At 38.7% G+C, this 144,179-nt stretch overlaps 2 protein-coding genes across 6 annotated transcripts; one reads left to right on the forward strand and one right to left on the reverse strand.

Moving 5' to 3' along the window:
* Positions 1-4,914: 4,914 nt before the first annotated feature.
* PANK1 (pantothenate kinase 1) lies at positions 4,915-47,500 on the reverse strand. 5 transcript variants are annotated; one of them, XM_040070858.2, is made up of 11 exons: positions 47,451-47,500; positions 46,789-46,906; positions 40,581-40,667; positions 38,762-38,832; positions 35,921-36,033; positions 23,240-23,592; positions 14,315-14,568; positions 12,299-12,475; positions 11,777-11,900; positions 7,017-7,142; positions 4,915-6,397 (listed from the first exon to the last, which is right to left on the reverse strand). In XM_040070858.2, the coding sequence occupies exons 1-11, from the start codon at positions 47,483-47,485 to the stop codon at positions 6,338-6,340; spliced, it is 1,518 nt and encodes a 505-aa protein (XP_039926792.1). In that variant the 5' UTR covers positions 47,486-47,500; the 3' UTR covers positions 4,915-6,337. The 5 variants fall into 5 exon arrangements, with proteins under 5 accessions (XP_039926792.1, XP_039926789.1, XP_039926791.1 ...); XM_040070855.2 differs by lacking the exons at positions 35,921-36,033; positions 38,762-38,832; positions 40,581-40,667; positions 46,789-46,906; positions 47,451-47,500 and adding an exon at positions 30,997-31,249 and having other exon boundaries at positions 4,915-5,832; positions 6,298-6,397; XM_040070857.2 differs by lacking the exons at positions 35,921-36,033; positions 38,762-38,832; positions 40,581-40,667; positions 46,789-46,906; positions 47,451-47,500 and adding an exon at positions 30,537-30,651 and having other exon boundaries at positions 4,915-5,832; positions 6,298-6,397.
* A 628-nt stretch (positions 47,501-48,128) lies between these two features.
* On the forward strand, positions 48,129-81,174 carry KIF20B (kinesin family member 20B). The gene is made up of 33 exons (XM_040071599.2): positions 48,129-48,237; positions 50,497-50,653; positions 51,104-51,190; positions 51,315-51,431; positions 51,620-51,758; positions 52,128-52,312; positions 54,234-54,282; positions 54,919-55,113; positions 55,992-56,103; positions 56,542-56,613; positions 57,047-57,193; positions 57,634-57,796; positions 58,830-59,087; positions 59,886-60,025; positions 60,602-60,752; positions 61,696-61,921; positions 62,496-62,557; positions 62,741-62,860; positions 64,408-64,573; positions 67,529-68,726; positions 70,008-70,146; positions 70,432-70,554; positions 70,986-71,046; positions 71,678-71,803; positions 72,064-72,200; positions 73,167-73,322; positions 74,220-74,396; positions 74,951-75,115; positions 76,410-76,613; positions 76,992-77,069; positions 77,816-77,963; positions 79,308-79,450; positions 80,943-81,174. The coding sequence occupies exons 2-33, from the start codon at positions 50,498-50,500 to the stop codon at positions 81,018-81,020; spliced, it is 5,478 nt and encodes a 1,825-aa protein (XP_039927533.1). The 5' UTR covers positions 48,129-48,237; position 50,497; the 3' UTR covers positions 81,021-81,174.
* The last annotated feature ends 63,005 nt before the right edge of the window (positions 81,175-144,179 follow it).

Consider the following 144,179-nt stretch of genomic DNA (forward strand, 5'->3'; position numbering starts at 1 on the left):
CAGGGTTTAATGCCTTTTCTGTTAAATTTTTTTGGATACAATTTCTTATGCGATGAGAGCAAGGAGTGGAGAGAAATTCAGTTCCTGAATGTTTTCTGCCCTAGCTGTAAAAGAGAATGTGTGAAGTGTGTTACAGGCCATGCAGCCATCATCAGGAAGCAGCTTTAGCTTCCCTTGCACTGCTTTTCTCCCTCTTGAGGGGCAAACCAATGATGCTTGGGGGCTGCTACACTGCACCGGCAAATCTGCTGGGGAAAAGTCTACAAACCTATATCTGAAGAGAAGAAAAAACTTCTTTTCTAAGCTAAAACAGAAGTGACAAACACTGGGGAATTTGGGAGGGGTTTTGGTTTATCTTGTAAATACTTCTGGATCTTTTGTGCACAGCCTTTCGTAGCCAAGTGCAATATGCTGAAAGCTAGCTGGGTAACAGCATGCTCCATGCTTAGGACATAGGAACAGCATGTTTTTGTTTACTTATTCAAATAGCAGTAGGGGTGAGGTTGCTCAAAAAACAGAACAATTCTACTAAAAGGAACTAAATTTTTTTTAAGTACACTCAGCATTTTGTGATTCATTTAGCCAGCCACCTGTGAAAATGCTACATTCATTTGTTAAGGGTTTTTTTAATTAATATGCATTATTTCACGGTTAATTTTTAAAATATAAAGAGTAAGAACAATTTTCAGAATTGAGGAGAGCGTTCTCACTGTTCAAATCAATAACAATAATATGCTTTTATCTCCAGGTGAAGCCTATCCAATCTTTTCAAACAAGAAGCCCCTCATAGCTTCAGCTGCCTTGCCCACATTACACACTGCATTTCACAAAACAGAGGTTCACAGTCCCCCTTGGTTGTGCTGCCTCCAATGCCTCCTGCTGACAGTCAGGATGTCAGTGGGGTCATTCCAGTGGGAGGACAGAGGGGGCAGATATAGGTAACAATACCACTATCCCAACTCAGTATTACATCCACAGGTTGGTAATGATTTACTGCCTTTCATAACAATATTTCAATTGCAGTCTCCTAACAGATGTAGCTGTTCTAAAAGCTTGTAGGAAAGAGCATTTTGGTCAGCATATCTTTGTTATGGGCTTGAGATACTCATTTCTTCACCCTTACTGAAACACAAGTATTTCCACTTCCACCCAACCTAGCATCTGCATTCAAAACTCCGATAAGCTGAAACCAGCTGTATTATTTTTGTGCAATTTGTTAACATATTGATGCAAAACAAATCCCCTGAACAAGTCACAGCACACCAGTGGCCACTCCACCTTGTTGCTCAAAGCACTAATGTCTGTTGTGACAAAATGTGCTATCAAACCACTGTGTGCCCATGATGAGACTCTTGCTCTCAAGGGTGCAGCAGAAAATGTGTATTCCCTTGCAAACAAAAGTTCACCTCAAAAAACATAATCTCAGAAAAGATTTTAAACCCAAAAAACATGCCATTTGGAAAAAAAAAAAAATCCCAACATTACATGAGAAAGTGGTAACATGGTTAGCTGAGAGCACGTCTTCAGGGATTGGCATAAATGGAAATCTCGGTAACAGGTAACTTCTGCTCTGTACATGCACTTCAAAGGCTGCTTTGGTACCACAGCATTTGCTAAAGGGCAACTTCTGCTTTGTATTAAATGCCCAGATTCAGACAAATTTTTAAGTTTGAAAATAAATGAATGGGTCACTCACCCAAAAACCTGGAAAACTACAAAGTTGTCAACTTGGAAAGACACTTCTGAAGGTGGAAGTGCCCTGATCATCACAACAAAATAAGCAAAACCACTAAAACACGATACCATTTCATGCTGTTTAGCCACCTTCATTCCAGGTACCAAGACACAAAACGGACTGCAGTCTTTTCATAGCCTTTCATTTAATTCCAAATTCAGACACCTTGTACTTTAAAAGCAGAACCCAGTAGAACATCCTCATCCAACTGGAAACAATCATGTATGTTTATTTTGTCATCAGTTCAACCCCATATGGTTCTCCCATCTCTAAAGTTCTGCTTTGTCCTGCCAAAAATCACTTGCAAGTATCTTGTGACAGTCTAATGAGAACAGAAGTGCTGATAACAGTGAAACACCAGGACAATTTTGCTGAGGTTGGAATGAATTGCAAGCACCCCACTTGTCCTAGAAGTCAGATTCTTGTAATGCCCTCATGCACCCCATGCTAGCCTTCTCTATCAAATCTGATAAAGTAAATACTCTTAGTTGTCTCTCACTTTTCATCCAGCACTAGGATTTTCCCCCAATACTTTAGTCCAAAAATCTTACTTCAGAACACAGGCCCTTATTCCTAGGGTTGTAACTAGACTTTTTGCCAAAACCATTAAAAATTGGGCTGTCTTGATGGTGGTGGGGAGAGAATGAAGAGAGTAGCGTGTGATTCAAGAACAAATGTTCAAGTGCAAAAGAAGCACAGGCCATGACAATTGAGAGTCATGAGTCTGACTCGTTCTGCTCCAACTTACCTGAATAATTACACCTTACATGTTTCAGAAAGAGAAGCTAGATCAACAAAGCCTCTTTAATTTATACCAAAACAAGTATTTTCAACACAAACTAAATCTGCAGACTCACTGATCTCTCTTAGGGAAGTCTGCTTCTTCAACTTCATCATTTCCAAAACAAAAAAGATCCAAGAACGTGGATATTTCTGAGTTCTCAGTAATACTTTTTGATAGTGCTGGAGTGTTGGAGTCCAGGGCATTCCTTTGGTTGCCCTGGAGGGTCAGAAACCTGGGCAGGGGGGTCTGGGACCCCAGCCCAGAGCTCAGAGAGACACTGGCTTTGATCTCAGTCCATGGGAAAAACTTCCTACAATGTGAGAGGGCTTACAGGCCACAAGAGTGTGAAAAATAGTAGTTTAGCTTATCACAGGGTGAAAAAACAGTAAGTTTAGATTTCTGGCATTGAAGTGAATGGGGGCAAGATGGAGAATTTGGGGCGTTGTCTCCTTCTTCTTCTTTCTTCTTCCCTCACTCCATTTCAGCAGTGATGTGGGCACAAAGTAATTCAAGAAGATTGGGTCAGAATAGAGATGACCTGTTTAGTATTAGGGATAGACATTGGTAAGAAATAGTAAACAAGAAATACGTATCAATTAGTATAAAAGATAAGGACAGCCCTGGGACGGGAGGAGTCGTCAGATGTCCAGGCAGCTGCAAACATCGTTGTTGGGCACTGAGAAAATTGTAAGATAAGAAAAATAAATGAAGCATGCAACCTTGAAAAATCAGAACTTGAAGACTCTGTCTCTTTCATCCATTTGGCACAGAGCTGTGCAGGAGGGCAAAGGACTCTAAAACCACCTGAATCTCGGGGAAAAGCCCCGACACCGGAGCTGAACTTTGCTTGCACAAATTTCCAGTTTGCACCGGTTATAGTAGAGGTTTATCTGTGTTGGGCAAGAATGTTTTCAGGCTCTTTAGATACCTCTGGATGACTGATGAAGTGGGACACCTTGGGGAACCCCTTCCAACAGATGACTAGACAGAACTGGATACCAAACACAATCAGAAAAATTCAAGACAACGCCAATGTTCTTAGAAATGCCCCAAAGTACCCCCCTGTAGTAAAAATATTGTAACAGTGCCAGAAATCAACCACACTGTCATTCACCCATTCCCTTAATTACAGAAGGGGGACATGAAGGAAGAAACCAAGAGCTGGGATTAGTGGAGACAGGCAAAGTCTGAAGATAAAGAAGCAAGTTACGGTACTAGCTGAATCATATGGGTACTGACAGGGAAACAGGAAAAAGTAATCAACTGTAAATTTCAAGGAAACAAAGAAATTAGGCTTTTTCCCTCAGGAAAGGAACAATCAAACATACAGTGTCATTTTCCTCTAGCTTTTCCTACTTTGTGACTTTCTACAACACTCCATCCTAATTAAAGTCTGCTAATATTTTTCCCAAACAGGTGTACTAATTTATGTAGTATACAGAGTACTTTTTCTCATTCTTTTAACTACAGAAATTCACCTTTTAAGCATTTTAAATTTCAAATCAGCATTTTTAAGATAAAATTTTATTTTGTATTTCTCTTAGAACTGTGATCAAGTTACCTCACAGTCCCTAGAATCTCAGAGGTAACCTCAGGGCTACCACAATTCTGCTTTTCTTCTTTAACCTCACAGCCTCCATTTGTGCATCTTTCAAGTCCTTACATATTTTCTCTGAATGGCTTGCTAGGGTTTTTTTGAATGTGTGTGGGTTTCTTGGGTTTGGTTTGTTTGTTTTTCATTTGTTTGTTTGTTTTTGAGAAGTAGAGGATTTTAATCTTAAAAGAACAGCAGTTCTTTTCATATGTGTTTACTTATTATAGTCTTCCTTCACAAGTCCAAATGTGAAGAACACAAAAACACCTAAGCGAAGATATTCCCATGTCAAATGCCCTTAAAAATAGGCAATGGAGGAAAAGACAGGATCTTCCTCTGAAACAAGGACTTACATGGCTGATGTCATGCTTCCCTCTACTGTTTATCCTAAGAAGCACACTTACCTCTTAACATTCTGAAGTTCTCCTTAAAAAAAAAAAAAGTAGCACACAAGTGAATGTTTATTTGCAGGCAAAACTTAGCCAATGACCTTAATCAAAGTTTTCTTTTCTTTATTAAAAAAATAGAGGCACTGAGCAGAACCATCTGCACTTATCTCAAGCTCAATATTACAGAAAATATCAACTTCAACATGCTAATATTATCTCATAATTTTATTTACAATCCTTTAAAGTCAACTTCAAGCAGGTAAAAGGCTTCAAAGACTAAAGCTTTGTTATGAAGAGTAAAAACACATCAAGAACCAAGTTATTATCATGGAAATAAGTAGTCATGTATGTCACAAAAAAAGTGTTATGTATGTCACATCATTGCTTTCAAGAAATGAATGCCACAGATACATTAAAACTGTCCAAACAGTAGTGGTCTTTATTTCCATCAGACAAGTTAACACTTCAGCTAATATTACCATCTTTCAACATTTGGGAGATATGCAAGTTAATGACTTTGAAAAGTGAAATATACCCCCTTCCAAAAATATACTGAATTTTATACTGTCCCTTTGATGAGTCATTTATATTATGTGACATCACATACAGTCTTGCAAGACAAAATAGTTTACAAACTGTTTTTTGGCCTCTCATTTGTGAGCCCTCAAGGTGTCCAAGGAAAGCAAGTTTATCCATGCTCTGCAGCAACATAAATAGATGGATTTCAAAGGGATCTCAATTCAACTTGCTAAAAAAAAAAATCTAGAGAGGTCCACAAATCAGAAAAGGTAGAAAACACTGTATTGGAATAAACACTTAAATTTTAGTGTCCTTGAGGGAAAGCTAACACTAGCTCAACAGCAGAAAATACTTTAGTCAATATTTTTCTAATTTTAGTAATCAGGCTTTTAATAATGCTGTTATCAGTTGTTCTCAATTAAGAAAAAGTTAAAACTTGCAGACTACAGAAACATAACAGAAGACAATCTCCCTTTGCCATCTAATACCAAGTGTGAATAACATCTTTACTACAGAACTCTTCATGTTGATCAGAGGTTTTTATCAGAAACAGATTTTCATTTTAGTGTCAATTGAATAAATAAAATTATACTTCACATCTTCTTTAAAACTTTTATTATAGAGAAGAATCAGCCCTGCAAAACCAGTTGGCAGTCTCTTCCTGTTGCAATTCATGACTACTGAAAAATTACAAACTTAAACCTCCTGCTGTTACCAAGCTTCCTCACAGTCCTTCGAAGAAACACATTTAGCCACAGAATGGTTTGCAAATTTATTTTTTGGGGGGCAGAGAGATGTTAAAGTGTCTCATCTAATGAGGAAAGGAAAGGCAAAAAAATCAGTGACTAGTTTTCACAGTAAAATGCATCAGCTTTGTAGTTTCATTTGAAACCAAGAACAAATCATGAAACGTCATGAAAATAAGATAAAAAAATCTCCTAGAGTGATTACTAAATGAAGTTAAAATTACCACACTAATCAGTAAACCCCAGAAGAAAAGCAGATGCCTCATATCACAGGTCCTACATTAAACAGTATCCACTTTTTAAAATAAATCCATAAAATCTTCATGTTTGGCCACTTTGCACATTTTTCCCCTAAAAAATACAGTGTACAGCAAAAAAAACCTCGTAATTCCCATTATGAATTCTGAAGTATAAGGTCAAAACCCAGAAATTAAAGATCAGCTAAAAGTATTTTAAATTATTTACAAATCCAGCAGGTAGAACTACCATAATGGCTTCATTTCCATCCTTGTAGTGGCTTTCACTCTTACCCAGCAGCATCTGCAGTAGAAATCTCTTCAGACAGCTCCATCACTGATCATCTGTCATTTTAAGCATTTCTAGAAGAGCCCCGACAGCTCCAAAATAACCCTTTGAACAGAGGCAAAAGAAGACCAAAACCAATCAAATTCCAAAGTAAGGCATAGCATTAACACAAAGTTTTCAGTTCTGTTAAGGCAACTAAAAGAATGTCAGCCCTGCCAAATATTGGCTACATCTAAAATATGATTTAATAAGATCATCCATAGGTAGAAGAAAAGGCCTGATACCGGAAAAAGTCTTACAGAGTTCTCCAAAATTATAAAAAAAATAATTACAAAACTGTAATATTGATGCTGTACTGAGGCAAGGCAGTTTCCATTATGGGCCCATCTATCTGGTAGTCATCTCAAAATTATGTTTACAAAAATGAATTATACTTGAGATTTTCATATACCAACCGACACAAAGGAACATTGTTGCTATCAGGGTCAGAAAGCAAATACGAGAAATAGGCAACGTGTAACAACATCACAAGAACAGTGATCAAACCAAGGAGTTAACAAGCAGTATTTTCAAATGAATTTGTAAACTAAATAGCATTTATGCAGAACTTAGCTTGTGCATTTAATTCAAAGCAATGGCATTTCTCCCCTTTCAAGTTCAGCAAATAAAGAACTACAAGAATTTCGTACTTACACAAATAGAAGTTCAACACATATTTCCTTACCTCATGCTCCAGAAACAGAGCTTTTAGCTGTCCCTTGGACCAATAATCCATAGCATATGCTAGCACCTTCATAGAAATCATATTAATTCTGAGAAAGTTGCCAACAAACACCACCTTGTCGATGTTCTGTAAAATTGAATTTGAAAGACATACCAGAAAATTATATTCAGCTAAATGACTTGCCTCATTTAACATGCGCCTCTGACTCTACTACAAAATTAAATAGGAATTTTAGGTTACATTTAAATACTTCAAACTGAAAAGTCAAAAAATACTGCATTTACTGACCGCTACATAAGAGACATTGCAAGAGCAGGGAGGTGCAGAGAAAAAGTGAGAGGCTATTATCATGGATGATCAATATTTCTTAAAATATTGAATAAATATCAAATAAATACACAACCTTTCTAACATGACTCAGATTACGAGCATTTTGGTGGTGGTGTTTGATTTTTTTAATTGTACATGGCCACACTGAAGACATTCGCCTCCCGCATGTTAAATGAAGCAACTTTCCAGAGATCACTGTGATTATTAAATCCAGATGGAGAACCTCTGAAGGGTATCTGAGAAGGATTACATTAGAGATGGGAAGGAGAATCTTTCATGATCTTTTATCAGGACTGTGACACCATTTTCAAAAAGCAAGTGAAATGGGGCTGACATAATACTTGATATGTATGGCATTCCTTTGTTTCAAAGCTCATTCGAGCTCAGTTTTCATTCAGGAAATTAAGGTTTTTTTGAACCATCAGCACCAGGCTGCCAATTCGAAAGCCACAGACCATCCTTATTTGTATGTACATCACTGCAGTGGTTCCGTGTGGCGCTTAAACAATGCCCATAACTGTTACCAAGCCCAGTTCTGCCTGCTATGCACGAAATTGCACTTGCATTTTGCATTGGTGTACCAGACGATGTTCACCACACACTAGAATTGGTCTAGAAGATTCAGTAGGAGGCCACGTCCTGGAGATAAAAGCTTTTACAGGAGTCCTGAAGAGCCCTAGGAATGTACGTTCAAGAGTCATCTGCAGAAGTTGGCCAGAAAGGCTGCGTACGGGCTAGAATTAGCAAGCTCTACATTGATCCAGCTCCCTGAAGCCCAGCACTTGTCTCTGCAGCAATTCCTGTGCTACAGCCACAGCTGTGCCACGTCCAGGGCTGGGCTGGGACACACCCCAGGGAACATCCTCACTGGAATACTCAGTGTTGGAGAGAGCCAGTCCCCAGTAACTCGTTCACCCAGTCTCTGCTGCGTGAGGGACATGCCTGACTGTCCTCAAACCAAACGCAGCAACGCAAACTTGACTGATATAATTAGCTTCAGTCACCTATCTCCTTAGACTCGGCAGTCACATCAGCACGCGTTCACACTCAGGCATTTATGAATGAAAATAAGAACTCCTTAAATTTCAAAATGCTTCTATGGGACATGGCCAAGAACACCCTGCATCCTTGAATAAGGCAGTTCTGTTTCTGAAGCAACTTCAGACAAAGGAGGGACAAATATTAAATAATTAATTTCCTGTAATGCCACAGCATAAAACTGATTAGAATCTACATTTCAATTTCACACGCATATGATTTTTTCTGAATATAAAAACAAAGCCACTGTTATCAGAAGCAATACTTAACACAGAGTATAAAAATTACTGCCATTTTTGAATCTAAAATTAGTCATATCTGCTAGAATAACAGTTGTACATCAACATGCAAATTTCAATTTTGTTTCAAGCATTCCTTGAGTTGACAAGGTTAAAAATTGTATTAATAACAGAATGTTTCCTAGATTTTCTGAACTGAACCAAAAACAACTTAAGCATTTTTCAGAAGCTGAAATGCTACTCTTAAGGGAGCCTTGTCAATTTACTTTTAAATTGTCCACTGCTGAAACTTTCAAAGCTTAAAGACGGAAATCTTAAACTTCTAAAGAGATGGTGGTGACGTGCTTATTTAAGTTAATTAAATTACAGCATTCTGGAAAAGACCTGCACTCTTTCACTCTGTAGGGTCTTGTTAAATTGTTCAACTACCCTGCAGCAGAAAGTTATACTATCATTTTAATATAGTATATTCACATATTTGCCAATATAATTGAATAGGGAAATCTATATCAATAACACAGAAAAAACCCTGCACATATTTTTCCAAGGCAGCTTGTTCAGACGCAAACTTACATGTTCAGTGAGTAAGAAAAGTATAAAGCAGGAGATCAATTTCCTTAATGCACTTCTGCTGTGCCTAGGACAGGCCATTTCAAAGGGTCTGTGGCCAAATGGTTCCAGACTATGGAATTTTTCTACCCCACTGCCAACTTTGTGCAAGCAAATTTGCTTTGAAGTTCTGCAGACAGAATATTTCATTTATTCCCCAGCCTCATTTTTTTTCCTGCACATATGCAAGTCATTTTCAACACAATATTAAAGCTGCAATCATTGGGAAAAACTTATCAGAAAGCCTTGCTTCAGGGCATAAATTGATTCTGCCAACCTAAAAGTGAGCTTTACCATAACCCTAATCTAATACATACGAGCTCCACAAAAGAATATCATATTCAACTGTTTATTTAGCTCTTATTTGAGGATTTGATTCATCAAGCTTGCTGTAAATCAGAGCCATGTCTCCCAAAGGCAATTTAGGTGTCTAGATTATTTAGCAGAATGATAGCATTAGGGGTTTTTTTCCCCCAAGAGCAAGCTATCTGAAGATGAGCTTACTTGAAATGATACTGCATGTTTTTGTTTTTAATAGTATGGGAAGTGACTAAATGAAGCTTTCATTCTCTAAAACTACAAAATTATTTACTTCAAGTGTTGGAGAAATCCTGCTTTGACACTGTGAAATGAAGAACATTTAACACATCAATTCACATTCCTCCACAAAATTCTACGGATCACATCAGTTTTCAAGAGGCCTGCCCCCAGAACAAAGATGTTAGGAACTTTTTCACACTGACTCAGAAGCATTAGTTTCGTTAGCAGCCTATCTCCTCCTCTGAATGCACTGCATGTGGTTCCCTGCTGCAACTCTCCATGCTTTGATAGCCCTGTACAATGCTGCTTGAACTCCATGCCACAAGGCAACACTGTAAAGAAGCTGAAAGCAAAGAGAACACTGAAAGAGCATCATCCTGGCAGGAGTGGAATTGCCAAGAAAAAAATGCAGGTCTGTAGCCACTTTTCACAAGGAAGGAAGGAAGGTTATCAGTGGCATTTGATAGGGGCATATGGCACAACTTGTGCTGATCAATACAAAATCAAAAGGGAATAAAAAATGAATAGCATAGCAGTGCCGAAGAGACATATCCCATGACTGAGGAAAAAATGGGAGATGAAGCTCAAATTAAAGAAGTGAAATGACACAGCTGAAAGGGGGAAAACCAGAGACACCTGACTATGCAGACACAATGAAAGGCTTCAAATGAGCCTCTTTAAAATGATACCATAGAGGGACTGTTGATGATTTCTTAGAAATTAGTTCCATGCTCACAAATATGTTAGTAAAGGAGCTCTGAACACAAAATTTATCCATATGCCATCACATAAATTCATTGAGCCACCACACTCTGAATATGATATGAAGATCTTATAATTCAATCTTAAAATTCCAACCATAAAAAGATTAAAAAGACAAAATGAAGCAGTGCATAAAAGAGTGTCTCCTCTTTTTGTAGGTAAGGAGACTAAGTATTAGGACCTTCTTTCCTGGAAAGACCAAGAGGGAGATGTGGCAAAGGTTGATTAAAAATCACATCAAAACCCACACCCACCAAAAGCAGTAGTGATTAATTAATTACTACTTCTGATAAAGCCACAAGCTAGATGGGACCCAATAAAGTGATTAGATGGCAGTTTGGTGAGTTTCTTGGGTTTGTTTTGTTCAATTTTTCTGGCTGTGTGTGTTTTGTTGATTAAAAATATAAATAAAAGCAGCAGCAATTTTTTCTGCCAACAGAATGCTGTGCAGCTAAAACACCTGTGTATTAAAAAAAAAAAATATATAAATTCATTATCTGCTCAGAGCAGATAAAATATTAGTTAGTTAATATTAGTTACCACATAATTATAAAGGATGCAGTCTGCAGATAAAAGCAAGGGCCTAAACTTACAGGTTTGTGGAGGGGTGTTTTGGGTTGTTTTTTTTTTTTTTTTTTAACTGCTGGAAGCTGTAGTGTATGGATGAAACAATCCATCCTTATTTACCATGCCTAATGAAAAGAATGTAATAAGCATCTGATAGGAGTTTGAGGCAGGAAAATGAACTGCATTTTTCTTCTTTCTGACACAACGCAATGGAACTTTCTTCTATCCCAGCATTTAACACAATACACAATTTGAACCCACCCTGCTACGGAAACAGTCCAAACAAAATAGTATTCAAAATGAATTCTGTCATGTTATAGTAAAACCTGTAAATAACTACCAAGTAACAGAGTAATAATTAGTATTACAAACATGTTAATATCTATGTATTACAGCTTCAGAACAACTGAACACTCCAGCCTGAAGCTCAGTGCCTCAAAGAGATCTTTAGAGACAATTTTTCTCCCCTCTTCCCCAGCTTGAAGCTTGAACAGCCTTACAGTTTGCATCAAAGCACACCCATTACAAGCCACAGGAGTTATGACATGACATTAAATATATGCAAATTTACCAATGCCAGTGACACACCTACTATGTCAGCAATTTGCATTTTTACATCTTGATAATCTCACTGTATTGTTTCTAAAAGTTTTAAGCTCACGGTAAGTAACTTACCTCATTTAATGCACACATGCGAGCAATAGAACCTATATTGTTGGTGATGGTGACCAAAGTAGCTCTGGCCAAGTCCTCTTTACTGATGGAATCTCTCTTTTCTTTACTCATCATATGACCAAAGCTGTGTGAGGAAGATCATGTCTTTTAACATGGGATATCCAGGAGTGATAAAAGCCCTTAAAATATTATCATTTAGCACGCCTTGCTTGGATTTGATAACCGTTCATTTGTGACAGATTTGAAATGTGAAAAGGGATCTCATTAGAAAGGCAGAACAATGAGTAATGACGCTTCCAAAATAACTGCGATTTAAATGGAAGCAAACTGCATCAGGCATTACTTACACCTGTCTCAAAAAAAAGAGCAAGAAGTAGGTGAGAGATCTAAGGACAAACCCCATGATACATCGAGTGACATTTCCACATGGACACAGCGCATAGTCCAGGATTATGCACTCAGTTTAGCATGCACAGGAAGTTTCCCAAGGGACTGCTTACCAACAGCTCAGTTAACACGTACCTTGATGCTACGGCAGATCCTTGAAGGCCAAACCGCTCATAGTCCCCTCCATAAATGTCTTTCACCAGCTTATCCACATTGGTGCTGTCTCCTTTCGCGGCCATTTCCAGTGCTTCCTCAAACGTCTCGCAGCCAGTGAGCAAACAGCACAGGCCCAGGAAGGTCCCTCCTCCAAGGCTGGAAAAGCACAGTCCCCTCAGACCAGCAGCTCGAACCAGCTTTTACCACAACCCTTCAGAATGCCACTTACAGCATGACGTACACGGGTGCCAAGCGTATCTCACAACTCCTCCCTCAGAGGAGCCAACACACACTCTCTACACTGAGTTCTATTCTACACAAGTGTCACAGTGTGCTTTTAACTGGACTAGACTTGAGTCTTTAATCCTTAAACAGGAGAAATGATACTAAAGGGTTAGCTAAGAATAAGGTTCAATCTTGTTGGAATTCTAGAAACTTAGATTTTGGTATACAGTAATACATATGGGGCAATACGGAGGATTTAAGGCATTGTCTAAGTCCTTCTTCACCTTCTTCTCCTTGGTTTCAGGAAGTTTTTTCTAATTGGGTGAAAGAGGTCCACATTGTAGACCTTGTGTGGTCAATTATTAAGTCGAAAGTATAAATAATATAGGTGTCATCTTCTTATTAGGTGATTAGCACTTAAATAACTTTAGAATGAGTTAGAGGCATCCCTTTTACCTCCATTTTCTAACTTGCTAGCTAGAGCTCACGACTCATGAGGCTGTAATATAGATAACAATTAATAAACACTGAGTCGGAACACAAAACTGCAATTAATCCCAGCTCTAACATGAAAAAAGAAAAAAAACGCACACAATCCAACACCACAGATACCATTTTGCTATTTGTAGCACTCTAACAAGTTTTCTGCACAAGAATAATTAGCCAGCAGAGCACTCAGCTGAGTGAGGAAAGAATGAACAGTGACCAAAGGTAAATCTGCGAGGGCTGGCAGCCAAGAGAGATCTTGTCCCAGCCCTAGGCAGTGGCAAGAAGCAGTCTGGCTGGCTCCTTTTCAAAGCATGCCTAGCATCAGCCCTGAATGTTCTTTCCCTGCAAGAACTCTGGGCAAGGAGCACTCACTTGAATATTTTGTAAAGGCTGAAGTACAACATTTACTGACTAGATAAATTTAGCAGGGATTATTTAACTGTGCGTAACTTGTTGCTAACTCATTAAAGCTCTACTTTGGACTTTTCAGTCTTAGAGACGTGAACTTCAGCTTACTTATCTCTACATCCTTCCTCATTCTTTCTTGGCCACTGACAATAAGTTAGCTTTTTTGCAGTGACTGCAGTCACAGCACTGAAAACAAGGTGGTCAGTGAGACACCACACTTGCACTTCATGAAAAAACACAGGAGGTCAGACAGGAACACCATTTAGTCCGTGCTCTTGGCTTATTGGGTTTTTCAGAAGACATCTCACAGCACTGTAATATACTCAGTATCTGAACAGTAGAAAGCTCTGCACACCAGCCCCAAGTCAGTATTGATTTCATCATCTGTAACAAGTCAATGACACACTGCAATCATGTTTTTCCCTCCAAAGTGGAAAGGATTAGAAGCACATCTGCCAAATATGCCAAAATCTCTGTGCTTGAAAAAGACCCAGAACTGCAAGAAATCCAATGCCTCCCACTGAACTTGTGTCCATCTGTACTGCATATAGAGAAACAGAATGCAGGGGAGAGAGGATTCATTTGCTGGGAGTTTTATTTTAGTGATTCACAGCAAGAGGTGGGAAATAGGTAAGAACACCAAAAAGAGACTAAGGCAGGTCTAAAGTTGAACAGCTCAATGATTTCCCTCCTGCAGATCCCCTCTCTGAAGGTATCCTAGGATATTTTCAGCCTTGCTACTGGTAGGCTTTTAAAAGAAATGGGAATACATGCACAATTTGGAGCTATAGCTACTGATCATACTTTCTAATTCTACCTGTTCAGTTGTGAAGGAGAAAAGAAAACAATTAAAAGAAACAAAAATAAATTTACCTGGATCCTGTAACTCTTTTATAATTGTCCTTAGAATACACAGCTAGGATGCTGACCCCTGAGCCTATGTTAACCAGCAGCATAGGATATGGATTATCAAGGCAGTAAGGCTTTTTCTGGCACTGTTCAGGATCTGTAGGATTTTCAAAATAATAACACTCTGGTTGGCCATTAAAACCAACAGAATCAACATAAAGGAGGCCCTGGATCAAACAGTCCAATTCATCCAGTTTATAGAGCTGTAGATCAGCCATCTGTAAAAGAATAAAAAGAAATTAAGAAACGCACATTTTCTAGTATAATACAACACTAAGAAGGACAAAAGGCTCCACTGAAGCATTCTGATCACTTTAATAGTAACACTTTATGCTATTTAAGCAGTACAAAGATCTAAGCATGAAGTCTGAAATAAAAATTCACTATCTGCCTGACAACAGGTACCTCTCAAAACAATGATGTGCTATGCAGTAATGCCATCTAGCTCCTTTGCCTTTGAGACATTCCAGGCTCTGCAAGCAGGAAGTATTTCTCCTCCTTAATACTCTGATGCAATAAGCATCTTTTGCTTCATTCCCAGCCCAAGAGAAGCTGTGTTCTGCAGCTTTTGGGCAGTATTTCAGACATATGCCTACACAGCAGCATTCCTCAGGATGCAAAGTACTTTAGCTCATCATCCAACTACATTTCCCAGCAATTTAAGGACATTTTCAATACAAGCAATAAGATGTATATGTTATGTTAATACGCATTAAATATACAGTGGATTTTTTTTTTTAGTACACATCACTAGTTATTCTGGTTATTTTTTTAAATTATGATGAGCATTTAAAAAATGTCTCATGAAAAACAGAAGCATAACCCCTATGTTTGGTGAAAAACCATATAAAAAATCCAAACAAAAAGCTTGTCAGGCCCATGCCCTCTGCAGAATATAACTTAAAGAGAAGGCAGTAACAAGAGCTGACAAAAGACATTCTCTCTGAGATCTCACAAGATGACTGTACTTCAACAGACATCTACTTGCCATAGCATACTATTCACTAGAACTAGAAATAACATCCCTTTCTCAAAATAGGATACATTGACCAACTGTAGAAAGTCTCCTTTCCATTTTTAGGTAGAGGAGAGGGCAAAAAAACCTGTAAAGCTGCCCATCCAAATCCTGAGGTCGTTTTCACCTTCACACATGCAAAGGAGGTCATGTCTAACTCTACTTTCTAGCGAAAAAAAAAGCAACAAGAGTTGATACTCAATAATGAGTATAATGGAGTTACACAGTACACAGCTGGTTCTCCAGTATTTGCATACTGCAGGATGTTTTCCTAAAGGCTAATGTAGAACATTTACATGGGTAACTATGTCCTATTTTTAATTCTGAAAGCTATATTAAGCCACTATAAAGAGGGAAGATATTTCTGTGGAACAGGCACGGTCAATAGGTTACATTCTTTTATGCTATTTAAATCTCCCCTGTTAAGTCCTTGCTCTACTTATACCCAGCTCTAACTTGTTGTAAGTGAAAGCCACCCCACTCTTTGGGTCTGTCCTTTTGTTTTACTTGCCACTCCTGAAATCCTGCAACCAGGGAATAGAAATTAAGACCAAAAAGATCCCAAACCAGCAGTCTCAAAGACCTCAATATAGATCCAGTTATTCACAGGACAAGCAAGAGAGGTGGAAAACATTTCCTCTTGCTTCTATATTTCCTCCTGCAACTTCTGCAATCCCCTCTTTTTTTTTTTTTTTTATTACCATATTGCTACACAAAATAAAATTAGAGAAATTCAGCATAAAAAACTTAAACCACTTAGCTAGGAAATACTAAGAATAAGCATAATTTGTGAGAAAAGATTTTTCAAGAAATGTTACAAAATTCTTAAGGCTATTTTGCAAATATCTTGGATTTAATTGATTTCTAACTATTAGACCAAGAGGAAAAGCTCCAAGCTATACACAAGACAAGGCATGATGCAAGGTATCAACATAATAAACCCTCCATGCACTCTTTATCACAATGAACATTGCATGAAATCCACTAAGTCATCACTCCTTACAGGATTTATTTAATTCAACAAGCATTGCACATACCTGTACATTGCACATATTCTGTACTACCCATGATCTTTCCCTAGGTTATGTGCTGTACAGTGTCAGTTTCCTTACCTAGTGTATAAGCTGGATGCAGCATGACCAAACATAATCTAACCCAGATGCACAAAGGTGCTGTGAAGCAGGAGCTGTTGTACAAAGACAAGTCATTAGCAGGTTTATGGCCCCTACTGTCCAAACCTCTATTCTAACCTAAGCCAAATACCCATTCACAAGCTGCTTTTGTCTGATCCATGCTACACACTCACAGAGACCTTGCAAGACACAAACAAGTAATACAAATCAGAATAGAACACTTCTGACATCAGTACATAACCAGACAAACCCCTTGATTCTACAAACTCCCCAGTCACCTCACCAATTCTGTAAGAACAGAACAAGAGAAACTAATCAGGATCTTTCTCAAGCACTACACATAGAGGTTTTATTAGGTCCAGCCCTCCACGTATAAAAGACGCACTAAAATTTGTTCTGCTTTTTATAGCACTGTGCTATATTTAACAGTTGATATACTGTAAGCAGAAAGTCCTATTACTGCTTTCTTTCATGTATGATATTCATAGCAAACCGAAAAACTATTTTCCTGTGCCGTTGCAGAAGTCTGGTTTTAATTTTCGGAATAATCAAGACAGGCATCAGTATTCTGTGCCAATCCACCTTCCTTCAGAGAACCAAAAGCTCTGCAGCCACCAGACCGCCAAGCGTCCAAATAGCTTACTGAGCCACCACTGTTCTTATTTCTAAACAGAAATTAGGGCAAAGTTTCAAGAAATGTAGTAACCCAAGCTTGTACAAGAAGACACGATAGAGCCACTGGCGCTATTCAGTCCCTTTCCCTGCACATACAACTGTGGTTTTGCTCAAAATGTCTCAAAGCAGTAAAACTGCACTGCAGAGTAGATGTACCTGCAACCATTGCACCTCACTAACAAGCAGGCAATCATTTCTTCTGCTGCCATCACCTGACCTACCACACTCTACTCACCCTCAACTTTCAGCTGTTCAAACCACTTCTCCTTAGAGGAACCAAAGTTTATGTGCAAATATGCAAAAATGGAAGCTGTGTCTAGAAGCACATTTTAACTGGACGTTTTTCCCACATTTACAAAATGGATTTGCAGGTATTTTCCAGCCCTTTACAATTGCTAATGTGAAGGTAGACAGCAAAGCGGTCAACTTGCCCTACTCTGCACTCCCATAACTGTATTTGGCACAGTGCCTCTCTGGAGGTTATGTCACAAAGTTGTGCTATGAGATGAACAACTGCAGAACAAAAAACTATATAGGACCCCGGGGGGAAAATTTAGGATTACAGGGAAACCACAAGTACATTTTTTTTAAAGAATAATTTTTCTGCATTATAGCTAGACTGTAGCTATTCCTCTTTTTCTAAGACTGCTTCTTAAATACTGGGGAAGGGAACAAAATACTTTAGACCTCAAGAAACTCTCCAGGACCATCAAAAAGAGTGGCTTAGGACTTCAACCATGCTTGCAAGCAGGTGCAACACACCAAGAGAAAGTAGCCAACATTTCCCCCTATAACCATAGCAACAAACTCCCAAAACAGCTGATTTCAAGGACACAAAAAGTCTGTTGTTACTCCAACAGATGCTATTCCAAGAAGAATGAAAGACCATCTCTTGTACTCTTGCAAGAAGCCCTGGAAAATTGTGTTACCTGTTGAAATTTAGATTTGCATTTCTTTGTTGCTTAGCATGTTTGTTTTTTAAATAGTATGTATAACATTAAAAAAAAAAAAAATCTGTATTCAAGCACCAAGCACTATAAAAAGAAAAAACATGGTACCAGCTTGTTTCTGCTTTCAAGTATGGAAGCACGCAAGTCAAAGGCTTGGGTCCCATTTGTTTTTTATTATGGATGAGCAAACACATCCACTTCAGCAAGGTAAACATGAAACAGGCCAGTCCTCTAGAAGTGAGCTGAGGGCAGCCATGACATATATGCACGGGGGTTAAAGTCTAATGCATCACCATTGGTGTGCAGACATATTTTCAATGAACCTCCAGCTCATGAAACATTTTACCCACTTTTACTGTATTCTGGTGAACACAGGAAAGTCTGAACCTAGATGCAGTTGCAAGTTCATTTTTTGCTTGGACTTGCAATGAGAAATATGATTTTTTTTTCTGTAAAAAACTGTTAGGAACATAACATCTGGCAAGTTTTCAATTATCAATTACAACAGCCTCATTTACTATATCATTCTGGCTTTTATGTCTGCTGGGCATTGCTCCAGTTTTTATTTCTTAGAATAGCCTACAATCCAGCTTTTCCTTCCATCTCTCTCCCATTACCTCTCCTCCACTTTCATAAAGACTTTGCTTGCTTTATATTTTGATTATCTTCCCTTCAACCCTCAACCCTGCTACTTTATGGAGCTGAAAATCACCACTCACATTCAAACAAGACAAAGTCTAATGCAAATAAACTGCAAGTCAAACATTCACTGAGCCAGAAGATTTGGTCTGTATCAGCTTTGGGCAAAAAAAGCACTCATCAGGAATCCTGTGCAGAGCTCTGCCCCCTTGCTCAGCAAGCCATAAGGATGTCTCCTTTCTCTTGGCAGGGAAGTGATGCACATTGTTTCTCCCCATTCCCTCTGAAGAGGTTTCTTTACCCATTCTCTGGATGCCACCTCCAACCCCTACAGCCTGAGCTGATGCCTCCAGCCTCCTCAGCAAGAAGATTTCTGAGTGTCTCACACTAATTGTGAAAGAGTTACACAGCTCACTCATCCTACAGGACAGTGAGTTTATTTGTTTTAAGATGAGCACAGTCTCTAAGTCATCCCTAGGCATTCAGCTCATACCACAAAGTGAAGCCTTAGAATTAGCTAATAACTGGCACAAGCAAATCCAACTATCCAACAGCCAAGCTCACTTTTAAAGAATTTTCCTTTACGGGAAGGTCTAGACCTGAGCTTGAGTCTGTGTTGGTAAGAGATTTCCTTCTCCCCCTGTCCCAAATGCCCTTGATTAAGTGATTGGGTGTTTTTAGCACAGATGCTGCTCCCACTGACAACAGCAGTAAAATTTCTATGAAGACAAGTCAGGTTCTGCATGTGCCAGTTCAGGAAATGAATACAGAGATCCCACCTTTGAGACACTGCAATCAACAGATATTTTATAATAGAGAAGGTTTTAACCAAAAGTCTGAATAGTCCTTCCTCCCCTCATCCTGCTCATCCTTCAGTACGAGCTGCTTTACAAAACTGAGTGGCAGTTTAGTAAAACTAAAAATTTATTCCTCATTACCTTAAGAGCAAACTTCTGTGCAAGTAATCTGCCTGTGCTATCATGGAGGAGTCAAAGAGCAGGGAGAGATTCATCTCACAAGCAAGTAAGTCTAAGTACTCCTTACTTTTACAGAATGGTTGCTTGAGCATTTACAGCATATGTGAAATGACAGTACATAGCTGGGGAAAGGAGGAAGGAATATCAGGATGAGACTGCCAGTTTACCCATGCCTTAACACCACTGTTACCTGAAAATAAAGATAGCCAGCCATAAAGACCATTCAGAGTCATTCAGAGAGGAGGCAGAAAAAGAATGAAAACACAAGAGAAAAAACACTAGGCTGGAAACAGTCCTTTTTGTGAATTACTTACTGATGCTCCCTTCAATGAACATTAAGTATAACCATATGGTTGGTAAAATTATTTCTGTGGTCTAGTTTAATGAATAGAGTCCATTTTCCTGCTTCTTGGGGAAGCATTCATATCTTCAGAATGAGTCACATGATTTGCCAAGCTACTGACTGACAAAAGATCCAACATACTGCCAGCAATCAGCAAGCAGACCATGGAGACTTCTTCAGGGATCCAGCTCTCCAACACTGCAGATCATATGGGGGAGGTGATATAGCTAAACTAGGTAGCTCTGTAGATTTAGTTGCCTTTTTATAGAAAAAAAGACAGTCTTAAGGTAAACAGACTATGTCTCACCATTTAATCTTATTTTTAATACACATTTTTAAAAAGCAACAGATGTCTAGATCAAACCTATTTAACTCATTTAGGGATTCAGAACCAGACAAAGGAACAGAGGCAAGTGACAACAGGGTATTTGTCTCTCTATTTTAAGGAGAAAAAGCTTCTATAATCTTAGAAGGCTTCCTTCCTTAGGACTGAATGTTTTTTTGCAATATATTGGATCTCCTGTCCTAAATCTATGCAATCATACAGTCACATTGAGAAATACTGTGAAAGACAAGTAACTTAAAAGCGCATGCACAGGAAAATAAAGAGCCAGAACAAAAGCATGTTAGCTAGATCAAATGAGTTTACTAGCATTTAGCCAGATTTTTAAATGAAAATAATAACATTCACAAACATACCATAGTTTTTCCACACTGCTTCTAAGTAACAAACTGGAAGGTTTAAAGTCTCCTCGTCTCCTCCACATAAGGCATTTTACAATACTGAATCCTGCAATACCAAGATTCAGACTTGGCACGTATTCTCTGCTTCTAGAGGTGAAGTAGTAGTAACTACTTGAAACAGGTATTTCAGAGCTTTGACCAAGCAGTGCTGAAGCTGTTGTCCATTGTCAATTTACACACAACAGAACACACTGATAGCCAGCTGCTGGCTAACAAAGTGTGACAATTTAAGTGCCAGTACCCAGAACACTTTGCCCTTTGAGAGAGATTAAGCAAGCAAACTTCCATATAAAAGATAATATTCTGCTTCTGTAATTCTCAATGGATATTACAGTTTAAGCTGAGAAACACTTGCTATAAAGGAAGGTATGGAACTGGATAGCGGTAAGAGGTAAGAAAAGCACTCCTTTTAGTGGGAGCACACTTCACTGATTGCTTTATGCTAGAAAACGCCCAGGCCAGCCTTTATGTTGTTTGTCTTAAACTACCTATAAGTGTTGCAGCACACAGGATATTAACAACACTGCAGAGATGTGGAATTTCATGCCTAAGTCCACCAGTCATTTGCTGTGTGACCTCCTACTTGTATTCAGTAACTGGCAAAACAGCCTCAGCTCCTCCAGCTATGGCTTCCCCTGCTATACTGACTCTATTACAGCTGAGATGGGACTGATCCCTCACTGTACAATGCATATTTGCCAAAGCTGTAAGACCAAAGCTACAGAGAGAAATGCTCAGCTGTGAGAGCCACCAGGTACCTTCCAGTTCAATTCTAAAGCTGTGGGAGTGAGGGACATGAACTTCCTTACTAAGCAACTGTAGCTGTTATTACATGATGCAGGAGGAATGAATTTGGAGAGACTGTCCATCCCAAGGGGATAGTCAGCCTCTTCAGAAAGTCCTGAAGTGACCTCCCATTGTCACTAAAGAATGTGGCCTGAATCATTCCCAGGACACATGAAAAGATACTCAAAAACACCTAAGCCAGGGTCACACTAGAACTAGAACTAAAACTCACCTGCTACTGTGGTGCCAACATCCCTACACAATGCGAGGCAAACAAGTTTCTGAGGACTTAATCATCAGTAGACTCTAACTTGTGAGGGACTTGCAATCAACATAAACAACAAGAAATCTAGCAGTGGTGGACTACTACATCAATTCAGAAACTTGATAGTCCTTCCTTGGACATGGAAACAGTCTAATATTCACTGAAAATGACTGCATGACAGCCTAACAGTTGGAATTCACATTGAGCTCTTACAGCATTTTTTTTTCCCCTTAGAATCCTGGTCATCTGGTATGTGAGGATATTGATGACAGAAGGGTATTGACAAAGGAAAAAACCTCTTGTGCAGCAGGAATGGATGCTTGGAGTTAAGAATGAAGCACACAGAGCCAAGGACTGCAGTCAACAGCAGCTGGTGATTCAGTATGAGAGCTCCCTGGACTGAAGCAGAAACAGAAAAGCAGCTGTAACCTGTCATACTCAGCAGCCATCCCTCAGCCCCAAGATCAGGTCAAAAGTTAGGGACAGAAGCGCCAGATCCACCGGTCAAGTAAATCATTCACATTAGTCTTAGTGACACTGTTCTGGGACAATCAGATTAGTCTCTTTTTTGCAGAAAATAAATGAAGATATGTCCCAATACAGATGAATACACAACAGACAACTGCTTCGTGAATGCTTTTTCTCTTCAACACGGTTTGTACAACAGCTCTTCCATGCTTCTGCACCTCATCCAATTTTTGAAAAGTATTCTAGTGCAAAACTTCACATTTACATCAGCTTCTGGAATTCCCTGCAAAGGCTATTTTTAAATCCTTGGGGATCTGAGACCTGCTCATCTCACGAACTGCCTTTCTTTAAATGGCACACTCACAGAATTGAAATCAAAAGCTAGCTGGGATTATTATGCTCCCACACAGTGTTTCTCCCTCATGCTCCATGGTGGGTCTTCCATACTTGAGACTTCAGTCTGTTTGAAGGTTAATACAAAGGGAAGGGAACCTGAATCAAACCTCCAGCCTGTATGCTTTCATATCTGGTTTCCAATAGATAACCAGTTTGTGAGTACCTATAGCGTGAGGCTTCTAGGTTGTCATAATATACCCTCAGTTGATTATGAATCATCCAATCATCACAGCTGTACTCTTAAAAACCTCCACATTTACTAAAAACGCCCTGCACAGCAATACTTCAGTAGAATACCCAGCAAATAGAATACTCTTCCCTCACCCCTCCATGTTCTTAGCAATGTTACCAATTAACAAATAAGAATTGATTCTGTTGCTCCTTATCAGTTAGGATTGACTAAAAAAAAAAAGTTATTCTCCCAGCAAGTTTTAAGAGACAGGCTCTTATGTTTTCCCAAAGTACATCCCGCTGAACCCATGTGAACTGTTCACATACCGTTCTAAAGTCTTCCTCAAACTTGTAAGCTCCACCTCCCGTGGCGCAGAGCGTAGTGTGCAAACTGGAGAAGTTCTTTTCACTACCCATCTGTATGAACCTGTGCATGGCACAGCTGGGAAAGCGGATGAAGTGCAGGTTTCCTTTGCGTCCACACATAGTCAAGTTTTTCAGTTCCAGGTGGACATCGCGGATGCCAGTTTTACCATAGGCTGTATTGGAGGTCAAGTATTTCCTAATGCTTTTCAGGTTTTCCACCTCCTCCTGTTCCTCCTCTGCAGTAATGTCCTTAGGTTCAAAGTAGACCAGTTTAACCAACGTTCCACCAATATCCATTCCAAACCATGGGAATGCTAAGGGGTTTTGGGAGGAAAAAAGAGAAAGTCACTATAAACATACAGGCTAGACAAATCACTTAAACCTATTTGCTGAATGACAATTCAATGCAGTCACAGTAGCAGTATCTACTCCTGAGAATTGGGGGTCACTTACATCCAATCTATATGCTTCAAACACATCCTTAGGTTAAGCCTTCATAAAGCCTCAGTTGAGAAAAAGAATAAAGAAAACCTCAAAATAGTCTTGTCTGAAGAAGCAGGTTTTAATAAAATGAAAACATTTTTTTCCTCAGGAAATCATTTTACTCTTCAGTCACCACCTCTTGACATAGCACATTTACTGCATTTCACCCAATCACCACCAATGGGTGAGAAAAAATGAAACTGTGTTTCACCCGATTGGCTCCAACTCTGCTAAGAATTAAGGGGACGAGGAGGAGGAGGAAGCAACCAAACAAACAGGAGAACAAGATTTCTCAAGTCATGTTCCTGCTGCGTAACATCTACAATTGCCTTTCCAAGTGCAGTCAGAATTTCCACGGTCACAGGGCTGTGTCTGAAGAGCAGCAACACAGAGCTCCCGTCATGCAGGAGGCCTCCAGACTCCAGAACCAGCAGCTCTGTTGGACTGCAACACTTGTATAGAGTAGCCAAAAGTGAGCTGGCTTATATTCAGCGTTTACCGCTGACAGACCCAACCTTTGAGCATGGACTCCCTTTGCTGGTAGATGCGTTAGTCTACCACATAATTATAGAAGAAATGCCACTATTTGCTTCTCAGCTTGCCACAGATGGCCTAGGTCCTCCAAAATCTTTGTCTTGTTAATAGCAGGAGAAAATTACTATGGAGAAAACCCAACAGAAGACAATAACTGAATAAAGCTGGTCTACCTGCTCCACTTACCTACATGCATACATTTTAAATAGTAAGCCAGGTAACTTTATGAAGCAATAAGAATAGAGAATACAAAATCTATACATAGGCACTGCAGATGGAGGGAGTTAGCAATGTTTCTTAGAAAAATTAAATTAAAACTACTGAATATATGATTAACATCTAAGACACACTTCTAAAAAAACAGTCACACAGTCACCTCCTGCTTTTTAGGGAGAATCAGGTGGACTGGCTAGAAGAATTATTCTACCAACTAGGGCATCTCAACTTTGTGTTGATACAAACTTGAAACCATAAATACCATATGCATAGCTGATTTTTCTGCCAGTGAACCTAAAAATAAACAACTTGGGGCAAACACTTTAAAAAGCATAAGAGGTACTTATCACACTGTCCTTCCTCATGTGATCACAGCACAGATTGCTGTTAAGTTACTCAGCTTCAGGCTGAAAGAGGCTTAGTCTTTTTTTCTTTCCACAAGCATCTCAGCATCATCTGGCTGAATAATTTGAAAGTCTAAATTTCCCAATTTTTAATATACTCTGCCTGCCCAGACCAACCCTTAAATGTCATACATTTAAAACAGTTATTTCACTCCATTGCTGTATGCCAAGTAATTGAATCATTGGTTTCTCCTCCCAGTTCCCCATGGACAAGACATAATGCATAAACTCCAATGAAATAGCTGTTATCTGTTGTAAGGTCTATTTTTTTTTTTTTCCCAGTGCTGTACAAGCTGCACAAAGACAGTGAAATTTGAGTATAATTTGAGGTTTGGGAAGATACATCATCGTATGTAGATACATGAAAGTTCCCTGAAATGGGAAGAATTCAAAACAAGTGGTTTTAAAAGAGGCTTTATTTTAAATAAGGAAAACAATTTATAGACTAACCAGCAACTCAAACACTTGTGAAAGTACAAGGTAAATATTTATGTGAAAGCTGTCTGTTCCACACTGCACAACATTTCAATGCATTGGAGCTCAGGATGCCAATCCCATTAGTGATTTACACAAATCTTTATTAAAGCTACTGAGAACTTTAATTACCTGACCCACTGGAACAGTAAGTCTCCTTCTTAGATGTAGTTTAACTATGCAAGCAGGAAGTTCAATTTTAAAAGCAGCATGGTTGGACGATGCAGTAGAGAACCAGCCTGTAGCTAAGTACATGCCAATTTCCACTCATTTTCATTGAGGGCATAAAACCTGCTACGCTTTACCTGCACCAACATTTGTTTTAAAGCCATAGTGCAAATTTAACCTTTAAGTGCAGCAAGAAGTGTTCCATCCTCCTATCAAACACAAGCCCAGCAATAAAAGTGTTAAAGTAAGTACTAACAGCTGAAAGCTATTCATAAATGACTGCCAAGACATTTCATTTTATATCTTAACATTTTAAGGAGTTATAACCAAATAATTCACAAAGAATATATACTGTAGAAAACAACTATGAAGTTTCTTCAACTCTGCATAGTTCTTGGGATAGGTACACATAATGCTTACATTTATAAAGTGAGCAGAAATACCAGGACACTTTTTTTTAGCTAATTCTCTCTGTGAATCTAAGTTCCTTTCATTTTGTTGTGAGCCAAATGGACCGCTGCAGAAAGAAAGGAACTTTGCTTTCAGAACACCAGCAGTTTTCTTCAGCATAAATAAAGAGCCAAAGATCAGACAACAAAACTAGATATTTCAGTTATGCAGAAAAACAAATTAGTTTTCTTCTCAACTTCTAACACCAGCTTTCAGCTGGAATTACTTGCAATAATTCAACAACCATCTTGACTGGTTGACCAATTAGGAAAAAAATAACAAGTCTCAAAGTTTCTAACAAGTCACAATGAAATTCATATAACTTCTGCACAACTGGAATGAGAGTAGAAACACTTCTGTATTCCAGTGATTATTTTAAAATGTATTAATTCTATCTTTTGTGACTATCAGTCTGTTCCAAATCAAAATGCACCTTGGACCCACCATCAGTTTTTTCCACATCTATATATAATTCATCTCAGCTGGTACCTATACACTTCAACTTTCCTGATGCCACTGAATGTGGTGCTCATGGAAGTGTGCACACAGACTGAAGGTGCTCCTGGGGTTTGCTGCTTCTGTGAACACAGAGTAAGGGGGTTTTGTGTGGTTTTGTTTGTTTGTTTTGTGTGTTTTTGGGGGTTTTTTTTGAGTTCTTTTGGGGGTGGGGGGAGGGGAGTGGTGTTCAAGTGGTTGTTTTAAACTCAAAGTCCAGCATTTCATTGATAACCCGAATAAGTGTCCCTGAATTATGACAAGCCAGGAAAGCAAGGAGGGGAAAGTAAAATCCATCCCACCCCCATCTCAGGTTGATCTCAGTTAGTCAAAACTATAATTTACTATGAGCAGTAAAAGCACCAGATATGTTACAGAAATGTTCTCACAACATAAAAAATGCACTTCTTCATTAAAATTGTCTGATAAGGCTTATGACATGATTTCTCTCTTTTCAGTAGGTATGCAACGTACCTGTTGGATCAGTTCAATCTATAACTGTAGCAAAATCAGACCTATTGCACTGCATTGCTCCACAGCAATGTAAGTCAAAAAATAACACTGTGAAATCTAGACTTAGGTCCCACAGACCCGATACAGAAAGCATCAAAATGCATCATGTGTTCTCAAAAGTCAAGCATAAATCAAACACTCTCCTTATCTTCTTAGAAAAATTAATTCTCTTTATTTTAATAAACTGTCCCAACCACTTAGTGGTTTGTTACCATGAGATAAAAATCTGTACTAGTGCAGAAGCATGTGACAATGCAAACAGAAGGTATCTACAGCATTGCATAAGGAGGTAATCTGATGCACACCAACAGCTGTGGATCTGGGGCAAAGGTTCACTCACAAGAAATTCCATGATACATTTTACCTAGTTTCTGCATTAACTCTGGGGTATCAGGCTATTCCTACAAGGCACTATTATATTCAGATTTCAATACCTTGGATTTTTAAAAATCGTATGCTTAACACACAATATAACGAGGGCACGTGGAAAGTAAATGTCAAATTACAACATTCTCTTCACAGACAAGAGCTCAGGAGGTGTGAGAATGAGAGGGAACTCCTGGGTCACCAAGTAACATTTACCCCCATTAAAGGAGATAACCAAGAGTAATCCTTTTCATACATTTAAGGAACCACCACATAAGGTTAGCTGAATCTTTTTACTCCTCAGCATTCAGAAGGACATTGTGCTTGAATCCTGCTGGTTAGAACATTCTTCTCTCTGCCTGAGCCCTGGATTTATTCCTGACACATTTGCGGCAGTTTCTTCTTCTGCCAAAACTGTTTCAACTGTTTCAGCTTATACCTCTCTCTTACAAGACCTGTATTTCCTCAAAGATAGGCACAGTATTTCAATTTTTTAATCAATAATTTGAATGGTAGTGGTATCAATACTCTGATATCTTAGTTATAAGTATCTCTGATGAAATATCTTAGTTTCAGCTGTTTTCTTTCTGAACACACATATGTTGAAATTGTATTATTCATTTACATTTCATTTGCATTGCTTGACACTTTGATGATATAGGAGCTTCCTGTGTTAATTGGGTCCAGAAGACATGCGAGAGCCAAAAACAGTAACGGGGGGGGGAATCAAAACAACACACACTAACATGGCATAGTATTCTTACAGCTTCTGAAAGCTAATTTTTATTAAAAAAATAAAGGGATAATAGCTTACACATATTTTTCAACTACTCTTCCTGCTTTACACAGTTACAAAATTAAATAAAATGTAAGCATTTTTTTCTTTGAATGAAACTAGAATATGTAGCTCAAAAAATTAATTATATCTGCTTAGTAATTCAAGTTTCCTCAAACCTTAAAATGCTAGAGCTAAATTATACACACATATCAGGTGAAGCCTTCCAGTTCATCTTTGGTAGCAAGGGCTTATTGAATGTCTTCTTCCTCACCAGAAAAACAGACAAAACCCAAAAGTTACAACCAACCCCACAAAAGTTCAAACCCAAAAGCAGAGAGTTTTTTGTTAAGCAGGTGTGACCATCCACACAAATGTAGTTATATTACCACAAACTGATTTCTAAAGAAAAAGAAAAGCAATACAAGCATAATATCCCTGACAACCCATCTAGTTAAACTAAGGAAAAAAGAAAACAAAGCCAGGATTCCCAGCAGAGGATGTACTAGGTGAGCCCCCTCTCACCATAGGCTTGTCAGCAAAGTACACTGATTTTATGGGGAATCTTCCCTTCTGAAAAAGACTTGTGAACATAGAATTCTACCTCACCTCGTCAGAAAGTAAAAACAATGATGAAAATAAGGGTTTAAAGGAATAATGGCTGTAGAAAGATAAGCTTAATTTGTTGAAATATTGGGAAATGCCAATTATCTCATTATCTTCACCACCACACAAAGCAAAACCTGCAATCAAGACTAGTCTCACATGCCATGTGGCAACAGCACTTCATTTTGCAATCTGTCCATAAGAAAAGAACAAACATCTGCAAAGGCCGGGATTAAAAGTACCAAACAAACCAATAAAAATGGTACTGTGAAGTATTCACTAGAGGAGGATGCAGTGGAAAGGTATGCAGTATCAGGACAATCTGAGTAATAATGTAATGAATTTTTAAAGGTGATTATAATGTGCTATCATTATTTCCTGGATGACTAATACTAAATTTCAAAATTTTTCTTGTACAAAATAAACACTATATTAAAAAGCATATCAGCAAGCATTCATGTATTTTAATCAGCAAATACATTGCCTGCAAAATAGTTCTACAAATCACTTCCCTCAGCTCCTGTTTTCATTAAAGCCTCATTTCGCTAAAATTCCACACCTGAAGATTCAGTTATCATACATCTTGGGCAATATACTCAGTCACCTATGCTTTTACTCTGGTGGGCTCTTTTTTCTCTCAAGGTGGGATGGAAATTCCAAAGCACTCATTCTTTCTTAATCAAGTGAATACAGGAATCCCAAAAAGCTTTATTCTTTCCTTTAAAATAGTTTTTACCATTATGGACAGTTTGATATGCAAGTGCTGACTCTTCTTAGTTACACCAAATCAAAATGTAAGCCAGTCCAAGTTCTGCAGGTTTTGTTTATGAAGAAAATGTGAAACAGGACAAAGACTACAGGAACAGTTTGTGACAGAGAGCAACTAGGCCATTGATGGGTTAAACTTGATAGATTACTAAATTAACTATCAACAGGTACTGTAAGCACTACAAGATTAATCAATCAGAGAACATTCTAAGGGACAGTGGCATGAGTAGCTCACCAAAAGCATTGAAAAAGCCAGAAAAGGCACAGCCTAATACATGGTTCTGCAAAAGGTGAGCTCCTCAAGGCTGTGTCTGAATATTTTGTTCTATTTAACCAGGAAAGTTTTTAAAATAATCACTTAAAGACAAAAGAGGAAAAAAAACAAAACAAAAAAAAAACCCAAAAACAAAACAAACAAACAAAAAAAACCAACAACAACCCACCAGAGTAGGTGAATGCACACTACTTCCTAGTGAGTAGAAACATCTTTAAGTTTTGGCAACAGGCAGCTGTGATATTGACCATCCTTGTTACCCTTTTGGAACACGCTGAACTTGTAACAAAGAAGCAAACATTAGTGAGTTCATGAGAACGGCTAGCAAAGTGAGAGTGAAAAGAAACAAAGTACTTTTCCCCCTAGATTGTTTTTCTTGAAGAGCTCACCGTGGAATTATTCAATACCTCCACACCTACTAGTAAGCAAGACTACTAATCAATAAACCATAAGGAATTAAGGAAAAACAAAATTAACAAGTAGGATATTCAAGTTCAGCTTTAAAACCAAACCTGAAATAGACAGGCAGTTCACGAACGCTTCCTCAATGAGAAGCATATTACAAATTTAAACTGTTTACAAATATTTTTTCCCCGCCGGTCAGAATAACTCGCTCGGGGTTCCCGGATTCACTTTTTCCTTCATTCTAACAACGTCTGGGAAAGGAGCGCACACCAAGCCCGCGGAACCTTCCCACGCTCCAGAGCGCCCCGGTGGCCCGGCGTTACTCACAGCGTTGCTTGGGCACCAGGAGCTTCATGCGTGCGGCGGGGAGGCGGCGAGACGGGCAGGACCCTGGGCACCGCCCGACGCGCTGCTCGGCAAGGAGCGGCCGCCCGCCGCCCGCCCGCGTTTGTGCCGGGCCGCCGCTCCCCGCCCGCCGCCGCCCCATTGGCGCAGGGCGGGCCCGGCCCACGCGGGAGCGGGGCCGTGCCCGGGCGGCGCCGCCGCATTGGCCGGCACGGGGCCCTCGCTCCGCCCGCCCGGCAGCCGGCGCTGGGGTGGCGGAACGCCCGCGGCGCGGAGCCGGGCGGCCGTCAGCCCGTCAGCCGCGGCCGGGCGGCGCTCCGCGGGGAGGGAGGCGGCGCGGGACCCTCGCCGCCCGACGCCGGGCCGGGCCGCGGCAGCGCCGCGCGGCGCGGAGGGGGCCGGGCCGGCGCCGCTCCCCGGAGCCGCCGCGGTCGTCACTTACGTGGCCTGTGCCGCCGGCCCGAGTCCAGCCTCCGGCGCAGCCTGCATTTCTTGGCCGGGGAGCCGTTGTTGAGCGGCGGCAGCTCCGGGCGTAGCAGCAGCGGGTGCGGCGGCTCCCCGCAGCCGCCGTTGCCGAGCGGCGGGCCCGAGGGGTGGAAGCCGTTCTGCAGCAGCCCGCCGAGCAGCGAGCAGGAGGCGGCGGCGGGCGGCGGCCCCGCCGGGGCGGCGGGCTGGGCGCGGAGCTGCTCGCCCATGGCGGCAGCTTCTCCCCTTTGTCTCCCGGCTCAGGTCCGGCCGGGCGCGGCGGAGCCTCCGCTCATGCCGGCGCCCGTGCCCGCCGCTCCGAGCGCTGGGATGCGGCGCCCGCCTCCCCCCCCCGCCCCGCACGGCGCAGGCGTCCTGCCCGCAGCGCGCTGCAGAGGGGCGGCCGCCGCCCTCGCCGGGGACGCGGCGACCCTCCCCCGCCCGGGCAACGTGCGCGCTCCCGGCGCCGCGCCCCGCACCTGCGGGCCTCCGCCAGCGGCCGCGGGAGCGCCCAGGGGCTCGGCCACCCGCGAGCTGCCCCCGGCACGACTGCGGAGTGGCCTGGCTCCCGCGACCCTGCTCGCTGAGCTCACTGAGCGGGCTGCCCCTGGCACCCGCTGCGGTGTCGTTTTCGCTTCGGCGTTCCCTGGCGCACGCACGTGTGACTCAGGCAGCTGTGTCTCGGAGGCCTCGGTGCGTGCGCTCACAGGTACGCCCCGTACCTCACTCAAAGTTACTTGAGCGTGGGTAGGAACGTTCAAGTTTTTGTCTACATTGTCACGTGTCACTCAACAGCTTAGAGGGACTAGTGTGACCTTGAATGCGTTTGACCTCGTGCTTTTTTAGTATCTTGGCTTTCCCTGCACTGCACTGATAATCTTGTGACTGTGATTTATTCTCTGACCACTGAGATATCCAAGCGTAAAAAAGCGTTTTCTGAATCGAAGGTATCAAATATCAAGTGGAGATAAAGTAAAACTGGGTGAACTATGCTGTGGTGTCATGTATACTTGAAAAGAAACACTAATTGAATTTTGCTCTGCGCATGAAGGTCATTTCTTTATACAAACTGCCAGTCATTATACACATGGCTGTCCTTAAAGTAAAAACAGGTCTCATAATGGCTTCTTCTTACACCTAGAATTAGTACAGGACACGGGGCCTCCACGGTAGAACACGTACAAAGAATGAAGAGTATTATAACTGCCTCCAGAAAGCGATACTGCATTAAGAAATGGTTTCATGACAGGTAATGTGGCATTCTCTCCACTTCTTGGCTGGGACCAGAACATTATGTTTAGGTAACTGGAAGCAAGCAACAGAAAAACACACACACCAAGTTGGGAAAATGAAGAAAGAGTGTTTGAGAACAAAATAAAATTTTCTGCCTAAAAGCCTGCAAGTAATATTCTGAAGAAATTTTAAATACTTAGACTTTTCTTAATATTCTTATGCATAAGCACTTGTAATTGCCAGCCCAAAAGCAATTGCCCTGAAGAGGGTAAGAAGCAAGACAGGCTACAAGCATTTACTGCTACACAGCGGCTCAGTGCTTCCAAACCCATGAAATTCCTTGAGAAGTCCCTAACTTACCTGATTACGTTTAAACTACAAAGCAGAAGGCTGCTGCCTGCACTGGCACAGACCCTCATGTCACTTGGTGGCAGATCTAGGCAGCTGGCGGGGTACACTTTACAAAATTGTCAAGTCCAGCCTCTAAGGGAATGAGAAATGCTTGCTACTGTCCCCAGCTGGTAACAGTTGTCCCTTCTCATCCCTGATGGAGAAACTGACTGCACATACAGCCGGCCCAATGTGGAACAGGGGATCAAACCTGGTTTTCTGTGCATTTGCAGGGAGCAGACATACAAGCAGTTACTGTGTCTTAGCTCAAAGGTGGCAACTTTCTACCTTACTCCAACAAAAGCATGAGCACCTTTATTTGCACACTTAAATTTCCTTGCGGTAGCAGAACAGTTCTTCCACTGACTTGCTGGAATACTGTACTCAAGTACTGTGTCTTATTTTAGGCTTCTAAAAACCTTTTGGAATTACTAACAGAATGAAATGAAAACATCAAGTTTTAGTCTACGAAATGGAAGAGTTCAAGGGGTATACATTCTGGAACAGGTAACAGCAAAGGAAATCATCACAGTTGTTGAGAAATAGGAAAATTCGTAAGTGGCAACTGTAGGAAGGGAAATTTACTTTACACTGGAGGCAGACATTTCCTAGGATGAAGTTAGACAAGGATTAGAGTAAACCAGAAGACTGAGCTGTTCATTGCTGGCAAGTTTTTAGGAGAAGCTAAGTATAGAACCGATCCAGACTTGAAGCAAGGAGAAGGCAGGCACCTTTCTGAAGTTCTTTCCAACCCTTTATTTCTAACTAAGTATTTCTCTAACATTTTGCTTTTAATTTTGCACAATTATGCCATAGATAGAAGTGGACTAGAACATATAAAATCTGTAAATGAAGTAATGGCATGTATTAAAACTGAAGCTTCTAACACCTTGGTGCAACTAAAGTAAATTTTTCCCTTTCCTTTTACCATAGCTTTCTAAACAAACCCCATTTGCCAGTTGTTTTTAGTTAAACTTGTAAGACAATCAAAATAGAATCTAGGTGCAATATTGACAAAAAAAAAGTCAAGGATGACTTCAGTTCTTTCAAAATTAACATTTACTCAGTATTTCTTGTCTTCCTCCTTCAGCTGAAACAGGTGGAAGCTCCTAGTTTACATTTTAAAATATTTTCTATGTATCTCACTGTAAACCAGCAATCTGGTGGGAAAAGGGACTACAAACACATTGTATGCTGAACAATCCAGGACACAAATGGCCTTACACCACTTAACAAGTCTGCTACACTGACTCACTGCATATTACACATTTGCACAGCAAATACTGCATGGATTATTCCATACTTCCTGTGCTTCAGACACTCATCTTTCTCCCACCTTTTTTTATTTGTTTATAAACACAGAGGGCAAGTCTGTAACACTGTCAGTTTCAGAAAACTACTGACTCCCTTGCAGTTAGAGTAGTTTGCCATGGATCAAAAGTGCTGCGCTCCAGATGTTACAGTTTCAAAACCAATGGAACTGGAAAAAACAAACCAACAAAATACACCACCCTTTCAGGTGTACTATCATCAGGCAACCTGGCTTGAAATTTTTTAGGAGGCTATATCTCCCTCCTTCATTCCATGAGACTCCTATAGCCATGGTCTAAGGCTAAGCTAAAATAAGTACCAAACAGGTGCAGTCCACATGTAAATCTGTTATCCAAAAACAACAACAAAAAACCTTACAGAGCACCAGTGATGTTATTCTAATTTCAAAGCCAACCAGCTATAAAGGTTTGGCCATGTTTTAGAGAGAAGTGGTAATGAGACACATGTACATACCTTCTCAAACTACACAGACTGTTTTACACAATGCAAAGAATGTAAAGCAAGAGACTTCTGCTATAGCAGAATATATACCACATTTATATCCATGTGGTTGCTGGCACTCTGCCATTCCTGTTTATATTTCTATCCAAATTATTTCCATGTTTATCCTGTTTCTATACTGCAGGCCAGTTATACTAGTTCTTACACAATTTTTCCTCTTTGAAATAAAGCAAATACAGTAAAGCAGAATAAATTAACTATTTAGAACATTCCTCACAAAAAAAGATACTGTTGATTTGTTTTAGGTATATTCACATATTGCACATATCAAATACAAAATGCCAAGTCTAAGAGTCTGGTTATTTCTTCTGGATTTCTCTTCAGAACTGGAAAAAACTCCATACTGTTTTGGTGTATGCAGGACCTTTGGCAGGCACATGTGGTTTTTCTCAAGTTCTTTTTCTCATAAATTGCAGGGCTAGAAGACCAAGTCAAACATAACTATATAACAAGAAGTGATAGATGTGTAATCAAATGGGACAAAACAACTCTAAAACTGCGTGAAATTCTGATCTGGAAAGTGCAATGTCAGAGTATTTAAAAATGGACATAAAGACCTCTGGAATTATTGGCGTGACTCAGGAAAGCTAAGGAAGTCTTACCATCAGCTAGCTCACATGAGAATTCTGCTTCCCCCAAACACTAATGCATCTGAGAGGGGAAACTGATTGCAGATGACAGAGGAAATGAATGGCATAAATTTAGTCATATGTCTAAATCTTTGTCAGATTGAGGCCAAGAGAGATGATACTAAGACCACCAGTTCCTTCCCTTTTCACTCACTGATTAGTACAGACTTGTTTCAATTACGCCTTCTGTGGCACTTGAAGAAAACCTGTTGATGTTATGAAGAAAAGCCCTGCACAGAAGGGAAGCTCATCTCCCCCTCACTTTCCTCAAGTGACAGAAACACAGAAAAAGGCACTCTGTCTAAGCAGGAACTTTGCTTTGGCAGTCTGAACAGCCCTGAGGAGGAATGTAGTTTCTCTTTGTTGATGACAAATAGGGCATAGATAGATCTCCTGGCCCAAGTGCCAAGCTCAGTGGCCAGGCAAGGCAGCATGAATGCTACCTGCAGTGCTGTCTGGACTAGGACACAGAATTGTCCGGGGTGGAAGAGACCTTAAATACCACTTAGTTCCAACCCCCCTGCCACATAGAGGGATGCCACCTACCAGATCAGGTTGCTCAGGGCCCCATCCAATCTGGCCTTGAACACACCCAGGAATGGGGCACCCACAGCTCATCTGGACAACCTTTCCCAGTGCCCCACTATCCCCTGAGTAGAGAATTTCTTCCTAACAACATCTACTGTAAATCTCTCCTCTGTTCCTCCTTGTCCAATCACTATCTGCCTGTGTAACAGACTTGGCCTGCATGTCTAACAACAACAGCCAAGACTAGGGAAAGAGTCAGAAGGGTACATAGGTGTAGGCTGGTCTTACCATCTTGCCCATCCCTGTGGCCAGACTTTGCAGTGATCCAAGTGGTTTCTACAGTTCTCCTCTGGCAATTCTGAGATGAGATTAGGGATTGTGGTTGCTGTCTTTCATCCCAACTGAAAAAAAGCATGCAACAGTCACAAAGGAGTGATAACCTTTTCTCTCTAAAGCCTTCTCTGCCAATACCTCCATTTCTATGTCCAACTAGACAATTATAACTTAGTTTACACTTACTCTCTCCAACTTTAACTGATCCTTGGCAGCAATTAAAGAGCTGTTGGTGCTCTTCTTTTACAGGAAACAAAAAAGTTAGTTCAGGCATTTCAAATAAAACTCCCCATATTAGTAGCATTTAAGGTCATTGATTATTTCTTAGGAGTACCAGACAGTGAAGATAAAGCAGCTTCTGGAAGTGAATATTTTTTTTTTTTTTTTCCATGCCATAGTTTCTATTCTGCAGAGACCTTTTTTAAAAAGAAAACAAACAGGTAATGGAGTCAAACTCTTAAGATACGTAAAAAAGCTGAAAAACTCATTTCCAATGCACTCTCCTTTGCCCCATAAAGTCTACCTTGTACCCAAGTATTTGGCTGAGTGTACTGCTGTTTATCTTTAACTATCAAACTTAAATATACAAAATGTGATTGGAAAACATACAAGTTCACAACCCACTGATTGAGAAATAATGTTCATCATCATTAAAAAAAAAAAAAAAAAAATTGCAACAAGTGGCAGAGCACTTAGCAGAGAAAACAATGGCCTTTGCCCCTGACTGCTCCCCGAACAGACAATTACCCTCATGTATGCACACAAACTGGTTTTGCTCAGCTCAATGTCTTCTCTTTCTTTTCAACTCAGCATTTTCATTCGGTCCTTCACAATGCAATCAGGAGGTAAGTGATAGAGGTAAGTAAGTGATAGTTTCAAAACAAGCATTTTGAAAGAATGAATGGCTGCCAAGCACAGGAGACAACCTCTTCCTTATTCAGCACTACCACATCTAAAGAGGAGGAGAAACTGGTTCTCCTATCAATAGTCAGCTGCACAAGCGACTTTTTACTTGCATTAGTCCCAGAGCTTAAATGCTGACATGAAATTTCCATGGATATTAATGATAATGAATCAGGTAGCAACAGGTAGCTGACTTCCTATGCCTGTGTTTGGAAGAGATAAAAAAGGTCTCTCTTTAAACTATTCTAGCTGCACACACATACCTCCAATGCAGACAAAAGTGGCTTACTCCTCTAACTCAGGAGGGAACACACAGTGTCCATAAAGTGCTGATTATACACATTCATTGCTCTTTTCAACCCAAAATGGTAAATCAGACTCCTTGATCTCATGAACACTGCTAACCAAATTTATTGTATTTATCTTTAATTTTGACATGGAAGTCAGATAAAGAAGCTCCCATTTCTTTTTATGTCAGTGATCTCACACATGGAATGAGAAAACAAAAGCATTGTGTATCTCCTGTAAAATAGAGGACAAAGATACTTTTTTTTCAGTCTATGAAACAGAACTGATCAACAAAGACATCTATCCCTCATCCTTTTTTCCTGAGTGATCTAAAAGTAGTAAGCACCCACTGATTTGCTTTTTCTTCATTTATAAAATTTAATTAATATACCAAAGGAGACGTATGTTATCTTCATTCCATTTCCTCTTAGAAGGAAAGGGGGACCAAACCAAAACCAACCAACCAAACAAAAACCCAAAACACACACACACACACACAAAGGAAAATAAAAAGATTGAGAACAAGCAGAACATGCACACATATCAGAAAGCAAGGTACACATACCACATCAGATAAAGGTATAAGAAAAGTACTGATGCAGTGGTTATGAGGCATCAGTGGTCATGGACTGTGAATAACATAATGCCCACAAATATGACATTAGTCTTCATTCACAGGCACAACTGCAATCTGATACAAGCTGAAATCGATGCGCCAATAACCTAAAATCCTAAACAAAAAAAAGTCTAATTTATGACCTCCTTGTCATCAACAGTTTTCAGACCTTAGATCCTCCCAGAACATCTACAGACATACATAGACAAAGTAATTTTTAGAGAAGATCATTCCCATATTTTGAAGCAAAGAGCACCAGTGATAAACTCATCATGACTATTTTCATAGGGACGACAAAGACAAACAATTAATGAAAAACATTGAGGAAAAAACCCTCAGGCTGGAACCCTAATTTCAGTGAACTAGAAAGTCTGTGATTAAAACAAAAATCCCAGAAGCCACCACCCCTAATCACCAACCAAGTTTAGATTTGATTATAAGCAGATTGACTCCAGTCACGGCATAAACTGACATAAGGAAAAAAGGAAGAAAACAAAACACGGTTCTGAATTTAAGTAATTTTCACATACATAGTGCTCTGTGCACAAAGATCTTCAAACCCTTTACAAACTCCGAATAACCACTCTTCTCATCTTCCATTAAAAAAAAAACAAAAACCACAACAATGCTAAAATAAAAAGTAGCAAGAGAGCTTAGAAAGAACTTGCAGACAGGTCTCACTTCTAAAATGAAAGCTATATTTGGATCAGTTTGACACAAACCAGAAATTTAAATGTCCATGCCTCTCAACTGAAAAATTTAGTAGTAGAATTCCAGAGTCATTCTCAGATTTTTAACTCACTTGCCCAGGCATGGTCAGTGCCGAAACAGAAATCTGGAAGACTTCTATTTGAAAAACATTGGGATATCTTAATTTTCTTTTTAAAAAAATTTGGAAACAGCTTCAGTTTCCCAGAAGCTGTATTATCAGGAAAAGTGGCTATTAATCTAGCAGTGCTTTAGGCAGGCTGATTAGCAGTCAAACTTACATTTCATCAGGCAGAGAACATGCTGTCTTCCATGTGGTATGGCAGTGCCCTGGAAATACTCCTCCTTCATGCTGCTTATTGGAAACAGGATCCATTTAAGTTTAAATACCAAACAAACAAACTACCTTGCTTGCAGTTTCAGCAAATTAATTCATCAGTATTCGCTTCCTTTGCTGAAGTTCATTGAGCATATTAGAAACACACATTTTCACTTCACTGACATTTCTTGTCCTGCTTGAAAATTCAGTGAAAAGCTGTCTATTTATTTTTGTGTGTACATCCACCCAAGTAATGTCATCTGGCCATTACCAGCGTGATCAAAGTTCCAGGCACACAGGTAATTGACCTTAAAGCACCGTGTTTGAAGTCCTTGTTTGACATGATTTGTGTTGTTCTCTGCGTCAATAAGTATTTCATCTGTTGTCCGCTATACTTACAACCAAACAAAAGAAAGAGAATACAAACTACTATTCGATGCAGCTTGCTTAAGACATTCTCCTGTCTCACTACAGGAATCATTTCAGCTTTACTAACGAATAGCCTACTTTCTGAGAATAAGGCTGTATCAGTATCTGCAATAAACTTAAATTCTCAGTTTAAAATTCTAAATCATTGTTTAGGAACATGAACATTTCACTAAAATATGCCTGACTTTCCTTTTCATTGCTTCAGCTGAAAATCATTCAGAATTATTGATTTCTATTGTTATTGCAAGATGAACTCCCACCATGGAGGTAACATGTGATTTCTTTAGACTGTACGTACACTCAAATGAAACTGTGTGGAGGGAGTTAAGCTTTGGGAGGCTCCGGAGCCCGACCACGGTAAGGACACTCTCCCCTGGAGAGAAAACAGCCTCTGGGCTTCAGGGTTGTGGTAAGCCCCCTAGAGAAGAAACCTTAGCAGACTGCTCTCTCCCAGAGTGATAAGGTGTGTTTCCACCCATAAAGCTTTATCAGTACCAGGTTAATTGGTTGTACCCCACTGGTTCTTTCCCACCTTCCTCCTTATCATCCCAGCTAACTGAGCCATTTTCGATCCTTCCCCTGGTTGGTCCATTTTTCAATCCCTAACCTGACTGGCTAAACTGTGTAACCCTGCCTCCCCTATATAAAAGTCCCTGCATGCTTGGCTCTCTGGTCTTCTGTTCCTGGATCCTCACAAGAAATAAAGCTCCTGGAGAACTCCACCAGAAGGCTCCGTCCTTTCTTCCGTGTCGGCCGAATCCCGCAGCTTTCACAAAAGAGCCAGATCCCTCCAGCGGCTTGGACGTGCCTGTGTCCCCAGGATGTCCTTTACAGGACACCTCTGAGGTCACAGCACACAGCCGTGACAAAACCGGGTTCCCAGGAAATAGTGACACCGAACTTCACTATGAGTTAATCGTAAAGAGGCAGCAACAAAGGGAACGGACGGAGGGAAGGGGAAGATGAGCGACAGACTTGCCTATTAAGAGGCCAGAAATCCTAAATTATAGTCTGGGTTCTCTTCCCATCATAGGCAGGCATCAGCATTAGTTGTGGTTTCGTCAGATCAGACCCGCAGTGTAATAATACTTTACAAATGGCAGCCAAGGAGGAGCAGGGAGGGCATGGAAAGAAAAAGAAACAAAACAAAGAGAGGATTACAGCTAACAGGCTGGTACTATATTCATCCCAAGCAAATATGGTATGAATCTTCCCATCATCTCTGGAACAATATTCTCAATAATGATCATCAAATGATTTATTAAGAATCCAAAGTTAAAAGTTTAATCAGAGAAATGCTCCTTGATGAGGCTTTAACAAATCACCATTCCTGGATGGAAAGAAATACATACCAGATTAGGTTTTCTTTGTCCAAATGGTCTCCTGAGATTCTTGGTGACTGTGGCTGCTTTAGACACCCAGAAGCCAGCTACACCATCCTACCTCAAAAGGAAAAAAAAACCCCATCAGTTTAAAGGAATCTGCATGCATAATACACCCTCAACCAGCACTGTGGCATAATTTGCCAAGTATAGATACGTTTGTTATACTCAAAATCATGCCTCGTGTTTAGTTGTAACAGCAACAGCCATAAAACTATAGCATCTATTTCTGAGTCACTTGGATAATTAGTTTGCCAAGAGTATGAGTCACCAGTTTAGAAATTAGTGAGCATGACTAATTTTTAACTTTATACTAATATTATCCTTAAAAATAAAAAGGACTCCTCTCTTCTCCCCAAATTGTTAAATGTTTTGGTTCTTTTCATAATGCTAAAATGTGCTTTATATAGAATATCTGGATCAAATATTGAAGTAATTATCTCCTTTTTATAATGCCTTTTACCCAGAAGGATCTCACAGTAATTTTTAAATGTGTGTTCTTCAGTGCATCCACATACTCAAGTGAGGCAGTATGACAGTACTTGGCAACACTATACAAAGCACCTGACAGAAACTGCAGTGAGATCCTGTAATTTATTTAAACTAGACAGGAAAATTTAGAGGCACAAAACTAAATTAGCAACAATGGAATTTCACCATTTACCTCTCAATTTTTGCAAAACACAGTTTATTATGACTATTGAGGGGCAGATCAGCTTAGTAGCATTCAACCTTTCAGTTTCTTCAGATTTCAGCTGTGAGCAAAGTTTCAGTAAGGAAGCCTGACCTGTTTCAAAACTCTACTTATCCTTGGCTGTGGCATGTTGTGACAACATCAGGCAGGGCAGCATCAAATTGAGAACAAGATGTTAAACTACCTTTGGAAATACTCTCTAGCTCTGCAAGTCTGGATATGCTCAAAGGCTACAATCCAGGCAGGCACCTGCCTATTTGAGTCCCTGCTGAAGCACTGCCAAAGATGTAACTTTACAAACAGTTTTGCCAATCCAAGACTGCCTAAGACAAAAGAAGCAGCCCTGCCCTCCTGTCCCACCAGCATTTCTGCCTGCTCTCCTGCTGCCCTAGCATCTGTTTGGCCACACAGATCTACTGGCCAATTTGGCTAAAAACAATGGCAAAATAATGTGGAGAGAAAAAAAAAAAAAAAAAAAAAAAAAAGCTGCTCATTAATCCACCCTTTGAGAAGCAACTGAGACTTCACGAGTTTTCATAGCTTTTCATCTGCTGGTCCACTTTGAGTGAAGACTGTGTTTCTCTTCAAGGACTGCAAGGAGCACTGTAGTTCAATTGCATGGCACAAATGCAGACTCTTCTATTCAGGACTATGATTTTGTTCTTTGAAGGGCAGCTGTCTTGCATGTATTAAACTCTCTGCTTTCTGTTTGTTTTACTTCCAGGATGGCCAATGCCCAGCTGGTAATACAGTAAAATACAAACCCTGGCCATTTGCTGTTGTCAAAGAATCATTATTTTTCAGTCCTTTAAAAGTATGTCACTGATTAAGAAATTTGTTTTCTCAATGTTCATTTCTCACCCTTTTATCATGCTGTAGGATAACCATGTTACCCAAAATTAGATATGAATTTTGATCTCTAAGCTAAGAGGCTAGCAAAGAAATCAAGGTTCCTCCAAAGGGTAATTTGGGTTATAATTACATAGCTTAGCTGTACCAGGTAGTTTCAAGTCCATTTCAAGAGCAAGAATGTACCATAGGCCTGAATCCATTCTGAGTGTTTCTCAGCCCAGGCTGTACAGGAAGGCCAAGGTAAAACACCTGAAGGTCAGTGGTGTGACTTTCCCGCTCCGATCACATCTTCACGTGAGTTAGAGCAGAAGTCCTGAGTGCCCAAAGGCAGGATGACGTTCCAAGGAAAGGTAAACAATGTCAGGGAATGGCACTAATTCCTGAGATCAAGACAGATGGTTGACATTCGGCAAGAATAAAAGAAACTCTTGTCTTGGTTGTCAGAGCCAGCAAGATGAGTAATACTACACTATAACACAGCCTGCTCCTTGGATTTAGCCCATGTTATTTGAGCAGTAAACTTCTTGCTCTTGCTCCACTTCTTTTTGAGGCACCTTGTATTTCTGAGGCATAGAATTGTCCAGTCCTCTGGCTTCTGCAGAGAATTTACAGATGTCTGTACATACTCCCACTCCTTTACTGGAATTCTTTCAGCTTCTTCACCTAAAAGCTATACATCTAATATATATTTAGAGGTATCTTGGCCAGTTTCCCTATTTCAGAATTGCATTCCTCTAGATATGTATTGAATTCATGTTCCAATTTATTTATCTTGTTAAGCTTTTAGTAAGATGATAGAGTAACAATTGAGAACATAACTTTTAACAGAACGTCTTTGGTAAAATTTTCTGGGGCTGTTCTGATGGTTCTAGGACCATTGGACAGCTATTTATAGCCTTTTTACATTTTACACAGCACTACAAAAAAACCCACAAAAAAAAACCCCACAAAAAAACCCTAACAATATTCTTCAAAAAGTAATACTAAGGATTAAACCTTGAATATCTTACACCAAGAAGAATTTCCACAAGCAGCTTGGAAGTGAAAAAAAAATTTCTGAAACCTCAATTGAAATAAAACTCAAACATATGTTTCATTTTAGGAAAAGCCAACCATGAGATTTTACCTTTAAATTATAGTTACCCTTGTTGGTATTTATATAGCTCAACAGATGATTGAAAAAGAACCAATAACACATGGGAAGAAATAAAGTTTTACTCATAAGATTTGGAATGCACCTCCAGCCCTTAACCTGGAGCTAGCACACTGTCTGCAAATAAAATAGTTAGCATCATGTATACAAAAAAGAAGCAACATACCTAGCCTCAGACCTGGAAGGTAAAGAAGACAGGCAAACTTTTGCAGAACTTAGGCACAGATTTAGGGGAAAAAAAAAAAAAAAAAAAAAAAAAAAAAAAAAAAAAAAAAAAAAAAAAAAAACCAAAAAAAACCCCAAAAAAAAAAAAAAAAAAAAAAAAAAAAAAAAAAAAAAAAAAAAAAAAAACACACACAAACAAACCCACAAAAAAACAAAAAAACACCACACCACGCAGGAGGCATTTCAAGGAACCGAACAAAATTTGGATGCACAGTTCAAATACCCTTCATGAAATATAAGCAACATATATAAAAAAAAAAAAAATCTCTTGAAATAGCCAGTGTTTCTGGACTGTATCTTCTGTATCAACAATATAACTCCATTTTTATGAAAAAAAGTTATAAGAACTTGAAATCCACAGGAAAACTAAGATGCAAGATCCAGACTATGGGAAAACAGTGCCAAAGCTCATCCTGATTTACTCTGAGTACAGTATTCAATTTATTATTTCACCTGTAGAGCCATTTCTAAGAGTATGTCCTGAGGTATGAGTATAATGCCAACCAGGAGGAAAGAATATTAACCATCTATTCTACAGCAGCCATCTGTCTTCCTGCTTGTGGATTCTCTGTCAAGATTTCCAGTCATGTGATAGCCAGTAACTCAAAAATGCTTCGTTTACAGGACTCAACCCCAAAGGATTCTGACACACAACTGGTCTAGCTGGGCTGGTGCTCATTTACTGGGGCACGACACAAATGCCCCACCAACTATATTTAGCTATAGAAAAGCCATCTTGCACACTTGTTCCTAAAAATCACACAGCACACAATTTAAGAGTGGTTATCTCTTCTCATAAAAATACACAGAATTTCACAGAATAAAATTGCTGTGTGTACATTTTTTAAATTATATTCTTATTTATTATTCTATTACATATTAACAACAGTTTTACTATTGAATACACATATCTTAAACCCCTAAAAACTAACGACAACATTCACCATATGACTATTAGTCAGACAAAACAGCTGATACATTTACAGGACAAATACCTGTGTTACTGTGTGAAAACAGTTCTTACCATTTATGAGAGGTAGAAGGTTCTGATTTTAAAATGCAAGATCTGACCTTCAAAGCAGTGATTGTTTATATTAAAGCATAACAGAATAGTTGAAAGTTTTTGGCTTAATTACAATATTTAAAGGTTGGTTACAGCTGAAATGATCTCTTAAGTTCATCATAAAATTATGCAATAAATCAAAGAGGGACAGAAGGAATTCCAGAGGGTTGGGGAAGAAACAGGAAGACACAGCAATAGCTTTTTTTGTCTCAACTGCACTCTTTCCAAAGATAAAGTCTTGAATTATGCAAAGCGAAAGAAATACATCTCAGAAAACATATGTCAAATCACCTTCTATCTAAGACAACTCAACTATTGCTGAAGGAGTAATACTCTGTTTGCCATGCACAGATTTTCACGTGAAGCTTTGAAGATTTAAAAATGGTATACTGAGCACAGGCAGCACATTTTCATGACATAAAACACCAACATGCAACCAGGTGGCCTCACTGCATCTGTGAGAGGCACAAGCAAGGCAGTGTCCAGAGGAGAAGCGTTAAGGCCTAAGTCCAGCACCAAGTGTTACAGGCACCTCCAGCTGCCCATCAACAATCCCTTCTTTCCTCTTCAGGCTCCTGACTGGCTCTCTCATGTTTGAATTCATGCCTGAAGGACCCTTTTTGCCAGTGAGCCTATGATTCATTTTCCAAACAGTATTTTATATTCCTAGAGCCTCAAAGGAATAGCCTCACAACCATCTGTGAGCTCTTTCCAGAAGGTTTCTACCTACCCCACCTGAAGCCCTGCAATTAGTTAACAAAATTAGCTATAAAACAGCAGCAGCATTTGCAGTATTTTCTGAGGACAGAAAGCTCCTGCATCCCTCAGAGTGGGGGCCTGATGCCTCAGCCAACTGCTCTTTGTCCAGCACCAGAGATCTCCCTGCCCCAAAGCCACCTGTCCCCTGGGGCAAAGCTTTCCAAGCCAGGGAGCACCCAGGAGACTGAAGAAGTAGCTCATTGCTTAAAATCAATGATAAAGGGAAACATACCTACATTTCTAAAGAAAAAAAAAAGTGAATCAACAGCCTGTGAAGTTACGAGTTCATAAAATCAGCTGTACTTGCATTAGAAGCCTGAAGGCAGCTGATGAGAGTGGGGCAATGAGGGTACAGGATGTGAAATGCATCCACCAAACCGTGCAAGTAACAGGATAAATGACACACACTGCTCTGAAAGGCAGGAATTCAAAAGGCCTGGCATGGCAGACTACCAGGAGGATTACACAACGCACCACTTTCCTCCAAGACATCTCTGTGACAAGGAACAGGAGTGCTCTTGCCAGTCAGCTCCAAATGACCCCTGCAGAAGGACTTGGCCTGCACCCAGGATGAAAGGCAGCGCTGCCAGGGCACGGAGAAGCACAGCAGAACCAAGAGTGATGAGAGAAAACTCAAGTACTTGGTTAATTCCCTGGGGGAGGTGAGTTGAGTATAAAGAAACTGAAGCCAGTTCTGGTTTGGCTGCTACTCAGATGTGCTGAAGGATGATGGGGAATGCTGACTGTGTCCCTAATTACTTCTGACAGCAATATAACAGCAAGCTGAGATATGCTGTCTCATAGGGCATCATCTCATCACTGTCATGAGTAGACTACCCACGACTTTTGAATCTTGTCTCTAATACAAGGAACATAAGCTTCTAAGGGTAATGGTAACAGTTCTAACAAGTCCTTTATATAAATGTTTTCCTCTTTTGATTGCCAAACACGCTACACAAGTTACAATGAATTTGAAAAGAAACATAATCAAATTTCAGGGGTGAATGAGTTACTGAATGCTATTTTAGCAGCAGATATTTTTGTTGCAACTGGTGTCCTTGCACAAACCATTTTAAGAAGAATATTTTGGTAGAAAGCCATAAAGCTTATTTACATAGATGTAGTTTCATCATCTCCCACTCCAAAGCAGGCTGGCTTGGTTACGCTGACCTCATGTTTTCTTTATGGTGGTTTGCGTGAGGCTGGGAACACATGTCAGACTGTGGTTTAGTTTGCCCCTTCAGTATCCTGATGGGAGTCCTCTGAGATTCTAGTTTAATTTATGCAGCACGTGCAGTATCATGGAAACAGTTTCAGAAATCTAAAATTTAAACAAAATCAAAATATCGCCTGTACAAGGAGCTTGTGATGCCCCAACTTAGCAGGAATAATTTTCCACAGGACACAGACCCCAACGTTTTTAGGAATGTACCTTGCTAAGTATTCTGAGATCCTCAGTTTTCCTTTCCAACAAGTAGAAGACAAGAACGTTTGTGTTTTCTCCCAGGCCCAAATTTTCCCTTATTTTGAGAGTCATTCTCAGTCCTCTCCTGGTAGGAAAAAGGTGATTTGGCATTAGGTAAGTTCAGTAGTTTGTATTCTGTTTAGGGTAGAAACCAAAATAATTTTTAAAAGATTAGCCACAGTCTTACAGCAGGATTTCAAGAACTTTTCAGTTTTGCTAGCAAACAATTTCAAATTCAACATTGCATTATTTTCTGCTGTACGAGACCAATTATTACAATGTGGCCTAAAACCAAACTGAAATCTTTTACTATGCCTCTTTTACGGATACGACACAGCCTGTTTAAAGAAAGACAGGATTTAATATTAAAGACAACCTCATGAAAGCAGCTGACAAAATCTGTGCAGAATTATTCCTTTACAGAATTCCTTGCTTTTGCAGGCAGTCTTTTCTTCAAATGAAAACCAAACACTTGGTTTTGGCAGATACTGACTACTTTCAATTTACGTGTCCTTTTATTTCAATTCAAAACTGGCAGACATTTCTTATTAAGGTTGAAAGAATTTCTGTCTGATTCTAAAGAGAAGCTCATGGTGATTTTTGTTACCCAAATCTGTACATTTCCATACCCTGACATTCCAGAAACCAGTGATCTCATTGGCATTATGACATCGTTTTGAAAATAAACCCAAATAATTTCTCTCATCACTCATTAAGAAATTAAATGCTTATCAGACAAACCTGGCACCCAGCAACAATTTCTGCCTGGGGAAGGTTTTAAACAAAGGTACCATGTTAAGCGTCTTCCACAGCTGTCATTTGTCAGGACTGGAACCCAGGGTAAGGCACGAGCACATCCTGATCTTAAAACAGGTGTTTCCCAAATCAGCTGATCCCGCTCTGGTACAAGGCATCGAGCAGATCACTGGCCTCTTCCCCCTCACCACCTGCAAACAGCGATTATCCTGTTTATAAACAGACAGCGAAAGACCTGCAACCATCACCCAGAGCTCCGACAAGCTCGAACTTACGCTCATCCTTCCGCCGCACCTGAGAGAGGCGAAGTCCGGGCGCTGCAGGCACGGAGGGCAGGCCGGGCGGGGCCAGGGCGCCTTCCCGCGGCAGCCGAGGCGCCGCTGTCGCCGCGGGGCCGGGCGCTGGCGGCCCCGTGTGGAGGCCCGCAGCCTCCGCAAAGCCGCCCCGGGCGCTCCGAGCCAGCGGGGCGGGGCCGCCTGCCCCGGTTTGCCCTCGGGCGGCGGCCGCGCCCCCTGGGACTACACTTCCCGTCGAGCCCTGCGCCGCGCCGCGTCGCCCGCCCAGGAGGCAGCGCGAAGCCGTGCTCTGCCATTGGTCGGATTCGAAAAGAAGCCGCGGCCGGAGCGCAGCGCGAGCCCAGGAGCGGCCGGCGCCGGGCGGGTGAGCGGGGCTGGGGCGTGCGGGGCGCCGGGGCTTCGCTGGCAGGGGGATCGCGGGGGTCGTGGCGCCACGAGGAGGTGTGGGTGGGCTCTGTAGCGGCGGCGCGGAGCCCGCTCCCCTTGGCTCACCCCGCTGCTATGCTGGTTGCGCGGGAGGGGCTGCGGGGTGCGAGCAGTTTTCGGTGGGGCCTACAGGGCCTGGGTAGCTCCTGCCCAGGGCTATGCGCTGCCGAGAGGAAAGTGGGGGTTTTTGTTTGTTTGTTTTTTTAACGTATTAGGCCTCGTGCTTTAGCTTTTGTGTAAGCTGCCAGCCTTACTGTGTGGAGCTCTTTCTACTCTTTGTTGTGCTGCCTGGCAGCACCACGGGCTGTGTGTGTGCTGTGGCCGAGCTTTTGCTGTGTGGGTCTCTGGGGATCCCCTTCTTTTAGAGTGTCTACAGCTCTAAGTTGTATTGCCATGGTTAGCAGGCTCATAATAACGCATCCCAGGACACGAGTACCTTTTAGTGCCTATAGCCGGGCAGTATAGCTGTTCATACTAGAATGCATGCAGTATTTACGGAGCTGGGTGACTCAGTGTGGAGGCTAATAAACAGTTCGCACCTTGGGCTTTGCATCTTGGAAGGGCTTGAACCTCGCTGTTCTGACCGCTGGGCTGTGCAAATACCTACAGTTCTGGCTTTGCATACACAGCTTAATGTGTCTTTTGCTTCTTAAGGAAAAAGTTACAGAATGAGAGCCTAATCTTGACAAATCACACTTTAAACTTAGATTTAAAGCAAGTCAGTTATCTAATAAATGTGTTTCCTGTAAAGGACTGATAAGAGTTTAGCAGTGTGGCTTTGTGTAGCTGATGATTAAGACTTCCAGATTGTGACAGCACAGGTATGTGTCTTTCCAACCCTAGCTTATTCACAGGTCAGTCTTTGTTCAAGCCATGATGATATTTCACACCAAGGTTTCCTGGTTTTCATACAGATGCTAGGCCAAAAAAAAAAAATATAGAGAGGAAACATTAGATTAGAAAGTAAACACTGGTGCTTAGCTTATGCTTTATCTCATTTGTAGCCTGGTGTTTGTCTAACTGCTTTAAGTTGTGTCTGGCTTTTACAGCCTAGATAGGAACACTGAACCCTTAAATGCTTTGACAGTGAAATGCAACCACATCTCAGGTTTTATGTTGGGGAAAATTGAAATGGGACTGCATTATAGGCAGGAAACCAACACTTCCTGAGCCAAAAGGGTTTTGAAGCAGTTCTACTCTGCCCATTGCTTACTATGCTCTCTATTAGTATTTAGTAAAACAATTCATATGCTTTGCTGTAGCCTAGGCATGGCAATGTAGAACTAAAAGACTCTCAAATTCTTATGTCCAGAGATTCAAAATGTGGGAAGTCTTGTGGTAAATGTCTGATTGCTGGATCCCTTGCTGCTGTAGTTTATTAGTAATTGCCAAGTGGGTTAAACTTGATCTGTTAAAAAAACCTGCCACATCACATCTGTACTATCACAGGAAAAATTAACAGGAGGGTAAAGTGAAGAAAAAAATATTAATATTTTTAAATAAAATTCCCTTTTTAAACGTTATTTTGAAATTTGCCTGTCTACTATCAACACTGAATCATTTAACTTTTTTTTCTGTAGCAAATTTTCACTGTTCGATTAGTGAAATGCACAAAAATAAGTAAATTATGGATCAATAAATTAATTGCTGAGTTGTAAAATTACTTAAAAGCAATACTTTAACTTTTACTCTAGCATGAGCTTTTCTAATATACTGGTGTCCCATTAGTAGCTTAAAATTATTTGTCTTTGGAATGTCTCTGAACTGTGTCCTGTATTAAGCTATATTGTCTTATCTTTATAACACCATGTATTTGTCAATTCCTGCAGAGATAATCACGACATTCTCAATGGACGCTATAATGGGATGATGAAGTTGATGTGGAGTTAGCGTTTTATCTTTCTTGTCAGACTGGTTTTTAGCAAGTTTGTGGTATATATGTAAGGCTTTAACCTGGTAAACATTTGCTTTCTGTTTAAGGAAGAGGGGATGTTCTGGATTCATGATGCAAACCTCCCTGTAGAGCCCCTCTCCAGCCATCAGAAACTTGCTCTGTAAATTATGAATAGGATGAAGAAAACTTTTTCCTTAAAGAAATTCCAGTTACCAGTTTCAAATTGACTCGTCTTCTAAGGGACTTCAGAAGCTCTATGTTACATGATCAGAGAGCACAAAATAGTTTTATTTTATCTTGCAGAATGGAACCAACTTTGGATAATGAGAAGTTTTACAGACCATCCTATATTGTTAGCATTGAGCCATCTCCAAGAGCAGGACCAGTAAGTGTAGAAGATATTAAAACAAATCTCTCCTCTGAATTTTCCTTGGCTTCTTCAGGCTCGGACACAAGCCAGGTAAGAAAACTTTACTGTATGGATTATTTATTTTTTAAAACATAAGCTTAGTCTCTTCATAGATAAGAATAGTCAGAATTTTACAGAGAAGATGAAAATCTTCTTTGTTATTTTTTACTTTGAAAGAGGTGCATAAGGTTTAGACTAAGTTGTGTGGCAGTGGATTGATGGCCTATTGGGAGCATCTGTTTTCTGTGAATGAGGCTGATTGCCAGTTTATAGAATGTTTTTGTTGGCCTCAATGCAGTGTTTACATAAATGTGCTGCAAGATTAACTTACCACAGCAAGCTTCTGCAGGGGCCTAAACACTTGTAAAAGCTGATCTAGCGGAGTAATTTTGATTCCCATGTTATCAGGTAAGTCTGTTCAAGACAGCCTGGTCAAATAGAATTGGTTTCATGTGCTAATTATCAAGAAAATAACCAAATTTCTAACTTTTTTTTTTTAAGAGGAACAGTTTGGATTCTAAGGGACACATACAAGTTTGCCTGCGTATCAGGCCCTTTACATCACTGGAAAGAGAAAATGGATCACAGGTGTGACATTTATTTAGTTTAAAAATACTTAAAATTTGTTTTGTGGGCGGTTTTGTTTGTTTTTCCTGGAAGCCGAGCTCTTTATAGTCTCTTCATGCCTACATTGCTTGTTTCCTTTTAATAGGACTGTGTTTCACTTGAAGACTCAACAAATATTGTACTGAAGCCCCCCCAACACTATTTGAGTCGACTTAGTGAAAAATCTTCAGGACCAATGTTACAGAAGTTCACTTTTTCGCAAGTGAGTTGTCTGTAAATATTTTTAAATTATTTCTGGTACAGGTTGTTTTAACTTACATTACTGAATACCAAGCAAACTGTATTTTTTAACTGTATAGTCTTTAAGATTAGAAACTAATAGAATTTACAAGATTCTTTAAAAGTCTCTAATAATTGCTCAAAGTATAAATATTTCTTGGTAATACTCAGGTGTTTGGACCTGAAACAACCCAAGAAGAATTCTTTGAAGGTACCATGAAGCAACCAGTGCAAGATTTCCTAGATGGATATAATCGTCTCATTTTTACGTATGGTGTAACAAATGCTGGGAAAACTTACACTTTCCAAGGTAAAAGTAGAAATGAATTCTTGCAAGCAAGCACTTTTTTCTTTTTTTAAAGTAAGGATTACTTCTAACAGAAACAATATAGCTTTTTCCTTCATTTAAAATGTGGTCTCTATCTATTTGCTTCTCTTAAGTATATTAATAGTCTTCAAGAGTCTATAGCCTCATATAGAGCATGAAATGTTCCTGAAAACCAAGTACTTTTTACAAATCTCTAATGTTACTTTGAGAATACAAAGAAAACTCCACTACTTCATGCTGTAAGTTGTCTTAAAACTCTTTGTATATGCCTTGAGATTTATATTATCTTTCAGTCCTCATTTATCTGTGTATCTTCTAATAACTGGATTTTTCTTTTGTTTGTTCTTTCAGGGACAGAAGATGATGTTGGTATTCTGCCAAGGACCATGGATATGTTGTTTAAAAGTATTCAAGGAAAGCTGTACACAGCAATGGATCTCAAACCCTATCGGTGCAGAGATTATATAAAGCTGACTGAAAACCAAGTGAGAGAAGAAACTGCTATTAAAAATTCATTACTTCGTCTGATAAAAGAGGTAGAGGAGCACTTTTCTCTATTGCTGAGTACCTGTATCTTTAGATAGCTCCATGTTCTTCATTTGCAGTGGGAAGAGACTGGCTGTATTTAACCATGGATGTGTCCATTTGCTGGCAGTTTAACCTAGCAGTAAAGTGAGAAATTGAGCTGATGAACCCTGTTCCTGGGGAATTTTGTCTTGTGGCTAAATACTTCATGAGCATGTAAACACTAAGCTTTTTTTTTTCCTGTAGCTCGGGCACCTGATAACTTCTCCTCTGGGATTACTAATGCTTAGTGAGAGCTGAATGTAAATAGTCCCTTCTTTATCTGTGAGAATGCTAGTAACTCTGACTCTTTAAAGAGCATACTGTCTTTTGGGATACTTGAAAGAAATTAATAGTTTTGAGGTTGTTGCCCTTTCACTTGGACAAGTAACCTTAAAGGAAGCAAAAAAATGTTTGAAGCAGCAGAGCTATAAAGCTAGTGATCTTAAAGGTTTGAACTAAAGATGGGTTTCTGCCGGGCTTTGTTTCTTGCACTTCACTGTTCAGCAATCCAGAAATACACTCCAGTTCTAGGAGCTGACTGAAATTCTAAAGCTGTTTTGTCTAATTAGTTATGGGGAATTTGTATTTTGTATAACCATACCTTTTTCTCTATGTCTTCTAATTCTGAAATGAGTGGAATAATGTAAAATAAAACTGAGCGTATATGAGGATTTGAAACTAGAAAGGTACATTTTTTTTCTTTACAAAAAGAATGCAGTATTTCCCTTGTAGTATGTAAAAGCTAGTATTGGAAGGAGCAAGGAATGTATGTATCTGTTGCCTTGATTTCTATCCATTGCTTAACTGGGCTCCAGTGTGGAAGGTAGGTGGCAGCAAAATTCCATGACTTCACTTCAGAAGAGCAGGACTAAGTTAAATCCAGCTCTGTCAGCCTTCAGAAGGGACTCCAGAAAAACCTTCCATGTGTGTTTGTGAATGCACCTTCTAGTTTCTGAAACTGTTTATAAAAACAACACTTAAACCTACAGATTTACTGATGAAGTTTGCATCTACTGCAACAGAGGTTTGTGGGGGTGTTTTGTATGTGTAAAACTTAATACCTAAAGTTTTTATTTGAAAAATTTAGTATGAGGTATACTCTTGACAGAACACTAAAAAAACCTGAACCAAACCATGCCTGGTTTTTATTTCATGTTAGTTCTCTTAAGCATACTTATTTCGGTAGATGGGATTTCATTTCTTTAGGCAATTCTGCTTGCAATTCTGTGTCTGAAAAAAACTAACTATCCAAATCTAAGACCTGGGAAGGGAGTGTAGGTATGAAGCTCCTAAGCTTTAGCTGTAGTTATTTGGTTCACTTTTTTTTTAATAACAAAAGAAAATTGTCTCTCTCTTGCTAATACCTGGACATTATTTCAACTCTTATCATTAAATTTAAACATGTATCATGAAGCAATAAGTTGCTTATTTCAAAGTGAATGACTGTTCTATATTTACCTATATTTTTAAGGGTTAGCCAAGTAAGCTGGAAAAATATGAAATCAAATATTAGCATAATTTGAATAATAAAAGAATTTAGAGTTCCCTGGATTTACCAGGTTAAGATTAATGCCTAAACTGCAACTGGAGTCCTGAAATTATCCTCTCAAGTCACCCTGTTTATGTGAGGGGTTCCTACCCCTCTAGTTTTCTGTGGCTAGACTGTTTCCAAGTTAGTAAGCTGAAATGCTGTGTCCAGGGGCGAGAATGAGGTGAGAGCAGCCCTGTCAATAGCAGTGTACAGGTGCACTGAACTACACCTGCTGTGTAACCAGATCTTTCCACTGGCATATTGCAACCATGCTGTATTCCCATCTAGTAATACAACAGAGCTGTTACAAATAACTTGTTCTGTCAACAATGTATTTTAAAGTTTGTTTTCCTTTGCAGGTAGACCATCAGATTAACGCCAGCAACAAAGCACACATGGATTCTAAGGGTATGTTTTACATGAAAGTTTTACAGTTAAAACTGGCAAATGTGCTTTCTGAAGGTCAATAACTGACTTCTGGCCGATGTTAATGAAATGACTTCTTGTCAGCTGTGGATTGGAGAGTGAGCAAATAATCTGGTCAGAAAATGCAAGGATAAAATGGTTAGAAGAACATCTGAACAGGCATTAAAATAGCTGAAGTTATAGTAAAGTCATACCACTTATGCTGTGGGTCCTAGTGGTGTCCTGATAGGCTTTCAGAGTACATAAGTAATTATATAAACCTAATTCTAGCATTTAGAAAACTACCTAAATACTAGGTTTATTTTAAAAAGTCAAAATGAAGTGTCGTCAGTTTAGTTTTGTCTTCTAAAGATATTGAAGAGATTTGGTATTTCTATCCAAGCTTTGTGTGGTTGATAGAATATAAGAGTAGAAAAGGAAGTAGTAGAGTAGGTGTCTCTTGCAAATATGAGCATATGGCTTCCAGATATTTAAGACATGGGGTGGGAACTTCAGTGGATTTTTTTTAATGGATTTTGAGTGTTTTTTAGAAGGCTTGTTGCATCAATTTTTACTTATTAACTTTTAGTAAGTAGTTTACTAGGCTTATATTGGTTTATAATATTTTGTACTTGTCAGATTTGGAAGATATCTCAAAAGACTTGGAACAATCTATCACAACTGCAGGAAATTACATCAAGTTTTCTGTTTGGGTTTCATTTTTTGAGATTTACAATGAATGTTTTTATGATCTACTGATTCCTATGTCAAATGACAAGAAAAGGAAAACACTCCGCCTTGCTCAAGACATCAAGGGATGTTCTTTTGTAAAAGGTGAGTGGAATATATTGCGACTTGCCAAATGTAATTTAAAAAGTTGGTCTTCTGCCCATAATGATGTTTAGATTAGAAAGCTCAATAACAAAATTGTTACAATCTACATACATAGACGTATTTCTACCTTTAATACTGTTTTATCTTTACTCTTAACTGGAACTGTTAAAAGCCTCTGCATTTCACTGTCTTGATATTTCTTTGAAATTGGAGAAATATTGGAAACAATTGACAAACTTTTTAGTGGTTTGCTTTTTTCCATTTTCTTAAAAAAAATGGCCAGTAGTTCTTAACTGTATTTATAATTGGCTCAACAGTCCTTTAGATTTTTGTTTCTGGGAGTTTTTCACTATTCTCTATAGAGAAGCAGCCTTCAGACATACAGTCATCATATTGCAGGCAAAATTCTGATTTTTTTTTTTTTTTTTTTTCAGTCAAGTTGATGTCCTGTAAACATATCCATATGACTTCACCTTCCTCCCTTCCCCCCTTTCAACTGTGGTATAAATTGAAGAAGCTGTTCTTTATTTTAGGGTTTAGAAGGTAGAGTTCTGCCTTGCTGAATATGACTATAGGACTTTCTACTCATATTAAACCTTACTTTTTTGACTTGTCTGTGCTCAGGCTAAGGTTGAATGGAAAATATTTTATGTGCTAATAGAATGATGAAATCATGTAATGTACTTGCCCTTCCTTTCCTGTGAGAGGAAGCATTTTGATCTGATTTGTCATCACATAACTTCTGTGTAGTAAAAGGTTTCTATGCCTCAAGTAAATGAATTGTCCTTGCTGTGCATACATTATGTCCATATTTTTAGATAACATTATTTTGGTAATGTTATCTAAAAAAATTATCCTACTTGTTCTTTGTCCTGAAGATCTGCAGTGGGTTCAAATTTCTGACTCTAAAGAAGCTTTTAGACTTCTAAAACTGGGGTTGAAACACCAGAGTATTGCGAGCACAAAACTAAATAATTCCTCCAGCAGAAGGTAAGAAACATTTTGAATAGCATTGGGCATAATATGGTGGGACGAAGGAGAAAGTAAAACATGGCTTATGGATTTTTAGGAAGGGAAGAGGCTTTTTCACAAGGTCTAGGTTTCAGTTTTGGTGTCCTTTAGCAGTGCGTAACAATGGTTTCAGCCAAAGGGATTCAATCCTTCAGTAGGGTGAACGTGTACTAAAGCTCACAGTATTTTATCAGATACTCTACAAAAGTGCTTAACTTTATTCTATTTAAGTATCCGAGGAAGAAACAAAATACATGCTACATAAACATATCTTTAAAAGTTTGTATCTGATTTGGTATACTTAGGTATATTGACAGATCAAACAACATTTTGAATAGATGTTGTGGAGGCTAAAAATATTTTGAAAGTATTGATCTACTTAATCACTTCTTTGCTGATTTCACTTTCTCCTTTTAGTCACAGCATATTTACAGTCAAAGTACTAAAAATTGAAGATTCAGGAACACCAAGGGTGATCAGAGTCAATGAGTAAGTTTGGAACAGTTTCCTGTGATGCAGTTGTCACTTACGTTCCATGTTGATGTGTTGATGCTGCCCCCAGTGCTCACCTCCTGCATGTGTGGTGACTCCCTGCTTCCACCCTCATACAGTACTTGGCCCTCTCCCTCAAGCCATGCTGTTCTGTGTCAATGCTGTTCTGTCTTGTCACCTCTGCTCGGCACAAGGTTCTGCCAGACTTCTTTGCTCCTGAGCTCATGCAAGTCCCCAGAAAGAAGAGGATGAAGAGTTGGTGGTTGGGGTGGGATAGAAAGCCTATTGGGCAAATATTTAGCAGAAAATAGCGGGAAGTTTGGTTAGGGAAGCAAACTTGTGAAGGATGAGAAAAAGTGATAATTTTTAAAAGTGGATAATTTGTGCAGCTTTAAGGTAAATACGGTGATTTTTCCTTGTCTGCTTTCAGACTGTCCTTGTGTGATCTGGCTGGTTCTGAGAGATATACCAAGACCCGCAATGAGGGCGACAGATTGAAAGAGAGTGGAAATATAAATACCTCTCTCCTGACTCTAGGCAAGTGTATTAATGCACTCAAGAACTGTCAGCAGTCAAAGTAAGTCCTTCCCTAATTGCCAATTGGTTGTGTTTTTTAGGTATTGCCTACAATGTTTAAAAGCTATTGTTTAAAATATACAACAGTAGCACTTAAATTTTTGCTAGGAAAAAATGTATAGATTTCTCACGTCCATACTACAGTCCTGTTGTAAACCATACCAAAAGTTATCCTTAAACTTACCTTGTTTTGCTTCTTAATAAAATCACTCAATATAACATCCTTTAAACATGCTGTTGTAGATCTTAGCGATTTTACTTACTTGTTCTGAGCTTGACTTATCAAACAAACTTTGGAATAAATTTAAATTTAAAATTTATATTTAAAACACCCTTGTCACTATTGCCATAGTAAGAGTGAAACTTTGAAGTCTTCAGGCTGGATAGTTACTAACTGGAACTTAGTAAACTTCTGATCATCTGTTCTTTTATCTTTTAAAGGTTGCAGCAGCATATACCGTTTCGGGAAAGTAAGTTAACTCATTTCCTTCAAGGATTTTTCAGTGGAAAGGGGAAAGTGTACATGATAGTAAACATCAGCAAATGTGCATCAGCATATGAGGAAACGCTCAATGTGCTGAAGTTCTCAGCCATTGCACAAAAAGTAAGTGTGCTGTCAGAATTTTCTGTAGTTTTCAGTAGTCTATCTTTCAGAATTTTCAGTAGTCTATCTTGTTCAGTATCTTTGACTTGCTTTAAAGAGCAGATTCTCTCATATTTAGGAATATGAATTTAGTTATTGGATTTTTGGCTTGTACTGCAATCATATTTCTAATTACACCAGATGGAGCTTTATCACCTTTTAAAGCTTTTAAAGAGACTTTATTGGGAGGTTTTTTTTCCTTTGGAGTGTCGAGGTGAAAGCATCTACTGAAAACTTGTAATTCTTATGAAACATCCAGCCTAATAAGAAATATACTGTATTTGGAAGAATTTCCCTGAGATCTGGATAAGTTTCTTCTGCAGATAGAGCACGCTCTCTCTTCTAGCTGTCCCATATACTGCTGCTATTTTAACTTGGAATGCTGCTCATCTGAAGTACTGATAGAATAGATTGAGCACCATAGAATGTGAAAGGTCATCTTTATGTTCAGAGGCTTCAGTGGGAAAGTGGAAGCAGAGTCAGTAGGAGTAAGTGCAGTGATGTAACTTTGGCAAAGTTGGGAGATGTAGGTGTGGAGGATCAGTGCTGTAGCTTTAATGGAAGCCATGGAAAAGTTTTGTTGACAGTGAAGTCCATGCCTTTGGAATTTGGGCAGGTTAGGTACAATGCCAGAAGGAGCAGTCTGTAGTGGTTATAGAGCTGTTACAGAAATAGATTTTGTAGGATGGTGCTCGTGTAATGCAACTGGAAGGGAAGCTTTCAAGGTACAGGAAAAGGGCAATCTGTTGCTGCCTCTTTTAGGTTTTCCAGTTAGTGAAACTTGCTGTTCCCGGGATCCAAAGAAGGGTTAGGCTATAACGTGACAACTTTGTACTCTACCTGGAAACTAGTCTAAGTAGGGACTCTGAACAGAGGATAGATAAGCTGAGAGAGTGCTCTGCTCAGGATACCTAGGAGAGTGCAGTAGGTCTTCAAAGTGCCAATGGAGCTTTAAAGAATGCTTATAACTTTTTGTTCTTGATTTTCGGGGTAGGTTTTAGTTATGGACACATCTGTTCTTCCCCAAGATCAGTCATTTGGCCAAAAGCTGGCAGGAGAATCATCACTGCTTAGTGTCACTAGCATACCAATCCCGAGGAAAAGAGCTACCATCCTATGGGACAGAACCTTGGAAGATGTGTTTGAAGATGATGATGATGATGAGATGGAGGAACAGCCCAGTATATCAAGAGAAGAAGCAGTGCAGAAAAATGAAGAAAATGAAGTTGTTATTGCAAAAGAAAAATATATGGTACGTGCCAGGGCTGCTTTAAGAATTACTATAGCATGGAGCCTTGAAGCAATGTATTCTTCTTTTCTTTTTTTTTTTTTTTTTTTTTTTTTGCTTCCCCCTCTTCACCTTATTCTACCTTAATCCAGTGTTTTGAATTATAAATGGGATTACTTAAGCTCTTCACCTTATTCTACCTTAATCCAGTGTTTTGAATTATAAATGGGATTACTTAAGCCTTGGTGCTTATTGTGGGAAAACTATGAAATGTGTCAGCTGAGCAGTAGGAGTTGCAGATTTGGCTTTCTCTTCTTTTGGTATCCTATGGTCAATCCACAGAGGGTATTACCTGGTTTTTAGCAACACAAGATTGTTCTTTTGTTATTTTATGCACAAGAAAATTCTGAATGCTGTTCTTGAAGCAACAGCAATTTTAGTCAGTTCTGGGGAAGGCAAGGAGTAGGGGAACAGAGAACTGGAGACCATTTTGTGGAGGTTTCATTAATACACAGAAAGGGGCATCTGGAAAAAAAGGCTAAATTCTATGGATCTTAAGCCTGTCTTTAAAGATAATTTTTGTTATAAATTTGGTGTTCTTTGCAGTACCTGTTTGGTACTAACACAGCAATTTAGGTTTGCACAGAGTGGGTATTTCCAATCTACTCATAAATCCTTCTATTTATGAATAAACTAAAAAAAGAACTGGAAAAACTTTTCCCAACCGTAGAGTAAAGTGTTGTAGTGTTTGAGGAATGGGAAAAATCTCACTTGTGAGAAAGTATTTCTTTATGAAAAGCATAATATTATTTGTAATTCTAGATGCTCGTGAATCTGGTAGAAGAGCTGAGGAACAAGCTTATTATTGAAAAGAAAAATAAGTTGCTGCTGGAAATAAAAATTCGTGAAGAAGTAATACAAGAATTTACACATTATTTTGCTGAGCGGGAAATGGATTTCAAGTAAGCTGGCTTTAAGTGGTTTTAAAATAACTTGTAAAGAAAGTGATAGTGAATTTACATATTTCTTAAACCTCTCTTGGTTGTAAGAGACCACAACCTTCTGCTAGATCTGATCTACTGCATCAGTTCATGTGCTGGCTTCTGTTTGGATTATGAGCTCAGGAAAAATGCTCTTTAGAAAAGGCTTTGATTTTCCTGCAGGATGGGTAGTATTGTGTGTCTATAATTTGTAAACAGTGGGTTTTTTTCCCTGTAGAACTCTTTCTAAGGGAAGAGCTGCTTTGAAAAGTTTTAGAGAGACATTTTCAAATTCTTTGTTCCTTTTTGTTTTAGTGATACTCCAAACATACTCTGTCTCAAGCAGCTTAGAAATGCTTTTTGTGAAGTGCTATCCGTAATCCATGTATTTGTATCCCTCTTATTCTTCTGGCATGTGTGAAATACACTTCTGCTTTAGGGTAACAGCATTGTTTTGTTGTGCCAAAATAAAGAAGAAAACATCTTTGTTTATAGGCAACTGTGCTAATAACTTTTTAGACCCTCTGATGGCTTGCTTTTTATCCTTTTCTACTCTAGAGAGTGCCTTTCTCATGAACGAGCACAGCTTGAAGAAAATTCTGAAAAACGCCTGGAAATCTTCAAGGAACTTGTAAATAGTTGTACTGAAAATGCAGATGAAAAAAGTAAATTACAAGATCGGCCTTGCAGTGAGCAAGCTGGAACTCTGGTATTTTTGTCTGTCTGCCCCAAATGTTGCTTTCACTAACTACCTCTTTAGGTCGTGGTATTTCTCAAGAAATACCAAGGATGGTTCCAAGGAATTGCACACAATGTAACTGTGTCCTTAGCAAGATATGTTTATCTTATTTTATAGATGAGATTACTGAGCCTTGGGATTCTTGAATTTGGGGGGTTTTCTGCATTTCTCTAGCACAAAGTGACAATTATTCTATGCAAAGAAATTGGGGGAAAATCTGCAATTTTTAATGCTATAAAATCCTCTTAGTGGATTAGTGCCTATTTAAAATCTGAGGCTGACTTCTTAGACCCCACATATGGACTGTGCTGGAGTAGTCAGAGACTTTTCTCTTAGGGCAGTAGTAGCTTCAACTGAAGCAATGAGAATTATTCATCCACTTAAGCCATACCTAGACTCATGTGTCTATCTCTTGAGAGTCTGAAACCCTTTTTTAAAAAAAAAAACAAAACAGAGAGGCAAGATGTAAAGTCAGTCTTTTGGGTATAACTCAGTATAAGCTACTACAGACTTAATTGACCTCACAAACTTTTCCTGTCATATGAAAATTTCAGATGTGTTCCTTCTAAAACTGTTTGCTTGCTCTGTTCATTTGGTGTTCTCATTGGTTAAAAAAAATGCTAACTTTTTTAGAAACTTGGAGGGGTTGTTTTTGTGGAAATGGGAAATAAAGGGGGATGTAATGGTAGATCATTAAATGTTCTAAAGTAGCTCTAGCTTGATACTGGAAACTGGTGTGTGGAGGTAGATAGAAACTGGAAATCAGTGCGTATGAACCCATAAGATGGTTTTGAAGTCAGAATTATAACTATACTTATATATTAGGGTTCCTAACAATCTTCCATATTTTCTGTAGAAATAAGGGGGTTTGTGTAATTATTTGTCATTTCTGAATGAATATAAATTCTTTCAGAATGAAGAAAACAGCACAGACACAGGTGCCTACATTGATTTTGGGGGTGTTATCGATTCTCTGCAAAATGATATCACTGATATCAAAAATCAGGCAGAAGCAGCACACCAGTACATTGTGTCCTTAGAGGACCCCCAAGAAACTATAGATTGTCTTGAAAAACAGCTGACAAAAATAACTGCTGAACTAGTTGAGACCAAGGAAGAGCTGGAAAAGAAAACCAAAGGTAAGCTGGGCCTGAGTGTGATGTGAAGGACAAGAAAAGAAAGGACTGAGTACTATAAAATAGGAATAATAATCTCATTGAGCTGGATTGTGTAACCAAATGCGATCTGTAGTAGTGGTAATCCATTGTTTTGTGTATGTTCAGGTTAAACTAAGAGGCCTTGCTGATTTCATTTTTAAGATGAAACTTGAAATTGTCAATTGCAGGCTTAAGAATTGTGGGTCAAAACATCAAAGTTACTGATTTCCTTTTTGTATTGTAATCCCTGTACTCCTTTATGTTGTGCTGATGCAGTGTTTTCAGGCATCATGTGGAACTTTGATGGAGGAAAAGCCAGCAGCACCTCATAATGATCTCAGCAGAAGTCTTGTGTTATGATCTGAATTTTGAATGGGTTGCAAGGCCCAATTGTCCAGCTCAGAAAATGTAAACAACTTTTGAAATGTCCTAGTAGAAGTCAGCTTGAAAATAAATGTATTTAAAAATGACTGAAGTACCAGAAGACTCAAAGACATGGATTACTGAGTAAACTGTGATGGCTGATTATGTGATGTAGGCTTTTTTCCTGTTACAGGTTTTGAAACACAGAGGATTAAATTGGATGAGTCTGCTGAGCAACTTAAAGAAGCAACTGAGGTAACTTTCTCAAAAAAATCTTGTGCAAAATTATTTGCTTTAATACAAAATTCCAATAACTTGAAATGCTATTAGATTATGCTTTGAGCATTTTTTTATATCAAGTGTAGTTTATAACTGATCATGCTTCTGAAAAGCATGGTAGAGTTCAATTTAACACTGAACTTTTTTTTCTTTTTCAAGAAAATGAATATACAAAATGAAAGGATTCAAGAACTGATTGACATTGTGAAGCAAAAAGATGAAGCTATTATGAGACTGCAAAGTCAGATAACCCGTTCAGAAGAAACCATAAAAGACTATGTAAGTCTTAGACATTTTAATTGTCTTTATACAAAAGATCTTCATATGCGCATATAGTGAACTTTACTTTGGAAAATTGGAATTTTCTTGAAATAATTGCTATTAACTTCAACTGATAGCAGATCAGCTGGCACTGAAACTAAAGCAACAGCAAAATGTTAGCAGGGATGTGTGTAAATAATGAGACTTTCAGAAGTACTGATCTAAAGTTACTATTGGAGGACTCTAGATAAGACTGAAAAGCTATTAAAAAAATAAAAAGGCCTCAAACTGTGAGGACTTAAAAGACGGAATAGAGGAAGTACATCACTGTCTGAATAAAAGAGGAAGAAAATAAGGTTTTGTTACAACAAAAGGTCAATTTTAGTTGAAAATAGAATTTAAGTATGTAAAAAAGGCATTAATTGTGTAAATTAGAAAAAAAAAAATCAGTGTATTCCACCCACCATCACCATGCTTGCACACTTTGAAGGGAAGTGTTAATGTGAATGTATTGAGCAGAGTTTGAACCAAGAAGGTATGACATGGGTATGTCTGCTTTTGATGTGATTAATGAAAATTGAATTGTATAGTCTAATGATGTCTGCTGAATGCTGGAATCTAGCTTGGCTAAATGCATACAAATAAAAAAATCAAAATGTGCAGCTAGAGGTTTTTTGGGACTTTTTTGAGCCTCATGTCCAGGAACCTGAAGTAGTTTTGAGAACATTTTAAGGGAAACTTAATCAGCACTCTGATCCATTTCTCTTACACTGTAAACTCAAAGCTTTGGCCATACTTTGTTCTCTCTCTGCCTCACAGCTGCTTAACTTGTCCCTAGTATGAATGCTCCAAGAGTGAATGCAGTGTGATGACTTATTATTACTGCTCCTTCCAAGAGCAAGGCTTTAACTGTCCAGTGCTTCCATGAGACTGTGTGGCATGACATTTAAACACGACCACAAACCTCAACTCTATAGTCTACTGTGTTTTTTAAATGAAGTACTTATACATGAATAAGTCCTCAACAACCACATGGCTTGCCACTTCTGTCATCTTGCAAGTAAACAACTTTTTTCTTAGTCAAATAGATATCTAAAATATGTATGGCAGAACTGACTAGGCTTTCAAATTGTATCAAATGACAAAAGTGATCTGTGGCTTTGCTGAAGGCTGTTAAAGCTCCCAACTCTACCAAACATGATCAGAATGTGATGAATTTGTAGAACTGTCTGTGTGCCCTTTTAACAAATTGGGAAATTCATCAGCTCTTTTGACACAAATTGTTTTCAAATGGTAAACTAAGTCCTCTTACTGACAGTCTTGTGTTCTGTAGTTCTCTAGTCTCTTGCTCTGATTCCTGTATGGTGCAAAGTATTGTGTTTCTTAGTATCTGCAGTTGCAGGAGCTCTGTTTGACTAACTGATCTGTCACTGACTTTTCCTCTGACAACCCCTGTGCACCTTACCCATAAGATTTTGTAAAAATCTTTGTCTAGAAAAAGCTACTAAGCCTTTTAACTGTTCGGTTTGTACAACTTCAAAGCATTTGATCTTATTTTAACACAGGAGAACACTTTGACTACCATTAAGAGAAAATTAGCAGAAAAGAACTCTAACGAAGTGATTGAAAGCAGCCAGTTCAAGGATTGTGTGGAGACTGTATTGGAAGTGGGAAGAAAACGTTGCTTGGAAAATAAGCCTACTGCAGAAGAAGAGCCACCTACAAAGAAAGGTACAATTTCCACCACCACTCAACAGGGGGTCTTCAAAAAAAGCTTGATTACTATTCCAGAACAGAAGAAAATAGCTGGGAAACGTAAACATTATGCTCTGAGGAGGAAATCTGCTATGTTAAACTGTAAAAGGAAGTAACTGTTCTCTACGTGTAATTTATAGGCCTCCTTTGCAGAGGGCCCTATATTCTTTACTCCTAAATGATTTAAATAAAAGTTAGTTTTTAGACTCTTTTCTTTCTGATGCTTTTTCTTATCTGTGTATGTACCTGCATACCCAGCTGTAGTTCTTAGGCAACTTCTTAACAGTTGTTGTACTAAATTTGCTGTTCCTGGACTTCTGAGAAAGTAGCATGTCCTGCTCAAGTTTTTGAAAATTGCCTAAGCAAACATCAAAGGTGTCAATGACTTACTGATTGTTCAGTTATACAGTATGTGCTGTGAACCTTGATATTTCATTCTGTATGCATGCTGTGAACACACCAGCTCTGGTCAAGGTGATAGTGCTGGCAAAGGAGAAAAATTAATTTTACTCCTATTCAAATAGAAAGCTTAAGTCCACAAGTGGTGTATTTTGTACAGCTCTCATGCTTGCCCTTTCACTCTTTGTGCTTTTCTTGCTTTATCTGTGAGCTTATCAGGCGAATAAAATCTATTATTAAGTGAGACTGAACTATACGGGACTTGTACAGAATGATACTTGTAAGAGCTGTCTGCCTGTAACTTGACTTCAGGACCCAGTTTCGCTTTGGTTTCTCATAGGACTGTGGAAAGCATGTGCATAAGGAAGGTGAGAGACCTTTCCTTTCTGTAGAAGGAGAATTATCAAATTCACATGATCACAGAAAAATGAGGATACAGTGAATAAAGTGAATGCTGAACTAGTATTCATTACATTGTGCAGTAAAAGAACAAGGGAGCACTCACTGTAGTAGGGCAGTTTTAAATTTATGGTGCAGAGTTCCAGTAAATGGGGTAACATCAGGCTGGTGTCCAGGCATTAGTAGGGTCCCCAGAGCTCTATGGGCCCAGTTCTCTTTAACATCTTCATAAACAACTTGGATGCAGGACCCAAAACTATCCTAAGTTGGCCAATAATAGCTGTTGACTCCCTCAAATGCTGGGGAGCCCTACAGAGAGATCTAGTCAAATTACAGAGCTGGGCAGTCACCAGCCCAATGAAGTTAACAAAGACAAGTGCCTGATTCTGCACTTAGGACAGGGTAACCCTGTCGTAAGTACAGGCTGGGGAGTGAGAGGCTGGAGAGAAACCCTGCTCTTGATGCTCCTTGAGGGGCCCTTTGATCTAAGGATCTTCTATGAGTCCATTGAAAAATTATTTCATGCAGAGAGTATTGAACTTCTGAGATTTGCTGCCCTAGAAGGTGGGAGAGGCAGATAGTGAAGCTAACACCAAGCAGGTACACGTATGGATACGGAAAGACTTAAACAGGCCTGTATTGTTTCAATTCTTCAATGTCAAGAAAGGTCCACAGAAAATGGCTGGACCTGCCAGTAGTAGCAAAAGGAGGTAAAAATACTAGGCTAGGTCAGCTGATGTTGTGTCATACAGTAGGGCATTTCTGTTGTTTGTACAACTTCAAGTGTTGTTTGAAGCCAAGACTAGAGACTTTGACAAACCCTGTGTGGACACCTTATCTGTATTATTTTGTCTGATCTGTTTTCTTAGGACTACACAACTGGGCTTTCAGAGAAAACCATTTCCAAATCCAAACTTTCTGGTTTTGTATTATTTAAAAATGTGGCCTTATATGCTACTGTAAGGCTGCTATTGTGGTTGAGCTAACAAAAGGACTTGAAGTACCTTATAATAGGAAAACTATGGACAAGCAGGAGGAAAGTGTCCTGTTGACTTTCAAAAACCAGAACACTATTGCTAGTGCTTCAGAATGACCTTTTATTAGTGACTCAAATTGATTATACAACTTGTTGGATCTGTTCAGTGGATGTTTCCATGCAGTATGCCTGTGTTTAATGGTCCCAAAGTGAGATGACTCTACCTTAGTGTAGCTGCAGCACTCACAAGAGTCCATAGTATCTCCCTGGAGTATATAGCTGTGATACTCTAATGCCTTAGAGATAGTCAGGCTTGATTTAATAGTAAAATATAGCATGTGTGTTACTAAAGGGGCATAATTGGATTCTAAAACACTTGTGAAATACAAACTGGCGTCAGTTTTGAAGGTGATGTAATATGTGTGATTTTAGTTAAAATGCCTCATTACTTTGGGAAAAAAGTCTTAAGTTAATAAAAATTTGAAATTTTGGGTTGGAATGAAGCATTGTAAATCTTTCCTGGAGAACTTTATATGCAATATATTATGTGTGGCCATTACCAGTTATCCTTTTATCTAGTTTAGAAACCTGTTGAATATAGAAGAGAGGAAGGTTCCAAACACAAAGCAAAAAAACCCTTGTGCTGGATGTTTAGCTTTGTTTTTAAAGTAAGGTGATATAGAGTGTGCGCAAAACTTCTCAGAAGGGTGTATGACACCATTGCTCCTCTAAATGGGGGATGGGTAATTGCTAGCTCTGTTTAAAGGGATTGTTGAACCAGTGGAGATGGAAACTGGTTATCACTGTGAATATTACCTAGCTCATAGGTGTTGCAAATACTAGTGAAATTAGCTAGATTTTTCTGCTAGTGGGGCAGAATAGAAAGTTGGAATAGAAGTGTAGCAAAGGTTTTTTTTAAGTCTTCTGAACATCTCTTTCTGCAAATTATGCCTGGAAGCCCAGGAGGAATTTTAGTGCATATGAAATTTCAGAAGGTTCCAACAGTTTCAAGACTCTAAAACACTATGAGAGTGTGGCTTTTAGGTAGTGCTAATTTCTCACACAGCAGTTACAATTTGGTGTTGCTAGTGACTTGTTGTTTTTTAATTACCCTGAGCTGTATGGGAATTAATTTATTCTTGGTGTTTTGTTTTTAGGAGATAAGAGAGAGAGTTGGGAGAACTACTGTCTTGATCTAAAGAGAACTAGTAATTCTGAGACCCACATGGAAATGCTAGAACTGAAGGAAAGAACTGAAACCTTGGAAGGTCAGATAGCTGCACTTGAAGAACAATGCCAAAGAGAGAAAAATGAAAAAGAAGAGTTAAATCAGCAGATAGCAAACTTGCATCTCCAACTCTCTGCTTCTGAAGAAAAGGCTTCTGGCTTAAGTGGAGAACTTCAGCAATGTCAAGCTGAGTATCAGGAGACTGTTGCTGAATTGGACAAACAGAAAACTATAAATAAGGAGCAAGAAGAAAAGATTATTCAGCTAAATAATGAAGTAACAAATGCTAAACAAAATATAATTGACAAAGTGTCACAAATTAAAACAATGCAGTCCCAGGTAGATGAATTGTATAAATGTCACTCAGAATCTTATGCCGTGGATATTGATTTAGTTAGTGTAAAGGATTCCTTAGACCCTCAAAAGCATCAACCAGAGACAGCTCAAGTGAGTCCTCAATCCATGCAGTTCCAAACTGCTTCTACAGCAGATGTGAGACAGGAGAGCTCCTTTCACCGCAGTATTGAAAGCATTTGGGAAGAATGCAAAATTATGATCAAGGCTTCCTCACAAAAAAGTCATCGGATTCAACAACTACTACAACAAGTTGAAGACTTAGAGAAGAGACTTCATGATAGTGAGAATTACAATAATCAACTAAAAATAAAATTAAATGAGATTACAAATCAAGTTCATCAGTCTGTGAATGAAAAAGGTCTTATTAATCAGTTACAAGAGCAAATCCAGAAGAAAACCCAGGATTTTGAAAAACAGGCTGCAGAAAATCAGAGGGTAATCACACAGCTTCAGGAAACGGTTACCAGCTACAAGGGAGAAATAAGGGATTTTGAATGCCTAATGGAAGCTTTTAGGACTAAAGATGACAGGATGAAAGAGTTAGAGGAGGAACTAAAAGAAAAAGAATCTACTATTTTAAATCTGGAAAGTAATACAGTAGCTCTGCAAGAGAAATGTACCAATGTAGACAAAAAACTGAAAGAACTCGGTGATCGAGAAGCAAATTTGAAGGATGAAACTGCGCAGCTGATGAGCAGGTTGGAGAGCATGAAACACACTCTTCAGGAAAAGGAGAAAAATGAGCATGAGAAAACGCAGTCTATAGAACTGTAAGTAAATAACGAGATTACTCCTAACCCTTTAAGAATAAAATTAAAACTTCCTTATATCCACATCAGTTTATTTTGACATACTGCATTTGCATGTATATGAACTTGATTAACCAAACTGCTTTTTTGAGAAGCTTCTATACACTACTTAAATTTTATATTTGGATATTCTGCTGGCAATGTTTTCCTTACCTGTTTGTATATTCTTTCAAAAATATACATCTAAATCATGTGGAACTATTGTGCAGGGAAATAGGAGCCAACAATGAAATTAATTATTTGGGAATTTCTAATAGTTTTGTTCTGAAGGAAATGGCATAGTGCAATGTTATATCCTGTAACTTGTATGAAAGTAGAATGTTTTCTTCAGAGAAAGGACTGAATGGTAAAAGGAAAGGAAGAAACGGGGGGGAAAAAAAGCCCAGGGAGTAAACAGATGGTTTTGGTAACATCTGTTCCAGGTGAACAGTCTACTATAAGACTTGAAGGAATTATGGGTGCAGAGGGTAGAACTTTCCTCAGCACCCTCTGCCTTTTAAATCTGTAAGAAGTAGGAGACTATGTGCATCTGAGAGATATTTAGTATATGGTAAGGAAACAGCAATTATGTAAAAATAGCTTTAAGATACTATGTTGCTCTTCTCCTGACTAGGGTTTTTTTAAGTGCCATATCTGTGGGTACTGCACATACTCCAAAGTACAGTTTAGCATGAAGGTCTGATGATCCTCAACCTGTGCTGGTGAATATTTGAAAGGATTTCTTTTTCTGAGGCCTTGTGTTGTATTGTCATTTATAGGACCTGAAAAACCTTCCTTTAGTTAGTTTAAAAGTCCAAGATGTCTTACTGAAAACTCTGAAATGAATGAGATCACTTAAAAATAAACTCCTCCAACTTATTCTTTACTTTGCAGAATATGTGATGACAGAATTTTTTGCATTTTTTTCCCACTTTTTATTCTTCTTGATATTTACAAGAACTAGTTTGTAGTTATTACTTTAAACTTACTTGATTTTAACCTTGGACTTTTCTAATTTTTAAGGTCACCTAATGATGACTGCTCTACTGTGCTTAAAAAGATATTTTTAAAAATTGAGCGTTCAGAAGTGAATCTGAGTAGTCTACTTCAGGCTCGTATAATACAACATTGAAATCCAAATGTAAAATTTTAAAGCTTGTCATTGATCTGGCAGAGCTCAGATTCTATTTGCTAATAAAACCAGCAAAGAGCCTGAGCTAATATGTGAGACTGTTATTTATGTCTCTTAATTTCTAACCCAAGGCTACATAAAGATCTTTCTGAAAGCTCTGCGCTTGTGCAAAGTTTGAAAAAAGACTTGCAGAGGAAAGAGGAAGAATACACAGATTTGAAAGAGAAGTTTTCCGATGCCAAGAAACAGATTCAGCAAGTACAAAAAGAGGTTGGTAACCATAGGCAAAATGCTTCTTCTGCAGGTTTGGTCTTCTGTTATTAAAACCTGTTTTCACAAATCTCTGTCTATGGATGTTAAAAGAAATTCATAATAAAGTTATTTTGAGTGATACATTTAGAGTATTTTCGCTTGTGCACTCCCAGCCCCTGAAACGTAATGAAGATGCTTGCAAAAACTTAACTCTAATTTAAGTTGTTGGTTATCTAGATAACTTGCAGAGATTGTAAAAGGCTTATAACTAAATGTAAGTTTTGCTTGCTGTCTTGTTGCCAGGTGTGTGCAATGCAAACTCAGGAGAAATCCCTGAGGAAACAAATTAATGAACTTGAAAAAATTAAAAAGCAGTTTAGTGAAGAATTAGAGTTCAAACAGCGCACAATTCTGCAACTTAAAAAGGTATTTTGTTTAGTAAAATTTTACTTGCTCTTATTTTTTTTAACTACTCTCCTAATGAGGCAAGTTTTCAAAGCAACGTGAGAAAGCTTGCAGAAGCTGGGGTAAAAATGAGAGTAGCTAGCTGAAATTAGCTTTAACAGATGAATGAAAGATGTTTAAAGATATTCTCATGCTCTTATTGAGAACAATTTTACAATCCTTCTAGTAAATAAATACTAAATACCTGTGGAGTTTCTGATTAGTGACACTTCGATATGTTAGTAGTAATGTCTCTTTTTATTTTTTAAACAGCTAGAAGGCTACTTTATACTATCTGAAGAACTTAGTAGTTTGGGACTATTTGTCTTAAATGCTTATTAATTTCTAGCATATGTGTTTGTTTCTTTCAGCATGTTCTAATTTCTTTAATTTGCTTTCAATGTGGTATTTAGGAGCAGTTGAATAAAGAAAAGCTGGAAGAAATTTCCAAACAGTACGAGAAAACACATAAAGGTCAGAAAGAGCTGTTATTTTTCCTTTTTTTTTTTTTGTGTATATGCAGTGACAACATAATGAGTGATCACGTCAATAAAAAATTTGGAGAGTCTCATATATTTATATTTTAGCGTACGAAGACACTCCAACCTGGATATTAAAATCTCACAGCCAGAAAGTAATTTTTATTGAATTGTTATTAGATGTATTTGTAAGCAAAGAAACAGTCTCAGATTAAGAAATGCAAGCAGAGAAAGTATTAGTGTTTATTTAGTCAATATTGAGATTTACTTGGTTTTATTTTAGTTATCCGTTTTAGCAAAAGCATGAACTAGCACACTGTTATGTATGCCAGCACAAAGTTTCTGCAGATTTGAGAAACATTTAGTAATTGAACAGTAGTTAGATTCTCATTGCCATACAAGCCAGAGTCTGATATTTAACACTAAAACACATATAAGTTAAATTGGTGAGAATAGAATCGCTTAAGAATTTGGGATGTGGATAGTTCAGTATAGATGCTCTATTTCCTTCTAATAGAGCTTTTGATCTCAGAGAATGGAGAAATGACTTGTAACTAGGGCAGTTTGGGAGGAAATGGTGGGAACTAGGAGGAGACTCATCTGTAAATTACTTTTCAAATTTTCAGATCTGTGTGCAAAGGAAAAAATAATTGAAGACATGCGGATGACATTAGAAGAACAAGAACAGACTCAGCTTGAACAAGATTATGTGCTTGAAGCTAAATTAGAAGAGACCAACAGATTAGCTTTGGGTAATCTCTCCATGGAATGGGAGCAGGGAAGGAAAATTTCTTTGAGTGTGTATTTTGACAGCTACTTTACATTTCTGCTTTTACTTATCAATTGCTATTTAGGTGTTACTTTTACATAACAAATAGCAATTTCCTAAAAGGCTTCTGTTGTCTGTGATCACAGCTGAGAAATCCAAGCAACTTTAGTAGAAGGATGGGAATGTGTTCAAATACATGTTTAAAATTATACGTTATGTAAACTCAGTTTGTGTTCTGCCTAGAACTGGAAGCATGGAAGCAGAAATATAGAGAGCTGAATAACCAGTGCAATAGTGACTGGCAGCAAAAGATGAGCAAAAATGAGGAGAAAACCATAAATGAAAATGAGGAATTAATAAAGCTGCAAAAAGAACTGAAGGTAAAACATAATTATATAATACATACTTAAGTCTAAGGCTATAAGTCCCATTTAGGAGTCTAAAATTTTTTTTGTGTCACCGTCTTCAAGAGCCTGGGGCATGATATGGCAAGTTGTTAGACTGGTAAAGGAAACCTCCTTTGGAGCGTCTCTTCCCTAGGGCATCACTGATGCCCCATAGCAGTGTGCAGCCTGCCCTACATTATGCTACTGCTGTGCACAGGGCTTCTGTAGCTGCTTTCCTCTTACAGTTGTCTTAATCCAACTCCTGATATTAGTTCCATGGATCTCTCCTGTCAGTTGCTAAATCAAACTCTCTCTCAAGATCTTGTACTTGCTGCATGAGCTGTAAGCCTTTCCATGTATGGCTGAGGACTTTCCTCTCACTCTCCTTGGATTAGAAAGTAGATTTATTTTCTAAGCAACTTTACAGATGCTTCATCTCTTATCTGGTAGAATGTCTGATAAGAGGTTTGATTGTGACAGAAAAGGAGGCAAAATTGCTGTGGATTCAAGTGACATTCTTAGGTACATGCTGCCTACCATTCAAACTGTACTGCATTGTTCCCCTTTCAGTCTTGAAGCAGAGATTCGTTTTCTAATATGTCCTTTAAGGCAGTATAAAAGCTTGGGAATTTGTAAGGCAGAAGTGTCTGTTTGCCATTACTTTTTCTGTATGTGTTTGATTGACCCAGAATGCTTTGAAGAAAAAAAAACCAACAAAACTCTTATTCCATGAAGATGTGCCACTCTGAATAAGAAATGCTGAAAATTGATAGTTTTTTGCTATACAGTAGTACAGATGAGTATAATACTTGTACCTGGGAATATGCTAGAGTAAAACTGTGGTACTGTTTCTGTTATGTTCTTGAAATTAATCCATTCAATGGTATTCTGAATTTTAAGTCTTTTTTTTTTTTTTCTCTCTCTCTACTTACGGTTTTGTTTCTGGTTTCATCAAATTAGGAAAATGAGATGAAGTATCAAACTGATAGAAAGAAGTGGCTTGAGGAAAAAATGGGGCTCATAAATCAAGTAAGAGAAGCTGAGAACCATCGCAACAGGGAAATGAGAAAGTTTGTGGAGGATAGAGAACACCATGTCAAGCAACAAGCAGAAATTGTAAGTGACTTTGTCTTAGCAGTATCATGTGGTGTCTTTGGTACAGAGTAAATCACATGTCAAGTGTTGAACAGCGGGGGCACTTGAGAGTAGCTGGCCTTTATCAGTTCCCTTAGTTCCTCACATGACAAAGCCTAGATGAGATGTTCTCAGTATGAAAAAGGAAGAATAAGAGGATCTTAAACTGAAAAATCTTAGCACATAATGGGAGTTAATGTGCCTGTTCCCTCCTGTTCCATCACTACCACCTCACTATGAAGTCTTCAAATTTCATATTGTGTGTAAAACACCAATAAATAACCTACACTTAAATGAATTGCACCATAGAAGCTAAGAAATCTTACTTTGAAAAAGACTTGGTCAATATGCTGTGGTAATATGTTCTAGCATTGGGGAGACTGATAGTTATTAACTAAGGCACCTTGTTTACTGGACTGCATCAAGGTTGTAATTTTTTAATCAGATGAAGTTATTATATGAGCCTCTGCAATCTGAAACTGCATTTGCATCTAGAAGTAGTTAGCAATGCCTTTGTGGACCTGCAATCTGTACAGGAGGATGTTAGGAGCTTACAACTGCTTTTACTTTATCTGTGACTTTCCTTGCCTGAGAACTGTAATTAATAAAATCTTCAAGCGAGCAAACAGGAGCAGGGGTACTCAAAAAGAAAATTCTCTTCACAAAGAGTGTAAATACGGATTTTCTAACTGAAACATGGCTTACTTTTGCATATTTGCACTGAAACTAGTTCTATGTAAGCTTTATAAAATCTGCATAGGCTCTTAAGTTTACTACAGCTATAAAATAGTACTAAGTGTGAAAAACAACACTAGCAGAAGAGTTCAGATACTGTGTAGAAGTGGTGTTCTAGTCTAACCTACCTTTTTTAATACTTAGGAAAGACTTACTGCACAGCTGGTTGAGAAGGACAGCAATCTTCAAAAGTGGCGTGAAGAAAGAGATGAACTAGTAGAAGCTTTGGAAATACAGCTCAAGACTTTGGCTTCTAGCAGCATACAAAAAGATAAAGAAATAGAGAGGCTGAAACAGGCTGCACTAATGGCTGCAGAAGAGGTCAATTTTCTTTCTTCTGAGTGATTTTTTGAGGGATTTTTGTTACCCATTAATTCTGCAAAATGCTATCGTTCTTTGCGTTCTGGCTCTATTTTTATGTTTTTAAACACTATCGTATTGAAACCATTTGCAGACAATTTTAAAAGAAAAGCTTTACGTTTTTTGCAACTGAAGTTGTAATAGTGACTGGAGTTTGAAAATATTTAGTAGTTCAGGTAAGCACTCATATGGATTTGGACTGGATAGCTGAAACAACTCTCCCGTTTGTTGTCTTTTTCTCAGACCAAGAACTTCATAAGCAAATGGGAGGTGAACTTAGAATTCTAAATAAGCATAGTAAAATAGAAAGTTTTGCATTATGTTTCCTCAGCCTCTAAGACTTTTCTTCACTTTACACAGAGGCATTAAATTATTTGCTTTGTATTGGATACCTGACTGGTTTCACCTGCAGTTCTAAAGCTGATATGACCAAGTAATCATAATGATGTTTGTGATATATATTACTTTCTTTTGACAGTCCTGAAATTTGTGGCAATTTTTGCTATGTTTGTTAGGATAAGGAAACTGACATAGAAGACCTGAAAAAACAGCTGGCAGAGAAAGATGACTTTATAAAGGAAATGAAACAGCAGATTAACCATGAAAATCCTCAGTCTTTGGCAGAAGTACCTTTACCTGAAGAAGGACAAGATAAAATTGATCAGTCTGTAAACAAAGAGGTATGTTTGTTTATGTATTAATGATGTGCTTATAATTCTGTTGATATATTTCTGTATATGGTTCTTGAAATCTCCCAAAACTTCTTTGTACTTTACTTGTATCATCAGTTCTGAGTTTTTACTCATTCTTTCACACTTACTCTCAGAAAATAAATACTTTAATTAAATGAATATTATCTCTCTATACATTATAGAACCTTCACACCTGAGGCAAAAACTAGTTAACTAGTCCAGGTTCTAGAGATTTTGGAGACATGTTATTTGTAGTGTCATCTCTGATTGTCAGTGTTAAAGGGATTTCAACTCAAACCACTTTCATGATGTCACCTATTGTGTAGTGAGATGATTCTGCAATTGACCAGCCCAAGTGAGGTTCATAAGATCAAAACAGTATCTTGCATCCTACTTAAAACCAAACCAGTATTTGAAGTGTACATAAAAGTAGAAATAGAAGCTCTGTAGTATAATCATGTGAGTAATTGTATCTGACTTCAGCTGTGTGCTCCTGAAAACTTACCTCTCAGTGATGCATATGAAGTAGCTGATTATTACATTGGTCATCTGGGAAAAAAATATAAACCCTTTTAAATGTGTGACCTATAGCAGGGGTCACTGACTGGGATTTGCTTCCTTCCACTGTAGGAAACCTGTCTGTAGCTTTGTTAGCTAATGACAAAGACTATTCCTGGGCAACTTTATTACTCTGCTCCATTCCTGGGAATGCAGGGCTGCTGGGATTCTGGGGGGGATTCTCTCTCAGAATCCCAGCAGAGGCAATCCCAGCAGAGGCTATTGGAGAGCTACCTTTTGGCTTTCCATGAGCTTTTATCATCTTCCTTTACAAGAGGAAGGAGGTTCACCCTTCAGGGTAAATGAACATAAGGAGGAACAGCTGGAGTTCTCTAGAAGGGGAAGAGAGCTCCCTAAAGATAAGCTACAGAAATATTATACTCTTCTCACAAAAGTGCTATTACTGCCTAGCTCCTAGGGAACAATCACTAAGGGTCTCTGGCCTTGAGGAAAAAATACTTGGAAACAAAGTATCAGGCTGAGTTCAGCAAGGAAAATTCTGTGATCATAGATACAAAAAAGTTCAAAATGTAACAAAAAAGGTTTTAGATAATAAGGCTTAAACTCTGCTGTAGTTGGTTTCTTCATTCCTGTTGTAAGCATTCTGAAAGCTAGCAGCTGGAAAATAGAACACCTACTTTGCAATCCCCTGGGAGATGATATGTGTTATATAGTATTTAACTCCTAGTTAGTTTAAAACTTGTTTTCTTATATATACTTTCAGGACCATTCTGAAATTGTCCTGGACTCTACTGAAGTGTCCACAGAGGATGGAAAAACGAGTCGGTTCCCAAAACCAGAGATGGAAATCCAGTTCACACCTCTGCAACCCCATAAGATGGAGGTGAAGCACCAGGGCAGCACCTCACCAGTTACAGTTAAAATGCTCAAGCCAAGAAGGAAAAGGAAGAGTGTAGAGATGAATGAGGTGTGAAATCGACCAACTGATAAAATCTGTTGTGCAGATTTTCAGTTTATTATTCTGATCATCTTAAAACTCTTAAGTTCTTATTTTCTGCTGAGATCCCAGGGGTTTATGTAGGGTATTATTTAAACCCCGTATCTCCCAAGTTGTGCTTCTCTGGCCTGTGTTGAATAAGGTCATAGACTTGAGCTGATCCAGACTCTGTCTCCTCGCGCCTGATTTGCACTTACTCTTTACCTTTTACATTTCTTCTCCCAGACAGTGCCATTTCTTGCTGTCTCCAGCTCCCATCTGTGGGATTACAGATCAGTTCTATAAAATCACTTATTTTGGTTTAGGTGGTCATTGGTATCAATTATAATTTCTTCAAATTTTCTTTAGGATTTTGTGACAAGTGAGAACAAGAGAAATGCAAGACCTCCTACGGCTGATTCACCTTCTACAAGCAACAAAAAAAAGGTTTGATTTTGTTTGATTTTGAAGCTGTTTAGCCTTTTCTGTAAAGACAGACTTGTGAAAAGAGAAAATAATCTTATGCAGAAGTGTCTTACCTATTTCAACAGGGTTCCTCAATGTTTGTGGTATCTTTCTACTAAGCTCTATATGCCAAAGGGTCTGTATTTGCCAAGAATGCATCGTGTCCTAGCTGCAGTGTGCAGTAATTCAAAGGGGAAGCATGCTGAATATTGAGTAGTTAAAAAGACTAGTTTGACATGTTATTAAAGTGTGATGTTATAGGCAATGCCTTTAAAGTAAAACTAAAGTTTATCTATATATATGGCAATTAGAAAAAGATTATTTTAGGCCATTGTAGTAAGCTGGGTGGGTTCAGAGGGTGAGTGAGAGATTTATTTGCCCCATCAGATTCTTTTCTTTATAATTAATTTAATATATTTATAATTAGGTTGTCTAGTAAAATACTTTACAACTTTGAATTTGCCTTTAAAAAAAACGGCAACCTGTTTCCTGTATGACTCATGCTCTTAAATGTATTCTGTGAAACTTGGGTGATTTTTTCTTCTAGTTGTAAAATGAGGTTGTCTACATTACTTGCTGTGGTGATATCATTACTAAATTGAACAAAGGTGTCAGTAGCAAAGCTCAATATGTCAGCTTGAAAATAATGTTAAGTAAAATAAAATGAAATTAAACTTGAGGATTAAGTCAGTTTTCAGCTTAAACAATGATCCTGTATTTCTGTACAGATGGCTACTGCACAATCTCTTAGAAAAGAATACTCCTTAAGAAGGCAAGAATCTACTCTAAATAAAAAGTCAGCTAAGAAGAAAGATGGGACGCTACAGAAAATTGGAGATTTTTTCCAAAGTTCTCCTACTATTATTCACTCTAAAGGTTTGTACAATATAAATAAGGCTTATTCTCTATTCTCTGGCCATTGCAGAATTGCAGAGAAGAAAAGACTGTCTTGGTTGTGTGGACCCCATATTTCTAAAACTTAGGTTAAGCATGAAATATAAACCCGGTGGAATGAAAGATGAAGTGTGAAATATCTGCATATTTATCATAAAAGCAATGATAACTGTTGGAGTTCCTCTGTACTTACATGTCAAAGACAGTTTTAGAAACTTGCCCTGCGGCTCTAATAAAATCAAGGGTTGAATCCAACCTCCAAATCTTACTTTGTTCTATAAACAATCCCTTGTTACTGTGGAAACCTCGTTAATATTTTTTGATGTACATTAATTCCATGAAATCTGAAAGCCAGTGACTCATGAAAATATTTGGAAGACTTCATTAAACTGAATATAGAGCAATTGATGGATTTTGCTAAATTTAGGTGCAGCCTTAGGAAGATTAATTGCTTGGACTTTCAGTTGAAGGATATGTTTTTATTCTTTCCTACAGTAAGAATGATCTCTGGGTTACCTTGCGTTTAAAAAAAAAATTACAGAAGCACAAGGAATCACTGGTATTTAATTTAAAAGACTATTTTTGTTTAAAACAAAGTTGGTCATTTTTTAATGTGGACAGTTAAAATAACCTCCTGTACCAACTTGAAAGCCTGTCCTGCTACAGAGTGTATCTTAAATTATCTGACATAATACAGTCTAGATAATAACTCTGAATTTTTAAAAATTTCTGTTTTTCATGTTGGTTCTGGGGGCACAGTATTTAATATTATCAATGGAGGCCAAAGTCAGACTACTTAAAATTTCATCCTAAATTTGAATAATTTGAGCAAATGAGTTCTGTATTGTAACCCTTATTACCCCGTATGGTTTCCCTCTTTGTATAACAATATTACTTATTTCTTAATTTTATTTTACTAGTGTACCTTCTCTTCCCTTTATAGAGCTAATAGTAGTTTGATAAAACTATAAAAAGGTATAGAAAAAATTGACTGTGCACTGTGCTTCTGTCAGCTCAAAAGTTAAGCCTGTTGCTCAACTTAGTCGACTGTAAGAGAGATCTCAGTGAGATCTGAATCCTAATTGATTTTTAATGTGCTATTTAAATCTGTCCTTTAAGCTTTTGCACCTTTGCACTCTTTAAGCTACAGAAAACTTATTCCACCTACAGAAAACTGGTAGTCAAATACCATTTCTAAAGTTTCATATTTGAATTTTGGTATACACTGGTTTAATTTTTAAACTGTTTTAATAAAGCCTACTTTATTCATTAATTTTGAGGCTCACGGAACCAAGACACATATTTATGATAAAATTTGTCTTCTAGCAAAGAAGCTTATAGAGACAATAAGCTCTCCCAAGTCTGCAGAACCAGAACATGTCAAAGAGAATGAGCTCAAGCCAAAACGAGCTAAGAGAAAGCTTTATTCAACTGACATTTCTTGCCCTCTGGATATCCCTGGTTCTTCAGTAAGTGATTAAGATTCCTCTTTTGCCCACTGTAATGTTCTTCTGTAATCTTAAATTAAAATTAACTATTAGAGGGAAAAGACAAATCTGAAGGTCTAATCAAGTTGCAGAAGAGGTTTGAAAATACCAACTTATATATTTGTTCTTCCTAACCATTCCTTTTGGTATTTTCTTCCTGCTGTTTTACTTATTTTTTTCTGTTTTCCCACCTGTCATTCTTTGGCTGCTGACTGACTGTACAGCAGTCATAGAGATACCTTCACATCTGGACTCACAGCTGTCTTGTAATGTGTGGAGGATTACTTTTTCTCTGCTACAGCAATGAAGTCTTAATTTTTTTTTCTAGTACTTGCAGTTCATTTAAGTGTAGCATAAAGGGAGAATAGAACAGAGACCAGTAAAGCATGCACAGATTTGGAATGACATGATTGAAACACAATAAAAGTCTGCATGTGCAATTAACTTCACAAGTGAGCACCAAAGGTATTTTTCAATTCCATTTATGCCCAGGTGACATTTGGGCATAATAGCATGTGGATACAGCCAGGCTTTTCAAAGCAATGTGTAAATAATCTTCTGGATGTGTTTTATTTTTGTGGCTTTGTCTAAACCAGTCTAAGAGTCTTTATAGGCTGGAGTTGGATGTATTGTTTCAGAAATCCAACTTTATGGTTTAGACAGCAACTGTAGTGCTGAGCATTCTTCTGCTCTGTTGAAGGTACATCTCTTCATTCTGTTCCATTTTTTCTTCCTTATGTTATAATAAGCATAAATTTAAATAATAAAGCCTATTAAATTTTCTGTAAATTGTATGAACGGATGCAGCAGAACCCAAAGTGCTGTCCATAGGAGGAAGAAGAAAATGGGCAGAAGTGCTGAGCAAAATGAGTTAAGAAGCTTGGAAGTGAAAGACTGAATCCTGGGGAAGTCAGAGGGAGCTAGAGAAATTTAAGCTAAAAATGTTTTCTGAACACTTCCTTGTATCAGAAAATGAATATTAGAGACTAGGAGTGAGAACTGCATTCAGATATTTTTTTTGCAATTTGGTATTTGCTCCAGCAAAAATGGGATTTTGTATGTTTATGGAATTTGTTGCTTGTCATGATGCATTAAGATTGGCTCTCTATCCTGGAGACCCCTGACAAGAAAAAGGTTATTGAATCATAGCATTGTTAAGGTTGGAAAAGATCTCCAAGGACCATCGAGTCCCAGTGTTCACCCTGCATGACTGGGTTAATTCCACAAAACCATATCCCCAAGGGCCACATCCACATGGTTTTTGAACACTTCCAGGGATGGTGCTTACACCACTTCCCTGGCAAGCCTGTTCCACTTCTCAGTGAATGGGTAAATTTCACCACAGTGACTCAGGTAAAACTCCGGAAACAAATTCTGGAAGGAACTATTCTGTTGGGCACACGGGTCCAGAAGGTGAATGTCATCTGTCTCTGAAGAAATGCTGAATAACCATCTTTTAATCCATCTTTTTCAGATCCTTGTAGAACAAAAAGAGAAAGAAAGTGATCATCTAATCATCAAGCGACGGCTGCGATCAAGGTTAGCAAAATAACCTTGCAAAAGTGTGTTTATATTTCTTAGCTGGGACCTATTCCCATTTTACTATTCCAGCTCATTGTATGTAGGAAGCAACAGATAATTAGTCATGCTTCAAAACCTGTATATAGTTGTATAGAATTGTTCTGACTCCATTAAAATTGAGAAGTTAAAAACCTTGTGTGTGAAAATTTTTTGTTTACTTTGAACAATGTCTTTGGAAGTGTTCATAACTTATTCGTTGGGCAGTAGGAGCTATGCCTGTGTAGAATGGTTTAAATTGCTTTTTTTGGGGGGCAGCCTATCTGCCTTGACTTTGAGTGGAAAGAAATGATTATGCATTGATACTTGAATATCCTTAAATTCTTCTAAAATATTCAAAAAATTGCTTGCCTCAACTTCAGTTCATTTTTGGTGAATCCTTTTGTTTTCTTTCCCCATCCATATGGCATTCCACTTACAGACAAAGTAAAGGCATCTGGAAGGAAAATATGAGGACACTTCATAGAGGTCGAGTCTTTAAATCTAGAAGGAACAATGGCACCATTTGATCAGAGAGCTGATGAACAGGAGGGGACTTCCTTGAGTTAAAGTGAAAAAGGGAGCAAAACGTTTTGGGGATGACCTTTCAGCAATAGGACAGCTTTCCGTAGATAATGCAAGTATTTGAACGAGGTTGAAGCCTGATGGGTGCAGTGAGAGAGGAAAGCTGAAGCTGCTCTGACCGAGGGTGGCAGCAGGGTCTGTGCGAGGCCGAGTGCCGAGGAGCGCAGCTCCCGGGAGGTGGCGCCGGGACACCGCGGCACCGGGAACCGGCCACGGGGCTACTGCGGGGTTTGCTGCCTTTTAACCCCCTTTGGTCCCGTTTAGCCGAGCTTCGCAAGAGGAGCTTCAGAGCAGGGCCCTGCACGACTCTTCTCTTGCCCAAGTCCTCACCCTCCAGATCTTTTTTCCTGCTCCTGCCTGCTCTGCTTGCAGGGATCAGCACAGAGACCTGGCACCAGCCAGATTTGGTCAGTATCCCTTAAACTATTTCTGCTCTGCTGTCTTGTGTGTCAAAGCAACACCAGAAATGATTGCACGGGCTCTGCAAAAAAGCAAATACTGATCCTCCCCTCTGTGACCTTTAACACTTTGGCTGCAATCAGATGAGCCAGTTGAAAGGTTCTTGGCTGGCAACATGACCCCATGCCATCTACTGATTCAATTTCTTAAAGAATGGAAGTAAGCTGACATGAGTCACTTGAGTGTTTGACAGGAGCCTTAAAAGCAGCTGGCAGTAGAACACGATTTTATTTTCTGAAGAAAAGAGAATCACAGTTGCTGTACGAATTAGTTTCTCCTTGCTTGTAGACTTGTGATTTTGGGGTTTGTGTTCTAAAGAAAAAGGATTGGTGAAAAAAAAGACACATTACATATTTAATTACCTCATTAAGTTTAACTGCTTGGTGTTTATCAGACACTTCTGCATGCAGATGCCAAATTGGAAGTTAGTACTGATCTCAAGAGGGATCGTAGTCGTGTTCCCAGGAGGGACAGGCAGCTACTACACAAGTACTAAACCAAGGAATTTATAAAAGTAGATGCATTTGAAATAAGTCGTCTCAGTTTTTTTAACTTGTTCTGGGTATAACAGTTACAATATGACAGTGTTTGAACTTCAGGAGAAATGGGTTCCAGAAGTTTGAATACTGTAACAGGATGCATCAATGTTTTATTCCACTGTGAAAGGTGTGTGCTACATCTATCCTATTTTACTTATTTTGATTTGGGTTTTAGGATAGCACTGGAAAGGAGGAAAAAATAATATAGGAGGTAAAAATACCTAGGAAAAAAATTTAATCAGAATAAAGCTATTATCTCCTTCCAGTGTTAATGAGACCTGGACAAATGCTTCCAGTAGACAGCGGTGTGACTCAGGACCAGATTGCAAAATCAAACACTGTAACTTGACGTGATCACAAGGCCATTGAAACTGACTGATTAACTGCACTCTGTGAATTACTTAAGCTGATTTTTCCATCCCAGAAATATGGAAGTTATCGACTATGTGACATTGGAGGCAGAGGCATAGTAGTGAACAATCTAGAACAGAAGCCAGTTGAGTTTCACCTATATGTAATATTTATATGTGATTATATTGATGGAAGAACTTGTTTTTTTGGCAATAGCATTTTCATCATGAGAACAGCCTAATTACTTCTTTCCACTGTATAACACCTCCCCTCCCCTCCAACAGTGTATTTATTTGTGCTCTGCTGCTACAAAATTGACCTTTTAAAAAGGTCAATGTTTGGTGATTATCACACTTATTTGTGTGCATTTTCATAATGCACAACTGGCAGAGGAGATAAGTTCCTCCAATTAGAGGAGTAATTGGACATTTAACAGAGCAGTTTAACACCCTCTGAAATTTAACTGCTGTGACAATCGGGTGTCATACAAAGTTATTGGTAGTTTTTTGAGACAGGGTCTTGTCAGTGAGTTCCATCAGGGCTGACTGTGAGGTGATGAGGGCAAGAGACATTACTGCACAAATTCATTTCAACATTGCTCTTTTGTTAGCAGGAGTTCTGGCAAACAACAGAACTGCCTCGCCCCTCTCTCTCCTCCCCCCTCTCCCTCCAGCTCTCTCGGTGTTCTCAGCCAGAGCCAGGCTGTGGGCACTGCAAAGTAGTTGGCTAAGGAGCAGATAAACTGGCTGGCTTGTCATTTCTACAAAGTCTCTGAGCTCCCTATTGCCCTATGATAAGTGGAATCAAATTACCTGCATTTACTCCCAGATACATCAGCTTTTAACATTTAGCATGATGTTACTTTTCAGGCTTTGATTAATTATTTAGACCATGATTTCAGTGGAACTGAGATTTTGCATCTAAATGCAAGAAGTGTTTGGAGGTCTCAGACCGTATAAGGTAACAACTTCCTTCTCTGAAAGAAATATTACAATCACAGTCCAAGTCTTTCTTCGTTGGCAGAAATTTTTTGTGATCATCTGTGGGAAAGGTTTCAGTGATTGTTGAGATGATGCTGCACAGGTTGACATTTTCCCTTCTTCCCCCAAGAAGCTCTGGCTTAATCACCATGATGATTTGGGTATGTTTTAGCTCTATCTTTGTATCTGGGATTTATGGTCTCCATGAGGAAGAGACATTCTGAGAACGGATTAAAAGCCTTTACTCTGTACAGAAGGAGCATGCTGCTTCTGTAATATGGAAGCCTTTGAAAAGTGGGTTTGAAGGAATCTTATGCTTTGAGCATTACTGGGTTTTGAAATAGAGGCAGTGACTGAATCCCTGAGGAAAGTGGTTTTACCGAGGCATCTCTGCTCACAGGTACTTGGAAAAGTCACTTATTCCTCTTTTGGCAGGGAGGAATGTCACTAGCCCCGATCTGATAGCATTAAATGTGATGCTCAAGTGTGTACTTGAATAAGATGTGTTTCTCTTTGGAAAGGTACTCAGCTGTGCCTGTTGAATGCTTCACTTGGTGAAGTGTTTCTGTCTTTCTTTAATTGTGATGAGAGGTCAGGAGAAAGATTCTATCTTTTAGTCACCCATTTAAGTTTTCCTGTTCTGAAGTGCAGATCACCCAGCATTCAGATTCCAGAGCACTGGGCTTTCTGCAGGCACCAAGAAAGTCTTGGGCCGCTTGCTTTAGGTGGTTCAAAGAATAATTTTGAAATTAGGGAAGTGAAGGCTTTGTGGAAACTATGAGAAAGATGTTCTGGATGTCTTTCCTTCCAAGTGGTTTATCCAGCTAAAACATATTATCCAAGTAATAAATTCAAATGATCCTTGTTTTCCAAACAACAATTTCACTTTTTTGAAAAAACAAACAAAAAAACAAAAAAAAACCCTGAAGATAGTGCTTTGAGCCTAATTTATTTCATCTTTTTAAGCATATAATGTCCATGTGTGAAATACCACATGGTATTTATTTCCACTAGCATCTATTGATAATGTCAAGATATCAGATAGATGTTCTCATCACTAATATTGACTGTTAACCTTCTTGCTTATGAAAAAACACCCAGTGAACTGCTGCCTCCTGCAGATGCTGCTTAGGCAAAGCTGGAACACTCAGTTCCCAGCAGGAAATCACTTGGACAGTCTCACACAAAGTAAGTTTTCTCTTCCTTGTAGATTAAATTTCATAAACATAATCAGACTCTAGCAATGTAAATAAGTAATAAAAAATTAAGTAGCAAGTACAGTCAGTCTCTTTGATTCTCATGACAGTTCTTGAAAGAAAAATTCTGGAGTTGAATTTCCCTTAAGGAGTAACTCGTTTACTAATGCAAAAAACATAACTGATTAAAGAAATATCTGTTGTACAGATATTGCCAAAATACAAATTTCTTCCTAACTTAAACACTTCAATCTTGTGGGAGTAGAAATCTGTGTTCCAGTAAAAGATATGCAATCTATACTTCATACTTATGATTTACGGGAATTAAATGTCCTTCTTGATTCAAACACATTTATAATATTTAATCCCCAAAGATGTAGAAAATTAATTTTTAATTACAAAGAAAGCTTTAAAAAACTGAGTAAAATTACCTTTCTCACTTCCTCATTGCTTAGCATTATAGCTATGAGGGAAAATGTAAATTAAAGAAGCCACAGCATGGTCAGCACCTGGAGGTTTTCCAGGAGAACATTCGGTTCGTGAGATCACAGGGCTGATTATGGAGCAGCAGCGGGGCCAGTCCCCATTCAGCCAGGCTATGGCTGTAGTGCTGAGCTCGTGCCTCTAAGCAGTTCTGCTGTCTGTTCAGAGTGGCAGCAGCACTCTGGACCCTGAGCCTGACTGATGTCAATAATGGCATGGCTGAGCTGAGCATCCCCTCTGTCTGGTAGAGCTGTTCTGTGCCTTCAGGTACAGGTGTCTCACCACCACAGATCTCAGCCTGGGCTAATGTTTCCTGACTGGCACCTGAAATTCCTGCAGAGGCTGACTCTCTCCATGCTGAGATTCTGCTCTTGTGGATGCCTGTAAAGTGCTGAAGTTGTGACATCTTGAGAGCAAACAAGTGTCGGTGGACATCTTCTCTACCTTCCTTCTTTTCCTCTCTTGCTCTTTTTCTAATATGTCACAGCTTTCGAAATAGAGGAAGTGTTATTCCACTGTTTATTCATTCTCTTATAAAGATTTATGTTCTTTATCAGTGTTTTGGTTTTACGGATTAATAAAGTATTATCTACAGTAAAACAGCACTTGAGTCCATTTTATTACAGTTGGAATGGGTTGAATATTCTCAGTTCCCTTTTGATCTAACATTATTTCACTTCACTCCTTTTCTCCCAGCCTACATGCAGAATCAAGGTATCAATCTTGGTTTTAACTTTACTGAGAAATATCTTATTGCTAAAGCAAAATAACACCTCTCACTTTTTTTTTTTTTTTAACATCTAATGTTTGAGATTTTTAAGATTCTGTTAGTTAACAAAATTATCTTATTGTTTAATTCAAAAACTGGGTTCCAGATCCAATATGCCCTTAAATAGTATTTTTTAATGTCAATACACAAATGACTGAAAGCAGATTAATTTATTACCACATGCACAGCACTGAATTAAATTAAAAGAGTAGGCAGAGAACTTCAAAACTACCTTTTACTTTTTCTGTCTTTGGACACATTTTTCTCTTGGTTGCTGTCAGTTTGTTTTTGCATTAACTAAAAACACAGGAAATACGAAAACTAACTACAAATGGTTGGGAACAGGTCATTATAGATGCAGTGTTGGACGAGCCCCTAAAACTACATTCACAACTGAGGTTCTGCAGCCCACCAGTTATGACAGAATCCCAGAATGGGTCAGGTTGGAAAGGACCACAGTGGGCCATCTCTTGTGTCCAACCTCCCTGCTCAAGCAGGGTCATTCCAGAGTACACAGCACAGGATTGTGTCCAGGTGGTTCTTGAATATCTCCAGTGAAGGAGACTCCACACCCTTTCTGGGCAATCTGTTCTAGGGCATGGTCACCTGCACAGTGAGAATGTTCTTTTTTCTATTCAGGTGGAACAGCCTGTGCCTCAGTTTCTGCCTGTTGCCTCTTGTTCTGTGTGCTTGGATACCCCAGGTACTTGGATATTGGCCAAACACCCTGGGCTGGCAGAGAATACTGATATGAGAAGGTAGCAACTGTAAAACTTTAGATAATGGAATCATTCTTTCATACCTCACAACTTTGCTTTCCGCTGCTGCCATTCACATATACATACACTAAGGGCTAAAGGAGAAAGAGAAGACTACAGCATTGTGTTGGGAACATACATCCCTTTTTGTTAGAAAATCCTGTCCCAGCCTGTAAATTTATTTAATTTGTAAATCCAATTGGAGCAATTTGCCTATGTGGTAAATAAAATGTCTGTTTTAGCTGCTATATTGTTCCAGCTGTCCTGACTGACTTCTCACAATATGCCAAAATCTGCCCTTCAGTGCAATTAATGGAATTGGGTTGGCTTCCATGGACATTTGCCTGCAAGGAGGTTTTGTGATGGACTGTAGTAAGAAGAAAATACTTTAGGAGACACAACCTGTGAGTTCTAAATGAAAAGTAAAAAATGTGTGGCTTGGAGTATGCCAAAACAACCAAAAGTTACGCTTTCATGGATACTGATTTTAAAAGGCTTCTGAAGTACTGAATTACTGGCTGGTGTTACCAGAGATTCACTGACAGGCAAGTGCTGACAAAGGGATTTTATTTAAACAGGGAGCTGGAGAAGCTGTTGGCAGCTGCTATGAAGAGCAGATCCTCAAACCAGCAGAAGCATAAAGCTTAGACTACCTCTGATATTTTAAATTGTTTTTTCATTGGTGGATGCTTAGTCTCTGCAGTGTTTCTTTGTAGGACTCCAAAAAATGAAGGGATGAAAACCAAATTAAACAAAACTGCCTCGTTTCTAGCCTTCTGCCCTTGGTGAACACCACAAACCTTTGACAAAAAGCAGCTCTGCAAGTCTGTCTCCACAATTTAGCATCAACCTTCTCTTGCATACAGCTATGGTGTCAGCGCCTTTAGGAGCAGAGAAACCTCACAGAGCTCTTCAGTACCCAGTGAGAACAGAAACAAGCATGGCAGAAATCTGAATTCCCACTTGTCCTCAGTTTGATCTGCATTCTGGCAAAAGCATTCCCCGAAAGCTATGAATTTATCCATGAAGCTAGAAAAGATTAGAATGTGAGGCTATAAATCTGAGGTGGTACTTATCTAAGTTTCCCATCAGCAAAAAGACTTTTTAGAGTCAGTGATATAATCTTCCTGTAACAGACATTAGCAGTGTCTGCTGGCTGTCAGTTGTTGTCTCTGGTAGAGGGATACAACAAAAGCACAAAAGAATAACACATTTCTGGAAAGGATAAAGCTAATTCTTAATTTCAATTGCAGTCAACTTTTTTGGCAAACAATCCTCAGAAAATACATTGCATACATCTGTGAGATTTATTTTTCCTTTTTAAAAGACCCAAACTTCAGAAAACATCCAATTATAAACATTTCACATTTGTTTTGATCTTGCTGACTTCAAATGCCTTTCTTGTACTTTTTTATTATTATTTTGACTGTTTCAGTAAGCTTTACAACAGAAAATAAGAGACTGGAATAGGGTTGAATCAGATGGTTTTTTTCAAGAATCACGTCTCTCTGCTGTACCCATAACAGACAGTAGCCCAATTTGGCATCGAAGCCCTTCAGAACGGGAGTCCAGATCCTTCTGGAAATCTAGTCCAAGAACTCTTCACCCTCATGTTTCCCTGCCCTCTGGGCCTCTTTGCTGCAACGTTCAGTTGATTATTCCTTGTTCTGTCCTCACAGGATATAACCCCTTTATAACTACTTCAATGCATTTAAAGATCATCTTCTGTGTTCTAATGAAAGGTTGTATTTTCTAGATGTCTGCTCATTCCCTGTGCTGTCCTTTTGTTATCCCCAAAGTGTGGGGGGTTCTCCTGGTCACCATCCTGCCCCACCAGGTGCTGACTGGCTCTGGCTGGAGGCAGGTTTCCTCCCAGGGTGCTGTAATCCCAGGGCTACACAGGTGAGTATGGTCGGGATCTTGGTCTTGCCCTGTGGTTCACCAGGGGCACTGGCCAAACCTGGAGGGCGAGAGAAGAATTGGCCACTTCCCAGGGGACTGGGGTAGGCTTAAATGTCATTTTGGCTCTGTGTAGCTTCTTGCTTTTGTGGAGCTTTTAGAATCTCAGGGGAAGTTTAAATCTGTTTTCTCTAGAGACAAATATTTGCTCTATGTAATGAGATTTATGTGCTTGTAAGGAAAAAGCTAACAAAGTAATTTTCATCTGCTTTTAACTATGAGACTTCAGGCTCTCCAGGGATAAATAACAGTAAATAAAATACATAAATGATCATAAAAATTCTCTCTATCAAGAGATGGATTTTTACTTTGTGTAAACTGGAGCATAATTTTGCTCTGTAGAGAGAATAAAAAAGAATTGTTGCAAGATGCACTCCACCTGTAGTTTTCCCATGCCGGCACATAAAACTTAACGTAAATTTTTTCATCTGAAAAAAAAGATCAATTGTCAGAAAATGCTGTCAACAGACTCCTCTAGGACAGAGCAAGGTTATTCTATTAACTATAGTTCCAGTCCCTTTCATACTAATGTCAGTCTTTATCCACAATATTCCACCTCAGGGATGGATGGATGGATGGATGGATGGATGGATGATGGACGGACGGATGGATGGATGGATGGATGGATGGACGGACAGATGGACAGACGGATGGATGGATGGATGGATGGATGGATGGATGGATGGATGGATGGACGGACAGATGGACAGACGGATGGATGGATGGATGGATGGATGGATGGATGGATGGATGGATGGATGGATGGATGGATGGATGGATGGATGGATGGATGGATGGAGTGTCTTCAAGTGTCTGTAATGTGCTCTGCTTTTTGCACTAAGGCTGGGGTTTCACAGAGACCACAGTAGCCAGAGGCACATCCAGCCAAATTCATCCAGTCTGCTGGGAGAGCCAAGGGTGTGAAATGTAAAGAGGATGAAAAAGCCAGAGGTGAGGAGGAATGTGGGGATCACCCTGTACCAGTCATGTTTTCGGTGAAAACTAACCTGCCCCTCTAATGTTACCAGACTTTACTTAGCATGGTGTATCAAACAGAATGGGAAGAATATTGCCTTGAAAATCTTTTATAAGGCCGTCCCATTATGCCTGCCCTTTCAACTTTTGCTAGGCTTCATTTAAATTCCTGGGCTTATTTTTCTAGATATCTGAATTGACTCATACTAGCATTGCAGTACCAGTTACACATAAAAAAATGCAATAACATTTTTTGCTCTTAATTTCTCGGTAGTAGATGGCTAGTTGTGCCCTTGGCAACTTAGGTCTTATGGAAAGAGTTAGAACTATGGAAAAGAATCCTACCAGGATTTTAAAGTAGTTCTCAGTGCAGAAATGGTTAATAAATCAATGTTTCTGAAGAGCAAATCTGCTTCTGGTGTACTTGGAACTGTAATACTCTTTTGGAGGTGGAGGTACACAAACAGCACGTATACTTAATCTTCAGATAAACACTGATATATTGATAAGTTTATAGAAACACTATACACATAGGAATGTAACTATGAAACAATGAGAACTGTAGATTTGTGGTAAAGGATTCCTCTGAATAGCTTCAGGCAGTTTATTGTGTGATTACAGCCCTTGATAACTCTGTTTTGGAGAGAAGTCTCACTGAATTTTTGAACCTGCAGTTTGCTCAGTCCCTGCAGCATGCTGAAATCTCAGAATTCATACAGCTTAAGCTTCTGTCCCTCTCCACCTCCCTATGGAGATAATCTGAACTGTTCTGTGGAAACACAGCAAGCAGTCAGCAGCTGATAGTCTCTGAGTATTTATCAGTGCTGAAGGCACATTCTTGTCTCTAGGGTAAGTGAGAACTGCTAATCTCCTAGCATTTAGCAAACTCTTCTGGGGCTCCCAGACAAATTAGTTTCTGTGCAGCCCAACACTGGTCCCTTCATAGATTTACACTGGCCATAAATTAAGAGCTTCCTTTTGTGCTTCCTTCGCCACAGCAATACAAAAAGAAGGAGAAATTGCACTAAATTCTGCAGTGAAAAGCCTTTCCCTCAAATTCAGTTTTTTGGTTTAGAGTACTCTGGGCTGGGGGGTTGCTTTCTTACAGTGTTTGAGGATGGGATAGATCTCCCTTTTTCCTCCTGGTTACGGGTTTTGCTTCTCCTTGACTGCCCCAGCCACTAGCTGAGGGCTTGAAAGGCAAATATATCTTAGTGCTCATGGAACAGTGCCCATGCAGCCACAGATGTCTCTAATGGGAACCTTGGTCACTCCTCTTAATTCTGCACACAAAACTGCTCCACAAAAGATCATATGGCTTTACCTCCATCACAGGAGGCCATTTGATACACAAAATTTTGTTGCAAAGCCCTATGCTGGTAAAGGATTGGCAGCTTACTTTATCTCTGTCTTCACACTATTTATGTATTCCCTTATCATCTGATCAGTGCGGAGCAAATATTTTTGGTAAATATTTTTCTCTTGGAAAAGTTATAAAAAACATAGGACAAAATCTATCTTTGGGTCAAAAATAGATAAGAAGTGTGGTGTAGTTTAGCATTATTTGTTGTCTTGGACTGTATTTGTATTTTATTTAATTAAAACTCCTGGGAAAAATCTCACATCAGGCCTTCTTTGAAAAATCTAGGAGTATCCCAAGTCGCAGCTAAACTTTCTCCTTCACAGAGTTAAGTATCCTGATTTCCATTAATAAGTGCAACAAAGGATACTTGGAAAATGTGTCTATGTCCAAAGGAGTTAATCTGAGGCAATTTCTGGGTAAGATTTACTGGAATTTTCTCTAAAAACAGATTTTATGGAATTCCTTTTTACTTTTCAGGATGTTTCAGTAACTAAAAAACCCCAACAAACAAAATAAAATGTATGTGTACGTGCATTGGGGAAAGAAAAAGACTTTTCAACTCCAAATTTGATTATGGTAGCCAAATCTTTGCTCTATCTGATTTGTTAGCATAATTTTACAGCTGTTCTCAGTTAAACCAATTACTCACAAATCCTTTAACCGAGCCAATGTCGTTGAGCACAGACGAAGTTCCCTGTCGTTTAGTTATAGCTACTATACTATATGGTGTAATTGGATCTTCAAGAGAATTTCCCTTTACGTTATGGAGGATAGGAAAAATCAGCCTGACCTCAAAATCAGCTGTAAATGGTTAGAAAAGGGCTGTAACTATGTTTTTTGGTTGTTTGTTTTCAGAAAAACAATTAGATTTAAACATGCCACAGATGTGAGGCCCCTGTGGGAGTGAGAAGGTGAATGTTGATGTGATATTCCTACAGCAGAATTCTACTGGCCTTGACATCAGACTGTCTCCTGGAGTGTTTGGGCAAAGATGATTACAAAACTGGTTAAATATCTTGTCATTTTAATACATATCTGTGTAAATGTGCAGGGAAAGGAAAAATACTTATTTTATCCACTCCAAGGTGCCTTATTGTAAACTGTATTTTTCTTGTCAGTGTTGTCTGTACATCTGATAAAGTCTTGGTAATTTGGAAATGAGGATCAGAGAATTAAGTGAAATTTCCCTCATGTTTAATTTAAACAGGCAAAGTACAATTCAAACTAAACACAAATGCAAGGAGCAGTAGACAGATCTTCTATGAAAATGAATGGCTGTTTGAAGGCATAAGCAGTGCATGATTTTTTCCATAGTGTGAAATTGGTTTTGCTGCTTCTTCTTCAAGCAGTCCCTTGAGTGCTCTGGCTCTGCAGAGGACATTTTCTGTTGGTTTTGTTCTATGTTTTCCACATTGATTCCTTGAGGGCTTTAGCTCCTGGCAGTGTGTCTTTCTCTGAAGGGCACAGAAAGCCTTGCCTGCATTACGACACCTGGCAGTGAGGAAATTCTCGAAATGGCTGTTGTCCTGCTTCCACCTTTCCAGGCAGGGAGGGGACACTGTCCTTCCCTGTCACCCTGAGCAGGGCTGAGGGCACAGAAGTCAGCCACATTCTGGCTCTGACCTGAACACCAAGGAATTACCAACCCTTTTGTGGGAGCATCTGTCATGTAAACCAATTAGCATTGCAAATCTTATCACTGTAACCCATAAAAGATGGTACTAGTGGCAATGTAAAAGATGGCAATTTACAGAAGCATTTGGCAGTTTTTATCAAACGTCATCTGATACATAATTGCCAAGCAGATTCTCCAAGCAGAGGAAACACCAACCCTGAATTGAGTCTCTGATCAGCCCAGTAGTTGCTGTTTACAGCTGAGAGACAGTCTCCCAAATGTGTCCCACCAGGGTTTGGTGCCAGGGCGTGTTGTGCCAGGAGAAGCTGCTCTGGCTTATTTCTGGAGCAGCGTGATGTCTCTGCCATAGCCTGGGCTCCAGCACTCAGTTCCCATGCTCCGTCTCTCTGTGCCAAAGTCTAACCTCCCTCAAGGCTGCCTGCTTGTGTAATCCTTGCTGGCCAGGGTGGGTAACTTCTGATTAGTGTGTTAGGCACAGAAATGAAACTCTATCCTTGTGCATTGGTTAGTTTTCCCTTTGTCATGAAGCCAAAATCATCATTGGGTAAGAAGACCTTTGTTAAAGTGCTTGTAGGACTCAAAATTTCAGCCCTAAATGACACTTCAAGAGGTGGCAGCACTAAGCTGCTGAGTATTTCAGTGAGGGAGTTTACAGATGCCCCTCATTTATGGATCCTAAAACACACATGTGCTTTATATGAGAGAACCTTCTGATAAAGAGGCTTTCTCTTTTGGACTGTAAACACAGCTAGAGGTGCTGTTCAGAAAAACCTTTCTCAAAGGCAGCCCAGAAATTTCTGAGAATCCAGGGACTTCACTGTGTTACTTGACAAAAACTAAACCAGAACAGCAAACCCAACCAACCAACCAACCAAAAATACACAGCACTGGAAGAGCAAAACCTAGGAAAATTATGTATGAACTGACAGATCCACAGAAGTCATAAACCAGCGTATTTCCAAAGCAGCTGTAAAGACCGGTGCTGAACAACCCTGGGTTTTATTAAAAAAATATGACAAAGGCTTATGAAATCTTGTACCATTTTATGTTGTCAGGTTATGGTGAGAGGTGAATCACAGAGCTACACTGAGCCCATTCAGCTGAGAGGTGTGTTAAGAGCAATCAAATGCAAAGTCCAACATCTAGCAGAAATGCTGGATGCTCTTGCTTAGAGGAGAGAGGAATGCTTCTGGAATATGGTGTTTCTGAGTACCTTGGCAGGGCTGCAGATCAGACACCACTATGTGGCTTTTAATGACAAGTTCAGGACCTGCATTTGGGAGTGCAGAGATCAAGGCAACTCAAATGGGAAAACAGGCATCCCTTTTTAGACTTAAAAAGCATAAGTGTTTCTAGCACATCTCCAGGAACAGGTAAACTCACTGCTTGATATGCTCAGGCCTTTCTAAAAAAGATGTTGTAACAAATAAAACAGTTTAGTGGGTTCTATTAAATACTGTGACCTCTTCTAAACAATTACAAAGAAATCTGGGACTGCGAAGGGACCAGTCCTTATGAACCCTTCTGGCCTTTGTTCCCTCCAAACCCGAAGCAGGGGAACAACAAAGGCTGCCAGTAGCTGTGTTACTGTGTTCCTGTTACCTGCAACGTCACCGTAGGGCAGCACGGGATGACATTTCATGTGCCTCACAAGGTGAGGTAAAAGCCCACAGAAGATGTTCTGTGTCGTGAAAATGTTTAGAAACAATCCTACTCAGCAACCCCTGAGTGGGAGTAATAAGGACTAGAGGAATTTTCAGCTCAGTTTGAAAAGGAGCCTCATCAACACCCAGAAAAGCGCAGCTTAAGTTAGCTCCAGAGTGACCTGGCCTGGGCATGGTGCCTACCTAAAGTGCAGAGTATGTAAAGATTTAGGTGTGACACTGGAGTCTTTCTGCTTATATGTTTGACTACAGAAAATAATATAAAGTTGAAAAAGTCCCCTTCACAAATTTCTAGGGGGAAATGTAAGAGCTAGGGTCTACTACTACTTGTTGACTCTCAGCAGAATTATTTACTGGGATAAATTGATTCAAGGTGTGAGAGCTCCCAGGGATCGCTGCAGGGGTAATTTGCTGCCTGACGAGTTGTTCAGGCATTGGTGATCATGCCTCATCTGAGATGCATTAGGGACAGCTGAAAGCAGTATGTAGAGAGATCTTTTGGGGCTGGAGAGAAGGGATGTGTGGTGAGGAGGTGCGTGGCAGTGGAGGTTGGAAAAGGAGGACTTGGAGGAGCAGGTGCCGGTCTGCGCTACTGGGCACAAGTTTAGAGCTTTGCTTTCTGAAGACATGGAGCAAAATCCTGTAGCTTCAGTTCCCTGAGAGGTAAGAGCTGGTTGCTTATGCTCTTCTTTCCATCTTTTATCAAATCTAAAGAGGTTAATACTTCTCCTCATCTGCAAAGTGTTTCTGCTGTTTGTCTGAGAGGTTAGTGACGAAGACTTCACTGTGGGCTTTATCTTTGGGGGTGCAGAAAGAGATAAAAATACCAAAGATTTTTCAGATTCTCTGATCTTGATTTAGCCTCTGTTTTGTAGTACTTTATTTCACTTCAAAGAGTGCTGTGCTTACATAAGAGCTGAAGTAAACATTTTAAAAAACACTTATTTCTGCAGCAGTTGAAAAGATTGTGCTTTTTCTGGTGTGTTGCGTTGTGTGTTCAATGCTGGGGGAGTTTGTATTAAACTTTGGGCTTTCACAAGTGCAATATGTTGTTTTTGTCTGTATTTTAGCTAGCAGATTTTTAAATAAATGTGTAGGTAAATGTTACGGTGCTGTTAAGGTATAAAACATTTGAATGTAACCAAATGTTAAAGAGAAGTGTTTGTTTTGCTTATTCTCACTTAATTGTAAGTGGAAACCTTGAGTCTTGCTGAACCACCTTGTGGTGAGTTTGAGCAGATAAATCATTTAATGTCTTTACTTGTATAAAGAGTGGCTCAGAAAAACAAAATATAGGAACACACCTGAAGCAAGTTCTCTCCTAGAGAAGCAGGTTTGAAACAACTGCATGACATTTAAGTGATTTGGGGGATTTGAGGTTCCATAGCTGGCTTTGTGTGTGGTTTTCTGTTAATTCTGTCATACTTGCTTGATTTTCTAATTCCCTTGGCTCTTGTTGCAAGCAGTCCAGGCTGGAAGTAACAACAGGCTTTCTTGGAATGTGGGTCTGGAATACCAAGCTGTTAGCCAGAACATACAGAGTTTTCATGAAGAGTATGATTCCTCTCACAACTCTTCATTAACCGTCATAAGAACTTAATTTCAAGAGAACAAAGAGTGAAGAACTGGAATCAAATGTTTTGGCAGGTGGGGGGGGAAGGACAGCTCTCCCTGCAAGTCACCTGTGTTCAATAAGCCATGATTGCTTTTTATAGGTCTGGTTTATGTCACTATGAGCCCTGCCAAGAGAAAATCAGGTGTTTCTACTTGGATTCTGATCTTTGTTACCTGTGTCTCATTTGTTACACCTGTGGGTGGTACTTTCAGCAGGTTGCTAAAGCAAAACCTGTCTGAAATGTTGAGTACAGTTCAGATACAAAGAGGAGGAAGTACAGCCATGAGCAGCAGCACGTTCCCTGAAACCCCTGCCTCCCTGTGGAGGGACGGGTCTGACTCTGACAGAAGGGTGCTTTTGCCTGCAAGTTGTTTCTATCTGCGTGTCAGTACAAAAGGCTTTCTTGTTTGCTTAGATCCATTTTAATTCTGCCATTAAATGCAGTATTGGTTTGGTAAAAGCTTAAATTTATTAACAATACTACCTTCAGCAAGAACCAAACGTATGAAAATGCGGATGTATACAGGGATTGGCACAACTTTGCCTACACTCTCTGAAGGTGCTGGTAGCCAAAGAGGATGCCTGCAAGTAGTTCTCTTTGCACTGGGTGCAACTGTGCAGTGCTGTGAGACTCAGATAAAATGAGATGCTTCAGGTTCTCAGCTCACTGGTCTTTTATTACTGTGCTTTGCCTCTGAGAAGACCCAGCTGGTTTTGCTTGAGCATCAGTTGCAGCTCCTCACTGCAGAGATGTGGAGGTGAACCTCCTGTGGGTCTTCCTCAGTGGTTAAAGTGGGGACCAGTGGGACTTCAGATGTAATGACAGGTAATCACTATAAAGTGGGCTGACGCCACTGTGGGAGCCACCAGGACTTTGAAGCTGATTGTACAGAGGCTTATTTCTGTGGGTGGGCAAACGTGGGCAGAAGAAATGTCAGATGTTGCTTAAAGAGAACAGAGTTCAGAGAGGGAAATGTGGTTTTTCTACTCACATACTGCTTAACTCGCTGTCCTGGAACAGTACTAAAAATCACTAGGCACACTTAATTCTTTAGTTAATAACACTGTTTAGCTACCTTTTAAAATACTTTCTTTCCTCTGAAAATCCTAAGATCTTAAACGCTTCTAAGAAAATATATCCAGTAAACCATTGTTCTGTGCGAGTTTGAAATGTAAAGGTTAGTATGTGGGTTTTATGTGATTCATAAATATCCCCCCCTACTCAAGCACATTTTCATCTCTAGCTGAAGAGACTGACACCATCTCTCCTCTGTTGTGACAATTACACACTCTTATTTAGTGGCTACACTGCACTGTGATGCCAACAATGCCTGGCTGGCCTGGAGGGCTGCCTGCTCTGTTCTCAAGGGCCAAAGAATCTTCTGTGTAAGCACAAAGCATTTTAGTTGCAGCTGCAATTTGGGAGCTGGTGTTTGGTCCATATGGACATAATTTGTGTCTCTGCAATGTTAACAAATTTTCCAAGTTGGAGCACTGAGTTTTTTGTGGCAATCACCATGGAGGCTGGTGATTACAGAACTTTTGGAGGCTGAGGGAGAAAGCAGAGTAGCAAGGAAAGTCAGGAGAGGCACCATGCATCTTTCTTCAGACACAGCTGTGGTTGTGTTGTCAGCTGTGACACCTTTACCACCTGGCTCAGGTTCCCTTGTATGCAGGATGTTGGTCACTTGGGAAAATTGTTCCTTTCTACCTCCACTCCCCAGTCCACTGTTAAAGCCACCAGTTTCTTCTCAAGCAGAGTTCACTGCTGTTGCTGGAGGTGACAGCAGCCTTAAGGTTGCAAGTAAAAAAAGGCCAGATTAACAGAGAAAAACTTTTTGATTTTCATTGCTTGTCCATGGCCAGTCAGCTTCCTCACTGAACCTCACTAACTCCCCAAACTTACTGAAGAATTGTCCTCAGTATGTTACATGAGCCAAATAGCTCAGTCACTCTCATTTCATGAGAAAATGATAGTCTGACTAATTCCTTTGTTTTTGAGATTTTCACAAGTAATTTAACATCTTGTAAAGATTAATGTCTCAGAAATGTCATTTTTGTTCTTTGCTCCGATCTGATGACTACTATTTTCATTTTGCAGCAAGAGCAAACAAGTGAATTTCAGTTAATGCAGCGATTTTTCTTCCTGGATATAAATTTGCCTTTGAGGATTTTCTTTTTAGGCTGAAGGATTTTAACAGTAGTAAATATTAGTGTTGAAAGAAACTAAATTCAATCATATTATTTCTCTGCCTGGAGTACTCCATTAAGAAGTTACAAGAGGTGATTGATTTAACTCTTCCATTAACTCTGAAATATTTCAGTGCACATTCCTTTGGAGTTTTAAGCTGAATAGTCCCCATCAATTTGACAAGCTCCTTAATTGCTTTTAACAGGTTTTTGTGATGTGGGAATTTTATTTCTTGCTTTGAGTTTTCTTTGTTTTCAGAAAAATCTAAAATGCTGATGTTAATAAAAGTCATTCACCAATTGGCTTTAGGTACATGACATAAATCATTCAAATTATTCAATTACAGGTTATAGAATTAACCACTGTGTTGAAACAATTATGGTGCCTCTTTTGGTCCAGGCATTAATTTCAAGTGCCTTAAAATTTTGTCATTCTTAATACATGAAATAATTTTTTGATGTTTTTTAAATCATATTTTCACGTATGAAATCTGACATTTCCCCTTAAGAGACAATACCTTACTCCTACACATTTAGTCAGTTATATTATGACTTTAATTAAAGAGACTTGAATAATTACTGAAAACTCTCATTTATTTTTCCTGTCCATGTACATGGGTGAAATCCTAAATAGAAGAGGAAGCAGATGTTGCCTAGGTAACTGTAGTACTCACAGCTCTGATTCTAAAGGATACTTGAACTTACTGTTCCTACTTATCATTCATTCTTCTAAGTGACTCCTGAAATCAGTGTTTACGGTTTGGCTTGGCTTTGGATTTTTTTTAACATTGCTCTTAGCCTGAGCTCTCTGCCCATGTCCTTTCCTCTTCACCTGGATGCCCATATGCATCTAAATGTGGGTGACAGGAGTGCTAAAACGACTGATGGGCTAAAGAAAGGTGACCTCCAGCGTGCTGCTGGCGTGGAAGAAGAGACAGAACTCTCTGATTATCACAATGTATGTATTTAATGTACGTATGGTTTTGCAGGGGATCCTTAGTGAGGATTAAGCAGGTGCACTTTTGAAATATTCTTAGTAAACACAAAATGAATCTAATTAAGCTTATTATTATATTGATAATTATTATATTGATAACACTTTCTCTTGGGATGGAGTTGTTCAGATCCATATCAGTAACCCCTTCCTTGACTCTTTCTGTCTGCAAATTAGTACTGTGTAAGAGCACTCATTTTTCATCACTAGCACCATTTGCAATAAAGCTGGAGAAAAAGCTATAAAGTTTATCAGCTGTGTGAGGTACAGGGAGCTAGAATGCCAAGCAGCTGGTAGTGGCCAGGTAGTAAAGATCTAAAATGGAGCAAGTCTGAAACTTTCCAAATGAGGAGAAACAATGCAGAGGGGAATAGGGGATTGCTTTGTTTCTTCTGCTTGTGACTTACCATAAATTCCTGGTCCTCCCAGCAGCCAGGATGACAGCATATGTGCATTAGTCTGTGCAGGAGCCTGTAGGTGTTCCACCAGTGTGATTCTTCCCCCGCTCCTCCTGCAGCAGCACCCTTCTGCTGAGAGATTTGGGCTGCCAGCCCCTGAGGTGTGACAGCTCTATAATGCCCTGAATTTTTCTCATTGGAAATTCGTTCTTCTCTTTAAATTTAACTCTCAAAACTGAGTTTTATCAGCTCGTTGTATTTCTAGATTTGTTGATTAAGTCTAGAGGTCAGGCAAAAACTTCAGTTGTTCTTTGTGCTCTCTTCCTCCCAAGTAATATTACGTTCTCTAAGGAATCTGGTGTAAACAACACAGCTGCTCTTCATTTGCATTAATAAAATGTAATATAAAATAAAATGAAGCCACCTTGTACTCAATGTATAATAATTTAACTGGTTATGAAAAAAATCATAATTTGGGATGTATCATAAAAACTGCTGAAGTAAAAAGGAAAGCTCCTAATAAAATTTGGGATGGCTATTTTGCACGAGAGTGGTTTATGCAATGAGTACTCTAGCATTAAACTCAATCACCACAGAATTTCAACTGGGTCTTATTTGATAAGTTTTTTATTAATTTTTATTAAACAAAGTGGAATTTGGTCTTATTAAAGTGAGTGATGAAATCAGATACTTCTTTTTCTTTTCATGCTAGGAATACTTTTACTCCATATCCTTAGGGACTTCTGCTTAAGATCCTGTGCATATCAGGAGAATGTGATGAGGTGGTAAAAAGAGAAGAAGCTGAAGGGCTGAGGGTGTAGAGTTGGGTAGAAAGATGACCTCATGTCACCTATCAGTGTCCAGAGCTCCTTGGATGTTTGCCTCATCAATATTCTGCTCTGCTACTGCCAGGCATTCCTAAACTTAAGACCCCTGCATGTGTGAGGGAATGCTGCTTTGCCTGCCAGTAGCAAGTGATTTTTTTTATAATCCCTTTGGGTTCCAGGCATGTCATACCAAGGGATTCTGCGGTGATAGTCATCTCCTCTTTCTGTGAAGGGTGCTCTGTATAATTGTGCAACATATTAGCTTGGCTCATGTCAAGTTTTCAATTAAGAAATTTCCTATCACAGCTCTGGATATTAGCCCTGTTGAGTAAGAGCAGCTCTGTCAGCCAAGTAACATCTATTTATAACACGATAGTTCAACTTCCTTTTGGCCTGGAATTTCTATTCTGTTTTCTCCAATTTATACCCAGTCTTTTTTGTATTGAACATTACTCACAATTCTGTGTTTATCAGTCTGAAACTCACCTCAAAATCCATTGTTCCAATGCCATGGCAAGGGGTGGGAACATTAGCCCAATCAGGCGACTATAAATGATGAGTTACTGCCATTGTATGTAAGTCTTCTACTATTTAGACAGCAAATGAAACTATTTGTACCACTTGTAAGATGAAGCACCAGAGTGCTGTCTTTTCTTCTTAGCCCTGTAATGACTTGTGCCTTTGTCATGCTGATAAAATTATTGCTGTTTATTTACTCTGCAAGACCCACAAGCTGAAAAAGTAACACTGCAAACGTAGTTCTGACTCAGCCTGCGGCTTTGTGTCTGTTTTCAGCAGGTTGGTAGCTTTGTACATTTCTTGCTGAGCTTTGTTTTCAACTTCTCTGAGAAAGAAAGGAACGGGGGAAAAAACAAACCTTAAAAATGTCCTTTTCAAATCCCTTTTACCTCAGAGTCATTTAGTCCACCACATTACCCCATTTGAATGGGGCATGCTACTCCAGTTCTGCCAATGCCCCGTCAGTACCCTGGGGATGTGACGTTGGCACCAAGATGTGATACTCAGCATGCAGAAATTTCAGTATTTTGCCACTTTGTCAATGTTTTCCTTTCTTAACCTTGACAGAAATTTTCACCACCTCTGCTTCATCTTTGTGTAGGAGATAATAGCACAAAGCACCAACTTGCATATTTACCATCATATGTGAATACTCTTATTTTGTTCTTTTAGCCTGCTCTAAAGTACTTATTAGAGGGGCTCTGTGACTCAATAAATAAGTTATAAAATCATAACCAAAACTTCCATTTTTGTACATACCTATAAAAACTAGCAATGCAAATAAGTTGTTGTGTTACCTATTTTTAATAAATTTTAAGTATCAGTTGGCTAAGATGTTCTAAAGCATTTGTCATATTGCTGTTCCAGACTCCCTTTCTTTTCAGCTCCCTCCTACACATCTCATTATTTTAAATCTTAAATCCTGGCAGTGAGAGTTAACTCTTTGATGCAGCTCTGTCACTTCAAGGACAAACAGATCACATCCATGAAAACTGGAAAATGAATGTAAAATAATAAGGTAGAAGAGTACCATCAAAGAAGAGTAAAGTAATACTCTTAGGGCCAAAACTTGTGTGAGTAATGACTCTGAGATAACAGGAAGCTACTAGAGAGTTTTTTCTGCTTTAGACAAGTCCAGAGCCAGCTTGCTCTCAGTGTGGTAGAATTGTAATGTAAAATAGGTATGAGCCAGAATGTTAATAATAAAGGGAAAAAAATCTTTCTGAATTAGTGGTCAAACCTCTAACTCTCTGATTCCCTGAAGAAATTAAAGGGAATGGTGCACCTCTTTATGCTGCTTGAGATGAAGGAAGTAATGTCCCTGTTGTAGGGAAAATGGACTTTTTCTTTTTTTTGAGCATATGACACAGGTATTAGGGCTCAGTTTTTATTAAATTTGCTAGTTACAGACACTATTTTTAAAAAATTCACATGATGAATGGAGTAGTTAAACATTCAACAAATGGACCTCCGTAAACAATACAGGCAGTATTGGATTTCTCAGCATTTTATCTTAAAATAGAGGGCTTGCTAATAATCTTCTCCTTCCAGCCTTCAGTTAATCTGTGGAACTCCTGGAAGGTGGAAATGGTCATACAGGTGCTGTTTGGGATCAGTTATTGCTTCGCCTCTGTGCCAGCTGTATTTTTCACGTTAAGTCATTTCATTTGCCTTCTCAGTTGTTGGGTTCAGTCACCTGTTCTTCCACCTCTCTCCTCTTGTTCTCCTTCCTTTACCTCTTGGTGAGGCTCCCATCCAGAATATTCTGTGATTCTATGAAAAAAGCTGCTTTTACTTTTGCCATTGTTAACTCCCCCTTGTTGCGTTTTGGTAGCTCTGAGTGAGACATTATTTACCTGGAGAGTTAGTTTTATGTTTCCTTGGAAACAATAGCTGAAAACAGAATAATGTGACAAACTAGTTTCACTTTTTCAGTATTTATATTTAAAGTAGGCCTGGAAATGCACCTTTTCAGGAGGCAGTGAAATAAAAATTATTTCTGCTCGAATCTCCAGATTTTGGTTGGCTGTGTTAAGAACCCGAACCATTCTCTGTGACCTCTGTGATATAACAGGAGATCAAAGGTCTCTGAAGTTATTGTCCCTGAAAAAATATAGAGAAGGTTGTGACTGCTGTTGTAAGTTGTCTACAATGAACTTGTCTTTCAAGAACAAAGGAAAAAATATCTTTCTACCTGGGTTGTGGTGAATTTTGGTTTAGCTCTTTTATTGTTGGCTTTCTCTTCCATCAGTCATTGGGGAATAGAGTGTGACGCTGTCTGTATTCCATGGGGCGTAGGAAACCGGGCCTCTGTTAGTGTGGGATAGTGTCAGCAGTTTATAGTCTGCAGGCTGGGTGTCAGCTGTTCTGAGGTCTGCTGGGCCAGTAAATGCCAATGTGCACTGCTATGGACGGCGGCAGTAAAGTCACCTCTGAGCTTCCTCCTCCCTGCGTCGCTGTGGGACCTTTGGCTGTTGGAGAGCAGGCTCTCAATGCTCTAAGGGAAAAACTTGCAGCTTTAAGAATACAGAAAACTGTAACCTATTGCCTATTGAAATAATTTTCAAAGCTACTGCAAGGTGATCCTGCTTTTCATAGCTGTTTGGACATAGGTATCTTTTTTGTCTTTAACTGAATTTTCTAAGCTTATGCAGAAACACAATGGCACATTTACCACCTCAGATATCCTACAGTCAGATTACCACAGTCATCTGGAAAAACTCAGGTTGTACCCTCCGAGTTAAACTTGATGGCTCAGAATGTTTTAGCAAATGAAATTGTTCCTTTGGAAGTGAATGGGGAATACACTTAGGATTTTCATTATCTGTGATATCAGATGAAAACTTAATGCTCAAGAGTTGTGAGGTGGAAAAAGATCATGCTATGCTTGTCATCATCTTGACAAGTATTCTTTGCCAAACACTTCCCAGCATCTTATCTGGAGGTATGAGGACCAACACAGAATATTTCTGTTGCTGAAAATAACCAATGAAGTACGATAGATTTACACAGCTGAGCTGAACAAATGGTTTCAAAATTGTATCCCTTCCAACAATGGAGGCAAGAGTTCTTTGGAAACATATTGGGAAAATGAGTTAAATATATATAAATAATTTGAAGAAAAGAAAAATAAGGGGGGTTATAACGTATAGACATTTTTTTCTGGGACCTGATTCACTAAACAGAAATCTTAGCTCTATGCAGGGGTCTATTTTCCACCTTTGAATGTGAAGACTAATCATGTGTTTGTCCTGAGTAGATATTTTACAGTCAGTTGGGGGGGGCTTTTGTTATTTTTTCTGGTCACTGTGTGGTGGTTTTGTGTGGTGGTCTTGCTTTTATTTTGCTTCATTTTGGTTTTTTTTTTAACAAAAAAGCACTACTCCTGATGTAAATGAAAAGACCTCATGGGGTTGGATGTGGCCTTTGCTTTTCCCACGTTTGAGGACAAAAGATGCCCCTGCATATAAGGCTTTGTAACTTGCAAAATGAATATATAAAAAAGCAATAGCAGGTGTTCATCAAGATGAAATTATCTTAAGGAAATCTTTAGGCTGAACACCAGAGCACCTAAAAACAGATATAATCAGTAGTAATACTGTTTAAAAAACAAAACAATTAATTTTATCTGCCATAATTATGATATATTATAATTTAAAAATATTATCAACTTTTAAACACATTCTAAGTAACTGGTCTGTGGCAAGGCAAGACTATGACAAACTAGAAGATTACTGACTTTAAACTCTTATAAAATCAAAAAATATTACAAAACTGAAAAGTAGACTGAGAAGTTTTAACTTCATAATAAATATTTTCAGTCATGCAGTCCTGGAAAAATCTGACACAAAGTATCTCACCCTGGTTTGTAATAAGCCTTTCATTTGTTCCAGTGAAAAATCATAAATGATGATGGATTATCAATTCATTGGGCAGAAGAAGGAAGGTTCTTGGGGGATTAATTAGTAGTTCAAGTTAACCTGTGTTGCCTGAATAAGATTAACTTAGGAGAAGTTATTTTCTGCTCTATTGGGATTGTCTCTAAGGAGATGGGATTATAATAGCAAATATCACTTGCTGTCGTTCCTGGATCTCTGGTCGGATATGCACTTTTCTATGCAACTCACTGGAAAATTGTTCCTCCTTTTCTGGTTCAAGTGTACTCTTTTTCTGCTGAGTCTCACTGTGAAATTAATTGATAACCTCAAACTCAATTACATAGGGCTATTACTGAGTGAGTTTTTCGATTAAGGGAGATTCAGCTGTGGTGTTTGGAACACCATTTGTTCACACTTTTGGTTGGGAAGAAATTGACTTTTTGTAGTTGTAGTCTTAGAGGATTTTGACATGGATATACATATTTGGTATTTTAATGATATATAAATAATGCATGTGTTAAAAACAACAGCAGCAATAAAACCCAAAACAATCAACCAAAACAAACAGCGAAACAGTAACTCTGAAGGCTTCAGCTGAATTTGTGCACCTGAGTAAGGTAACCCTGGGCAAGCCTAGTCTATTAAAAGCAAGAGAAACAAGCTTCAGAGACAGCTGTTGCAAATCTGGTCTTTCAAATTATTTATTTGGCTCAAAAAGTAGCTTGTTACTTTGCTTTCTGTTTTGCATCCTTGATTTATATTCCAGCTTCAGTATGTTCTGCATGAGAATGGCCTTTTCCTCTTACTCATTTTTGTGCATGTGTGTGAAGAGCAGTTAATCCTGATAAGGTATAAAACTTCCCTCCTGTGAAAAGGTAGATAGTAACTTCATGTAGATGGCATTCCATTGAAATAGGAAGCACCGAACATAAAGAATATTTTATGCACTAAGTAGGGAGAGCAAAACTTATGTCCTTAGGTGACTTTTTCCTGACTTTTCTGGTAACTGTTATTTCTGAGGAAAGGCTAACGCAGGCCAGCAGGTCTTGCTCACAGATGTGAAACTAGTTGGATTATTCCAGTCCCTCCACAGGGAGCTGTAGAATAGCAGGTTGATTGCAGGAAGAATTTTTTACCATTCTCATTCTGGCTTTAAAATTGGCATAGAAAATACTTTAATCACCATTTCCATTCTCTAGCTTTTGTGTGTGTAGGGTTTTTAGTTTTCATTCTTTATTTTATTTTGTGTTTTTCTTGGCAAAGACAGCAAAACAATGTTTGGGGTTTCAGAATTTAGGCACAATGATTCTTTGTCTCTGTTTAGTACTGTAGGCTATAATTTGTTTACAGTTCTACAGCTGTAACAGTGAGAAGCAGGCAGTTCACGTCAGATAAGAGCACAGCCCTCATAAGGGAAAAATTTCTGCAAACTCCAGCAAAAATAATTGTTAGATTGGTGTTTAAATTGGTTCTCAAGGATGCCTAGTTTGAACAAATTCACCAAGCAATCACAGATGCTGGGAATGGACGCATCAGCGGACTTTCAGCGGCAGCTCAGCAGAGGTGGAGTGAGGTGAGATTAATGTGAGCTCTGGATCAACTGAGATTTACCTTCTGTATGCAATCAAGTTTTATAGTCACTATCTGCAGTTTTATAGCCCATATGTTTAGGAGCTGAAGAATTGCCAAGAGTTGAACATTTCACTTTGGCTTCGCTTTGTGTTTCCCTGTCTCCTCATTTCCACCCAGTTGCATTCATTTCCCATGACTGTCATACCTCTCAGCCATATCTAGCCCCTAGCAAGCTCCAGTCTTGCATATGTCATTGTCCATTGTATTTGTTGCTCTGACTTCCTTTCTTTCCATCCTATTCCTCCCATACCCCTGTACTGGGAGCACGTGACTCTTTCCTGCCGTTCTGTCCGAGATGCCTCGCACATTAGAGTTCTGTTGGTGGTTTATGCCTTGCCACTCTTGGAATAGAAACGAAAAGTAACAGTGAGAGGTGGCAAAAATGCAGTTGCACTTAAATAGAAATTTACCTTTAAAGAGAACTACAGAGACAATGTAGTTAGTTGGATTTGAGAGGGGAAAATATGGGCTATTTACTTTACTGTGCTGACCCAAGTCATGCCCTTTCCCTCTGAACAGAATACACCAGACTCTTCCAAAATACTTTTACTTGTCTCTTAGTTATAAATTTTTGAACTACTTTTCATAGTTATGCTTTTTCAGATAAATGTTTTCTTATGAGCACTTTGGTTTTCTAATGTTTTTATTATTTTTCTGAGAATGTCTTTTCTATAGTAGTGTTCAAATATTTCCATGGAGACTACAAAAATAAAGTATCTCTTGTTGGTTTTCCATTTTGAACTTTGGCCTGACATAACTGCAGATTATTTCTACTTTTGTTGCTGGGAGATTTGTTTCGGTTTTTCTACCCCAACTGCACAGTGCTTCACACCTCTCCAAGGCTGCACCTCTAAAATGTGTAGGTTCAACATGGGGAAAACTTTCTAAGGGCAAGAGCAGCCTCAGATGTGAACAAAACAAAGGGGCACACAAAATCAAAGAGATGCTCTAGCATTTATGTGCACTTTACCTGTATTTATTTCGGTTTTAAGCAGTAGTGGCCCCAGTTACTCAGGGCACTGTTTGCTGAGTGATAGTTTTGGTCTGTTCCAGTGGCACTGATCTCGATTCTTTTGTAATTCATTGCTTTGGAGGGATGGATATGCTTTTCTTCTGTTTGGTTGGTTGGGTTTTTTTTTTAATTCCGCTCTGTAAAGGAAAACTGCAAAGGGAAGCACAACAATATACAAGGGAGATTGCCAGCTGGCTTTCACCAGTGCCCCAAACAAATTCAGCCTGGCCTTGAAGCCTGAAATAACCTGCCTGCCTATTACCACTAGGCTGGAATGGGAATATTCATATTAAAAGTAGGTCAAGACCTCAGTGAGGACATGAGAAGCTCTGCTGTCTCTGTAAACCTATTAAGTAGGTTCATATTTCTGCTTAAACAATTTTGAAATTCTAAATTAAGCATGGATAATCTGAGATTTGTTGATGAAATTTTGCCCTCCTCCTCTTAGTGCTTCTGCCATCAATTATGGAATCCCAGATGACTGTTTGGACGCATCTGGGAGCAGGCACACGAGCTGCCGACAAGTTGTGACAGAGCTAATGACTCCTCCTGCAGGTGACATTCCCCAAGGGCCATTTCAGTGTGTTTTGTTTGACTCTGTGATAACAAGTCAGGATTTCCAGACTAGAGAGATGAACCCTAATTTCCTCTACTCTTGACTCTTCACCTGCCTTTTCAAGGGTCAGGTTCATTTACTGTGGATCCTTTGCTTGCTTGGTCCCTCCCTTGTTCTTGCCTGGAGGTTGTGCCAGAAGTTGTTATGGTAGGAAGAGGTGTTGTTCTTATCTCCTTGGCCGCAGTGGTCTCACCCTGCCCTCAGCTGAGTCCATGCCACTGGCCACAGTGCATTTTAGGACAGAATTAGGCTGTGGTAGAATGGGGATCATGCACTGGGAGATGTGCCAGCACATTCATTGAATTAAAAAGAAAATAAGTTTTAAAAGTGTATCTCCTTTATCATGAAACTAGTTCTAATGCCAAAGAACCCTTCTTGGTAATTACTCTGGAGAAGTCATTTTGTTTTTAATCAAAGCTGTTTTTCTGGGATAACTATTCGGATAAGATTCCAAGGGTAGACAAGTGTTAATAAATAAAAGTCTGTCATTTTGTTCACACAATTTAAATTTCCACAATCAGTGTTCTGTTTGCCTTCTCGGCTGCTTTGTTCCATGCTGTTATTGGTGTCATCCAAAAAGGCTTTTTGTACCTAATTTGCCATGGTCTTTTTGCAGACTTGTCATGCAAATGTTATGAAAACTTCCCTGAGTTTTTGGAAGGGAAAAGACTTCAGTGTTAAAAGTGAAACTAAATGCAAAGGAAACAAACAAAAAAGCCAAACACAAGTGGGTTCAGTGACAATTTCATTCCTGTTAGAATCCAGATATTTTGTGAAAATTAAAATAATACCTTCTAAAATTTAACTTCCATGAAGCAAAACTATTCTGGAAGGGTTTTCTACAGCTTAAGTGATCACATAATCACAACAGATGGTTTTTAAAAGCTCTTTTGAAGCAAAAACTGTCATTTTAATTCTGTGACTGATTTGTTCAGTGTCATGTATAATGTTTCAAATTTGCTGAGAACATGGACCATTTTTTCTATTTTTCCCAGTTTTTACTTATTTTCCTTACATGTGTTTATTTTTTCCCCCTTTGAATTGTCTCCTACAATGTAATTTTCTAACTGCTGTCTTTCTACCTCAATGGTCTGATGTGGCTGTTGTGCAGAAAAGGAAGCATCTATAATGTGACTTTAAACAGGTGCTACAGAGAGATTTGATCTGAGTATATACTTGGTTTTTATACATTTGCCTGTCGGTCAGTATTTCCCACAAAAAACAAAGGGGGGGGGGGGGAAACCCTGAAATTTCTTCTTTGTTGGCTTTTTCTGCTTTTGAAAGAGAGAAAGTCATTTGGAAACAACAGTTCTTCTAGATTAACACTCTCTGAGAAGAGCTGAGCCAAAGAGCCTCAGCTGAGCTTCAAAATCAGGCTGTGAGCGGAAGCAAGCACGGAGTGAAAATTCACTCGGCTTAAATAAAATCTTTCAGATGCTTTGCAAACTGTGAATGTGTTGCAGGAGTTGTCAGTCTCAATATGACCATGTTTCATTTTAAACACAATCACATAAAAGTGTTACTGTTCTTGAACACTTTTTTTAAAACTGAGTTTCAAGGAAAAAAAATCACAGCAATCACGACAAAAGAAAAAGCTCCAGAATCTTTGTTAATGAAGCTAAATGTATGGATTTGCTAAAATAGAGGAGGTTGGCAAGGCTGAATTCCAATCAAGACAGTAATCATAGCATATAGAGGGCTCTTTTTCAGGAAGCTGATTAGTCAATCAAAATGCAAGTAATTTGCAATCTGCATAATATTTTGAAGTATTTGGTTTATGGATACTTCTAGCAAAGTTCCCCTAAAACATTCACTGTGTTTCCATTTGAAAGCATGTGGTTTGTAAAAGGATTAGTGAACCAAAGCAGTGTGACGTGATTTGTCTGGTAGAGGGCAAGCTGTTTCTTTGAGCCTTTGTGTAGCCTCTGTGTGGACAGAACTCTTTAGCTCACAGGCTTGTGCCTGTTCTTTCATGTAAAATTGTATTTGCTGCACTTGGAGTCCTTGGCTCACAAAGCTCTCCTGTGAGACCTCAGCAGACCCAACTGGGAAATCTGCTTAGGTCCTCTGAGTGAGCCTATGGGAATAAATTAATTTATTTTCCAATCCTATCACTACCCCTATGTCTGTTGTGGGGTGAACAAAAAGGAATCAAGGTGGTGGTCTCTCAATATAAATTTTAATCAATCTATGTATGTATTCAGAGCTGGTGTGAAAAACATGTTTCATAACGTGGGACAATTTATGTTGCTGCATTTGCAAGAAAAGACAACTAAGATCTGTGTTTGTTATCCTGGAGGAGCAGGCTGCTCTGTTTTATAATAGTCTGGTGGTGAAGGTGACTACCTGAGAAGTGGCAGACTTGAAATCATGTTCTTCCACTGCCTGGGAGGATGCCTTACCTTCCTGTTAGACCTGTCCTATCTTGTACAAAAAAATTAACCAGGCAATCAGATGGAACCAGAAAAGAATAGCTTTCCAGCCTGCTGGCAAGGATGTGCTCTTCAGCTAGGACACAGAGCTTTTACTTTCTGCTCCAATGATTTTATTACTTATTTGAATTTTTTCTCTATGGACCTTGGCTCACGTACAGGAGAAACATTCCTCATTAAAATATATCATGTATGTTTGGAGAGGGTAAGCAAGCATAAAGGCAAAGCGTTGACACTGAAAGGATGCTTTGCCAGGACACCTCACTGTATTCCTGCAATCAGGGCATTTCTTGGATAAGCAAGGTGTGAGAGCAAATCCAGGGAAATGCAGGAAGGAAATGAACTTGTACCTCCATCAGTAATGCGTGACTGCTTTCACTCAATGGCCTTCCATGTACCTGGGATAGCACTGTTCCTGGGGTCTTCTCTGGAAAGAGCAACCCTGTGTTTTTGGGAAGCTCACCACTGGCAGTGATCAGTACAGGATTACAGCAAGTAAGGGTTGTCTGCTCAAAATTGACCAGCACCTGTTTGTCTGTGGAGCAAATGAATTTATCATATAATCATAGCAGGACTGGTATAACTCCTTGTACGTTTTTCTGATTTATCTCACTGAATTAGGTGCACTTTGTCCCTATGTTCTCCTACAAGGGTAGTGACTGTATGTAATGGGCACTTCCCAGCTACTGCAGGGGTTTCTCCCTGTGCCTGAAAGTCAGGGCCGTTAACAGAGCCCATTTGTTTGCCTCTCGTTCTAGGAACCTGGTGTGTACACCTCTGCAGCAGGCTTGTGGCAGGAGATGAAGTTAAGAAAGCAACACAGACTGGATCGAGGCCATTATTTACCTGTACAGGCTTTGTGTTGATTTTTTAAAATTTTATTTTTAGCATTTAAACTGGAGTTTAACTGTTTTAGCATGTCAGTAGTTGTAATACATGAGACAGGTTATCTCATGTGCATTTTGTGATTTGAAGCACACAAGTCGGACACTATTAAAGTATGTAAGTTCCCAGTTTAACAGGATGGATGCTAAACAAGCCTGCCTGCCTGCCTCTGAGGAGCACTGTCTACTCCTGAATGCTCTCCCTTTTCATGGGCACCAAATGCTCTCCTTTATGTCTGCTGTATTACTCACTAGGCAATAATTTAAATGATATGTAAATGCATATGTATATCAAACAGAAGAAAAGCACCAAAAATAATAGAAAATCCTCCTTCAAAAATACCTCTACCATGAGCTAACTTCAGCCCTTTCAGAAGCACCAGCTTTTCTTTATTCCATCCCATTGTACAAATCACTGCTTGAAGGCTTTTGAAAATTGTGTCTCTGGTGGTTCATTCTTTGTCTTCTCTCTTACTAACAATCAGTTCCCAGCATGCTGGGAATTACTGCCAGTAAAGTACCTGGAACCCTTGCCTACTCCTGGAGAGAGGACATGATCGGTCTCTACTATATTGTGGACAATATCGATCATTTCTTTGCTCTGTATATTATAATTATTTATTTGGGTTGATATGGTGGGGAGAGATGTTCAAAGAAGCCAAAGTTTGGGAAAACTTATATAATCCCACTAATGAATGTTGGTGTCATGAATCAAGCCCCATATTTGCCTGCATCACCTGGGAATCTTGCCATTGAGTTCTGTCAGGCTGGAAATTCTGTCCATACTTGAAATTTGAGAAAATTTGTTTGAGGCTTTGTTTTAGCAAAGGATCTCTATTTACAAAAAAAACCCCACCTATTTTAAATTCTTCTTGTGAAGATTGGCAATTGTTATTCTAAATATAACTGTTTAAAAAGAAAACTCTGTTTAATGAGCATGAACAGAACAGTTTATTTGGACAGTGCCATCTAGTTGTTGTAAAATGCAGTGTGTTTTTCTTTAAAATTTAATTACTATTGCAAATCACAGCTCTGTAGAAAAACCTTCTGTGTAATTTAAGGCTGTTCTCATCCATTATCCAAGTACTTATTTCTCTGAAAAGAGACTAGTAATGTAAGGTAATGACAGCCTTAATTAATGGAATTTGTGGACCTGGCTGTAATGTGATTTTTCCCATAGTACTCTGCATTGAGAAGACATTATTTATGATGTAAAAGGTAGTCTGTGAAAAGATCTAATGGCTTCCTGGTTTTTATAGAGCATCTCCCCACCTCTTTCTAAATCTCCCCAGTAATCTCTCCTCACCATGCTCGTCAGTGATAAAAATTCACCAAACCGAACTTACGTGGATATTCTTAATATATGTGTCCAGATCAGTCCAGGTCAATGAACAATTTAGATTTTTCAATTACACAGTAAAAGGCCAGGTATCAATAACTTCTGAGGATTTTTTTTTTTTAACTCCTTTGGCATTTCATGCTTCTTTAACACTTGCCTTGTTATATGCCTTATTCTTGATTTGAATATTGAGCAAATGTTTATTATAATAATTATTTTCTGCCAGAGACTGCAGTCCTCTCTATTTATAATAACTGAGCGCCTTTATTTGTCTGAATATGGTGCCAAAGAAAGATTAGGAACACAAAAGCTGTTTATTGGGAAAGTAAGCCCTGTGCTGGTGGAAAAAGTATTATGGGAAATGTCAATATTAGCAAATATACTGGAAGACTGTAGTCTCTAAATTTTACTTACTGTTTATTTTCTATCACCCTATAACTGAATGCTTTCTGAACATTGCCTTATGGTTGAGACTCTTGTTAATACAAAGTCTGCAATCAAGAGGTTGGTATTTGGCAACACCATTAGACTGCTTTTACACCCCCTGCTGTCTAAAGTACTCATCTCACACTTCTATAAACCCCTTAATTAAAAAAAAAATTAAAAAGCAAAGAATAATCACCACCTATTCATCCATTATAGTGATCCTTTCCCCCTCCCCCCTATATTATAGACTGAACAATTTTTCTTGGAGTGAAAACATCAGGTGAAAAATTTTTGGCTAGCACCTCTAGTATTCAGGGGAGTCATTGAGCAGAAAGATTTCTGGGCTAATAACCCCTTAAATGAAAACTTCTTGCTCTTATAATAAGATCTTGGAGTACCACTGTGGGCTCGGAGCAGAGGACCCTGCCGTTCCCTAAGGCTGTCTCCAAGAGCAGTCAGCCATGGATGTGTCAGGCAGAGTGTACTGCAGTCATCAACTTGCTTCCAGCAGGTTCTAAAAGTTATGGTTTGAGTATATGATAGAAGGCAGACTGGAAAATGGGACTGGTGATGAGATGAATCCAATCTGAGTTGGAAGGAACAACAAAGATCATAAAGTCCAGCTCCTGGCCCTGCACTGGACAGTCCCCAGAATCACACCTTACCCTGAGTGTTTTCCAAAAGTTTCTTCAGCTCTGGCAGATTTGGTACTGCTCTCCCCCATGGACCTGCTCCAACGTCCAACCACCCTCTGGAAAAGAAATTTGTCATAGCAGCTAATCTAAACCTCCCTCGACACAGCTCATTGCTTTTATATAACATGGGTTTGTTTGGGTTTTTTGGGGGTGGGCCTTTTTTGGGGGGTTTTTAAGGAACTTGAATCACAGTAGCATGCTGGGAAAGGAAATCCATATGCTAAGAGATTAAGTCATTTGGAAAAACTTTACTCACGCAGCTTTGTAAGGGTTGAAATATTCTTCCTGGGAAACAGCTGAAGCTCTGTTTTGCAGGGCTGTTGTGTATAAGAGATATAAATTTAATCTTTTCCTTGGGCTTGGGGTCTTAGAGATCAGGGCTGAAAAAGTTGTTCTTAGGACATCTCATTGAGAATCAGAGGGGAGAGCAAGAGGTCACCAGACATCCTCACATAAAACTGCTGCAGTGAGCTCTGCAGCCAGTTATCCCTTCAGACAAGAGAATTATCTGCACTTGTGAACGACACTGGGAGAACGATGATGCTCTAATCTTTAATTTCTGCTCCCTAGGGGAAACAGTAAACAATGAGCAATATTTTTGTGCTCACAAAACTCCTAATGAAGCTCCAAATATGCAGACAAAACTGTTATTACCATAGTTCTGTTTCTTCTCGGTGGTGCATTTTCACTAAGTAAGCCTCTGCCACTTCTTTTACATTCCCCTCAGTTTAATATTGCACTATTCCTGTCCCAGTACAGAGCTCTCTCTGTAATGTAATTCCAGCCTTCCTGGTTCTGAAATATTGCTTTCACAAGCACTTAATTTGTAGTGATAGTTCCTGGTATTTGTTTAAGCTGCACAGTTAGAGTTGAGATGTTTTGCAGGATTTTAGAAGAGCCCAGAAGTTACTTGGGTGAACAAAATAATTAGATGGTCTGCAGTAACTCTTGAAAAGTAAGAGTAGTTTTACTGATGTTAATCAGTTGGAAGTAGTCTGGGGCAAAGAATCATTGTGCACAACTATTTTATAAGTATAAACAGTATTTCTTCAGTACAGATAGCAACTGTAAAGGTATAGGAGCAGTTTTGTTTTGAACTAAGTCTCTTTGGTGGCCCCAAGATCAACTTATTACAGCATTCAGTCTTCAGTGTTTAAGGAGGTGTTTTTTCCTATGCTGTAATGGCCTTTAGATAAGGCATAAATCTCCAGTGGCATTGCCCAAGAGTGTCGTAACAGATTTCTCTGCTCGCTCTGATGAGATGCAGTCATAACATCATTTTAAAAAATCTGAAGTATAAATTTTGTTGTGAACTAGGGACAACCTAAAGTTGAACAGTGTTTTCTTCACACATCAGAGAATTTGCCAGCTGAAAGCGATTCACAGTGTAATTTTTTTTTAGTCTTATGCAGAACTTGAAGGACATAAAAAGAAGCTATACTGTCAGCTGAAGCATATGCAGAGAAATCTAGTTGCGTTACCAGAACGTGCATAAGAACAGTGGATGCTGCAGAGTGTGTGGGTTCCATGGAGGCATCAGTTGATAAATTCTGAATCTGATTTTGTATTTTTAGTTACTAATTGATTTATCCTACTGGCAAGTAGCTACGATGATAACTTTTCTTGCAGTTACCGAAAAATAGAGAAATATCAAACTGTCTTACAGCAGTATTCCAAATTTCTCAGTACACTAATTTTTGGTTATTGACATGAAGATTGCCAAGCTGGGGGGGGATTCAAAGTAGGGCATAACGTTTTCGATGCATTACTCTTTTCCCAGAACTGTTTTTGACAAGGAACATAATAACCCAGAATATATAATCATTCCAGGCTCTGTGTGCCTGATTCAATTCCAGATGTGGTTTCTGTTCCTAAATCATGCAGGTCATTTTGAAAATCTTATTTTCCATGAGGAATACCAAAAGAATAGCTACATACCAGCCCGTGTTTCACTTGGGAGTTGGGGCTGCTTCTAACCATTCTAGATGAGAAGAGGCAAAGGGTCTGGGAGAAGGAATGTTCTAAGTATGAATAATTCATTTCTTGTCTCAAATGAATGAGCATTCATCATTATATTTTAATTGACAAAATTTGTCTCCAATACAAGGTGCTAAGAATGGCTTGACAAAACTTTCTCTTCATTTCTCGCCCGCGCCGTGAGCGAGCCGCGCATTTGGAGCTCGGTGCCCGCGGTCCCAGGCGACCGCGCTGTCAGCTGGCCCTGCAGATGGCACAGAGCTCCAGATGCTGACAGGCTGCTTCATGGAGCAGAAAGTGTAATTGCTGTGTTAACAATGCATAATGTTGGATTTACTGTTGGTACTAAAGCAAGGGAAGTGGAATTATACATCGCTAAAATCCCTCTCAAGAAAGGACAAGTTCTTTACTGCAGGAAGAAAGGCTTCACTGGTGTCCTTAAAAACTTTCAGGGGTTTCCAAAAGTGTATCTTCTCATTTCTTATCCATCAGCACAAGCAACGATGCCCAATGAACAGAAGAAGACTCTCATCCATTCTCCAAGATTTCATTACCTGTTTTAAGTGTCAGTTTTGCACACAGCCATCTGAATGGCTGCTGAAGGAATAAAGGTAGCAGGGGAATGTGAAGCATGGTTCTGACTGAGACACATCCAAAACCACTTTTTAAACCATTCTGAGGTACTGACAGAATGACCCAAGACTGAAAAGGTGACATATAACTACTGCTAGCTTAGGTCACCCAAGGAATTTCTAAATGCTTTTCTAATCTCTTCAGCAATTTTTGAAGTCTTTACATGTTACAAAGCAATGCATTGCTAAGATAGTAGAGTCTTTTATAATGATCTAATTTATATATAATAAATATATGAACTATATAACTTATTACTGTAATTTCTATGTTATGTGCATATGATGAACACATATAAATACATATCATTTCAAAATTTCATGGACAAGTTTCATAAAAAAACCTAAATGTTCCTCTGAGGCATTTTGAATATTATTATGTGTTATTAAGAGTATCCTCACTGGAAGACTTTAGCAAGGTTTCTGAAAGTATAAACTACCTTTAGGCTGCTTGGATTTTGAAATTCTAAACATTTTTAATCAAGCGCATATGGGAAAAACAAATGTATTTGGGGGACCCTCTTGGTTTATGACAGCGTGTCTACATATTTTGATACTTAGGGCTTAAATAGGATAAATATTGAAAATAATATTTATTTGTCTAAGGCAGCAGTGACTAATAGTTTAGTGAAGAGAATATTGGCCAAAACCTCAGATGGCAATATCTCTTCAGTGCTAATGGGAGTGCGTAGCCCAAGTTATTCTTGGTTATAAATTTGCTACCACTTGTTGCCTATTAGAAGAGCTGAATGTATTCTTATATTCCCCCTCTCCAGAAATGGCAGGCAGGTGCATTCGAATTTACTGAAGTAGAAGGAAGATGGGCAATAATTTAAATTTCCACTTAGGTACTGAAGGCTCTTTACTAATGCAACTGCATGTTAATTTAATGTGACTTGTTTACTACATCAATAATGACTGTGATAATGAACATGATTATGGAGATGGGTTTCAGCAGTCACCACTCAGCCCTGTTCATGTCTTCATATCATATTTTCTTGTTTTTCTGCACACAGAAATGAGGCATGGCGGTATGGATGATGACAGGACCAGTTGTGTGCCTACAGGTGTGGACAGGACTGATAGATGAAAGCCAGTACCAAACTGTGTTATCACTGAAGTTACATTCCCAAATATAGAGTATTTTTGCAAACTTAGTGGACTTGTTCTTCTGTGGCATGATCCTTCTTGGACTACCTGTCCTAGAGTCCAGAAGACATTTTAAAAATGACTGAACCATACGAATAACCAGGGTCAAAGTGATGTTTTTCTTGTTTTGCCTTCAGGCAGCTGAAAATGGGTGAACTGTTTTGTTCCGAAAATACCACTTTGTGCAAGTTATAAGTAATGAATCTTTGCCACTGTTGTATTTTCAAGTACATAAATTCCTTACACTGACTTATTGGAACTATTCCTCTCGTGGTTATGAACCTGTCTTCAACTAGACCTTACTGGAGAGATGTGCTTATCTTTTAGTGTGTTGTGTGTGCTTGTAGTGAAACAGAGAGCAGAAAGCTTCCTGTTTTCAGAAATATCCTTAAAATTCTCTTCTTACATATCTTCAATTTTATTGATTTGTGTTTGTCTGTATTATTTCTCACAGCAGCACCTTCCAAAACTGTCACTACTAAGTGTACAGGGTAAACTGGGTAGACAGAAGTAAAATTCTGGTCAGGAGAAGATGAGTACAATTGACCTCCAGCTTACCAGACATTTTTACAGCACTTTACTTTTTCATATGGGTTTTGGAAATGCTTTTGGAGACTATTTTCAAGTTGAAATGGCAGAATAAGAAAAAAAATCAAACAGAGTTAATTCTGAATATTATGTCTGTTAGAGTTTTATGGCCAATTTCAAACAGTAGTTGCTCAGTGCCAGGAGCTCTATGCCTCAGCACTTTGTCTGTTATCTGAACTTATCACTGCCTGCAGATGCATAAAAAAATAGTGAGCTGTAAAGCAACCCAGTGGATATTCATGAATCTTTAATAGTGTCTGTATGAAGAGAATACTTCTTTAAAATTATTGTTTTGAAATGCAATGAGTATGAACTTGGCACACCCAGGGTAACCTAACGTGGGCAGCCTGATGTATCCCACTGCTGGGGAAACACTGATTAGTTTGAACATGTCTGGTCTGTGACAACATTTCCTCCTTTTGCCATTACTCTCTTCTTTCTCTGAGTGGCCTTTCAAACAGGCTATAACCTTAGATACATCCAGAAAAAAACTGAAAGCTAAAAGTAGAATAGAAGTTGTATAGAAGTTTCTAAGTAACTATCTAGAAGTATCTAGGTTTTGGTATGAAAGGACTAGTTTGTTACAGAAATAAAATCAATAATCATGGAAATATTTAATAACCAGTGTGGTTAAAAATACTTTATAATCCTTTTTAGTTGATTGAACAGATAGGTTTGCATTGATCCACATAACACTTTTTTCCCTTGTCCTTCTCTCAAAAGTAAAAGTATTAGGGGCTGCACTTACAAGGTCTGAAGTAAGAAGACATACTTGTGCTTTAAGAAGGAAATTAATTACATTTTCAAGCCAGGCTATAAATCTTGAAACCTCAATATAAAAACACTTACGGTGTATCCATGGGGCAGAACAGATGTTTCCTTATGAAGCACGTACTGAATATCTCTGGCAGTGAGGCAGTGGTAGCATCACTCTGGCAAATGCTGTGTAGCCTGAGGAGTTAATAACTATTATCGGTGCAAAGCTGAAACACTTCGCAAAGGGGGGTTTTAGCTTTTACCTAATTTCAGCACAGTTTCTAGCACAATATGAGAATGCAAAGGACAAATTGTTAAAGCCTGGCTCACTTATACTTATCTCAGGGTGATTCAGTTGTTTGACTAAGCAAAAGGCTACAGGCATTAGTGACTTTTCTCTTGCTCCTCTCTCCTCTGGGTGACATCTGACAGGCTTGAGCATCACTTGCAGTTAACATCGTTTCTGCAGCTGGCAAAAAACAAAACTGAAAGGGTGCCTGTGCCAGTTAGTGCAATGCATTTAAACCATGCTGTGTTCCCTCAGCTCTGCTACACTTGATCAGATTCATTTGGGGCGCTTGTTTGTCAAGATCTACCCTGTGTGCCTATAAAATAAGAAGAAATAAAGATCATTGTTCTCTTCGACCAGAAAAAGAATCTCTTTAGATGTTTCTCCCTTATGTCCTTGTTGTGTGAAGATCTGCAAAAATAATTGTTGCATTTTGTTTAATTATACTGAGATACTTTTGTAGACTCACCTCAATACATTTACTTCAACGTTTTCAGTATTTCCGATTTGCACAAAACTCTTATTAAAATCAATTCAATATAAACTCCTGTGGATCCGTTAAATGCAATTCAGTGTTTACTTACTAGTGAGAGAACCACCTATTTTAATTGGAATTGAGTATTTGTTTGTGTGTGTATATGCATTTTTCCCAGCTGCTGCTTTGCTACTAAATCCTTTGATTTATGACAGTCTCATAATGGCTCTGTTTTCCCTACATAAACCAGAAAATGCTGTTTACTTTCATCCTTGATGACTCTTATTGAAATAAACACATATAGACACTGCAGGAGACAGGGGGAAGATGATGTTCTGCATACAGCAGTGACCCCAATAATTACCCAAGTAGCTGACAGGCAGATACAGCCGTGGCAGGAAGCAGAATGTGCCCTTGAATGTAAAAATTACATATATTGCTAACGTATTTTGAGGTCGAGTTCAAAGGTCCAGTCAGTGTCCAATTTTCCACTGGCTCCCATGCTGACTAGAACAGTGCTGTAAAAACCACCACAGTTGTCACGATATTTTGTGTTTTCTCTGTAGAAAAGATCCTGTTCCACCTTGAATGTTTGGGGATTAAGTTCACATCGCAGAACGTGAGCTTAGTGAGTTGCAGGACTTGCACCAGGTGCTGCTGCAAGGTGTGGGGTTTCAGAGAAAGCTGAATGTGCGCTCTAATTTAAAGGCCAAAAAGTGCATCAACTATAGAAGTGTAGACTTAAAGCTCCAGAAAACTTTTTGCTCACTGCAGGCCTTAGGGGTAAAAGAAACAACAACAACCAAAAAAACAAAAAAACCTTTTAATCTTGAGGTAGTTAAAAATTCTTTTTTTTCCTTCAACCAGTGAATTCTCTGTTAATCTGGATTTTCATGTGAAAATATTAAGAAGTGTTGATTTCAATAGCACGGAACACAGATACGGTCTTACAAACTTTTTCATCAGACTTAATGGAAACTATGATTTAGTGTGCTGTCAGATGAGAAGTAAAAAAAAAAAATGTGAGAGTTGTTTTGGTTGTGTTTGTTTGTTTGGTTTTTACCCAGGCTGCATTTTCTAGAAATGCTTGTTGGCCAAACGTATCTGGAGTTTGGTTTTTCCAGATGGTTAATGTCTGTAAATGTTATACACTGTTAAAACTGTGTGTGCGTGTTCTTTTGCAAGATCTTTGTTATTTAGCATTTCATAAGGAAGCTGGGTTCTCTGGATTTCAGATCTGGTTCACTTCTAAACTGCTCCGTGCATTCTGGGCCAAGTTCTGCTTCATGCCAGTCTTTTGATTGTGGAGGAGGAAGTGATATGTGTTTCATTTAGAAAAGTCTAGATGCCCATGACAGACATTGGCAGAGAAGTTGCAATTATATTTTTTCCACAGGTGATATTGTCCTGTATTCAGGTACTCTGAAAAATTCTCTATAATTAGTATCAATAATTGCAATACCCTTTAGTCTGTTTCTGAAATCATACTTACAATATGCATTTTACAAAAAAAAAAAAAAAAAATGTTTTATTATACATATACAGCTCTAAGAAGAAAGAGCTCAATCCTTTAATCCTTTCTGGTTTTCACTTCAGTATCATTGATTTTTTGTGTGTGTGTGCAAGATGTAATGTATATTGCTTAGAACACCCACCTCTCTTTGCAGTCTGTAGATGTGTACTTTGACAACCCCATATTATGGATACCTTAAAATGAATCTGTCTTCTGCAGAATGATGTGTACAAACTGTCTAAGCAGGGGACATCTAATATGTTGCAAAAGTCCATATATGTGCAGCTGAGGCTTGATAGGGACATGATTTCATAAACTGTTCTGCTGAGTTTCTTCTGTTTCACCTCCCTGAGCTGAAGCAGCGGTTTTTTCTGGTTGGTGGGACCTTTGCAGAGGGAGTGAGATTTACAGTGGATAAAGAGTTGTAGAGGTACCTGCAATGTTGTGCTGTTGAGAAGGCCAAAGGCTCCATAGAACTTCCAGAAAACATCTTATGAAGAAAAGTTGAAGGAATTGATGCTGGATTTGTCCAGAGGCAAAAAGACAATTTTAGTCTATAGCACTACAGTTTTCAGACAAGTGAAATGTAAGAAGGGATTAAACCTCTCTTTCTGTGAACAAATAATGAGCAGGAGCTTGAATTACAACAGGAGTCATTTTATTAGGCACTGAGAAAAGCTCTAAGGAACAAAAGCAAAGCACTTCACTTACCAGCCAAGGGAGACTTAAATCACAATGTCTAACATGCTCTTGAAGATCATCATCGTGCATCCACCTGGAATGGCATGGTGTTACTGAGTTCTGCTTTATGACAGAGAGACAGTTATCTTCTGTCTCCCATGGAGGTGGAGAAAACTAGGCAGGTTAAAATTTCAAAGCAAAAATAATTGCAGTATGGTGAAAATGGAAGAAGGAAGTTATGAAGCAATGGGCAAATCTGCAAATGTGTGAGGTGCTAAATCAGTAAGCACTTGTGTCATCTGTTCTTTGTAAACCATGCACCAGATCTGATATTGAGGCAGAAAATCAGTGAACAGAGAATACTCCTGTGGACATGCACGATGAAACCAGGTGAAAGTCCCCCAGATGTCGCAGCACACATCCTGGATTCGTGTTCTAGAAAAAACCCTGCAGTGTGCCATCAGTGTGCCTGAAAAGTGGAATGCTGAAAAGCTAGCAGTTTGATAATCTGCTGCAGAGCTGCATTAGTTAATGTCTTAGCACCAGAGCTGTGGGAAAAAAAGGCTCAGACCCCTGGACCCCCGTGCAGCAGTCAGAGAAGGGCTGGCTGAGAATGGTCATGGGGTGTTGTTCTGACGGTGACTGCAGCACAGTGGGCAGACCTTGGATCAAGCTGCCAACGTGTTGAGAAAACTGTGAAATTTAAACTGCTACAATGATAGACATTGATAAGAATATCCTCTGCAAGCAGGCTCTTCCCTAAATAAACAAAAGGAAATCAGCCCCTATTTTCAGGATTTCATTCCATTGTTATTCAAAAAGCAAATGATTTCTTAACTTTCAATGGCTAAACTCTTCTAAGATAACTGCTTTTGCAAAAATGGGCCTTAAAATTGTCCCAGATTTTAGTGTTCTCCTCACTGATTTAATCCTGAATATGCTGTTGAAAAGACTTCCATAGCATAATTCTTCGGCCATATCTATTTGCTGCATCTTGAGTTAAATACAGAATCTGCTTATCTATGTAATAACAGGATGAATATCAAAAAAGAATCTTTCTCTATATCCTCTGTTCGAAAATGCTGAACAGGTTTAAACACTCTAACAAGGATTTCATGCTGATAGTAACAAATTCATGTGGTTTAGATTTTGGGTAAGGACAGCCTTTCGTAAGGGAACCTACTTGGCACTGGAGCTGTATCTGGAACTGGTGGGAAAGGACTGAGCAGCACAGTCTGCAGAATTTCAGACAGTAAAAGGCAAAAATAGAGATTAGACTGGAAGGCTGCTAATGATTTTACTTTGCTTCAGGTGAGACTCGGTCTGTGATGATTTGCAATGCAATTGTTTCCCTGGAAATATTGTATTTTTGTGCAAGTGTTATGAACCAGCTAAGCATACAGTGTTCATAGGACTGAATGAAGAATGTCCCAAAGAACCTTCCTTAAGTCCTTACTAAAGAGACAGTGATAGATGGTATGTCTCTGTAGTTGCCATTATCAGTAGTTAATTCTTTTCACAGTTTCACTATTCATTTCCTATGATAAATCAGGAGGAAATGCACTCAAGCAACCCCCTGATGTTAGTAATTGCAATACCAGTGACAAGTTTTTAGATTTGGAAAAAATTGCTGCAAGAAAATGGTAATTACTGAAGAAAATCCAGAAATGCTTATACTTGATGGGCACTCTGATTTGTGAGATAGCTAATTTGCTAACCATACACACTACAGCTACAGCAACTTCCTAAAATTGTTTTGTCGTTGTAATTATACCTTGTGCCTGCAACTCTAAGCAAAACTTGCTATTAGCTTAATTGAGGAAAGAAGTGAGGTGAAAAAACAAAATCTGATCTAGTGGTCCAGAAGCTACTGCAGGTGCACAGCAAACCCAGGAGATAGGTCCCTGGAGAAGACAGGCATGAAGTGTTGATCCTGGAGCACTAAAGATAAACGCTGCCAATTACTCCGAAGGTGCCTCAGGAATGGCTGTACTCAACATGTCTGCCTACTTTTGAAACTGGCCTTGGAGTGAGTTCAGCTACACATCAGGTTACTGAATCTTTTACAAAGTAGGTGTCCTTGTACCTGCTTGGTTGGGAGCTGTGAAGTGCATTTACTTTTTTATCTACCCGAAGAGAATGGCTGAAGCTCTGAGAGCTGACTGAGAAGCCCATGAAACATGGTAGGACAGGGCTGTGAGCCGACCAGCATGTCTGTAGTTAATTTTAATATCATGCCTGTAGAGCACACACTGGCAAGTTTCCCTTATGACCCTGTAAGTTAGAGCTGAGGTTTGGTGGCAGAGAACAGCAGTGCTGATGATAACCTACTCCTTTCCATCCTGAATCCCTTCTGGAGAAAAGACCAACACCTGAGTTAGGTGACATTATACCTGGCAGGTATATAGCTGCTGTCATGCACAATGTGACTAGATTTATAGAGCACAAGAAAGGGGGAAAAGTTGTTTTTGAGATGTAAAATCTGGGCAGTGAGCAGAACTACGTGATTTTACAGCAGTGCCTTCTGCATGAAATACTTCAGTCAGACTTTACCAGCAGCAGCATCTTCTGAAGTAGCACTAGCTAAAGTGCTGAAGTTCCTTCTTGTGAGCAATTTTGCCTTCCCAGCAAGGGTCGTCTGGCTTTAGGCAAAAAGTATTTCTGTCCTTCATCTAGCAACACATATAAATTGGGGTAGGGGTGAAAGAGAGTGCTTTGTTTTAACACCATAACCTCTGGGTATGTTATTTAACTATTTTGCTGCTCATTCTTTAGTGTCTAGGGTAAAGCTGATTCTCTTGGCTTCCAATCTGCCTGCTTATCTACTCTCACTTTAGGAGAATTAACGGGAGGTATCTTTGAAGCTCTGTGAAATGCTCTGAGAGTCAGCAACTCACATTCATACATTTTAGCTGTAGGTAAGAGCAAGGACCATTTCTAGTAAAGTACTTTTCCTTTCCAAAGTTTTAGCTATTCTGACTTTAAGGGACTTAAATCCTTAAAATAATTTATTTTTACCTGGGGAAAATACCATCTCTTTTTACCCTTTATTTTGAAAATTGATTTCAAAATGATACTATAAGTAGGATTTTGAGTCAAACCATGGCTCATTCCTTGTGTGAAATTGCAGGGTTTTTATCAAGAGCAGCCCTTGGAAAGTCAAAGGGAATAGTCAAATCAGATGAGTGGCTCTACCTGATTCTTGAGTATTATGGGATATGGTTCTTTCTAGGCCAGATTGATAGCCTTGGCCCTTATTGATGTGTGTCTTTGCTCAAGCAAAAGGAAAGCTTCAGTACTTTATAAGTACTGAACATACTGAAGTACTTACAGTCTTATTCCATTAGTCATTAGGGGTATAAAACTGAAACTTTAGCTTGATTTTTTTTTTTTTTTTTTTTTTTTTTTTTTTTTTTTTTTTTTTTTTTTTTTTTTAGGAAAAGCTTGGTAAGTAAATTTGTTATTTTAATGAATCTTAAAATACTGTAATGCATACAGAAATCTTCAACTGCAGCTTAGCAATGAGGGGTTCTGTGTACTCAGATTTGGGTGACCAGTGTTTGAGGCAAAATATTAAATCACTGGATTTTACTTTTGCTTATATCATAATTAAAATAGATTATTATATACTTCTGAGTGCTAATACCTCTTTTATATAATTTATTGACCTGATTTCATTTTTGACATGCTAGGATGGGAATTTTTTCACGTTGTATGACTCAACAAAATAATTTGTGTCTTCTGGGGACCAAAACTTAAAATTTCTTAGATTTACAATGGTGCAGAGGTCAGTACATCTTGAATTTTTCAAGATTTTTAGTGTCATTGTTTAGTTAGGTTTTTTAATTTCTACTAACTGCTGAAAGAAGTATGTCCTTGATTTGTCTGGTTTTTTTTTTCTAAAAGGTTTCAAACTGTTTTTAAGTTGAATTAAGTAGCATCTGTTAAAAAGAGTATCTCTTAGCTTTTTATAGCATCTCTTAGCTTTTTTCAGCAGCTATAGGGACAAAAGCATCTATAGCTGTTGAAGGTCCTGGGAATCTGTTTTGAAGCAAAACTATTCTCTGCACAGCCATGAAAGCTCTGAAATTTGAAAAAAATTTGTAAGTCTCATTCAATCTCTGAATGATAAATCTATTTCTAATTGTACTTCTTCTACTCTAAAGACACTCCATTCTTCTTTGTTTTATTATGCATATTTATAAGCCTTGTTTAAAAAAGAAATCATAAATCAGGGATAAAGCTCCCTTTAGAATAACAGGACGAGTGGATTAAATCTTCCACAGATGTTCAGTATATTAACAACTCTTCCACATGAGTTTCTCTATAAAATAAATATATGGCCACTAGTGATATTCTTTTCAATTTCATCGTGTACCTGGGTCCTGTATGTTATCCAGATTGTGTTCCCATACTGTGAATGGACAGAGCGTGAAACCAAACATCAAGAAGTAAAGAGTGTACCTACACCAGTAAACTTACAAAGGTGTATGATCCTGGGAAACTGGTGGTTAAATGAGTATTGGTCTAGGATACAGCATCCCAACTGAGAGAGACTTTTCTTTTTTGTGTGTTCATTCTAGAAAGCAGCAGTTTCCAAAAGCTGTTTAATGTTCTGTTTAAGAAGAATGACACAGTTGCAGCTTGGAAACGAGGTGGTTAAATAAATATTAATAAACTTATTAAAGTCAATTAACAGATGGAACATGGTAAGTCAAATGGGCAGTATTTAGACTTGCAGATATGTAAATCTTGCCTTAATTATCTGATAAGGAAGGCTAGGCATTAATTGCCTTTTTTTTTTTTTTGGATGACCAATAAAAGATATACGCACATTAATAATTGCATACATTACATAAAATCATGGTTAATTCAGCTTTGAATTTTGCTCGTTTGCTTTGGTGAGAGTCACAAAACTAAGTAAGTCTCAGGCAGATATTTGTTAACATGAATATCTTTTTTTACTTTCTGTCAAGATTTTGTCTGGTAAGGCTGAAGAGGAAAATTTTCTCTGCCATGCCAGTGGCATTTCTACTAAAAGCCTTGACTTAATGCAAAGTTAACATCTACTTAATATCTCTTCCTTAGACTTAGTAAATAAAAATGCAAATTGAATATTCTGTATAGGCAGTTTAAATTAGTTAAACATTTGAAGTTGAGGTATAGCAGAATCAATGAAACATTTACTGAAATTTACCCCACTTTTATACCTGTTTTTTAGTAGATGCATTATTCTAGTGTTAGATTTTTCCTGATATTTTCCCAGTAGCCTTCCATCTGGGTATAATACATTATGCAAAGCCTAGCATTTTGTGTTAATTCTTCTATAATAATAGTTTTCAGCTTATTGGTCTAGATCTGCCTGTTTTGATGCCAGTGGTAAGGATTCTATTAATTTTAACTAAGATAAAATATGCCCATTTAGAAAACAACCACGTGCTGGCTTTTGAAAGTTTGATGAACAATTTTATTTAAAAAAAGTTAAAAATTACTTCCATAACCAATAGTGCATCACCAGAATTCTCATATTTTTATGGCATTAAGAATTGAATGGCCAGAACAGCTGGGCCAGTTCTTTTCATTCTAGCTGATCTCCCACTTTCCCTTTTATCTTGGGGGATGAGTTGGCAGTGGCGGCGTAGGTGTTTATTAAATCACTCTCTGTTCTGTCTATGTTGGTCCCAGGTTATGTGTTTTCATCTGGGCATTTTAATGAGCCTTTTTAAGTATTTTTAAATGGTGATCAAAGTTGTTAGCAGCATTGGTTACCCATGTCAACAAACGGTAAAGGAGCTGTGCATTAGGCAGTTTAAATGTTTGCCAGACTTGGCCATTTTGCTGGTGGGTCACCCCCTCCCAGCCCAGAGATCTGCCAAGAAAATGTCTGTTTTGCTTTAAGGCTGTTGATAATTTCTAGTGAAAATATAAAATATTTACCTTTTCCTTTTTAAAAGCTTAATTGCCGCTTGAGAAAATATAGCTTTGTATCTGCTAGTGGTACTTGCTGATGTTGCCAGCTTTCGTGAACAGTCTTCTAGAATTAGAACAGATTTGATAACATCTTTAAATGGAATATAAATTGGATTGCATTGGAATCTAATTGTTCAGAATAGGAAAAAAAGGGTTGAAGTCCTTTTCTTCTGATCTAGCTGGACGTCTGTGTAAAAATAGACATAATAATCTGTTGAAGATGCACACACATGCAAATATATACACTTTATATATTATCTATACATGCACATAGTCTGTATGGGTTTGTCTATTTAAGTGTGCATATGCACTCACTTTTTTTGCCAGTAGCCTTACCCCCTCAATGTGACATTATAATTTTATTTGTATTGATGAACACAGATACGATGACAAGCTTATATGCAAATTAGCTCTGGCTTTTAAAAGTTTATTGAATTTGTCCAAATAGTACTGTGTAAAAAATGTTTCCAGTGCATGGTAAGCAATCATTACTCTTATCTTCCCATAACACAGGCATTGCTGGACTTTTGATGAAAAAACTTAATCCTTACTAAAATTCTTATCAGAAGCCATACTGAGTACATAATAAAATTGTGTGTAGGATTAACATGTAGTTGTGTAATATATATTATTACATAGCCAAAATCCAAGTTTCTCTGTGTGAATCCACTAGTTGCGAGCTTGAGTCAATGTGTGTCTGTTCTGCATGGCAAATATTTGAAGACTGCTGGCAGGGGAGTAAGCACAAACATCAAATCACACCATTTCATCTTTATGTTACCCCATAAAAGTGGATTTCATGGATGCTGTAAATGTCTCCCAGTGGCTTCCTTCTCTTCCCCCCATTCCCTATCCCCTTTGGCCTCTACATGTTGTAAACTGCCCATGTAAGGCCCCAGAATTTCTGGAGGTGGTAAATTTGATCGAGGCAGTGTGCAGCTGGACAACCTGCAGAGAATGGCAGTTCCTTCTGCTGTGGGCAGGGACAGGACCTGCACCACCCTGACCTGACCCCCTAACTGGGAAACTGCCTCAACTTATCTGCAGTCTGTCCACTGCAAAACAACAAGAGAAATGACAGCTTTCTGTGTGCTCTGCAATAGAAGGGTTCATCAGAGATACTTGGCATTTTAGCACGGGTCACAACTAAACTTCTTCTAAAAAGAGAGTTAAGAGGAGTGTGAGTCATAAGCACTGTCACTAAGACCAGAGGTTAATTCATTACATTGAGGAGGTTACTTCATAAACAGGAAAAAGGAGACCCTCACATACTATTCCTGTTCAACATTAACGTTTCCACTGTCCCTTTCTGATGCAGCATTAAAAATGCTGCATCTGTAGAGATTAAAGTTTCTTCAGAAAATTGGAAAAAATACCTGAAAAACCTTGTGCAGTATCAACACTTACAAGATTATCTTCTTGGGTTCTGAAGAGCTACAAATTTTTGAATTCCTCATACGTGTTTCTGGAATCCTCTTTATTTTCTATACTCACTCATTAGCAATATATTACGTGTCAAAATTTGAATGTTTCCCTGCTTGGCTTGGTGACCGAATTCAGTGTCACAAAAAAGCCACCCTAATTCCATCTGTTTGAATTGCTCCTGCTTTCTGTTTAGATTTCATCCTTTGCAACTCAAGTGACATACTGCAGTTATCACCTGATCCTAAAGTTCTTGTTAATCCCCTCAGCTCGAGCAGGGCAGGCTTAATTAAACTCAGTTCTGGGCAGGGCTTGTCAGCAGGGCAGTGTTTGCAAGGTATGCCCTTGCACACTGGGGACTCCAGAGGTTTGGTCAGTCTTCTTCCTGTCTGCTAATCATTGTGATTCTCCTTGTGCCTGGATGCAAAATGGAAAATGCCAAGTGCTTCTGGACACATCTTTGCACTGCTGCCTGCATCCTTCTTGCTGGCCGAAAGCCTTTATTTTCTTCCACTGACAAAGCTCCTCGTTAAAAGTTGTTTCCTGAGCTTCACAAATAGCATTGAACTCAGAGTCTTTTTTTTAAAAGAGTTCTTTCACTCCCTTTTCTTGCCTTATAATTAATTTCACTTTTGTTATGTCTTTCCTTCTGTCTTAGTAATGTACATTAGTGTCTCTGTTTCATAAGGGAAATAGGTCAAAGAAATATGTTAAACAGGCACTCTAAACTTAAATTTTTAGAAATAGATCTGCCTCTACCACAAATTGAGTTTTTCATTGTTCAGCAGCAAACAATATTTTTCAGTAAAAAATGTTTCAGCACAGATAATTCATTTGAACTCTGATGGTAGAAAGCGGATTACTACCTTAGGTTGAAAATCTACTCATCTTGCTGAGGAACTGAGGCTGTAGATTGTAAGACCTTTTCTTTTCTCCTCACAAAGCAGTTTCTGCCTTGTTTCAAGCTAAATGAAAACAGCTGCATATCTCAAATTATGCATTCAGAGAGGATTTTGACATGATAGTCTTCAAAACACAATTAATTTTAATCTTTCTCACGCAATTTTCTGTCAAAAAAGATTGATGGTGCTTTGTTTCTCCTTTTTTCACTGTAATTTTGACAGCAAAATATCGGAATATATTAAGGAGTTTATTAGACATCTGATTTGAAGATATGTAATTCTTATTCAGACTATGACCAGGGAAGATGTAGCCTATCCATTTCACATTCAAAGTTTCGTGAAGCAAATCCAAAATGTGACAATGCGGCGGATACATCTAGAAGAAAAAAGGAACTCCAACATGTTGCCATGACACATTTCTTTAAACAAGGGTCCTTAAGGGCTTGTCCATTATTACAATGCAGTTCATGAGGCACTGACTGCTTAATTAAGACTTTTCTTTAGTGATACTTCTAAAGGCTTTCTTCTATGGTACTGTGGTGATGAGCTCTGGAGCAGAGGTAGCACCGGTGCTGACTGCCTGAAGTGTGTGTCTATGAGCCACCATTGCAGCAAAACCTCAGCGTTCATTAATATCAAAAAATGATGTCAATAAACCAAGTGGGACAATACTCGAACAGCAGTTGTGAGCGCATCGTTTTCCCTCCTCATTTTTCCTAATGCAGCGTTTGAAATTCACCAAGACCATTTGTTCAAGTTCCTCTGCAGATGTCACATATTCATCCCACTTTGCTCTTTACCCGAATACGACTGTAACAGCAGCAAAATTTTTTGTTTGCTGTTGCAATTAGTAACCTTAGAGATCTGCAAAGCCTTGTTTTCCTAGTGGCTGCTCTGTCACTGCTACAAAACCCCAAGGATATTTTTTTTGCTGTGGAAATGACAACATAATCCTTGACATGGCAAAAGATGTAGGATGCCTATGCTATTGAACAGTCTTGACCTGTCTCTGAGTCCTAGTATCTGCTCATCCAAATAATTAACACACTTTTTTGTCATGATCTGTGAAAATTGTCTACATTTCAAGAGCATTCTTGATCAAACTTGCCAAAAAACGTGTATTGTGAAGAGTTTTCTCAAATTTCATGTTAATAAGGGAGAGGGTTTTATCTTATTAGCATTTCCTTCAATGCAAGGAAGATCTTGCTTGCACTGATTTCCAGGTTAAGAACTAAGATTCCTAAATTCAGAAAGGAAAAGCAGTTCATTTTCACAGTAGGGATGGAGAGTGCCCTAAACCCCTTTTATTGGGGTTTTTATTGGCTGGCCCTGGGGCCCCAAGGAACCTCCCAGCCGGGTGGCTCGTGGTGCCTGCAGTCTGTAACTACCTGCTGTGAAAATGAACTTGGCAGTGTGCTCTTAAGCAGCTGTACCACAATTATCAAGATGTGCAGAAATGAGATAGGAGATGCTTTTCACTCTTTGGAAGATGCACAAAGGGCTTCTCAAACTCTTGAAATCCTGCAAGTGTTTCTTAGGCAGAATAGTTACAGTAGTAGAAAAATCTTCTATTAAATGTTGTAAATTCTGTAAAGTTACTTTTAACCATTGAATTTTGCAGCTTTTTTCTAATGGATTTTCTCTCTTGATTTTTTTTTTTTTCCCAATATTACAAGGGAGTAGCTTATTTTAAAGAAAAATCTAATTTGCCACTTTAACGGCACCAAGTAAAAAAAGAATTCAATAAAACTGTTATAACCTAACAGTATTTTAACTGTTTTTCAAACTGTTCAGCATTTCTGAGCTAAATGTTCTTCCTCATTTAAAAATTATATAGACTTATAAAATGTGTCTTCCCTGCACATTATTGGAATAATATCCAATATGCCCATGGAAAACTTAAATGGAAAAAAATAAATAATTTTCTTCAAAAATTACCTATCCAGAGGCATAACTAGTATTTCAAATATAAGGTGTCTGATGAGAGGTGAAACAATGTTGGGCAACGTATGTTTTGAACAGGATTTATGAAGGACTGACAAAGAGTTTTGTAAGAGATACACAAAACTCAATGAATTATTCTACCCTATGGGCCCTGTATAATCTGTACTGGCATCCTATTTTTATTTAGAATTGCTTGCAGTAATACCTCTGGTAAATGGATTTCCTGATGCAGCTGCAGCCTATGTTATGTGGATAAATGTCATTTTGTTTTGTTTGCAATCCCCCAGGTTATTTAACATGGTCCCTGAAATTTTAACAGGCAGTTGAGCAGTGGTAATAAAATAATATTTACAAATTCAGCAAGTAAACATTGTCTCTCATTGCATCTGATCTGTGTCTCTGTCCCAGCTCAGTATTCAGAGACACTGTGACTGGAAAGCAAAGAGCCTGTCATCCTGGCAGAGGGAATGCTGCGTGCCCCCTGAGCCTCGCTTCAGAATCAGTTTGGTTTATACTTGAAGCATCTGTTAAACAGTAAAGATTGCTGCATTTGTTGTTTCTCGTGTAACTGACACAATGGTTTCTTATTCTTTTTAAAAATCTCTGGTTTGTTTTATCTAGAGGGTGTTTTGAATATTTTCAGTAGCTTGCGAAAAATTGCTGAAACTTTCACCTTCTATAAACTATGTTTAATGTGGAAGAGACAAATTTCAAGAGACTGTAACTTGACACTAATGAAAATTTTAGTTATACTGGATAACATGATATTAGTAATTCTGGGGCTCACAGGAAGTTTTATCTGACTACAAAGAGCAAAATTCTTTGAAACATTCTCTGCCCATTTCACTACAAATTCTGTCTCATATTTTTGTTCCAGTTCTGCCTATGTTGTCAGGAATAGAGTATTTTTTGTCTTTCCTGGTATATGTTTGGTTTTTCCTTCAGTTTTTGTCTTCACCCAAATTTCCAGTGTGTGGATTTCATGAAACTGAGAAACTCCACATGCAGTATTTGTAGAAAGAGAAATCAGTCTCAAACAGAAGTTAGTAGGATTTCCCTCCCAGGGTTTTAAAAGCAAGAACTCTTTTTTCCTACATATGCTTTAATTTCAACAGAGCTTTCTGTTAACTCCTTTAGAATTTAGCACATTTGCAATTTATCTTATGCTGATTGCATCCTAATTTTGCCTCAAACATTGGCTGACACTGAAAGCCTCTCTGCGGCCTTTAGCACTGAAACAGAGATTTGTGTTTGGCATGTCAGAGACAGCAGCACCCTGTTAGTTCCCTTTGTGTTTCTACCAAATTGACTGATGCCATTTTACACTGTAAAAGTCGATAACAAGAGATAATCGGAGATTTCACTGAGGTTTCTTATTTTCTATTATTTTCCCCTAAAAATATAGTGTTACATGGAAGACTACAGGGTTTTGAGAAAATTTCCAATAGATGAATTTTCCATAGCAGCTAGATTGTGCAGCTACTCTGCTAATGTTGCTGTGTCAATAAAATACAGAAAAAAATCTACTATAAACTATTTAATGAAAGAATTTTTCCTTCACTTTGCGCTGTGAGCTTTTTTAAAGTAATATGTTCACAATAAAATGACTCTGTTCATTCTTATGAATGATTTATCACAGAATATATATTGCACAGACTGGCATTCACATCAGTACCTTCATGTAGTATAGAAGTACAGAAAGAACTGTTGAAGTAGAGGTAATCGAAAAACAGGCTACTGTTATTGTTACTGACTCATGATCATGTCATATAGTAAACAGAAAGTAGCATTAAATGTTTATAGTATTTAAAAATTATTAGCAACTGCTGACTAGTTTTGATGGAAACATTTAACCTTCCATCTACTTGGGCGGCAATGAAATTCTGTGGCGCTGCCCTACAAGCTGTAGAGTTACATGGAAATACCTAAAGCAAGCTTAATTTCCAGAGGATGTCTAATTTTACAGCAGGGTAGCAGCTCAGCACAGGCTGCTTCTCCACCAAAGGAGTTCTTCCAACGTGAACCCAAGCTGTGAGCCATGAGGATTCCCTTAGAGTAGATCGAATTCCCGTCACACATCTTAGAACGTTTCTGCTCTTTTCATTTTTACTCTAGAGATAGGAGTATTTTACAGGGTGGGTCTCCCTGCAAAGCTTAAAGGAGGTGGAAGAATTTTCTGAATGTCCTATTTGTTGCCTAGGCTGTATAACTTTGATTTGTACCACATCACTGAAAGACCCATTTGCCTTGGTTTGGTGGGAGTTGCTGAAATGTCCCACAAGTTGTGTCAAGTTTCATGGGTAAGAGCAAGAGAGAACTTTCCTTCGTGTACCCATGTGCAGTTTTCTGTGCTACTGACGTTAAACTTACCCGGTAGTATTCCAAAGGCAACCTGAGACAGATTTTAGGACCAGTTATTAGATCTCTCTCAGATAGAAGGCCAGAAAAAGAAGCTGCTGAAGCTGCAGCAGAGAAATTATAGCTTACTTAGGAAAAAACAAGTTTCAGGGGGAAAAAAATTAACATAATTGAACTCCACAGAGAGAAGCCTGGCAAAAATGCCTGGGTTGGCAGTGTAGAAACAATGCAGAGAACCAACTTTTAATAGGATTCCGTGGAAAAGAAAGGGTTTGTGGATGTTCTGGTCCTAAGATCATTTTAAATCAGCAAGAACTCTTAAGAGGATACTGATTCTTCTGTGTTGCAGAGTGTGTGAATCCTACCCCCAGGCTTCTTAGAGCACTGTGGAATGCTGAAATCAGGGGGAAGGTTCTCTAAGGCACTGCCTCATGAGAATTAGATGCTAATAGTTGGGCATCTTTCTTAACTACGAGGTTCTGTGTAATTTGCATCAGAGTTGAATTTCTATATAGAAAATAATAAAAAAACCCAAAGCATCTAAAGCTGATAGTTTCTATGGTTTTGGTGGATTCAGTGGCTATAAATACTGTTTTATAAAATATTGTTGGGAACACGAGTGAGTAATCCTGAAATGAGTTATTCTACCAATGTGGCATTTGTTTTGGTCTTTTTTGGAGAAATCTGTTTATAAAACTAAAGGGGAAGAAAGCTGTGGAAAGGAAAAAGGAGATGAAAACTAATTTGAAATGTGGATGAATCTGACTCTGCGGAATAAAAAAGTAAGAAGTAAAATGTATAGGCAAGCTTTTCAGAGCTCATTACTTGCCTAAAGACACTCAAGCACCTGAAAATCCCCCTAGTTAGCTGTATATATCTTTAGGCAGATAATGACCCTGCAAAGGCAAAGCTTTTCCCAGGCGTATTTCTGACAAAGACCATAGCAGTCAGCATGTGCAAAGTGCATGTGAAAAATAGGAAGTGAGATGATCTAATTTTTTTCAGAATAAATTGTGATTGGCTACACTTCCTAGCGAGCAAACCTAGCATGATATATTCTACTCAAGATCTTATTTAAGACAATGGTTTAGTGATAGACATTTGGTTTAGTATGGTTACTGAAGAGCATCAATTCATTGCATAACTTCAGGAGTAAAGGCTTGTTAAAACCACATTTAGGAAGTAGTTAAGTAATGTTTGACTCTTGTGAAACTTCTTGAAAAGTGGTGAGGGGATAAACTCTCATATGCTGCCCATAAGTTCCTGCTATCATAACAACTTCATGGTAGCTGCTTTGTAGCATTCTTTCTTGCACTTCAGCATCTCTAATGCTCAAATTTATTAATAATTAATAATAATTAGTAATAAGTAACTTTTTTGCCACTGAGCTTGCATTCTGCAGTAAGAGTAGCTCTGTATGTAGTCATTTGACAAAATTATCTGCTTTTAATTAATAACTCTGCCATTTTCAGTACTTAATATTTAAAAAACCTGAACGGGCCTTGAATTCTGATTTAAAATAGCAAAACTTTTCTTCAATAGTAAAAATGAAAAAATAAACCAAACATTAAAATACCTTATTTTAGAAAAACTATTGCTATATAAACCAGGAATGTTCATCAACAAATACGCCACGACTGTTTCCAGAAGGAAAATAAACTATGCTAGTTATAGGTATCATTACTCCCAGTTTGTGGTTTTCAGGCAGTTATGGAACAGCAAAAACTTGAAGTATTCTGGCACAATGGGCATTTTTGCCACCTCTGTTTCAGCATATACAAAGCATCACTGAACTGAATGTGCTACGATAGAGCAAGTGGTGAAAAGAAACAATTGACATCAGAAACGCAGCAACAAGCCTAAGTTACTCTGTAGGGTTGTGTTTGCAAGAAAATAGCAGTAAATGCCCAGAGCAGATCTGTCAAACATTATTAGACATCTTTTATTTACTCAGTTTTTTCCATGCTCAGTCTTTTCCGGAGCAGTTGGTGATGATTGATGTCTATGTACTGTTCATTCAGTTCATGAGATCCAGATACACCAAAGCTCCTTGAAGTCTCATTCAAAGTTCAAGAAGAAAGCAGAACTCTCCACCATGAGCTTTTTAAATAGCTTCTTTTCCCACGTCATTAGTTTTAAAAGTCCTTTATGTGCTGTTTTCACTTTGTTACTTATTTCAAATTCTCATCTTGGGACCAGTCCTCAGCTTAGCAAATGCCACTCAGTCATGGCACCTGACATCCCTCAAAATATCTTCTGTTAAAGGATAGACTCCGAACGTTCTCACCCACCAGAGCTGCCTTTCTGCTGCCCAAATGATTCTCCTGTTTAGCTCAATCAGTGATGGAATCCCCAGTGCAGCTTTTCCACGTGGCCACAGTTTAACCCAGCGTTTCTAGAGGTATAAACCTTTGCCATGGTATGAGGGGTTTGAACAGGGAGCTCTCTAAATTTCTTGGGAAGGTGCAGACAGAAACAGAGCACAGAAGTATCTGAAATGAGCAGAAGAATTTATTGCTAAGGTTTGCTGGGCAGGACATTTAGCCAAGGTAACACCTTTCTGATTTGTAATTACTGGTGTTTCAAAGACTGCTGAGACTATTTTTTCCCTGATTTTCAGTAGCAAGAATGTAGTGAAATTTGAGCTGGAAGAGATTTTCAATTTTGCTGACACAGGTCTTTTTTCATCCAGTTGACTAATGAAATATAATGCATCTCATGAATTTTTCATCTTATTTCATTTTTTTACTTGTAATTTTAGTTGGTTTTTTCCCCCTTTTGCTTTATATTTTTTTTCTCTCCTATGTGCATATTCTGTGTCTCCTATGTGCATAGTTATTTTGTTCTCCTACCTGTGTTGTTCAACTATGAAAACAGAGCTGAAGATTTCAAGTAAATTAAATTTTCAGTAAAATGAAAGTATTTCAAAGTATTTAAAGGAAGTACTTCAGAAATACTTCTTTGATTTGGTTTGGTTCTTTTTTTTTTCTGGTTTTGTTTTGAACTGATGGAGAAACCATAAATAAAAATAAGTATATTAAAATGTGTTTCCATTACAGTTATTTACAGAAGATTTTATGGATATCTTCCTGAAACTTGCATGAGCACCATTCTGATTTTTTGCTTTTATGTTACATTTTAAAGTGTAGGTTCAATAAGACTTGTTTCATCAGGTCATCTTTTCTTTGATATGGCTGCTGTCCAGATAAGGCTTTTTACTCACCATATTCTAAATCAATTTATTTTCTGATTTTATTTCCAGTCTTTCTTGGTCAAATTACTTTTTTTCTGTGATAACCTCAGTACCCAATTTTATTGATTTGGGTCTTCCCCACTTTACCCAACATTCCTGTCTCTGAAGTAAAACCTCAGTAGGTTTTACTGGAGTCATTTCTTTTTAGAAAGAGTAGAACTCTTTCCTGAATATTATAAGCACAAGGGTACCTATCTTATGGTTTTAACCATGAATTGTCTGGTAATTTCTATTTTTGATCCAATACTATGAATTTCAAAGCAAAGAAACTTTATTTTAGGGATAAGATTTCATTATGCACCGGGAAAAAATACTTATAGCAGCTGGAAACTGTAGGTATGATATTAGAAAAAGAGATGCAAATTAACACGTTAAAGCACACCTGTGCTGCCCACACTTTCAGCAGTACTATGATATTGCCATTTCTCTAACTTGAGAAAAAAAAGTAATAATCATAACGTTATGCCTGGTGGATGCGCTGTGACATTTCTGTCTCTTCTGCAGTTTTTCAAATCATCAGAGTACTCTAAAAGGATGAGATGCAATAGGGAATTCTTCCTTCCATATCAAGAGCTTGACTGGAGTTTAGTTTATTCTGAACTATTATTCACCTCCCTTTTCCCCTGCCTTCTCTGATTCTCAAAAAAATAAGAAACTGGGTTGTTGAAAGGATGCATTTTTAGAAAATTTAGTTGATTATCATCTTCAAAATATTTCAGTATCTCTGAATACTTCATTTTGTTCATTTCAATATTTCAGTCATTTTACTGGAACTCTATTTACTGATACTTTATTCTTGATCCTTTCTGATTTTCTGTGATTTACCAAAAATATTTGTGAAGATATGTCCGGTTTTGGAGTCACATATGTTGGTGTTTATTTGTTGGTTCTTTGTTTTTGGAAGAACACTGCTAAGATTTGAACTACTTTATGATTTCTGAAGCTTTCCTTCATTCTTCTAAAATATATTCCTTTTGTGTCATATCCTGTAGTTAATTTTGTCCCTTTTAAAATGCCTCCTTTGTAAAAAAAGACAAGATTCCTCCCCCCATTAAACAACCAACCCCTTCCTCTTTCTTTCAGGCTTATTTTCTCAATTCCACATTTATGTTCATATTTTAGCACAAGAGCATGATTTTCACCCATGTGAAGTAAGACTTCACTCACAGAACCACTGAAAAGGGGCTGGTTCAGATTGAGTCCAGCTGCTCAGCCCTGTCAGGGCTGCAGTACTTCTAGACACCTTCAGGAATAAAGCTTTAGTTAAGTGCAAATGAGAATGCTGAAAGTTTAAAAGCCTTTACTGACTGATGAAAGTAAAATCAGCATTTTCAGGTGTGCTGTGTTGGAGTACCTTGGTTTGAATCCATCTCTGGACAGTAACATTTCTTACATCTTCATATCCTAGCTTCTGCTTGAAAAGGTGGAAATTAAGATTTAATCAGCATACACATTCTTCTGCCTTCCTGTCATTTTAGGTGTCTTTCAATGTGCAGTATGAAACAAGGGGGCTAAAAGTCAAAGGGTGATTAATTAGGGGTATATAGTTCCACAAATCACAGCACAGCTGTACTGCTTAATTTATTTTCAGAATTTCTCTTCACTTCGTAAAACCACGGCAATTTCCCTTTCTACATACAACAAGGTGTTAAATTTTTGACTCTGCTTTGCACACTCCTATGCTGGCTTTTTAATTTCTGGTTGAACTCAATCCTCTCCAGCCTCATATTTGGCCTTTTCTTCCAAATAACAAACAACAGCACAAGAGGAAATTGACCCCAAGTTGCTCTCGGGAGGTTTAGGTTGGATATGATGAAACGTTCCTTCACCAGAGGGGTTGTCAAGCATAGGAGCAGGCTGCCCAGGGAAACAGTGGATTCACTAAGCCTGGAGGCATTTAAAAGCCTTGTAGATGTGCGCTTAGGGACAAGGACATGAGTTTTAGGGTAGTGTTTGGACTCTTGGAGGTCTTTTCCAATCTAAATGATTCTGAGGACATGGAACTATTGGAGCAAGTCCAGAGAAGGGCCACGAATTGATAGGATGACTGAAGCAATTCCTTATGAAGACAGGCTGAGAAATTTGGGGCTGTTCAGCCTAGAGAAGAGAGGGTTGATGGAGACCTCACAGCAACTCCCAGTGTCTGAAGGATACTCCTCCACTGGGAAGCCAGAGAGGGACTCCTCATCAGAACTGAAGTGATAGGACAGGAATAATGGGTACTAATGGAAAGAGAGGAAATTCAGATGGTAGGAAGAGATTCTTTACTGTGAGGGTGGTGAGGCTGGAAAAGGTTGCTCAGGAAGATGGTGAATGCCCCAGCCCTGGCAGTGGATGAGGCCTTGAGTGACCTGGTCTGGTGGGAGGTGTCCCTGCCTGTGGTGGGGGTGGGGTAAGCTAGGACTAGATGACCTTTAAGGTCCATTCCAAACCCTTAACACTCTATGATTCTATGAACTTGGTAGAAATAATCCCATTAAAATTTAGGGTTTCTCAGCTATTCCCAAAAGTAATGTATTAACAAAAATAAAAGCTTTCTTAGGCTAGTCTTCAGTTCTTTGATGAATTTTGGCTTTACAAGAAAGCTGTTCTGGTCCCTCTGAGACCATTGGATTTTCCAAGCATGCTTCTACAGAAACTGCACAGTTCTACTTCAGGCATGTCACTGTTTATAGGATAAAGCTCCAAGCTCTTTGGAGAAAACAATCAATTGGCCAGTGGATTTTGAAAAGGAAAAACTATATTACATGGGAGATTGAGCAAGGTCTGTATGATAGTTCTTCTGGCTTTAAAGTTTGTGGAGATATAGAATGTATTCAAATGTGTGTTACCACTTAAATTTAATACTTAAAACTGCATCATAACTCTGTTGTGGGTGCCATGCATAAAACCATTGAGTGAATTATTCACTGATGTTGCAGTATATAATAACAGCATAAGGTGGTACGTGCCTTACGGGCTTGTTTGCAAGATCTGCGGTACTGAAGCACAGCAAAAAGGAACCATTCTCTGCCAGGTGATACCAGGAGAAAACAGCACCTCTCTGGTCATGTTTAAAGTGTATTTCAGGATAATATGGCATGTGACCCACATCTTCATTTCACTGAGACAATTCATGGCTATGAAATAGGAAAGTAGTTAGTATAATGATTTTTTTGTCTTGGGACCTGTGAAGTTATATGAATCTAAATCCATGTAGTATTTAAGTAGATAATTAAGGGGTAAAGTAGTATGGAAGCCATTTAAAAAAAAAAAAAAAACAAAAAAAAAACAAAAAAAAAAACACTTGAATACTAGATTTGAACCTGAGCAGGCTTAGTTTTGCTGCAATAGAAATTAATAAATATTTTAGAAAGATCCTGTAATGGTGAAAGAATTGGTTTCTGGCTATCAAGTTTCAGGCACATGACCAGGTAGTTAAGCTCTGATTTTTGTTGCCTTGTTCCCAGCTCTGTTGGTTTCTCACAGCTTTGTTTAAGTATTGGTATATTTATGACAAAACCAGGATAGCAAAAATTATCATAATTGTTTCCTGCATCCAGAAATACTCATTTTTCAGGTGAAGAATGAGCAGTCATATAGTGAGTAACAAAGCACTTTCTTGATATTTTCAATGACAGATGCTGTCCTAACGTGACTTGAGAAAAATGTATTCTAAAATACTTTACGCCAGCTTATAAAATGTCATTAGGAGAACAATATCTTCATGTTACTGCTGTGTTTTCTGGGAATTTTATTCCAATAGTGAATACTTTAAAATATATTAAGAATCACTGAACAAAAGGTTTTGACAATTCAATTAAGTGGAATTATGGTAGGTAATACCTGTAATCTAAAGATATATCTTTTTTTGTTTAGAGTACAGTTAGAATTCAAGAGTCAAAGCTCCTGTTCCTTCAGAGTTATTAACCTGCTCTTGCCAGTTTCCCATCAAAGAAATGTCTGTGCCTCCGAATGATTTGTGGTCAATTCATGTCAGGATATTGTCATGAGTATATGAAGAAGTTGTTTGAACACTTACATTACGTTACATTGTAGTACATACTACATCAATCTGTAGTACCTTTTTAAGTTTTATAATATTCTAAGATTATTTCTACAGACAATATGGCAAGTTCAGAAATTTGATCTCATCTGTAAAACCAGTACTTCTGGAGACCATATCATTGCTACTGAAACTGAACTGGAGGAGGGGAAATACTTGCTTATTTGAAATTTTACATTGTTTTCCAAGCAAATGTACACTGACACTGTCCAATATCTGCTTCATCCAGGGCAAAGATTCAGTAGAGCTTTCTAATTGGTAGAGAGAGAAAATTTAACTTGAATCTAGGCATCCTTACTATTTTATCAACACTTACATAATTTTTCAACTGATCAATATTTTGGTCAAGTATTTCCAGTAGGAATTGTAAACATAATATAAGGATGTTGATTACAAATGAATGGAACATTAGCAGATACAACGGTATCTGCAGCAGTGGGGAAATGTAGTCTCCAATTCAATTCCTTTAAAAGATTTGCTGTTCTCATATCGCTGCTGAAGGAGTAATCTGAGTGAGTTTTTGAGATGTTTTAAATCAATTCTGAGCTTGAGTGAATTCTCTTCAAAGTTCTGTTCAATTATGCATTTCCTTGATTTATGCTCTTGACTTCTGTAAATACCTGCTAGATACCTACACTGCTATTCAGCAACTTGCACATGTTTATAAAACCTAGCTAACTTGCAGTTAGTTTGTTTTTGCAAATTATGATGTATAATGGTGAAACATCACTTTGGTAATAGGAGGGGGTTTGTTTCTTAGGAGAGAAACAAACTGATTACTTGAATTTTTGAGATCAGATTCTTTGTAGTAATCTTCACCTTGTTGAACAACTGATGAGAGGAACCAGACTGCAATGACAAAGCAAACATAACCTGTTATGTCTATGGCTCTAGGTGCAATTAGGCAAAGGGATACCTTGCCTAAGAAAGAGCAATTTCATAATTAGAAATTCATCCCTTTAAAAAATGGGATGAACAAAAGTCTGTTGGGAACAAGGCAAGCCGAACCTGCAACATTTTCATACTGTTGCCCGCAATTCTGCAATTAAATGACTAATAGATCAATGGGAATAACGGAAAACCTAGCTCTGCAATAAAAGTAAAAGTAGTTTTTGCTTTTCATATAGACAAGGATATATACTTTTTCCTATAAATTACAGTGAAATAAACCATGCTTTACTTACAGTATTAGTAATTAGACTTTCTTCTTTTAGCACAGAGTACTGTAGTCCTTCATTTCTTCAAACACTAAGCCCTAGGTTTTATGCTCTAATCAGAAGTAATACAGGCATTTGCAATTTCCTGTGAAGAAAAATCTTCTCTGTAATGGTTTGTTCTCCTGGCATTTTGGTGGGAAATATTCTGGCTTCACCAGATTTGTAACGCATGAAAGACATGAATAGATGCAGTTCATAAGAGGCAGCACAGAAAACTGCAGGAAAGAACATAAGAGCTTTTTGGGGGAGTGTGTCCTCAAGGGACTGTTTCTTCCCCTTCCTTTAGGCATCATAAATAACTGTCCTGGTGTTCTGGTTTGCACTTAGACCAGCTCACTCAGGAGCATCTGTGGATTAGTGGCTTCTCCACAGTGCCCCACTGCCTGGGACTACTGGTCAAAAGCAGGGAAATTTCATGAGTGGATACAGAGGGTCTGAGTAAAGTGCTTGTTTAGCAATTAAACTCTGCCCTTCAGTGTCCCTGTGTTGTGCAATGCTAAATACTGTGACTTCTGCTATGCAAAATGTAGAAGAAATGGTCCCCTTCCGTGTGTCTCTTACACGAGAAAATTAGCAACTCTACTTGATAGAGCACTGAACCACTCATTGAGTACAGCTTTTACTGAAAATCTATTTGAGTCATACCTTAATACCCTTTAATTACTGAGTGTAACCAGAGCTATTGTTAGTAACTATAAGAAAAAAACCCAGCTCAGTTGTTATGTAGGAATTGAGAAGAACTGAACAAATGCAGGAACCTTATAATATATAACCTTATTGTAATCCAGAGGTGACAGGGAGATGTATGTCTC

Source organism: Hirundo rustica, chromosome 8 (assembly GCF_015227805.2).
Source record: "Hirundo rustica isolate bHirRus1 chromosome 8, bHirRus1.pri.v3, whole genome shotgun sequence".
Classification (NCBI taxonomy): Eukaryota; Metazoa; Chordata; class Aves; order Passeriformes; family Hirundinidae; genus Hirundo; species Hirundo rustica.

What these genes read in the sequence shown, in the direction of transcription:
- PANK1 (XM_040070858.2), bottom strand. Translation starts at nt 47,485, where the DNA reads ATGCCAATGAGATCACTGGTTTCTGGAATGTCAGG. An exon ending in CTGGTTTCTGGAATGTCAGG is followed by an intron (nt 46,907 to 47,450) that starts GTATGGAAATGT and finishes TTTTCCTACCAG; the next exon opens with GAGAGGACTGAGAATGACTC. An exon ending in ATCTCAGAATACTTAGCAAG is followed by an intron (nt 40,668 to 46,788) that starts GTACATTCCTAA and finishes CTTTTGAGGTAG; the next exon opens with GATGGTGTAGCTGGCTTCTG.
- KIF20B (XM_040071599.2), top strand. Translation starts at nt 50,498, where the DNA reads ATGGAACCAACTTTGGATAATGAGAAGTTTTACAGACCATCCTATATT. An exon ending in GCTGGAAAAGAAAACCAAAG is followed by an intron (nt 61,922 to 62,495) that starts GTAAGCTGGGCC and finishes TTCCTGTTACAG; the next exon opens with GTTTTGAAACACAGAGGATT. An exon ending in GTACGAGAAAACACATAAAG is followed by an intron (nt 71,047 to 71,677) that starts GTCAGAAAGAGC and finishes TCAAATTTTCAG; the next exon opens with ATCTGTGTGCAAAGGAAAAA.